General features: G+C 41.7%; 5 protein-coding genes across 13 annotated transcripts; 3 read left to right on the forward strand and 2 right to left on the reverse strand.

Moving 5' to 3' along the window:
* Window positions 1–1,207: 1,207 nt before the first annotated feature.
* On the forward strand, window positions 1,208–12,039 carry zgc:163098 (U2 snRNP-associated SURP motif-containing protein). 5 transcript variants are annotated; one of them, XM_015960838.3, is made up of 24 exons: window positions 1,208–1,357; window positions 2,492–2,579; window positions 2,785–2,896; window positions 3,034–3,143; window positions 3,253–3,320; window positions 3,401–3,510; window positions 3,588–3,649; window positions 3,724–3,889; window positions 4,007–4,206; window positions 5,716–5,759; window positions 7,973–8,077; window positions 8,156–8,222; window positions 8,299–8,471; window positions 8,556–8,718; window positions 8,791–8,870; window positions 8,962–9,049; window positions 9,136–9,264; window positions 9,381–9,570; window positions 10,474–10,554; window positions 10,632–10,695; window positions 10,792–10,942; window positions 11,039–11,149; window positions 11,538–11,704; window positions 11,778–12,039. In XM_015960838.3, the coding sequence occupies exons 2-24, from the start codon at window positions 2,502–2,504 to the stop codon at window positions 11,899–11,901; spliced, it is 2,643 nt and encodes an 880-aa protein (XP_015816324.1). In that variant the 5' UTR covers window positions 1,208–1,357; window positions 2,492–2,501; the 3' UTR covers window positions 11,902–12,039. The 5 variants fall into 5 exon arrangements, with proteins under 5 accessions (XP_015816324.1, XP_015816326.1, XP_015816328.1 ...); XM_015960840.3 differs by having other exon boundaries at window positions 11,781–12,039; XM_015960842.3 differs by having other exon boundaries at window positions 10,795–10,942.
* A 65-nt stretch (window positions 12,040–12,104) lies between these two features.
* wdr44 (WD repeat domain 44) lies at window positions 12,105–20,351 on the reverse strand. Of its 2 annotated transcripts, none has more exons than XM_015960837.3 (20): window positions 20,050–20,351; window positions 19,388–19,421; window positions 17,948–18,010; window positions 17,237–17,846; window positions 16,824–16,972; window positions 16,646–16,741; window positions 16,324–16,460; window positions 16,065–16,148; window positions 15,871–15,977; window positions 15,636–15,787; window positions 15,421–15,559; window positions 15,255–15,319; window positions 15,025–15,141; window positions 14,817–14,939; window positions 14,531–14,722; window positions 14,343–14,444; window positions 14,148–14,263; window positions 13,089–13,216; window positions 12,876–13,010; window positions 12,105–12,802 (listed from the first exon to the last, which is right to left on the reverse strand). In XM_015960837.3, the coding sequence occupies exons 1-20, from the start codon at window positions 20,124–20,126 to the stop codon at window positions 12,714–12,716; spliced, it is 2,715 nt and encodes a 904-aa protein (XP_015816323.3). In that variant the 5' UTR covers window positions 20,127–20,351; the 3' UTR covers window positions 12,105–12,713. The 2 variants fall into 2 exon arrangements, with proteins under 2 accessions (XP_015816323.3, XP_054586520.2); XM_054730545.2 differs by having other exon boundaries at window positions 15,397–15,559.
* A 1,927-nt stretch (window positions 20,352–22,278) lies between these two features.
* klhl13 (kelch-like family member 13) lies at window positions 22,279–60,261 on the forward strand. Of its 4 annotated transcripts, XM_070555694.1 has the most exons (9): window positions 22,279–22,369; window positions 24,482–24,553; window positions 38,193–38,264; window positions 48,642–48,783; window positions 49,488–49,620; window positions 49,958–50,154; window positions 50,799–51,594; window positions 53,690–53,803; window positions 59,233–60,261. In XM_070555694.1, the coding sequence occupies exons 2-9, from the start codon at window positions 24,501–24,503 to the stop codon at window positions 59,718–59,720; spliced, it is 1,995 nt and encodes a 664-aa protein (XP_070411795.1). In that variant the 5' UTR covers window positions 22,279–22,369; window positions 24,482–24,500; the 3' UTR covers window positions 59,721–60,261. The 4 variants fall into 4 exon arrangements, with proteins under 4 accessions (XP_070411795.1, XP_015816333.1, XP_054586521.1 ...); XM_015960847.3 differs by lacking the exon at window positions 38,193–38,264; XM_054730546.2 differs by lacking the exons at window positions 22,279–22,369; window positions 24,482–24,553 and adding an exon at window positions 29,236–30,432.
* Window positions 60,262–86,654: 26,393 nt separating this feature from the next.
* Window positions 86,655–88,234, reverse strand: LOC107386454 (leucine-rich repeat neuronal protein 4). Its single transcript, XM_015960849.3, has 2 exons — window positions 88,135–88,234; window positions 86,655–87,536 (listed from the first exon to the last, which is right to left on the reverse strand). Exons 1-2 carry the CDS (start codon window positions 88,179–88,181, stop codon window positions 86,882–86,884), a joined length of 702 nt encoding a protein of 233 aa, XP_015816335.3. The 5' UTR covers window positions 88,182–88,234; the 3' UTR covers window positions 86,655–86,881.
* Window positions 88,235–94,564: 6,330 nt separating this feature from the next.
* si:ch1073-224n8.1 (uncharacterized) lies at window positions 94,565–96,761 on the forward strand. Its single transcript, XM_015960848.3, has 2 exons — window positions 94,565–95,462; window positions 95,575–96,761. The coding sequence occupies exons 1-2, from the start codon at window positions 94,793–94,795 to the stop codon at window positions 96,543–96,545; spliced, it is 1,641 nt and encodes a 546-aa protein (XP_015816334.3). The 5' UTR covers window positions 94,565–94,792; the 3' UTR covers window positions 96,546–96,761.
* Window positions 96,762–101,073: the final 4,312 nt, after the last annotated feature.

A 101,073-nucleotide genomic window follows, 5' to 3' on the forward strand; every position in this document is an offset into this window, starting at 1 on the left:
TAAATAATTGTTTTGAACTGCAGTCATTTTCCAACTGTTCATTTGAATACTGGTTATAGACTGGCAAAGACATTTTTTTCACACATATCCCCAATAAAGTTTATTTTGCACCAGCCGCCACTGTAAATCATACTGATAAGTGCAAAAAACGTTTGGTGGCTCGTGAAAAAAAATCAGCTAAATATCAGAGATAAATCTAAAAATTGATAAGAGGAGTTTATGTCAGGGGGAATTTAATGCTGAACAAGATTTTAAATATGGTTTCATTTTCTATGGAAATAATCTCATGCTACTTTATGTTTGTTGATACTGCAGCTTTGCATAATGGAGATAAAACAAGTGATTGCATTTTTAAGGTTCATCATCTTGTTTGAATCACCTTTCATTTTAACCCTCTCAGGCTCAAAATAAGTTTTGATAAAAGGACGAACAACTATGTCCTTCAGGGGTACTTCTGCGTTAAAAGATGCTCATGAAATATGTATCTGCAATGCCTGCCTCCAGAGGGTTAAAATTGGACTTTTGTAACAATATAGTGAGAACTTTACAGTGAGAAAATCCCAAAAGAGTCTAATGTTTCAGTCATTTTGAAAGGAAGGTTACACTGAAACACATTTCATATCCAACTGGCTGAGGATTGTCACTTTTTCTCCTTTCAAAACAAAGGAAGGAGGGACGTAACTACTGTTTACCATCAGTGAGTGTGATGTTTGCCGTGTCTCCTGCGAGCTAATGCTGCAGCGCTGACAATTTTAATTTGACAACTTTTTTCATGATTTTTTTTATTTATTACTTCATTTCTACATAATGCACCTTTAACATCTTTCCAGCACTTGGTGGAGGTTTCACATTCAGATAAGAGGTAAGACATTGATAAGGAAACCCTAAACAGAATGTTCGTGAAATTCGTAAGTTTTCTTGATGATAATCCCTGATACACTCCGACATTATTGTACCTCTCTGGAACCTTAGAATGAAAATCTGACCTATTTATAAAGGACTTTAATTGTTTTCCAAAGAAGATCTTTATAATCAAATGTGGTCAAATGCCAACGTCCAGGCATGCAGATGGAATTCAGAAAGCTTAGAATAGAATAGAGTTTTTTCCATGACACAAAGCTGCAAAAGGGAACTAAAAGCCAGAGTTGAGGTTGGGATGTGTTTGGATGTGGAGAGGGGCGGACAGGTTTAAATGACGTGCAGTGCCAGCGGACCGAGCAGCAGGCGTCTCCAGCAGCTACAGTCAGGAATCTTCTGGCATCCTGGTATATCCTGGTGGCTCGTTGTGCCTGAAAACAAACCGTCGTAACCAGAATGACGACGCAATAACATAAGACACTTAACAGTTTTACGAAAGGTATGAAACGGTGCTGGCTGCAGAAAATCCAGCGCGTGCGTGTTGTTGCGTTACAATAGAATAACAGTCGTGTTAGCTTGTTAGCTAAAATGTGTTCGTCTCGGTAGACTGAGAGGTAGTTTTTGTTAGCCGTCATGATAAACATACATATTAAAAGCAGTGTCAGGTGAAAAATAATAACTTTACTACAGTATTTATTGAAAAAATAAAACAAAAAGCTATGGTGGAGTCCAGCTACTGGTAAGCTAGGCTAGATATTATTGTGAGCTAACGTTAGCTTGGAGAAGTGATTTGTTTTAGGCCTGTTGAAGCTGTTTTTATCATTAAAACCAAAGTAAATCCACGTGTGCACTCAAGTTAATAGTCGATGTAATATTTATTGCACGATGTTTAAATAGATAGCTGCATTATGTGATTTAGTTTGTTTTTAGCAGCCCCCTTGAGAGTCGTTCTACCCACCATGATGGTGGAGCTCAGCAGTGAATCAGTGACTGTAAGAAGTTTGTATCACCAGATTTTCTTTTCTTTGTGTGTGTGTGTGTTTACGTCTGCAAACTCGTGTTTGCACCTAGTGTTCATGTCCTCAGGTGGAAGAAGGGATGGAGTGAGTAACAGAAATGACCCCTCAGGAGATGCATCATTATCCTCTTTCTAAATACCCATGGTTTTGTTTTAACTGTATGATTTGATTTAAGCAACAGAGGATGGTGTTTTAAAGAGATTGACTATGTTTCTGTTACACTAAAACATCAAACCACATAAACCAGTCCTTGTTTTTTTATCATCTCCAGGTAGATTTATTTTAATTTAGCTCTTATCTTGTAATTTTTTGATAGTATTGAGGTCTTAAATCTAACCAGAAAGCTCTAAAATACCACAGTTTTTCTTTACCCGTTATTAACGGGTTTAACACAATATTTGGGATTATTGTCATATTGGAAAGTAATGCACCTTAAAAGAAATGTTTACTTCTGATTTGGCTGCTTCATAAGTTTATTAAGGTCCTCAAATTAAAAAAAAAAGTTTTAAATAAATATCTGTAGTACATTTAAATTGAGACAGATTATGAAGAACATCACAAATCTAAGTCGTATTTACTTTCTACTAGAATTGGTTGTGTCTGTTTATTTTCAGCAGCTTGAGAATGTCGGAGAGAAAGAGAAAACCATCCACTCCTATCAAACCGCTCTCCAAAAAAGAACAAGAAGTGCTGAAGAAGAAGGTGGTTTGTTCTTTTCTTTTTTCTGAAAACATTACTTTGTGATTGAAGTCTTATCAAGCATCAATTTGTCAAAAATCAAAACACCAATAATTAACAACAGCTTATTTCTGATCAAATTAAATGGAAAAAGGGGTTAAGTGTGTGTGTGTGTGTGTGTGTGTGTGTGTGTGTGTGTGTGTGTGTGTGTGTGTGTGTGTGGCATCAGGAAGTAGAGAAAGCAGCAGAGGTTTTTGAAGAGTTCGTGGCATCGTTTGAGACCAGTGAGAAAAACAAGGTGAAGACTTTTGTGCGAGGGGGTATAGTGAATGCAACTAAAGGTGAGTGTAAGAACTTTAGGACTATTGTTTGTTTTTTTTCTACATGATTTTTGAGTCTTCACACAATTCCTAGTGATAGGAATGTACCATCCTGCCTTTTTTCAAACCAGATATCATAAATAATTGTCTTTTTGCAGAGGAGGAAGAAGCAGAAGTGAAAAAGAATAAGCTGTACCGACCTGCCACAAAGTTTGTCTCTGTGTCTCACCATGTCTCACCATCAGCGTCGTCAGAAAGCAGAAAGTCTGTGAGTCTGGGATGTGTTGGTTATTTCACTAAGCAGGAATGGAGTTTTACACATCTATGTTTTTGTTTATTTAGTGAAAGGGAAGTAAATGGTCTTGTTTATTATGCAGGCATTTAAGAAAAAGGTGGATGAGAAGAAGAAGAGTAATCTTGAACTTTTCAAAGAAGAACTTAAGCTGTGAGTTTGTTAATATCTTTGATTTTCTGATGCTGTTTTCATGCACGTGAGCTTGTTTTTATTACGTGGTAAACATGCAGAATACAAGAAGAGCGTGAGGAAAGACATAAAAGAAAGAGGGGTGATTCTGGTGTAAGAAGAGAAGGTGGAGGACATGAAGATCTGGATCTATCCTCACTGGGACGATCAAGTAGGTGTTAGGGTTAGGGTTAGTGCAACTATCTCTGAGCTCAGATTGCTGCTAACCTGCGTTTTGTGTTATTCTAGTGTTGTATGATGACTTAGCCCCAGTTTCCACCAACCTCTACATTAACTGCATTAGTCCAAAGGTAGTGCCACAATTCTTTAATTGGCTCGGCAGGATGAGAAGCCCCCCTCTCACATGTAGTTCTTATTCTTCCAGATGAATGAAGAGATGCTCTGCCGGGAGTTTTGTAAACATGGCCCCCTGGCCAGCGTGAAGATCATGTGGCCCCGAACAGACGAAGAGCGTTGCAGAACTTCCAACAGAGCCTTTGTGGCCTTCATGACACGAAAAGACGCAGAAAGGGCCATGGCTGCTCTGGATGGTAGCGTAAACTTTTACAAATGTTTGAAACAAACCAAACAACTGGTACGGCTTTGCTTTAACTCCATGTCTGAGTTCTGTATTGACTGTAAGGGCAGAAATGTGTTTGATGTTACAGGTAAAGTGATTATGGGGTTTGAAATGAAACTGGGATGGGGCAAACCAGCCCGTATTCCACCTCAGCCCCTGTACACACCAGTTGGGGTGAGAGCTGCACCCCCGCCCCCATCTGGCCTGCCTTTCAACGCCCAGCCAAGGGATCGCTTACGCAATGACTTCACAAAACCTCTGGGCATGTCGAAAACAGAGCTCAACAAGGTAAACGGTCTCCTCATCAAACTGTTTAGGTGGTGATGTTACCCTGGGAAAAATTAGAAATTAGCTTTTTTTGGGGGGGTCATTTTTTTGTGTTCCTTTATAGGAAATATAAATCTAAACTTTTATAATTTGCTATATCTGTTAACCCTTTCATGCACAAAATGTTATAACCTCGGTAAGGATTCTTCTGTCCAATCTATTTATTCAGAAACATATGTATTTAAAAAATATGTGCTTTTATATTCATTTTTACATCTGTGACGGTTGGGTGATTTATCTACCACTGACAATAGATCAAGCCCCTCACAGATTATTTTTAAGAGCGATATTTTTTTTTGCAAATGAATGAATCTGACATATGGAACATCACATACTTCCAGGTCACCCTTTCTGGGTACTTCCAGTTATTGTACATCCTTAGAAAGCCAGAAGTCTTGTGATTTCAGTGATGTGTAACAAGGATACAACCACAACTGTAGACACAGTAACTCACTGTTCAAAGCCTCATAATATTGACAGAATAGAGCCATCTCAAACAAAAATGTTCTTATTCAGTCCACAAGAGTCTAATTCGACCGTTAGTCCACAGCAAGTCGTGTGTACCGCTGAAAACCTGCAGACTTTCTTTCAGATGCATCTCTTTTAAAGTTTTCATCCTAACCTCCGTTAGCATCCACATATTAGCTTCAGACTTTTGATCGACATCTTACCTGATCCAACAGGCAACATTATCAGCTGTTTGCTGATAGGTCAGAAGTCCCATCCCCTATTGTCATGTAGTTTGAACCAATCGTGGTGTAGGATGTTGTTAATTGACACATCAAACAGCCAATGAAACTCAGAATGAGGACCCCTCCTGGTCTGATACAGCAAACTGAGGAAGAAAGATCGTTATTGGTGGATCACTCCGTGTCAAGCCAAACGTCTGAACCTGCATAACTATTTGGCACATCGTCATTTGTTAGATGATTAATTTCACCTTGTAAAAATGTTACGTATCGCCCAACCGTAGTGACCACTCAGAAAAACATACATCTTACTTAGAAGCGTGTATTTGATCGATTATAATCGCGGCCTCCATACATGACCAGTAGACACAATAGGCTCTAATGTGGTCGCTTTTGTGCAAGTACACCATCAACGCCCACATAGTGACCACCAGGCATGAAAGGGTTAAAAGACTCATTTCAAACTGTAGTTAACATTCTGATTCAATAATAAAACTTAACACAAATCGATGCGAATGCGTTAAATACATTTACTTTTATGATGCCTGTTTGCTCCTTTTGGCTTTGATCAACTCTAAATATAAACATGTTGTGTCTTTGGATACTTAAATTAAGATTTAGCTCAGCCTTTTTAAATGTTTGTATTTCTTTGCCTTTACTGGAGTACTAAAGCTGTGTCCGCCTCCCCAGTGTTTTCTATGCTGTATGTATCCTGCAGTGTTCATCTGTACAAGTACTCACTTTGTAATATTTTCACTATTTGGTTTGACTTCACAAACAGACTCTGTCCGAAGCCGTAGTCAAAGTGGTTATCCCAACCGAAAGGTACACACACTCTTCTTACCATGACTGACCAGCTGTCTTAACACAAGTGTCATAGGACAGAGGCCGACGTGCACTCTCCTATTATCTATAAACGAGTCCAGCTTTAAGAGCTAATGGTTCACCTGAGATGCACATAGAGTAGAGAAATCCGGCTCTCCGGGGTGTTTTAGTGGAGGGACTCCTATTGTTGAGCTTGTTTGTGAATAACATCCAGATGTTTTGCTGTCAGATGTGTGTAGATTTCTTGTGAATGACTGTTAGAGCCGTGAGTTTATTTGAGAGCAGGGTTTCCCGTGGGTTGGCTGAGACACTGCAGACCGATACAGCAGGAAGGCAGAGAGATTTAACATAAACACCGACTGAAGTCAGTAGATTTATTATGTCTCAGATAGGTTTTAGTCCACAGGAACAATTCTGAGCTTCCTGCTTTCAGTCTGTCACCCTGTCACTGACTGGAAAGATGCTGCCTCATAAGGAGTCTAAGTGTCCTCCCTTTCCGGTCGGCTCATGGGTCTCCGAAAGAACGAAAAAATGAATGCAAGTCAACGGGGCTAAAGAGCTATTTTCTAATCCGCTTTGCCTTAGACCCTGGATCACACATATGTTGTATTTCAATTTAAATGAAAAGTAATGATGGGCGTTTTCAGTCAATCAGATTTTATTTATAAAGCACTTTTCAAGCAAAGTGCTTTAAAAAGTTAAAATGACCCCAAATTCCCATAACAGTTTGAAAATATTAACAGACATATGCACGCACGCACACACATACACACATCAGTAAAAATTTATATTCAGCTGAGTCCAGATGAGCCGAGTTAGGTAAGGCAAGGAAACGCCATCAGAGGAGCCGTCTGCTTCGGCAGCATCAGATCTTCCACACTAAGTCAGGGCGCTCAGAGGGGTAGCATAGACCCCACCTCCACTTAAACACTACCTGTAGAGCGCCCAGGAAGCAACAGTTGACCTACAGAGAAAACACTGGATTAAAATGAGTAAAAATATGAAAATAAAAGAGCCAGTATAAATGACAAAAGTAAGAAAATAAATAAAATCATATGGACAGTAAAATTATAATATTATTATGATTTCTCATTTTACATGACTATATTTTATTACTGGCTTTGCATGTTTTATATGATTATATTTTAGTACAGTTTCACTATAGTAAATAATTAGATAAAAGCTAACCTAAATTGGCGGGTCTTGAGCCTGGACTTAAAAACGTGAACGTTCTCTGCGGCCCTGAGGTCTTCCGTCCGATCGTTCCAGAGGCGAGGGCCGTAACACTGGAAGAACGCCTCGCTGTGAGTGTCCTGACTTTAGGGATGACCAGAAGATGCCTGCCAGAGGAGCGCAGAGGCCGTGAGGGTTCATATGGTAAAAGCAGTTCTGAGAGATAAGAAGGCCCAAAACCATTAAGACACTTAAAACCAGTAGAAGAACCTTAAAATTTTGATCACGCCAGCCACGTACTTTGAGATTAATCAGCTTGTAAAAGTTCGCAATTAGTGTGACTACATCGGCACGTCACCAGATAATCTCCCCTCCCTTAGCGTAGCTGCTACGTACCACATGGTCAGATTTATGGTGGCTCTTTCCTCCTATGGGAGCAATTAGAAGTTTGCTGAACTTACAGCCCTTTTTCCTCAGTTTTCTCCGTGTCTGGTTTCATGACGTCCCTTTCGTGATGCACATTTGTAGTCCTGGACTTATTTTCACACAAAGTTAAAATATCGTTCCACCCATTCGAAAATGCTTCTTTAAAATTCACGGACATCATATGTGAAATCCATGGAACATAACAAGCAGAATTAGAAAATGGCGTTTTTAGCCCCGTTCACTTACATTAATTTTCTCGTTCTTCTGGGGACCCATGGTGTGGAAGTAGATGGGCGCCACTTAGGCTCCCTTTTAGCTCAGCCTTTTTATTTGAAGTTACTCATGGGGCTAAAATTAAACATGGCCACTGAATCTTCATGAAAGTTTGGGTCAGCATCAAAAACAAAATGATGAATTCTAAATCCTGGAGCATTGATTGGTTTGAAATATGCAAGCACTGAGGACAGACAGTTTGCACACTGGAAAAACGCCTTTAGGATTGTGAACGCTTAGGCGCAGTCAGCTAACGGTCGTCATGGGCCAGCCGGGGTGTTAAGTTTTAATGTTCACTGGGATCTAAAACCCAGCCTGATGCGGCTCCCTCCCTCCCACAGGAATCTGTTATTCCTCATTCACAGAATGATAGAGTTTGTGGTGCGTGAAGGTCCCATGTTTGAAGCCATAATAATGAACAAAGAGATAAAAAATCCAGATTACAGGTGCGTATGTCCTACATGGGTACTTGTTAGTCTCATGAGGTAGTAAGTAGTTACTTAATGTGTTTTTTCTCCCTCCAGGTTTCTTTTTGACTGTAAAAGCCAAGATCACGTGTACTATCGCTGGAAGTTGTTCTCAATCCTCCAGGTATGTTTAGACTACAAACCTTACAGACAAATCCTTTAGCCTGATTTCATGACTTTAACCTGCCTGGGTCCCACAGGGAGAGTCTCCCACCAAGTGGAGGACAGCCGATTTCCGTATGTTCAGAGGAGGCTCAGTATGGAGACCCCCTGTCCTAAATACTTACTCTTTGAGAGGAGATGATGGAGCAGAGGGAATGAACACGTCTCCCTTAGAGGAGGAGGAGGTGAAGAAGGGTCAGCTCAGAGCTGAGTAAGTCTGCCCCGCTGGTCTAGGACATCGTTGGGTCGTAACTTAACATTGAAGGAGTTTTGTTGTTCTGTAAACCTGAATCAGGCACAAACAGAAACTGGAGACACTTCTAGAGGAGCTGACTCCTAGCAGAGACGGTATCGCCAGTGCCATGATGTTCTGCCTGGAACGAGCAGATGCTGCAGAAGAAGTAGTGGGACTCGTCACCGACTCGTTTTCTGTGCTTCCGACACCCCTTCAGAAGAAGGCTAGTCTCTGTGTGAACACATAGTAATCACAGAAGAAAACATCTGCTTATGTGTTTCCTTACATCTCACAGATCTCTAGGTTGTATCTCGTCTCAGACCTTCTGCACAACTCTAGTGCTAAAGTAGCCGGTGCATCATATTATCGTAAATAGTAAGGAGCTTTCTTTCATTCACATTTATTACTTCTAATTTAATTTATTTTTATTTCATTTCTCCAAAATATCTCTTTTTTTTTTTTCCAGTCTTGAAACAAAGCTACCGCAGATATTTGAGTTTCTTAATGCCGCCTATAAGAACATACAAGCCCGGCTGCAGGCCGAGCAGTTTAAGGTAATGCGTCGCCTCACACAGTCACCACATTTCTCTTAAATGGGACAGAAGGGAAGAGGAACCATGTTCATGTCCTGTCTTTGCAGCAAAAGGTCATGAATTGTTTTAGAGCGTGGGAAGACTGGGCCATATATCCAGAGCCTTATCTAATCCGCCTTCAGAACATCTTTCTGGGCTTCGTCAAAGCAGGAGAAGAGGAAGCAGAGACGGTAGAGGTGAGCTTATCCTCTCGGCACAGGCACTAAGGTCTTATTGTAACTCCATATAAACATCTGGGGGTGCTGATAAAACGGACACCAAACACCTGGTAAGGAATTTGTTTGTCTCATAGGATACGTCCCGTGAGCTTGATGGTGTGCTGCTGGACAGAACCCTTGTAGATGGGTTACGACTGGGCAGATCTCCAGTGGATGACATCGACGGCTGCCCCATGGGCTGGGACCCCCTGGATGGGGTACCTGTAGATGATCTAGATGGTGTTCCTTTGGCCACTGCTATAGATGACATAGATGGAATACCCTGTGAGTCCACTGTAAACAATTTAAAGTCATTTCTAAGCTTTCTGTGAAACGGTTCACTAAAAGCTTTGGTTTGGAAGGACTGATGAGCTAAGGGCTAGTCTGCTCCCCCCTGGATTTCAGACGTGCTGTTTGAGCTTCCAGCTGCAGCTGTCCAGCCAAACGAAAGGCCATGAAGCAACATGGATGAAGAATGTCAGACAGATGAGATGCAGGGACGTTTTTATGAACCCTAAACTGAACACTGGTCTGGTGAAGGGCAGCCAGTACTGGGAAAATGTAATGATGGTTCCTAGTGTTCGTTAGAACCTGAGCAGCCGCCTTTGGGACCATCTGAAACTGTAGTTTGATGCATGCATACAAAGAGGTACCCATGGGGCGTATGACATCTAAAACCCCATCTGAAGGTTTTCTAACAAAAATATTAAGGGTTGTTCTTCATTGATGCTGATTTGGAGAGTGTAAAAACAGTTCCTCCCAATTCAAGGTAATGTTTACTCTAAATATATTTTACATACAATTCTTAAAGAATAGTAAACACACAGTCGGTATTTTTGTCCAAAACCCAGCCCACCATAGGAATGCAGAATCACAGGCAGTGTAAAGGCCTACTAAATAGTGTTTGCATAAAACCGGAGTAGCTCTGGGCTGGTCAGGCCTTTCAGACTGAAGTCGTTCAGCTATTTGCAGCAAGTAAGATGGTTTTTAGTTGTGAGATTTCTTTAGAGTGGCACTTCAAAAACCCTGTTATGTCCCCTTAGGACAGCTGTTCTGTGTACTGTTTGTTTTTTCTGCTGCACCTCACTACATCGGTGCTGAAACCAAACCGTACCAGGTGTCTGAGCAGATTCATGTGCTCTGTGATTAAGTGTCTGCTTACCTGAACCCGCTCTCTGTTGTCCTCAGTGTATGAGAGCAGTAACCGTCTTTCTGGGGTGCCTTTGTCTAAATGGGAGAAAACCAGTGACACTGGGACATTTTCTCATGGTAAGACACGTCCAGATGTCCTCTGTCACTGGACCAGCCTCTGGCATCCTCTCCGCTCATTGTTCTTTTTGTCTCAGCCAAAGCCGAGTCCAAGTGGGACACTGTGGGCGAGCAAGAGGATGAAGATAAAGTGAATGTTAGGTGAGGCCGAAGTGATTGGTTTCAGTTCTTTATTCATTACAACAGTGACGTGATCTATCGATATGTTTACGTCTCTCCTCTCCATCCTGACAACAGCAGCAACTCACACGAGGAAGACGAGGACTCGGAGAGCGACAGCAGTGCCGACTCCTCCGGTGCACCAAACTATGACAGTGCGGTTTTCCAGAGCTCCCTCAAAAGTTTCCAAGTGTCTGAGAGTAAAAGGAAAAGGCTGAGGGAGGTAGAGGTAACGAAACACCACCACCAGGGTTTTAAACACATTTCTACTGATCAGTCAAAGCTCTTAGTAAGGAGTGGAGCTGATGGACTGTTTCTGACACAGGTAAAGGTAATGAAGTTCCAGGATGAGCTGGAGTCTGGGAAAAGGCCGAGGAAGTCCGGACAGAGCATGCAGCATCAAGTGGAGCACTACAGAAACAAACTGCTACAGAAGGTGAATATTTTAGTTTATGACTTGTTTCTTCTGCCAGAATTAAAACTGTAGTCCTAAAAATGTTCTCATAGCTTGAGTCAGCTCAGCACACACAGTCCCAGAATTAATCAGAAGTGCACCATCTACAGGGAGAGAAGTGTAGCTACACGTCTGGTGAGAGTTTCAGAGTTATGTATGTTGCATTTGTTGGACATGACTGGAATCAAGAAAAAAATTTTCCTTTGAGAGTTACTAGTTCTGAAACTTATCTGGCTCTCGGTTACATTTTTCTCCTAGTGTATTAGTTTATCAGTCAAGTATGGATGTGGAATGAAGCTCACGGGAGAAATTTGCATCTTGTTCTCAATTATATTAAAGACTTGGAGTTACTGAAATGTTTCTGCTGCAGGAGTTTGAAAAGAACGAAGAAAAGAATGAGAGATCAAAGTCCAAAGACGGGCAGAAAGATGACAGGCGGAACAGAGAGAAGAGCAAAAGAAAGGATGAAGGCGACAGAAGACGGAGCAGCGATACTGGAGAACAAGCTCGAAAATCACGGAGCAGCTCTCCCATAAGGCAAGTACTAACAAAATAAGATTGTAACACAGATGTTTATCATATTCTTACAATTTATCTTCTTTCCATTTAGCAGGAAAAAGTCTCCCAAACGGTCCAAACGTTCCCGATCACCATCCCCAGTTCTAAAGTCCAAAAAGTCCAGGTCACGGTCGCCACATCGCTCCCATAAGAAGTCGAAGAAGAGTAAACACTGACTGCTGCTGTTCCAACCATCCATGCAAGATCCAGCTCCCTTTTCTATGTGAAGTTTCAACACTGTAACTACTTATATTTTTGTTTTTAAAATAATCTAATGCTGCAAATTCTGACATTAAATCATCTTTGGTGATGAATTCTGTTTACTGAATAGTTTTTTATGCCAGAACTTAGCAGGGCTGCAAAAGAAAAGCTCAGCCAGCATTTCTGAAAAGTTTTATTGAGGAAAGTACATAAGTTGTTTACAAAAGCAGGAGGTTTGCCATTTAACGGATTTACAGTCCTATCATGAAATGTGCTTTAGCTGAACACAGAAACGAGACCCAGTGACTTCTGAACAACCCTGCAGGATTCATTAGTAACTGAATCTTTTACTGCGGATGTGATGGAAGGGTTGGTGTTAAAGGAAAGGAAATCACTTCCTGTGGGGAAAACAAATGACCATAAATAAGATTTTAATCCAACTTGACAAAAAGACAAATTTAAAACAAGGTATTAGAATTTAACCGTTGCAACATATTCTTCTGAGATGTGAGACGCAAATCAGGAAGGTGCTCATTCTGATGCAAAAAACTTAGCGACCGGGCCGTTCAGCTATAAATGTACATAAACAGCTCCATTTGTTTACCAACCCTTTCACGTTTGCCTGCTTTGAAAGATAAAAACAGAAATGTGACGAGGAATCTCATTTAGTCACTTGTGAACAGTTTTCTGTCCCTTATCTATCACCATTAGGACATGCCCTCCATCGTTAGGGACTAATCTCTTAACAGGCACACCTGTGCATGAAGAGCAGAGGACCCTGAACTGCTCAGTACTTTTTAACATTGATAAAAACTTTGATGGCTCCAGTGAAATCAGCAGACAGAAGAACCTCCGTGTGATCGGTTTTTAGGGCGCCTGCAAAAACAAACAAGAACTTTACTCAGCTGAAAGAAACGCCTCTCTGTGAGCTTAACCCAGGAGAACGTACCTGATGGTATCGTTTCAGAGTCTGTGGAGTCCAGGCTTTTACGGTCCGCTTCTGGCTTCTCCGTTCCCGTTTCCTGAGGGACGATGAGCCCTGGATGAGGTGCAAACACGGCTGAGGTGACCACCGCGTTGTGTGCTGGAAAACAGAGCAGCTGCTGTAGCAAAACGGAGTTCACACCACAGGAATGTCAATTTTAATAAACAGTGCAGGTACCTTTGATCCCTTCCCAGAAGTCATTGCGGTCCCGTCGTACGGATGTGAACTTGCTTAGATCGTGGTAAGTGCTCCAGATGTACACGTATTTATCCTCAGAGCCACTCACGATAAAGGAGTAGTCATGGCTGTAAGAAGACATTTGTTTTTAATAGTGATGCACCGATATGAAACTTTTGGGGCGATGCAGATATTCGATTACTTAAGGCTGCACAATATTAGGAAAACCTGCAATATGCGATAACAGATTAACATTGTGATGGCGATATTACTTGCAATAAACAAAGAAATGAAAAAAATGACCAAAAAAATCATAAAAATGAGAAAAGCAAAAGATGAGGAAAGGGAAAATGAAAATGAACAAGAAAATGCAACCAGTGGATCCCGGGAAAAGCACAATCAGCAAAAAGAGCAGAACAAACCTAACTCAGGTGTTTGCTAACCATCAAAATTAAGTGCCGTCTGCCTCGGGGGCGGGCATCTAACCTAGGAGAACCCACCCAATTGGCCAAATGGGTGAAAAGCTCTATTTGAGTTGTTAAAAATACGTCATGCTTCTGTTTGACAGAATGCATTATGTGTAGCAAACATTTGAGCTGACCATTGCAATATTTATCTGTCCTTTGCAATATGCATATTGTGCATGCTGATATCGCAATAACAATATATTTGCGCTATATTGTGCAGCCCTGCCGATAACAGATATTTGCCAATGCGGATATACTGACATTAATGCTTCTAAAACCAGCAGATTTTGTAGAGAAAGAAAATGATTAAAGCTGATTTTACGTTATGTACACACAACACACACATTTATGCTTCTGAGATGATTACAATCACTGTCACATGACTAAAACACACATCACCCCCCTCACCCTCTGAAATCACTAAATGGAAACAAGATGGAAAAAATATCGGTTGTTAATATCGGCCCAGTTCTATTTATCAGACCGATAGCGATATGTTAAAACCATCTGCCGATACTGATGTCGATATATTGTGCATCCCTAGTTTTTAACCAGACTGCTTTTCTCCAGTCTGATGGGAAACCTTCCTCACCTGAAGCTGGCCTTGATCTGGCTGCTGCTGTTGACGTAACCCTTGTACTTCATGGACAGAGACAAGTCCCTCAGGTCGTATAGGCGGATGCGGGAATCATTGGAAGTGACCAGAATCTGTGGAGGATAGGTGGTTTCAGAGCTTCATTACAGAGACTTGAACATGCTGGTAAGTCTGGGGGGGGGCGGGGTTTACCTTATTTTCACCAGGCAGAGGCTCAATCCCAGTAATTTTGCGTCCGACTTTATTCCTCCCTCTGGTGGACCTCACGTGTATTTGAGTGTGATATTTCAGACGCTAATGGCGGATGAGAGGAAATCATATTTCAAACTCGTGATTCCTATAAAGAGCAAACTGATGTGTTCGGTTGAGCAGCACGATACCTCGGTGTCATAGAAGATGCATCGGCCGTCGTACGTGCCGATGACCGCATACTTTCCATTTTGGCAGAAGTTGGCTGCAGTGATGAGCCGAGTCTGGCCATCCACCTCATTCCACAACGCCACCTTCTTGTCTGGAATGTTCCAAAGTCGTAGTTTTCCATCCAGAGAGCCGCTTAAAAAGTATCTGTCATCCTGGGGAGGAAGGAGGACCAAACGCTTCCATAAAACCAGCAGATGTACAGATGTTTGCACCGAGACGATGCTGAGCCGACCCGACTCCACTTACTCTGGGGTGAAAAGCAATGGCTGTGACAAAATCTATGTGCTGAAAGCAGCAGAGACATTCTCTCCTGGATATGTGCCATAATCGGACCGTCTTATCCATAGAAGAAGAGAGCAGGAAAAAGTTCTAGAAACACAAAACGGAAAAGCTGAAACAAAAACGGACTAAAAGCATGAAGAGAGCTCAATTGTGAAATAAGAGAGACAATCACCTTGGACCAGGACAGGTCCAGCAGGTCAGCAGTGTGACCCTTGTACTTGCAGAAGGGGACTTGACGGAAAGGAGTATGTCTGTCTTCAGTATCCGGGTCCTCTGGAATACAACTCGTCTAAAACACAAAAACGACTCAGAATCCTTCAGTTTTATTAAGTATCTGATTATTGTTTTTACACACTGACAACATGAAAAGTTGCTCATCATCAAGAGCTGTTGGAGACTCACCCCAGGATCAGTGTCAGATTTAGAGGAGCATAAACTTTCCTGGGAAGGAGAAGGGGAAACTCGACCTGGAGGAGCCAAAATATCACAAGAATGAAACCGCGAGTCGTTATTTAGCTACAGGATCTATCACCATTCAGGTCACCATCAGGGTTCCTAGAGAACAGACCATCAGTGTTGTACTTTAATCTCATATTATTGAAGTAATCAAAGGCAGTCTTTAAGACCCAGATGCGAACGATGTTGTCCTGGCCTGCCGTTGCCAGGAGCCTCCCACAGTGAGAAAACTTCATTGTCCAAACGGCCCCCTGGAGGACAGCATGGAGGTTTTAGGATGCCGACTTTGATCAGAAACAATAACCAGCAGGGCTGGGATCGTCCTACCATGTGCTCTCCACTCAGGTCCTGCACAACTCTGATCTGATCAAAGTCGAAAGGACCCTTGAAGCTATGAGCGGCCTTGAACTTTACAGGTCTGGTGTAAGGCATGCCCTCATCATCACTCGATGAAGGGTCGTCCGGATCTGTGTGGAACACTTCAGAGGAGAACAAAACTAAAAAGTCTCTGCATGAAAACATGTTAACGGCAGCTCAAATGCTTCAAAAACAAACAAAATACCTTCATCACGCACGCTCTTGACCTTATTGACCGCCTTCTCTCCATACTCCTCAGCGAGATGCTTGGCCCTTTTCACAGACTTGCCCAGGAATTTTTTCAGCTGAGTTCTGGTTGTAAACCAAAAGGAGAATTCTTTTTCACTTCCAAAGTTAAATCATGAGGGAACAGGGCGAGTCAAACCGAAGAACCCTTACGTTTTCTGCTTCAGTTTTCCACCATCTGTGTCCATTAGCGCAGTCTGAGACTTGTCGTCATCATCCGACTGAGCTGCGTCATTCCTGAGTGAGAAAAGAAAATCCCACAGGTTTCCTTATTTGATTCAGAAAATGGTTTGAATGTGTGCAACGTGCACACACCCAAAGCAACACCAGTTCACCTGTGAAAGCTGGACTTTCCTGTTAGCTACTTAACTACACGTACCCACGGAGCCATTTCAAATGATTTCCTGCTTACGTGACGTATTCCTTGGTCCTCCTCATGATGTGCAGAGTGAGAGGGTTGATGCCTGCTGGAAGTTTCTCTTCTGCCTGAATCAGAGGAATCTCTTCACCGGTGTCTAAATTCTTGATCATCACGCTGGCCAGTATTTCCTGTTCAAGGATTACACACAAGTATGGTTTTGTAGAAAATCAGATTATTTGAAAACCATAAAGAAACGTTTTCATAAGGCTGCCAATCCCTGATTTACTGCTATTGTCACACATTAACTCAGGAAAAGATTCAGCATGGCAGGCATTAAATGCTAATGAATGAGAAAAAGCACACAGACTCTTACTTCATCTGTTAGTTCTCTACCAGAGTTGGAACGTGGGCGCTGAGGACCTGCGGCATGTCCTACACTCTGCGATGAGGCCTGTTCGTCCTCATGTTCCTAAGACAAAAATACATTGAAATTAAAAGTCTGATCTTAGAGCGGCTGAGGGTGAAGTGCTCTGGTCCACGGCCCCACTGACCTGTGCCGTCACCACCTTGTCCCCGCTGGTGGCACTGGCCAGATCCAAGGAATGCTGGAGATCTTTGGTGAGACTCGTCACTGTGCTGCAGGGAGACACCAGACCGGAGGGATCCAGAGAATCACAGCCGACCGAACTCACTGCAGAAACTGGAGAATCACACAGGAAATCACAGCACAGAAAACGACCTAAATCCTCCCAACGCAGCATGAGTCACACCCTTCAGGTTAAACTGTCATTTGTCTGTTTGACAGTCTGAATAAATAAAAGATTTGTCCACATGATCACCTTTTGTTTAATAAGAACACACAGAGAAATGTGTTTGCCATTTTGCCGCATAAATGGTCAACAATAATTCACATTTTGAGCTAAAATGTTTAAACTGAGTAAAAATGACTCCAACGTCTCCTCACCGTCCAGTCCACACGGCCTCAGGCTCTCCTGGGACTTCTTGGAGGGTATGGTGTTCCTGGAGGGTGGGGGAGGTCTACGTGGGGGACCGCCAACAGGTGGGGGTGGGCGAGAGGGGGGAGGCTTTTTTGTGCTGGCTACAATATCTGGTTCTACTGTGAATTGTCGGGGGGGTTTCAAAGGCCCCGGTGAGTCTGAATCAGACGGCCTGTCTGTTAGGGGGACTTGGTCTAAGAGGTCTGCGGGCCTCTGCTCCCTTTGGCCTCCTGGAGCCACGACAGCAGCTTCAGGCCGACTCTGTCCGATGGTGCTGGTGATATCTGGAGGTTGTACCTGTTCTTGTGATGCAGATGATGGACCTAGAGCGCCTGTAGGTCCAGGATCCGGTAAAGAGCATTCCCCATTTGCTGCTACGCTTTTCTCTTGCTCCTCCAACCCTTCGACTAGCTCAAGCCTAACAGCCGGAGCTAATTTCTCCGCAGGAACGTTCTCTGGGGACAGTTCTTCCTTTGGTTCTGCTCTAACATCAACATGGAGCTCATCCAACAACTGAGCCACCTCACCAGCATCAGCGCTTCCCTTTTGACTCTCCTCAATGATGCTATCGATGATCTACGAACATGAGAACAGGAGTCCACATTAAAGAAACTGCTGGATAGAAAGCTTTACTTGTATAATTTAATATTTTCTCTATTTCTGTTGGAAAATCTCACCTGGAGAGGATCGTCTTGCTGAGTCTCGGGCGTGCAACAGCTCACATCCGGCTCAGAGTTTTCCTGTAAGAAGAATGAATCTGTCGCATTAATGGATCCATAAAAGCACCAGCTCACATAAAAATATGTAAATTAATGTGTTGTTTAAAACAGAAAAATCATCTAGTTTCCAAAAATATCAGCATTCCAAAAGACTTTTTAAAAATCCTTTAATTTTATTTTAAACACAAATCCAAAGTGAGTTTGAAGCCCACAAAGGACAATAATAAAACGTGAAACAAGTGGCTTTAAAAATGAGTGACTTTGCTGCTGTAACAGTTTCATGGAAAATTTCAGAAAGAAAAAAAAAAGAATGAAACTCGGCGTAAAAAAAAGATGAATATTAGCAAAACTCAGACCCTCTAGTTAAACATGTCATGAACATAACAGGGAATGGTCACACATCTAGTCCTCGTGGAGTCAACAACACATTACACCGTGTTATTACCCAACACCGTCCCAACTTGCAGAACCACCTTAACAAGCAAAAGCTTGAGTGTGCTCTTCTTCTGCATGACGCTATTAGCGTCGCATCACTATGCAGGAATTTCAGCTCACATTTATTGCAACGTTGCTTCACAATTATATTAGTGTGGATTTTTTTAATACAGCTGCTCTCCTTGGGCAAAGCCACATCTTCATTAGTTCATGGTTTGAATTTGGATTGGAACTACAGAAAACACACACACACACATATTTCCCATGCTAATAAGACTAGATGCACGATATATCTGCATCAACATTGATATCGGCCGATCTTAGGCATATTTTAACTCATTCACTGCCGGGCGTTTCCTGATCAGAAAAGCCCTTCGCTGCTAGCGTTTTTCAGTATTTTTACTGGTTTTTTAAGAGTTACAGAACCCGCACTTGCATAGCGCTTTTCAGAGTCAGAGGACTCCGAAGCGCTTTATACTACAGTGTATCATTCATCCATTCACACATTCATTCACACACATATAATAACGTAAACACATACACGCACCACACATACACACACATACACGCACCACACACACACACACACACACACACACACACACACACATAAAATCTAGCTTGCACTTCATAGAAATAAAGCAAGACATTCAAAAATACAGCTTGCAAATTTTTCGGTCCATACAAAAATCTCCTGATTTGAGAAGCCTAAATGTCAGCGTATATATCGCTATCTGCAAATATCAGTTATCAGTCATAACACTGATATCAATGTCAATATTGGTCCAAAAATGTTATTTCAGTGCATCCCTTTTCATAAACCTTCCCAGATTTCTGGTTAGAGGATTATCCACGATTTCTTGTTTTCCATTCAGATTATTTATATCATGTCCTGATCTGAAACCCTTCAATAATGCATTGTACTGCCGTAATTAAACAATGATAGAGCTTAAAGGCACATACCTGAGGTAAAGGAATGACAAACTTTGCAGGTGACCTAAAAAAAAAGAAGAAACCCGAGTTGTTGTTAAAGATTAGGAGAAGCTCAGTGAACAGAAAGCATCATAAACTAATCTGTCACCTGAGGATTGAAAACAAGACTCCACAGAGTCCACACAGACACTTTTTGCAGGCAAACTGCTATTTAAAAGTTTCTGGTTATAGCTGCTTCATCAGTGTCATGCTGACTGTTTGGTAGATATGATGCAGTAAAAGTTAAAGTTTAGTAGCATAATTAATATCCTAAAGGCCATGTTTTATGGGATTATGGTTCAAATACATCTTCACCTGCTTCACGCTGACTTCAAACATCCATAATGGCTGCTCGCGAAAGCTTTAAGTGTTAAAAACACACGGTTGTTTCAAAGAGAAACAATATATTTGTGAAGGAGCTTGATCATGAACCCCCACTGATTCCAAGTCTCAGTTATATCATTATGCCGCTAGACTTGCCCTGTTCTCACAATAAACAGCTAGTGAAGTGTGTGAGTAAACACCAGACAGATTCCAACTACTGGTTTCATGAAGCTGAATTGTCGAGACAGAGTTAGCACACGTTGGCATTAGCTTAATGTGGTACATAACTAAAAAACATCAACAATAATAAAGTGCATATTAATCCTTACACTTTAGGAGATGGAGTAAAATTAACGTCCTCTGGAGCATCGTAGAATTCCTCTGTGTCACTCGTATCTGACGCCATGCTAATGACAGTTTAGCTCCCCAGCTAGTCCAAGTTAAGACAGCTGTGTAAAAGCTAAATCTGTGATTCTTGTAAATGTTTTACATATGCGCCGGTCTCGCTGCACGCGGCCCTATCAAAAGTCACCGCGTAATTTTAACATAAGCCTCTCAAATCAACGACTTTTAATGTCCAACGTCACTTCATAACGTTACAACCAAAACAGTTAACCAAAACAGTCGGGCTAACAAGTATAGTCTGGTTGTCGCTACGAAACGGCGCTTCTAGTTCGTTCACAGCCCAAAGTCGGCCATTGAGTCAGATGGCAAAAGGCGTAGTTGGGCTACAGTGATCTTCTGGATAGTTGTAAAGCTAACGGAGCCAATGAACCGTGTTATAAAAAACCCAGTAACAAAAAACACATCTTAACGAGATGAGTCTATAGACAGTAAACGGGTGGGTCAAAGGGCGGGGCACAGCTGCCCTTCTTCTTCTTCTTCACTGTTAACGCGGTGTTTATCTCAACACTGCCCTCTAGCGCATCAATTGGAGAACTACAAGAACTGACTGCGAGTTTGTGCTGTCATGTCATGGTGAAGGTCAGCAGGAGTGCATGGAGCCCAGTGAAAATCTGTCCCCTCGGCTGTGTTTTTGTCTATCTGCAGCAGCAGGTGTTGTGTGTAATTGTGTTATCATTCTGAATTAAACAGGGGGCAGGTCTTATGGAGCTGCAAGAGGGCCAAGCGACAAAATTAAGTACATAAATTAGAAAATTTGTTTGTTTTTATTATGAACTGATCTGTTTAGAACACAATATCTAAAGGAAAGAACAGCTGAGAACACATGCTATAAGTAAGCTCTGGTTTGTTTATTCTGCCAAATTTTGTTAATAATTTATTTCCAAAACTCCAGAAAAATGTGAATGACAGTTGCAATGTAGCTTCCTGGAGTAGTGTGGTTTTTGATTTACTTTTGCAGGAGTTTTCAGCAGGACAAGAAATTGTGAAACATTTTTCTCAAAATGGTCTGGAATCAGTCCATGGGTATATATATGTGATCCGGAACAACATTATTTAGATTTTATAAATAATATTTTTTACAAATATAATATTGGTAGCCTCATAACTTCAACACAGACACAGTTGTGGAGACTCCCTGCAAACTTGATCACACCTCAAGGTTAAAGCAAAATACATGTATAAAGCTGCATGAGAAGTTACATTCTTGAACTCAGCAGTGAAGACCACTAGAGCATTTCATAAATTAATGGTGGACCAGGTCAGAGTGCACAAAGAGAAAGAGCAACAGGAACCACAAGGGTCTGGAAGACTTATACGACCCCATTTAGGGCCGAGTGTCTCAGCTAGAAAAGAGCAATAAATAGAAATAAGTATGTTGTTTGTGCTGACATGACATTTTGCATATTGACTGGAAAGGAGGTGATCGTATAGAAATGACGGACACCAGTGGACCAATGGGAGAAGACCACATTTGCACTTTTCCTTAGTGATTGTGACAGTATAAAACCCTGGGTCAGGAGACAGGCTTCAGTCGAACTCCAGAAGAGTCCCTTGAAGGTGATGTAAGTTGGCAGGGACTTAGACGGTGACTGACCCAAGATCCTGTGAACTGTGATCATTTTCTGTGGCTTGGAAATAAATTGTCACGGTTTAACTTTAAACAACTGTTTGTCTTTTATTATTCACCTAGGAACATGTACACAACAGTATAAATGTTTCTGTGTGTATTGGATGCATTTATTGGTCTTGAGATGATAACCACTAGTTTTGTATCTGACATGTTTGATTAAACATGTCAGAAACAAACTTGTGCTAGATCTGACCTATGACCTGAGAGAGATAGACCCCCCACATTTTCAAAGCCAAAACTTGACAGGCATGACAAAGTAAACAGTAGCTCATTTCTCAATTTTTAATAGCATATTTTGAAACTAAAATTAAGAAACCACAACTTTTTCTATAAATTTAAGTTACTTTCTGGTGAAAAAAAAATCTAATTATCAAGCCCAACAGCCTCCGTGAACACTGTTCTTTAAACCCTTTTATTTACTAACGGAAGTTTTTAGCCAATAAAAGAAGATTGCCATACTTTTCCACCAATGGAAAGTTCCGATGTTCCCCTACGCCCAGTAAGCGACAATCTCATTGGATAAAAGGAAGCTGGGAAGGCGGCTTCAGTGGACTAAGTGGATTTGTGGGGCTTGGAAGAAAAACAAGGACGCTAGGAACATCTCCTTCTGAACTGTAAGGAATAAATATGTGATTTAAAAGTTTGTAGACTTCATTAAAGACACGTACAGCTGTTAGAACATCATTTAAATCGCGTTAAACGAACCGGTTAGCCACTGACATGGCAGCACCAACAGATGCCTGTTGGTTGTTGCATATCAATCAACCAACCAGAGCAACTAATAACTAAACAAACTAACTCGTGTTTTGACGCCGGTTATTTGTGTGATTGTAAATTTAACGAACAAACCAAGATAATTATATTTCCGAGTAACTACTTCCTTATAGCCAAGCTTTTAGGCGTTATTTTCAGCTAGCAAATGTTAACATTTGAGTTAGCTTAGCTAGTTAGCTGATTCCAAAGGCACCGACGCCAATATGGGTAGAAAATCTGTCCCGATGTGACAGCGTTGTCTGTAGGAACGAATAGTGAGTGTTTTCACCCACGTCGAGTCTTAAACATCAGTTAGAATTTAAAGTGAGTTTTTCTGCACAAATTGCCGCCAGACTTTTAAGTTTAAAAATGACTCGTGCTCAGTGAACAACACCGTGGAGGCAAACACTCCTCTCCACTGAATTTGTTTTCTAAGATATTTTACAAATAACTGTACCTACATCAACTGACCATTACTTTTCGAGTTGAAGAGCTTTAAAATGTTGCAGCTGATTTAACAACCTTTATTTAAATCATAGTAGTTTCATTTAACCCTAATTTCTTCACATCTTAACTCGCACAAAGACTCATTAACTCAAATTAAGAACCTGTGTTGTAAACACATCATGGAAACGCTAGAAAAACAAATCTAAATGGGATCTTTATTCATCAGCAGCCTTTGTTGGTTTTGGAGAAATGCACAATATCTGATCTGGCATAAAATTGTTTTGGAACCATCAAAAAGGTTCTCAGTATATAAATATATCTCTATAACAAATAAAATGAAAGGGGATGTATCTGAGATCCTGAATCAGAATTTTATTTGAGGATTTTATTTCCATTTTTTTCTTTGCATCTATCTGGGTTTGTTTGGCCAGTGACCAGTTTTTACCATGAATAATATTTGTGTGTTTAATAGATGAGGGACTTAAACGTCTCTATTTAAAGTGGCAGTGTGTAGTTTTCTGCTGCTGGAGGGTAGGGAATGCAAGGCCGATTGTAGTTTTCTGGTGCTGTAGTTTCCGGATCTGCTTGGGGTACTGCACCTGCTGATAACATCATATCCAAATTATATTGCTTATGTATTTTGATTCTGTTCTTTCACATATGATTTGAAAACAGTTTAGCAGTTTTGTTATTAAATTTGTGTTTCTTTTCGAATTTGGTAAAGGAAATTCCGAAAGTCGTACGTCCAGCCAATCATCTAGTGTGACATCATGGACATGCGTAGGACCCTGAGCCGGCCAGAAAGAAACACGGCATCCCCCCAAAGACACTAGACCCGTACCCTATGCACTTTAGACCCGATTTTATGGTTATATGGTACGAAGCCGCCATTATTTTTCAACAACTAGACATAATTTTATTCATTTTCAACAACATTTTGATGGATATTTTTAGAGATTAACAGTATAAAATACACTTTCATCAATTAAAGGGACACAAGACAATTTTGGCTTGCTTTACCTCCCCCTAGTGTCCGTTTGAAGGCACTGTTATAAAAAATGAATAGTTTCCCCTTCTCCTTGCTGTGCACTCCTGTTTTTCAAACCAGCTGATCTCGTATTAAAGTTATCCTCACAAGTGCAGTGGCATGATCACAAGGTCTGCATGTAATATGAATCCTTTATCTTTGTGCTCTTGCCATTCAGAAAACACTTTTGTGATGTGAACTTTGTTTGACCCCTCTTTTGGATGGAAATTCTACCCCATTTAGTTTTATCATTGCATCATAACCATCATTCGCCATCTAAAAGGTCAGTTTAGCGCCCACTGGCTCAAGAAAATGATTAGAAAATCTGCCACAGTAACTTAGTGTGGCATCAGTAGACTGCATTGCTGTGCTTGATGTGTGAGCATTAAAATTCAGTTGGACTAATAGCGCAACAACGGGTGTATTTGTGAGCACTACCTTCCACTTGCAAACATGGTTCCAGTGGTCAAAAAGTTTTCTCTTGTATTTTGTGCCTCAGACGTAGTTTTGGTGAGGGTATGGAGCACCCCGCACACAGAGGGGAGGCGATGCCCATCGGACTACATGACAGGTAATGTAGAACTTCTTGTTTTACACCATTTCTCAAGTGACTCTGTTTTAAATCTTTTTAGCTCTCAATGTGTCAACAAATGAGAAATATTCTGCAGTACATTTCTTTAAGACTATTTTTCACACCAGAAAAGGCACATTTAATTGGTTTTAGATGATTAAACTAGACACCAGCTGTTGCACGGCCTGACATTTAACAGAGTTGGCTTTCACCTGGAATCTCGTGCGTTAGATTGGGCAATCCTTGATTATGCTGAGAGATGAAAGCTGATAGCTGGACACACACCAGGATGGAGCTAATGCTGAGAGTCTTACTAGAGGGCCTCCAACTACAGAAGCACTACTTGAAGTTACTTGGACCAATGCAGCTCGGTTCCCATGGGCACGATTCGGTATTTTCCCTCTTCTTTCTCTCCTATTTTTTGTCCCTGCTCCATTGAGGTACCTGGCAAGGCTGAGCCAGGCCAGCATCGTGATTCTGGCCGCTGATTGCCTAGGGGGCTGAGCCACTGGTTGCTCTGGAGGTTTTTGCCTTCTGTTTCACTTCCTGCAGCCATTTTCTGGTTCAGACTCTGACAAAAATCCATAAAACTGAGCTAAATGTCCAGCAACACCACAATTTTTCTGCTGAGTTGTTTCTGTGGCGCATACAAGTTACCTTACACTGTTTAATGATCACTTCATAGTATTTTGTCATGAGTAAAAATTGCGTGCCCCCTCCCTCCCCCCGCACCTATGAGGGGGAACAAAACTACACTCAGATGGGCTGACTCAAACCACGCTGTACAGAGGTGTTTTTGCTTCAGTAGTGCTCCTGGAAAACTAGCTTTATTGTTCCTACGATGGTTCTTTACACTTGGGAGTCTTTAATGCTGGAATATGGACACCATTTGGCTATGGTGAACTCAACTTTGGAACCGTGCTTGATTTAGCATCACAACCCCTGGCTAGGCAGCATTAAACATTTTTTTTTTCTTTTGTAGTAACATTACGCATAACTAGGGCTGATTATGTGCTTTGGTTTTGACATCATTTCCAATAACTTGTGAACAGTTTGTGGTTCCCAACCAATTATTGTTATAGGTTTTTGTTACTGGGATTTTAAAAATGTAAGTTTTACAAATATAATCTTGGTAAACTCACATCAGCACAGACGGAATTATGGGGACCCCAGATTGGGAACCGCTGCTAGCTCAGTCCCGCGTTACTTTAACCTTTTTATACACAAACTATCAGTAACATCTGCAGGTTCCAGTCTATATAAGCTAGTCGTGGATATTTATTCAGTACTAATGCTAACAACAAACATGGTGAACGAACTGCGTTTCAGAGATGACTGTCTTCAGTTAAACCCCACTAAGATAAGTGTTCTCTGCCAGTAGTGAGATTTGGTAAATTACCTGCACTTGTACAGTGAGGAACATAAGTATTTGAACACCTTGCGATTTTTGCAAGTCCCCCCACTTAGAAATCATGGAGGGGTCTGAAATTCACATTGTAGGTGCAATCTCACTGTGAGAGACAGAATGTGTTAAAAAAAAAAAAAAAAGGAAATCTCATTGTATGATTTGTAAAAAATTTATTTGTTTTGCACTGCTGGACATAAGTATTTGAACACCTGGCAATCGGCAAGAATTCTGGCTCTCAAAGACCTGTTACTCTTCCTTTAAGATGTCCACCTCTACTCCACTTAGTAATCTTAATTAGTAGCACCTGTCTGAGCTCTTTAAAGACACCTATCCACCCCACAGTCAGTCAGACTCCAACTACTACCATGGGCAAGACCAAGGAGCTGTCAAAAGAAACCAGAGACAAAATGGTGGACCTCCACAAGACTGGAAAGGGCTACGGGGAAATTGCCAAGCAGCTTAGTGAAAATTGGAAGCAACTGTTTGAGCAATTGTCAGAAAATGGAAGAGGCTAAAGACGACTGTCCGTCTCCCTCGGACTGGGGCCCCATGCAAGATCTCATCTCGTGGGGTATCACTGATGATAAGAAGGGTGAGGAATCAGCCCAGAACTACACGGGAAGAGCTGGTCAATGACTTGAAGAGAGCTGGGACCACAGTTTCAAAGGTCACTGTTGGTAGAACACTATGCCGTCATGGTTTCAAATCACGCATTGCACGAAAGGTTCCCCTGCTCAGGTCATCACATGTCCAGGCCCGTCTGCAGTTTGCCAATGACCATCTGGATGATCCAGAGGAGGCATGGGAGAAAGTCATGTGGTCAGATGAGACCAAAGTAGAACTTTTTGGTCTAAACTTCACTTGCCATGTTTGGAGGAAAAAGGAGGAGTTGCATCCAAAGATCACCTTCCCTACTGTGAAGCATGGGGGTGGAAACATCATGCTTTGGGGGTGCTTTTCTGCGAAGGGGACTGGATGAATGCACTGTTTTAAGGAGAGGATGAATGGGGCCATGTATTGTGACATTTGAGCAACAACCTCCTTCCCTCAGTCAGAGCATTGAAGATGGGTCGTGGCCGGGTCTTCCAACATGACAATGACCCGAAGCACACAGCCAGGATAACCAAGGAGTGGCTCCGTAAGAAGCATATCAATGTTCTGGAGTGGCCTAGCCAGTCTCCAGACCTAAATCCAATCAAATCTTTGGAGGGAGCTGAAACTCCGTGTTGCTCAGCACCAGCCCCGGAACCTGACATATCTAGAGAAGATCTGTGTGGAGGAGTGGGCCAAAGTCCCTGTTGCAGTATGTGCAGACCTGGTCAAGAACTACAGGAAACATTTGATCTCTGTAATTGTAAACAAAGGCTTCTGTACCAAATATTAATACTGATTTTTCTTAGGTGTTCAAATACTTATGTGCAGCAGTGCAAAACAAATAAATTCTTTACAAATCATACAATGTGATTTCCTGATTTATTTTTATTTATTTTTTACATTCTGTCTCTCACAGTGGGATTGCACCTACATTGTGAATTTCAGACCCCTCCATGATTTCTAAGTGGGAGAACTTGCAAAATTGCAAGGTGTTCAAATACTTATGTTCCTCACTGTATAGCGCCTTTCAAAATCCAAGGACCCCGAAGCACTTTTTACTGCAGTGTATCATTCATCCATTCACTTGCACACCCTGGTGGTGTAGCCACAGCTGCCCTGGGACACACTGACAGAGACGAGGCTGCCGAGTACAGGCGCCAAAGATTTGTCTTCTGCTCGTCTGAAACGCAGCAGCAGTACTGTTTGGTCTGGGATTCATATTGAGTCAAAAGTTATTAACTAACCTCATTAAATTTTTATTGTTTTGCAAATTGAGCTAGCTGTCCAGCTGCATGATGGGTATTCCCTAGTTCTTGTAGGCTTATTGTGCGTTTACAGACTTGGCGAGAACAAGAGTTGTTCAGTTTTCATTTAGTTGGAAACAATTACATGACTATTTAAAATGCTTAGACTTGATCTTTTGTACCTCTGCCTAGATGTGTTGGTATGTTTGAAGTCCTGTACTATACACATGAAGGCAACATAAATTGGGCCAAAATCTCTTCAGAATAATGTGGAACTGTAACATACACTTGATCAACTTTTGGTAAATAAAAAATATTGTGTATTGTTCATCTGAGTTATTATCTACCTAAGTTAAAGGGCTGTGGTTGTAGTACAAAGTTGGATTGCTCTAACCCAGATTACTTCTAGGGCTGAAGGGCCGAACGATTAATTGCATATGCAATTAAATGGCGTTTTGACAAAAGGAGATTTTCTAATCGTAAAGTCTGTGATTTGACTGGCAGCGAGCAGTTAGCACAATGCTAATATTCATGGAAAAACCATAGGGATGCTAATATCGCGGATTACATTCTTACAAATTACAAATTAGGAACGTGCCAAATGAGTACATTTGGAGTCAAATAAACGGTAAAAACTGCCATCAATCATAAGTACAGACAGATATTTCAGTAAAGCTAGAAAATCATAGGAGACTTTTAACTCCACTGAGTTTTGGCTAGCAGCTATGGATGTAACTGAACTACGGAAGCTCTGCATGGACAAGACGTTAAAAACTCGAAACACCAAAGACTTCAATAAATGGGACACACTTCTTTCCTTCAAATACATTTTCACAGTTGATGCTAATACCTATGCTCCTTCAAGGGATGTGCTCCTTGCTGCAAAGCATATTCTTCAAATACAAAATTTTGTCTTGGCTTGTGAGGGTTTATGTATATGTAGGCAAACTTCTTATATGTAGATAAATAAACTTGTTTATATTCAGTACAAGTTACATAGACTTTTTTTGCTTCTGCTAGTTGGAAAATGTGAGAAAAGCTCATTTAGAAAATAATCGTGATTTAAATCACAATAGCAATATTGAAGGGAAAAAAATCGTAATTAGATTATTTTCCAGAATCGTTCAGCCCTAATTAGTTCAGGTTTAGTTTGGGATTATCAGTATCACTAAGATTTGCCGTGACAATTTAAACTGGAAACCTGATCAACAGGCTGTACAGGGTGAGATTAATAACTTAACCCGTTAGATTTGGCAGAAAATGAGCATTTTTAATTTTGACCATGTAACCCTTTTTTAAACCTGACTAGATCTCTGTGGTAACGAATTTCTTAACCTGTTCTCAGATTAGTGTATGTGTGTCTGGGGTTTTTTTTTTTTTTTGAGAGGGGTCCTAAATTTACTGGGCATAAATAAATGGAGTTCCTTATGTAAAAGTAGATTTGGATTTACATTTTTATGGTGTACTGTATACCAAAACACTATTGCAGTAAAGAGAAGAGAAATTTATTGTTGAATACATTAGCAAAAAAATTTTAAGTACACTGGTTCGAATTTCAACTTCCACATGTGAAGCAACGCTGCGACAGAATGGAAAAATGTAAAAGTGCAAGATTACAGAATAGTGAAAGATTTGGAGGATATATGTCCACCTTGATGCTAGGGAATAGAGATCTAATCGGCTTAGATTTATTTATTTGATTATTGGATGGTTTGGTGTGTTTTTGTTTGCTTGTCTTATTTAATATTTAGGGTAGGTTTACTGGGTGGAGAAGGGGACATGAGAACTATAATAATCTAATTCTATCGTTACATTAGTGGTGTGTGTGTTGAACAATTTTTGCTGATCTGAAACGGTTAAGTGTGGCAAAAATAGAAATCTGTAGAGTTGCAAATATTTTTACAGCACTTTATAGTCTGTGTATTCCAGTCTTGGATGAAAATAATTTGTCATTTTTATCAAAATGCATTTGTTCACATGATTATCAACTTATAATAAATGCATTTTTGACGTGTGATTGGCTGCGTTCTGTGCCACCAAACACACTTGCAGCTTTGGATCAGAGCTGATGTACATGTTGATGGACTGTTGACCTAATCTGTCACAGAATCACATAACAGTTACACACTTTGAACTTCATTTGCCTTCTTAAAACTTCAAAGCTCAAAGTTGTAATCCTGTCCTCTTCCACGTGGTGGTGCTGTTGCGTCTCACCGTTTTGGGATAGTGTGATGGTTGATGAGAAGGCAGGGCCCATTCAGCACCCCCCTCCCTTCGGTGAGAGAACTGTGAATGCAGCAAGCCAAAGCAGTCGTGTCAAATGCGACCTGCTGGCTCCTCAGTGTTGCTGTTATTCACAAACCCTGGCTGTAGCCCGCATTGCCCTCACCCGTGTGATACTGTAGCTGCTGCTGCCGCCGCTTCTCTCCCTCCCCCTTAAATGGTGTGGGCAGAGTGGGATGGAAGACTGCATTGGAAACCTTTTCATGGAAATGGTCTTTGCTGGTATTGCTGTAGCACCATTCTGGTGACAACATGCCGTTAAAATGGAAAAGCGGTTCTCCCGTCAGCTGGAAATTCCCAGTGCCAGTTCTTAAGACCTCCAGGTCCTCACCCCTTTCGCCTGCTTACATGTGAGTAAGAGCTATATGGCTTTCACAATTTGCAGTGGTAGCGGAGTGTATGGAGGTGGATTTTTCTGCTTCTCATTGACTTTTTGTGTAGATTTTGGGTTTTGGTCATTCTGCCGTATCCCAGATAAAGCAGGATGCAACTGAACCCATTGTGTGTCAAGGGATTTTCCTCTTCCAGCATAGGATTTCTGGTTCAACAGCAGCATGCCTTTTCCTAAGGAAAATGACTTGGCTGCTAGTCCGGGCATGTCAAGCGCCACATCCCTGACTCTTGCCCTCTTCCTGTGGCTGTGTTTGTTTGGGAGCTGGGACTCAGCAGCTTGGGAGGAGCCTGCCTTTGTCAGGATGCCTGACATGTCCTGGTTTAGAAGCTATTGTCATCTGCTGCTGTTCAGGAGGGGGAAGGGTACAAAGTGTGTGCTTGACTCAGTTTCTCATCACTATCCTCTTGCCACCCCTCTTTTCCTTAACTTGGCTTTTGTCTTAAAGAAAGTGGTTTTCTAATTCTGAAGAGAAAATGGGAACACTTCTCAAGGCAACCTGTGCTAGCTGAGCTAACAGATTGCCCACAGGAAATATTGCTGGCTAGCAGAGCTTACTTGGATGGATTTTTACCAAATTGGATTAATGTAGTCTTTAGTTATCTTGTAGTTTCACTTAAAAGCTTAAGAGCTTAACTTTAAACTCGCACTCATTTTCAGTATTATTGTAACCTAATAATAATAATAATAATTAATTTCCTGTATTTGTCACCTTCTGTTTAAATCCCTGCAGGTGCTGGCTAATTAGAATCACATAGAATAACATAGAATCACACAAATAAAAATCTGTTTGTTTGATTAGATGACATAACGTTCTAATTAAGGATTTAATGTTGAACACAATGCTCATAAATTTGTGATCTTTAAAAATAGCTGTAATGTATTTAGTGACTGACTTTGTGCCGTTTTTCTTGAATAGTTGAATATTTTTGTCCAGCAATATTTCAGTTTGTCAGCCATGTTATTTGTTTTAATTATTACGTAAATGATGCTCCAGCATTAAGGCCAGGTTACAGTGTTAGGGTTGTACACGCATGCATTCACATTTGTTTACCGTGAAGTATTAAAACAGGATTGTCCCACTATCCAGGTATTCTATACTTCTAACAGCTCCTCCTATGAAGTTTCTAGCATGTGTTGACTGGAGTGGCTGTGGACACTGTCTTCATAGGACATCACAAAAGCCAGTCAAGTGTACTCGAGCATTGAAAAGTCTGCTCGCTCTTGAGTATTGCTCTGCTCCATCAGACCACTCTTACTATTTTGAAACCTGAACAGTGAGCCGTTTGTAGGCAGGCTGATATTGGCCCCCCAATTATAGGTTAGCCTGTGGTCAGGGAGAAGTCACTCTTTTAAACCTGCTGTCTCTTTGGCCCGAGACACTTTTAACTTTGGAAGGCAAGGCGAGGAGTTTTCTTAGCAACAGACGAATGCGGAGCACAGGAGAAGATTATCCAGAATATTTGTGTTTAAGGTTCATGTGATTAATGCGCTTTAATGTTTGGGAACTACCTGAATGGCTAAATTGACAATATGTTTCTAGGTTGCCATTAATGTAAAGGGTTACATTGGGGGGGGGGGGGGGATTTCTTCATATATTTTGGGTGTTTGTTGCATGGTTTGCATCTAAAGGTTTCTCATGCTGCAGCGTGGATTACAGGATCACGGTGTTAATTCTGAAATATTTCATTACCTGTGTTTATTAGATGCCACTTATTACCCATGTACGTCCAACCTTGCCAGCCATGCCAGTGCTTTCTTATGGGAAGCAAAGGGCCCTGTAACACTCCCATTCACATAACCCCACCCCCTGATCATTCTGAGCCAATCGGCGCTGAGCAGCGTACGTCACACACCGCAACACTCAGTTTCTCATAAACAACGAAGACGGCGTCTGAAGCGGAGTCCGCTGCCGCTCTGTCCTCTATTCTAAAAGATGTGGACTTGTCTTTAAAACCACAATACGAACTGCCAAAAGCCTTTCTTCTAAAGAAAGATGCATGCTCTGTCGCCAGACGCCATCTTTGACTACAGTTTAAAAAAAGACAGCGATACAGTCGTCATGCCTCTTTTTTTTTAATTGGTTATTTTTGAGCTGGCTAGTCCCGCCCCTAATGGTGGACTCATCCTCTGTGCAGAATAGACAGAGGGCTAGTCTGGCAGGCCAGGCTAGTGTATGTCACCAACAGTCACTTCCTGAAGGCTTTAAAAAGCTTTTCCACACAGCTTTATACTCGGGACACATACATTTTGTTCACCATTGTTTGTGTGTACAGGGTGGAGAAGAGGTTGGAGTAGATGTGCCGCTAATGTGCCATTGAGCCAACAATTGTTGGTAGTCACAGAGTCAAGTTGGTGTATGTGAGAAGTGGGAGGTGGCAAATGCAGCTCCGTGCTCTTACCAACGACACATTCAGCTGCTTGCTGTGTAATAAAGCTGGGTGATATCTAGCCTTTAGGAACAGTTTTTAACCCTTCTCCAACTATAGCACCATTTATCACCTGCCCAGTAATGTCACATTTGGCATTTTAGAACATTTTAATTTTTGTTTGTTTATTTTATTTTTTGTAGATTAGAGAAATAAACATATTTCTATAGCATGAAGCTGTTTAACAATGGGTCAGATAAAAGGTTTAAGTTGTGAAAGCTTTTTGTGGTGAGTAGGGTGGACCACAGCGCAGAAAGCCTGATCTGAAGTTGTGCTTGTAGGAAACGGAAAAGAAAGCAAATAAAGTCTCGAAGGGGGTGTGAAGTGGTTAGAAATGGCATAAGGTAAGTTGATAAAACTGGGATGTGCGCTTGATTTGCAACTCTGGTGCGAGAGTAACTGCAAGAGCAGCTAATCGGTTCATTTTGTTATGATCATTCAAAGTCCAGACTGTAATTGAAATTAAAATTAAATTAATGAACCAGCTGTAGATTTAATAAGTATCTGGTTATGAAATAAAAAGTTGAGCTTTTAAGCAGAAAGTTTCTGTCACCATCAAAAGGGTGAAAAGTAGTGATGCACCGATGTGAAATTTTTAGGCCGATACCAATATTAAGATCACTGTTATGGCCAATAACCAATGTTTGCTGATTCCGATATACTGACATTAATGCTTGTAAAATCAGCAATTTTGTATAAATTATTATTAAAGCTGAATTTACATTATGTAGACACACCACGCACACTTACACTTCTGAGATTTCATTCACTGTTCACAAGACTAAACAATTACACGTCACCTCCCTCACCCTCTGAAACAGGCAAACAAACGGAGACGAGATGGAAAATATCAGTTGTTAATATTGGCCCGGTCTCATTTACTGGACCGATACCGATATGGTAAAAAATGACCATTGGCTGATACCGATATTGATGCAGATATATTGTCTATCCCTAGGGAAACATGTATTGCATCTTAAGATCGTCTCCCTATTTCTGTTTTTTTTTCTTTCTGGAAACGCCTCCTTCTCGATGGTGAACGTGCACCTTTAACTAGGTAACAAAGCTAAAACACTTTCTTTTACAGTTGTTTTCATGTTATACTGTTTACTCACATTTGTTATATTTTTAAAACTTACGTGTGCATTAGAAATGGCACCAAATCTGCATCTGTTTAGGTCAGGGGAGCCCAATCCTGGTCCTGGAGGGCCGGTATCCAGCAGATTTTCTGCTCCCACACTTTGTGCAGCAGCTCATCAGGCTCTGCAGAAGCCTGTTAATCACCTGCTGATTAAAATCAGGTGTTTTGAAGCAGAGTTGAAAACATGCTGGATACCGGCCCTCTGGGACCAGGATTAGAACATCCTCAACACTTGCGCACGCTCTGATTAACATACGTACACTGATGTCCAACGCTGTTGGCTAAAGCTGAACAGCGCTCAAGTAAAATTGCATGGCACGTTACTAGATGGGGGAGGGCATTGCAAAATTATATATATTATATTGCCTACCTTATATCTAGGGTTGGGCATCGTTTCAGTTTGAACAATTCTGATTCCAGTTCATTTTTTTCAATTCCAGTTCCTATCAAATTCCAATTCTTTCAAGTGGCAGGATCCCAAAACATTCCAAGTTTTAAATGAGCCAGCTAACCAAAGGTCCTACATGGTCTTACATCACCTTCATTTAGACAAAAACATGTTTTCAAGAAGGAAAAAGGTTTGTAGCACAACTCATGTGTTTGTTTCTGACCACAACGAAAGTCTGGAAGAAGCCTCTAGAATGAGGCAAAACGTCTTCAGCACAACCAGAAAAGTCTGGCTGCTTTTACCTAAAGCTGTCAGAATGATCGGGATGACTGAATCTATACCTACATGCAGCAGCAGCGCTTTAGTCAGAAGGGAAATGGAAACTTAAATGTAGCTGCTGTCGGTAACAATCTAACAGATTTAAAATGCTTAAACTCAACAGACTAAATGGTTCATAAAAGAAAACATATCTCAACTGTACATGTGAGAATTTTTATAATTTTATTTATGTCTATCGGCTCCTAGTGGCCAGAACCTGGTGTGTCAACCACAGGTGGAGCTAGCAGGATGACTAATGACGGTCAAGCTCACACAGACGAGTGTTGGTGAGCGGCTGCGGGGTCAGCAGCCTGTGATTTTAATAAAGTTGAGCAGTTCCGAGAAAAACAGACTGTCCCAGTTCTAATCGATGCTCGATGCCCAACCCTAGTTATGTCACAGTACAGGGTTTTACAGATTTCTAAAACAAAAAATCAGATGTAATTCCTGAAACGGGAAAAACACCAGATTGCTGCTTTAATGTTGACTCATAAAAGCAGCTTTTTTAAAATTCCTGCTCCTGGGGTGTGCTCTCTCACTGCAGTACCCCTCCTAAACAATAGGTGCTGCTACAGAGAAAAATGCAGCTACTACATTACGTTAAAACAAAACTTCACATTAAGTTAAAACATGTTGTTTTAATGGTAAATTGCTTCTGTTTCTGTACGAACACTTACTGATGCTGAGCTAAGGGGCCTTTGTGTGAATTACTAAGTGGAGCAGCATCACATTTTGTGTATCAGAGAGGACAGGTGTGTGTGTAAAGGGCGATTGTGATTCAGTACTCTAACTGCCACCATCCCTGTTTAATTCTTTTCAGATTTTTAGCACTTGCCTCATTTTTTTTTCACTCCGCTTGCTCTTTTCTCTCTGTCAGCAATCTGATGGAGGCAGAAGCTCAACATCTAATCCTTCTAGAGGGCCAACCACCCATTTCTCTGTACCTTCTTGTTCCTATGGTCTACGCATCCATGCTGTTTCTCTTTTCAGCTTTCCTCCTCTGATCTATTGTTTTTCATGACTGATCTCCACACATTCAGCTCTACACATTAAAAAGTGAGCGTTGTGGTGCAAGTTTTTCCCTCATTTTTCCGTGTTTAATTTCTGTCTTTAAAGCTTCACCAGTTTCAGCTGAAACTCCTTCAGAGACCATGCTGCTTGTGAAAGTGAAGACGGCTCTAACGAAAGCCATTTTCTTTTGAAACCTGTTTTCATTGTAGCAAGTGTTGGTACTGTGAAGTGAATTTGTGAGTATGATTCAATCCCACAGAGGGGCTGTACAGATATTGGTAAAAAGAAAGCTTTGAAACGCTGTTAAACAGATTGTTGCGAGGACGCTCCACACGCCGCATGTGGCTGTAAAGTCATTTTGCTCCTCTGAAACCTCCTTTGCTTCAGCTAAGAGAGGATTATTGCAGTCCCTGAGGTAAACGGCTGTGTACTCTCCTGCAAAATGTTTCATAACCCACCAGGAGTCATTTGTTCAATAAGGTAAAGAATTCATCAGGTTGAGAGTAATCACAGCTGACGGAATAAGAGCGGGGAGGGGGTTTGGTTCACTAGAGGATTATTGATTTGCTCTGAGTTTGAACATAAACGCCCAAGCATTAAAAGAAAGTCGAGTTTATTATTAAAGTACCTAAAACTTTAGTACTGGGTGACTTGCTCTTTAAGTAAATAGAGTCTTACTCAACTCCCACTTCCTGTTTGAAAAATGCAACAAATGCTGTCGCCTAGCAGACAGAGGGATGGAGCTGCTAACAAATACACACACACACACACACACACACACACACACAGGCTCACAACGACATTGTGACATCATATGGTACCAGCTAACGTTCTAGGGTACCTCTTAGCCAATAGCGATGGCAAATGCAGTGCAGAGTTTTTACCTGACAATGGCACAACAGTGAGTTTTAGGCAGAAAATTAAAATTTTATCTAAAATGCACTAAAGTGCTAAATTATTGACTACACGTGTCTGCAGCCCGATTATACATGCATTTATATAGTTTATCAGAGAAAAAAACTTAATTTGGGGGTGACTTGCTCCTTAACAGAAACCACATTATGGGCTAATTGGACTCGGACATGATGGCAGTGAAGTCTAATCTGCTATTTTATCCAGTGACCTGGAACAACCTGCCCGTGGTTATAATGAATTCTCTTGCAGCTTTGTTTAAAGGTTACTAATCAGTTACAGAAAACATTTAATAAAATACACTCATTTAAACGCATAAATGCATTAAATTCTGCTTTCCTGCAACATTGCCTGCTGTGTAGGTCAGTTTTATGTTGTTAATTTGAGTTTTGCAACAAGATCACACACACACACACACACACACACACACACACACACACACACACACACACACACACACACACACACACACACACACTGCAGCTCCGGATGCACATTGTTAGAAAATAAATTCCGATCTTTTAATCTACCTGCCCTTTGGAGCAGACATTTAGTTCCTGCTGATTTGTGGCCACTTTGCAGAGAGGCAACAGCCATCCAGGGATCATTCTGTTTTCATGAAAGGCCTGTGGGGGTGGGGGTGGGTGGGTGGTGGTGGGGGGGGGGGTCGTCTCTGTCTTGCAGAGCACCAAATAGGTTTATTCAGGTGGAACTGTCAGAAGTCTTTTCATTGCTCACACAGACATTATTCCACTCAGAGGCCTGCTATGATAAAATCAGGTCTGGTTTCACTGAAAACTGTTGGATCACTCTGTACTTTCTATTTTTGACCAAGCTCCTGTCGTTTAGGGAGAAACCATTCATGAAATTAGACAGTAAAATTCTTTAATGCTGTGAACAATGTATTATTATTATTTTAATTTTTTTACATAAAGATGTTTGTTTTATTTCTTTATTTTAAAGTAGTTTTTATTAGGCGTAGTTTTTTGGTTAAGTCTTATTCTCACTACTGGCAGACTTAATTTATTAATCCTTTTGTAAACTTTCAGTCTCCTCCCATAATCTCTTGGATTTTTTCTATTATTGATTTGGTGTCACATGTTCAATAATGCTGCTCACATAATTATAAATGCTGAAATCAAACTTGGTCCTTAATGATGAGGCCCACTTTTGCCCCGGTTCGTGATGACTGTTTGAAAGCTGAATGTTTTTGATCGTTTTCATTCAGTCTAGCTGACTTATTTCCCCTCAAAGACAAACCTGTTGTACAATAATTACATGTCCGGTAAAGGTAAACCCTTACATTTAAAAGCGTTAACACCCATGGCTATCCTTTCCAGCGGGATAATGTGACACATTCTCATGTTTTTCTAATATTTGCATTGTAACATGCAAAGCTGCGCTAATTGTTTTTATGATAATACGTTTCTCACAACCAAACATTGTTTGTTCTCTTGAAGAAAAGCCGTGTGTTTGTATTGGATGCTGTAGCTTTTGTCTCCTTTGTTTCGTTTCGGCAGCCACCAACACTCCTTTATGGTTTGGACAACCCACTCTCTCTTCGCTGCCTGTCCGACTTACCACCTGACAGGGTAAACGTACAAGTACATTGTCTGTGGTTCGTGTCAGTGTGATTGTGACTGGTGTTTAAGCCATCAGTGTTTAGTGCTAGTGATGTCCAGACTCCTGCTAGACTTGGACTTAGTCCATTATCACCTTCTCGTACAACATGACTCGTCAGTCCCATCCTCTTGTAGTTTTTAAATGTTGATCATCAAGGTTTGTGTGTAAAAGCACATGTGGTCCGATAGTTCTACCTTACCTTCATCAGGTGCAGAATTTTTTTCTTGTTCCCTGGTTCAGCATGGTGTTGGAATGAAACTAGGGATGTCCCGTTCCGATATCGATATCGGAAGTAATTTGATATCGGCCCAAAAACAGTGTATCGGATTATAATTGCTCTCCGACTGAGGAATATCACTTGATCAAGTCTTTCATACATTCTACACTACAAAATAGGTAAAATTATGTAAGATTTGTGCTGATGTCAGATTGATATCGGTATTGATCAATACTGAAGGCTGCAATATCATTATCGTATCGAAGGTGAAAAAGTTGCATCGGGACATCCCTAAATGAAACCTTTTATTTCCTTCTAATGTTTACTCATTCGATGCCCCGGGTGTGTTTTGATGTCATGGTGAAGTCTGAAATGAAGACTCCAGCTGACTTTAAAGCTGCTCAGATTTTCCTGATGTTTAAAAGTGGTGATACAAATCGTTCAGTTGGCGTTGGTTGGCTCTCCGGTTTCTTCAGCGTATCCAAACCTAGAAGGAAACTTAATTTTCAAGACTTTCCCTAGTCCCTGACCATTTATTGATTTATTTTACTTGAGCTAAAATATCAAAACTGCTAAATGATGCTTTTGTTCATCACTGGTAAATGTAGAAAATGTTTAGCAAAAGTTGAACTTTCTGTAGTTTACAAGCAAAATTATTTTTATTTTCTTTAATTCAACCGACATAAGTTTCTCACACAAAGTAATGAATTACTCTACAATTCCTCTGTGGCTTTTTTAAAAGGATTAAAGATCGCTTCTTTTTCCAGTGAAATGTGTTTTTGTTTTTTTCCTGTTTTTTTTTCTTGGTTTTAAACACTGATCAGAACTAAATTATTACTAAATGGTTTAGGATCCAACTTTAATATTTTAGTCACAGAACCTTACATGTGTAGAACACTAAAAAACATTTTTAAAGTTTTACTTCTGATTATAATTGAGTTTTTAATGCAGGCTTAACATGAAAATGGTCTCTACAACTATCTCCTGCATTAGCTTCTGATAGAAAATAGAAGGCAAATCTTTAAGATTAGAAAAGCCTGACAGATCTACGTCACACTGTCACTGAACATCCATGGACTCACCCATCTTTACTCAGATGGAGAAGGCTATTTATGTGTCCAGGAATCAGCAGAGAACATCTCCGCTAGTAGTAGCCAACCGTTGAACCAACTTTTCTTAACAGTTTCAGCAGAAACGGCTACTGCGATCACAGAAACGAATCTGTGCTGCAAACCCCGCAATGAATCTGCGTGTTTCCAGAACAGACTTGAGCAAGTTTGTCGAATGATTTGTGCAATAATCAGATTTTTATTTTACTTCCACAAAATGTAAGTTCTGGAGTAGAAATTTTCGAAACGGTGACTGCTTGCCATCAAATTTAAAAGACTGCGCTCGTTAATTAGGCCGTCATTTTTAAAGTCAGGCAGTCCAAATGACGGCGGGGAGGCTCGCTAGCTGTTGCACACATGCGCAGTGGGCATTATTTTTCTCCAACAATCCGAGTAGCTGTGTACATACATGTCAGTCGGACAAAACCACCTCTCTCAATGGAATTTAAAATTAATTCAGCTTGGGCCAAATCTGATCAGAATATTCCGATTGACATGTTTACATGCAGAATTTTTTATCTGATTGGGCATTCAATCTGATTAATTGCACCCATGTAAACGTGTCTACTGTTGGAGTCAGTGGTAGAGTTGCATTGCTGTTATCCAGTCTGAGGTCCTGCTGTGTTCAGCTCAGCTGGGATGTGGCCTGAACATGGTACATCGGTGCTTTTTTTTTCTTTCTCCAGAGCACAATTTATAAGGTATTCATTCCTACTAGAGACCACTGCAAAGGTGTTGATTAAATGAGTGTTCCACAGCTTTAAAAGACCCTTGAGATGAAAAACCTAATTTGCAAGAACAGATATTACATTAGGTTGTGGCTGGAGGTTTTTAACCTTTATGTCCACACTAAGAAAAAAACAAGAATTTGTTTTGCATTTCATGAGATGATTTCCTGCCACATGAACACGGTAAAGAACTGTAGTTTTCACAAAAGCTTACAACTATGAATTACACCTCAGATCTAAGACTTATTAAATGTCCCTTCAAAGCTTGGAGAACTTCTCCAAATGGTGAAACCATTCTCAAAACAAATGTTCATCCAGCCGAGGCCTTTGAATTGCTTTAATATAAAAATAGTCTATTCAAAAGCCATTAGTCTCTTCCATCTGACAAGCGCTGCCGGCTCACGGCCCGTTTGAAGACACACATTTACTGCTATGCTGAGCTAGACGTCTCTGTAAAAGAATATTTAATCAAACCAGGCAAGACTTAACATGAAAATGAACACTTTTAGACCACCATCAACACTTTCGCTGACTATGCTTTCATTATAAATTTCATGGTGTATTGATGTTGTAATTCAGGCTTAGTCTTCTTTCAGTATTTATGCTGTCTGGATCTAGCTGAGAAATCTAGAAGTTCTGCATGGCGGCCTAACCATGCTCCATTGAAACCTTAGCACCGGCCAGCCTGGTCACGGTGTCACAGTGCTTACCTGTTTGCAGGGGTGGGCATTAACTTCAAAACCAACCGGCCAGCTGGTCCGGTAACTCTGAATATTTACCGGCCCCGCTGGTCAGCTGCCAAAACGAGTCAAAATAACAACTGAACCATTTAAAATGTAATAAACCTTTATTTTGTACACATTCACAAACATAATAACGTATTCAAGTTTGAATTTGTTTGTTCCCTCAACAAAACTCGATTTTGTCGTCACATACTTCCGGCATACAGCGCAGTACATCACCTCCTCCTCTTTGCTGTACTCGAGCCATTGGCTGTGTTCGAGATAAGCCATTTCTGCGCAGATTAGACCAGTGGTGATCGGCGAGCAGTGCATGCTGGTTAGATTTGTGTCCGACATGGCGCTGACTTGCTCTGACGTCAAGCATACGTAGGCAACGATAACCTCGTGAGATCAAGGCGGCTGCAGATTTTGGAGTAAGGCGCTGCAGTTGCTCTCCCTCGGCTGCAAAACCTAGATGATGACGGGAAACGCCTGCCTCTCACCTGATCTAAGATCTGGTTGTTTCATATTTTGATCCAAACATCTGGTGGTAGAACATGAAATGTTAGTTGGTCACATGTATTCTGTAAATCATGTTACGTTGATGATGACAACAATATAGGCCATAAAGAGAAATGTGTTTTGTTTTCTTTTGTCACGTTTCCTATGAGCACACTAAACCTACAGCTGATGACCTTTACTTATTATTACAGTCATGTCTTCATATACAATATATGATATCCACAAGCACGTGAGGATGTGTTTCAGCTGCTAACAGGCACCAGAATTAAAATTGAAAATTGAACAAGTGTGAACGCTAACGCGATATCTTCAGCCATCGTCACCCCCGAGCTACACATGCAGGAAATTGTGTCCGACTTAAATGCCGGCGTTGTATCAGAACACCGGCTTTCAGCCACTCCCCCTGCTGCTTCCGTCTGCTCTCGTCTGTTTTCCAGGCGAGGCGCTGCTCAACTCGAACACGGACATTCTCTGCGCCTCCCGTCTTCTTTAAACCGCCAAGAATCATTCCACCTACGCACACGCTTCTCTGCTTCATACAGTTTCGAACTTTCTCACTTCTCCTCACCAGTTTTAAAGCGTTTTGCCAGAAATTTCATCAAGAAATCCCATCCCTGTGGTGGCGCCATCTTCCTGCGTGCTTGTGTGTTTTCTAGCGTGGTTCCACTTCGTCTTTAATAGTGAACTTATAGTTCACGTGAGTAGAACTAGAATCGTGCAGTACGTGCACGAATCGTACAAGTGCAGTACGTGGCTAGAGGCGCGCAGGTTCACGAGCGCGAAAACGGCGGCTTCCTACAGGGCGCGGCCACGATGTAGGTGAAAGCCGGTGTGTAAATGACAAACGAGGCTTGGGCGCCACCCGGGCGGTAAGTCGTCAAGTATTTACCACCCGACGAGAAAATTTAGCGCCATTGGCACTCGTGCGCTTTAAAGGTCCACCCCTGTGTTTGTTATTGCGACTGAGCAAAACCAAGATGGCCGTGGCTCTTTTGAAAGAGCTATCTGGACTATTTAGACTTTGCTTTCCTTTGAGTCAAGAGCAGATGGAGGTACTTAAAGAAGACATTTGTTTTTCTTTCTTTGTCGGATGGCACCATCTAGTGGCTGACAAATGTATTGCACTAAGCTGTAGTTTCCACTTCTGTATTTCAGACCACTCGTTCATGAATGTGCTCCTCTAAACGATGCATCATTTTAGAATAAAAATGCTCATGTTGTGTTTTGTATTCATATTTATATTTTAAAGACTTACTTATTTGTAGGAATCGTCGCCAACTCTGCATCAGCCGAGGTACGTCCTCAATCTTTTGAGGATGCTCTGATTGACATATGTACGTAGGCGGTAGTCTAGTACTATTCAATTAATCTATCAACTTATATTTGTATAGCGCTTTCCATCATCCTCAAGGGGGACCCAAAGTGCTGAACACAGCACAAATAAAACTTAGAAATAAGACGCCAATTAAACTAGGATAAAGAATATAGCTAGTGGGTTAATGCTGCCCATTGCTCAGTTCATATTGCATGGAGCTCTGTGGGATAGGGGGCAGGCTTGGCAAAAAACATGACGTATTGCCCGTTATACACATACGTTGCAGCACATAATAATTTTTTACGAATTTCTTAGAAAAAGGATAGGGTTGGGCGATTATGGCCTAAAATCAATATCACGATATATTGGGGATTTCACCTCTAACAGGTATGCACAGAAACAAAAGTTGTCCACTAGATGGGGCTGTCGAGTGTATTACATTGAGTCACATTTTTACTTGATTCAAGGTGGTACAACTTCTTAAAGGGACATGAATGCTGCCAACCTACACACACCTTTTAATTTTTTTATTATCCAATTTATTGACATGGGGAAAATTCTCTTAAGAGTCAGAATTTTTGATAACGATACGCTTTCCATTTATTGCCAACGCTTAGATGGGGATGAGGTCCTGTCCAAAGGGGAGAAGTTTAAGATTCTCTGGGTCTTTTCACAAGTGAGGGAAAGATGAAGCGGGAGATCGATAGGTGGATTGGTGCTGCGTCTGCAGGGATGCAGGTGTTGTACCGGTCTATCATGGTGAAGAGAGCCGAAAGGCAAAGCTCTTGATTTACCAGTAGATCTACATTCCTACCCTCATCTAGGGTCACGAGCTTTGGGTGGTGACCAAAAGAATTAGATCATGGATACAAGCAGCCAAAATGTGTTTTCTCCGCAGGGTGGCTGGGCTTTCCTTTAAGCCAGGTGGACACTGTGTGTAGCTTTCAAGTTCAGCTCAAACTGTACGACTTACTCACAGAGCAAATCTCACGAGTCATGTGCTCACACTGTACGACCCAGTTCTCAGATGTGACCTGACTGCTCACACTTCACATCTGGTGGCAACACGTCAAATTTACAAATATGCTAAAAATATAAAAAAATGCCGTGTGTTAATGGGGAAATAACTGGCGAGCCGTGTTGATACGTGTTGGCGCATGTGTCATGAGCGTTTCTGGTACTTTTTGGGTCGCAGTGCTGCTTCAACAGTGCGATGCACTCTTGTACATTCATTCTGTTATTATCTTATCCATTCTCTTATTTTTTAAACAGTTTAGTAAATAATTGTGTGTGTGTTTCTTTTTAACCTGACATGACGGTGATCTCTGACTAGAGATACAAGCTGAAACATGTCAAGTAAAAACAAAAAAATATATATATATTTTTTTTTTACTAAACTGTGTAAAGGAGAACAAGAAAATGCAGTGCAATGCACTCACAGGGGACGAGCAAAATAAACACTGGACAAATCTGTGCAAGCTCACGATTGCTGATTGGGAGCTCGTCACGTGGTGTTAATCGCCTCTCATACCCCCTGTATACTACACGATGCTCCAGCGCATAACTTGCCCCAATCTCAGAAAGATTCTCGAGACGAAAATTGGCTCAAAAAAGTCATACAGTGTACGCCCGGCTTTAGAGAGGGTGAGAAGCTCGGTCGTCCGAGAGGGGCTTTGAGTAGAACCGCTGCTCTTCCACATCGAAAGGAGCCAGTTGAGGTGGCTCGGGCATCTAGTTGGAATGCTTCCTGGAAGCATCCCTGGTGAGGTTTTCCGGGCACGTCCAACTGGGAGAAGACTTAAAGGACGACACAGGACATGCTAGAGGGGACTCGGTCTCTTTGCTGTCATGGGAACGACCTGATTTTCCCAGATGAGGTGGCCCATGTGGCTGGTGAGAGGGAAGTCTGGGACTCTCTGCTTAGGCTGTTGACCCTGCGACCCAACTCCAGATGAGCAGAAAAGAATGGATGGATGTATTTGCATCTCCTTCGACAGTGTTTGACAGACTGCGCCATTGACTAACATCCTTAGCCGTCCAATCAAAGTGCAATGTCTGTTTATTTGGAGGGATGTTGTTGCAATTGAGCAAAACTAAGATGAGGACAGCTCGTTTGAAACGGCTATGGCATCAGCGTAGGACTATTTAGATGTGGGGTCAAGACCAGAGCTGATAGAGGTACCTAAGTTCATTGTGTGTGTGTGAGTGAAATGTGATGGCTTGCTAGGCTAGTCTGCATCAGCTGTTCTTAGAAAAAAAATGATACTTCACTGTAAAAGTGGGCAGCAATTACACGAAATCTTAAAATGTACTTGTGCTAGTCAACAAAATTAGCTTTTCTCAGCATGCTGTCAGATGGTTTATTTCAGCGTATCTTTTATTTATTTTACCAGCTACCTACATTTCAGTCCAATTTCACATTTAGTTTAGTACAGCCTCATTTTATTTTCTCATTATTTAAATATTTATCCTGCTAAATATTAACTGGAAAAGGCATTCTTAACTTGATTCACAGACTATCCATTACCCAATCAAAATGATAATCTGTCTTTGGTGTCAGCAGGAAATCCATGTAAACCCAGAGAGTAGCCTGCCCCCACCCCCTTGGGAAAAATATCCACATTTAGCATCTTTGTTCATTCATTCTTTATGGAGCATTTAGGCTTTGCATCGCAAGTTGTATCATTATTTTCTTTTATCATTTTTAAAACAACTGCTGGTTAGATTGTTACGGAGAACAGGAATATGTAAATTAGGTCAAAAACTGCAACGCCACTATTTCATAATGGGGTCCTAAAATCCAAGACTAGTAAAACTATAAATAAATGAACAAATTCACTTTTGTTTACTCAGAAAAAAATATGAAAATTATATTTTTCTCTTAAAACGTGAATTACAAAGGTTTGTGGTGCGGTAACTCCAGCTAAACCAAGTCTCACTGATCTGAAGCCAATTTTCAGCCTTTCCCCTCATTTTCCTACTTTGCTCCAAGATGTATGGAACAGATCAGCAGTTTATTGAAACAGAAAGCTCGCCCACATTAGTATTCTGCTGGAGTCAGAGGTGTCACCACATGTGAAAAGGCAGCAGAATGGCATGTTTATCAATACGCTCTTGACAATTCTTTTTTTTTCCCTCCTCTTCTGTTTCCGTTTAACACTACTTACATTTCCTTGAAGCATCACTTTGAAGCCAGCCTTTTCTGTTTGCTACTTGCTTTTCACAAATACTTTGAATCTCTGTACAAAAGCTGTTTTGATGGAGCATATAAAGGTAAACGATGCTGAGCTGTCCGTGGTTATGGAACAAAAGGGAAAGCATTTGCTCCTGCTTTATCCTTTTGCTCATTACCTTGGATGTTATAGAATATCCGTCACATTATGCCGAACAGACAGATAACAAGTAAAAGTGTTATCATGTGGTGTCTGGAGGAGGTGTTGTGTTAACGAGTGCTTGGGGGGTGGAGGGGGGGCCCTCTACCTAGGCTGTGATCAAAGTCTGCAGATACGGAAGCATTTTACTGAAACATGTTTCCACTCTCACAAACCATTCTCTCTCTCAAATCAAACTATCTTCATGAAAACATCAGTGCCTGCATCAGGGACCACTCCCATTAGATCAGAAATATTTATGACGTGAGAGGTGATCACTCAGAGCACCTTGGTATTGATCGGCTGCGACCCCTCCTTCTGAGAGAATGAAGACAAAGCATGGCAGCAAAATTGTACAGATCAAAGATTCAACTCTGGTCCTGATAAGAGAAATTCTAAAAGGAAACAATTTGGAGTTCAATAGCTCATCCAAAAGCACTTTGACAGGTGAACACCATGAGCCTCTTTTAGAAAACAATGCCGCAAGACTTCCGCAATGCCTAGCCGGCATCAGGGAGCCTTAGGTCATTTATAAGTGTTCAGACCATGGCGGTGATGTGGTGCAATCGTGTCCTTTTTACAAAAGATTATGCAATGGTGGTGTTAAGAGGGTATGGGGGTGGTCTCTGCGCTGCCGTGGACTTCCATTTATCTAGAACATAAGTTTCTATTTATTGTGGTCAAAGCAGCACTGATGAAGTTTAACAAGCCGCTCCTGTAGGTGTCTGTCCTCCACAGTCCCTGTGCAGTCTCTGGTGATCTCACCTCCAGCTCTAATGGAAATAAGCTCCTGGAGCGCTGCAGTCCTCCAGTTTATCATCTCAGTTGGTTCTGTTTACAAAGCGAAACTTGTAGCCCGTGTTACTTTCATTTATAATAATATAACCGGCCAGAGCTCTGCAGTAACTCCTCACATGATCGTGATGCCACCCTCTGTTGGGCCAAGGTGTAATATGCATTCACATGTCTGGCGTTGCGCCAATATTACTACCAAGTGCGGCAGTACAAATGCTGCAAAATTCCAGCAACGCCATGCCACCACGGCGCGTTCATAAGACACACCGTGGCAGCAGTACGCTGATTTTGTGGCATGGCGTGTCTTCTAAAAAGGGCTATGGCATACCGGGAATCAATAGGCTTAGTGTGACTATTGGTGTAAATGAAATAATTATTTATTCTACATCTAACAATAAAACTAGATTTAATTGTGCTCCAACATAAAATACTTACCTTGAGGTCCTCAATCGCGTTTTAAACTGTCTTTTATCAGTTTTTTGGCCCAAAATAATTTTTTTAACCCTTACCTCACATTAAAGCATTTTTTGTACACAAATAACATTAACGTTAGAAAATGTAAATGTTGGGTAAGGGTTAACATAAATTAACTGAGAAACTGTTTGTATTTCAGAAATAAGAAATGAAACCGGTCACTCTGAGTTCCACACGCAGGCTGAAAGTGAAAACTGTCTACTCCTGTTTCCTGCATTAGCCGCTGAAAGAAAATGGACAGGAGAATGATCTGGTCAGAAAAAGCCAGTCAGATCTGTCACACTGGCACTTAACGTTCCTGGACTCGCCCATCTTGGCTTGCCAGGAAAGCTGTTGTTGGTTTAGCGTTCAGCAGAGAGCAGGACGCACCTCTGCTAGTAGAAGCTAATTGGCAAGTACACAACATGGCCGAATCTGTGTTGCAAAGCAAACTGAGTCCGTGGTAGAGTTGCATTGATCTGGTCAGTCAGAGTTGAGATGTTCAAATGTCATGAATAATAATGAGTAAGCAGTTTTCAGCTCGCCTCTCCTCTGACTAACTTCTACTTCACCTTCTCATTGGGTCGTGGCACTCATGAGGGAGTTTCCAAAATGACTCCAAACAATCACTAGGTTTCTTCTGGGAGCTTCAGGGTCAATCCTGGTACCTGCAATCTGGAGTTTCCAACCCAAAATTTAAGCTTCAACATGTTGCCATAACCCACTGAGAAACTGGAACGTGGATTGGATTAAATACCAATTATCCATATTATTATTATAACCTGTTAAACTCGTTACCTGTTATAAAGCTGTCGTTACCAACATTTGAGTTTTGGATTAGATCCTTAATCAAGTATTAAGTATTCAACCAACAAGACGCTTTTAGAAATAAAAAAATTCTGTTGATTGCCCAAAAGCCATCAACCTTTCCCCATTGTTTTGGTTTTCTTTGCCTCTTGTGTTCAAGTTTAGCTACAACTGTTACTGCCACCAAAATGTCTTTGCATAAGTGTTGCTTTAAAAGTATCTCTAAGCTCAAAAGAAGGAAGCCAACTTATGTTCCACCTTTTTATAATTTCATTCAAAACCCACTTTTGTCTCTTTCTTCTATCAGATCGCTCGTGGAGGACGACGACGCTCACATGAAAGTGGCTTTGGGCTACGGTGAAATGGGCGTCTCTGCTCATCTTCAGGCATCGAAAACTGGAAACACTCGATTTTTCACAAGCAATACACACAGCTCTGTGGTTCTTCAGGTGAGTTCAGACAAGTAACACCACTCTGAAAAAGACGAGTGGACTCTGTGTTTTACTTGTCTTTCTTACAGGCTGATTTCCTGTTATGTTGCACAGATTTGTTTTCTTTAATAATCCATAGCTTTGATGGCTTCTTCTGCGTGTCAACAGATTGATGTAAAATAAGAAAGGCTCTAAAATGTGTTAGGTGTGTGCCGGCATTCTGCTGTCTGCTGCAGAAAGCGGCGGTTGTCCTTGGTCACCAGCCTTCTGTGAAAATGAGAAGCCGTTGGCTGTTTTTTTTTTTTTTTTTTTTTTTTTTTTGTGGCCATTCATTAATCTTGTGCTGTCACAGCACAGTGAGAATGATAATGATTTTTCCAGCCCATCTCATCCAACATCCCGACTGTGCATTCTGTTAGTTTTGTGGTTAATTCTGAGGCAGAATCTTCCCTCTGGTTCTGACGGTTTGAGCTGTTGCTACAGCATCAGCCTGTCCTGTTTGCAGACTATCTGCAAAAGATGCCAAAAGATGGATAAAAAGCAGGTTTGCATAAGTGAGTTCAATATCAATCATTTCCCTGCGGAGCTTTATGATCACAAGGTCTTCATATTCTGCTATTGATTGTGTTGAGGTGTTTCTCATTGGGGGCAGGACATGATTTAGGTCACTAACACAGAGAGTATAAACATGAATTTCACATTTCTTCTCTTCCTGATTTTAGGGATTTGACCAGTTAAGAATAGAGGGTTTGCTGTGTGATGTGACGCTGGTTGCTGGTGATGGAGATGAAGCTTTCCCTGTGCATCGTGCAATGATGGCCTCCTCCTCTGACTACTTCAAAGCCATGTTCACAGGTTGGTTTGCAGATCCACTCTCTAAGCAGATCTGTTCGTCAGGGACAGAACCAATGGACTCATTAGTTAAATATGTATTCATGTTTTCCTACAGCATCAGTCATATTGCTGTCATGTGTTCTTGAGAAATCTCAGTTAAACAAGGTTTCTGCATCCAACCAGTGTTGGTAATTTAATTGGCATTTATGTTGATTTGTCCTAAAAGTGTGTACTGCAAGAGCGTTGTTTCTCTTACTCTGTTTACCTTTACATTTTAGAGTGTTTTGATCTGCAATTGTTGAATTATTCGGTTTTTAATTTAAAATAATTTACAACATTTGATTCTTTTTGGTTGCAGGCGGAATGAAGGAACAGGATTTAATGTGCATCAAGCTTCACGGCGTGAACCGAATAGGCCTGAAGAAGATCATAGACTTCATCTACACAGCAAAGTTGTCTCTCAACATGGAGAATCTACAAGACACACTTGAGGCGGCCAGTTTCTTACAAATTCTTCCTGTGTTGGACTTTTGCAAAGTCTTTCTTATTTCTGGGGTGAGAAGGCAGATGTATAGCCCACATTTGCACAAAATCATTCTCTTCAGCGTGCATCCCGTTTTTATAACTAGTAGAAAAAAAGGAATTCCCTCAATTAAAATGTTTCTAGATAGATGCAAACTTTTTTTGATTTCAGATTTTCACTCAAATAAGTTATTAAAGTAACAATTAGTTTTCTGCATCTCCCTCCTATTGGTTGAAAGTGGAATTGCACTGGTTGTAAACAACCCTGCTGCTGGCGATGAGCTAATGCTAACACGAGCCAACTGATACTAAAAAGCCACAAAGCAAGAAGATCCTGTTGGACAAAAAATATTATTACTTGAAAGTCCAGTTAGCAGGGAGACTGCTCACTAGCGTTACCACCTGAACTCAAAACTGTTGAGTGCAGTTTCTAATCAGCAGAAAGATGCAGAATGGTACATTGAATGTGAAGTTGGTAATGTTTCTGGCTCAAGAACCACTGAAACCAGATTGAAAGCAATAGCTTGAAATGTCAAACTCTTAACTGTTGCTTTAAGTTCAGTTATGTGTCCTACTCTCCAGCTCTGTGTGTATTGTTATTAAATGACCAGTTTTTGCCTCAACACTTTTCACATAATTGCGAGCTACATAATTTTTTTCATGGTTTTCTTTTGCAGGTTTCTCTTGACAACTGCGTAGAGGTGGGGCGTATCGCTAACACCTACAACCTAACGGAGGTAGACAAATACGTCAACAACTTCATCCTGAAGAACTTTCCCTCTTTGTTGGGCACAGGGGAGTTTGTCAAGCTACCATTTGAGCGTCTGGCTTTCGTACTGTCCAGTAACAGCTTGAAACATTGCACTGAGTTGGACCTGTTCAAGTCTGCGTGTCGCTGGCTGCGCTATGAAGATGGCCGTATGGACTATGCCTCAAAGCTCATGAAGAATATTCGTTTTCCTCTCATGAACCCGCAGGAACTCATAAACCACGTTCAAACTGTGGACTTTATGCGCACAGACAACACGTGTGTCAACCTTCTTCTGGAAGCTAGCAACTACCAAATGATGCCCTATATGCAGCCTGTCATGCAGTCGGAACGGACAGCTATTCGCTCAGACAGTGCCCACCTGGTCACTCTGGGTGGAGTTCTGCGCCAGCAGCTGGTTGTTAGTAAGGAGCTGCGCCTCTTTGATGAGAAGGCTCACGAGTGGAAGGCGCTGGCACCCATGGATGCACCTCGCTACCAGCATGGCATCGCAGTCATCGGTAACTTTCTCTACGTTGTGGGTGGTCAAAGCAACTATGACACCAAAGGCAAAACAGCCGTGGACACGGTGTTCCGGTACGACCCTCGCTACAACAAGTGGATCCAGGTGGCATGCCTTAATGAGAAACGCACCTTCTTCCACCTCAGTGCTCTCAAAGGACACTTGTATGCTGTTGGAGGGAGGAACGCTGCTGGGGAGCTCGGTGAGTTTCTGCCCCCATTTTACCTCTGTCCCTTTTTAAGTTTTTTTGTTTTGTTTTGAAAATACCAGAGAAACTAACATTAATCTTACACCATCTGTATCTGAATCCCCTTCAGAAGACCTTTACATCATCACAAACAAATTCTGATGTTTCTTGTCATTTCTGTTGCATTTCAGAACACGAGTAGATATTTTGGTTGCCTTTGTCTCACAGGAGTTTAGTTTTGTGTTGTTAATGCGACTGTGGCAGTGAGCTGTTGGTGCAGAAACCCACCTAAATGTGGGGCAGGAACTGTTGTGAGAAGTGAGAGCTGGACATGTTCTTAGTGGTGTAAGACCCGTCTAAACTAGAAGATCATTTTCCTCGCCCTTGTACTCACAGCTCACCCATCTGGGAGAAACTCGTGTTTATTTATTTATACGTCTTCTTGTGTTCTGGTGGTTGATGTGAAAGAACCAGCCTGGAACTCCCGCATCCATAACTGTAAGCCACAGAGAGGTGCCACCCAGTACTTAAATCCAGCAGCCGTATAACTCCAGCAGACGGGGAGAGGAGCTGTCGTCTTATTTTAGGTTATAATTAGAACAAAGAACACAGCTTCAGTTCGCTGCACTCGTCTACACAACTGCCTTTTTCAGCTTTACGTTCCACTGGCTTCACACTGCATGTGATCCAGGCCTCATGTATTTCTTGATGTGCCCTTCCCTTCCGTCACGTTTGTTTACCATGAATGGGTCAAACGTAGGTGTGGGTGTGATTTTTTTTTTTTTTTCATTTGAAAAGCCCACATTTAACCCTCCCACTGTCTTTACGCGTGACCCCGTGAGGAAAGTTGACCATTGAGCAGGATTGATGGTTTATCCCTTGAGGTCCACGTGGCAGGGGTGAGGTGGTGCTCACTCCTCACCCCTGCCACGTGGACCCAAGGATAAACCATCAGTCCTGCTCAATGGCCAACTTTCCTCGTGGGGTTACACCCATTAGGACAGTGGGGGGGTTAAACAGGGAAGCTCAGTAATGTCAATCTGGATTCACAAAAGGGATTTTTCTTTTAGCGACAGCGTATTATTTTAGTTCACATTTTAGTGGTTTTTTTTTTAAACTCGTGTCATTTTTTACCTTTGTCTAATACACTTTAGGTTTGTCTGTCAGATTTTTTTTTTCAGTCAAACTTTGTAAAGCCGACTCATGCTGGTTTTAAAACAAGACTTTTTAAATAATCAGAAGAAAGGGTCCTGGGGTTTGGTTTAAGCAGATCTAAAATAAATCCCTTCTCAGTCTTCAGTGGCTTGTGTTAAGTATCCAAACCCAGAGCTAAAAGCCTTTGCCTCTAAAATAATTTAGCATTTATGATCTTTTACATGAAGACGGTTTACTGATGAGCTAGTTATTCATTCGTTCATTCCTTTAATGTTACCGTGTCGGAAGTGTTCTGGCTGCTTCACCTATCTGTCCGTGTCCTGGCACTTAAATAATCCGTTTACTTTAATCACCGCCTGCTTGGTATAAAGGTTTGTGGCTTTATATCCTGCTTTGGCAGGTAAAAATGAAGCTCTTTTAATCCTTTAATTAAAGGTTGCAAACAACAAAAGGAAAATGTTCCATGCTCCAACCATCTCCAGCTAATATGTAGACTTCACTACGCATTTAATCCTATCTCTCCAAGATCAAGAACTATTGATGTCCGATCGCGCATCACTGCGGCTGCTTGTCTGACTTGTATTAGATGCCGGCGATGGCCTTTTCCTGAGCATGCGGTTGGCAAACAAAGCTGCCTGCTTGTTATGGAGTCATAACGAGGAGCCAGTTGCTCGCCTGTGATCACTCATGAATTCCACTGTCCCTGTTCTTGGCTCGCTCAGATTTTTTGCAAAGCCACCCTTAGGCGCATTAGGATAAAGGCTTTGCAGTCTCTCAATTTCCTGTGCAGTCAGTGCATAAATTGCTGCTGGGGTTTGTGTGCATGTGTACAGTATTCAAATCTGTGTTTCAGATCCCACACCGAGACCCTCCCAGGCCTCATTTGCTGCTGTTTGTCCTCCTTGGTTGTGTCATGACCTACTTTCTACTAATAGTGTTTTTTATGTATTTAAAGCTACTGTGGAGTGCTACAACCCAAGGACTAATGAATGGACGTATGTTGCCAAAATGAATGAGCCACATTACGGCCATGCTGGAACCGTGTACGGTGGTTACATGTATATTTCAGGTAAGTACCTTCAGGGAGTTATTATGTGATCATGTGATATTAAAGAGATGCCATGCTATCTCAGTGTTGCATGTAGTGTGTGAGCCTGGGTTTCTTACCCAACGGGTATTTTTATCTGTTAAATTATGAAATCTTATAAAAATCACAAGTCACACCCAGACTTTGGCACAAGTCCTCACACGCTTGATTTGTCTACCCTGGGCGTGCTTTTAAAGTTTATGTGGGGTGGGGGGGGGGTGGGGGGGGTTTCCAGTGCCATGGCCACACTTAAGACACTCAGATTGCACCTTTTGGGCAGTGCTTGCTGTTTAGGCGTTAACATTAGCACTCCTTCCTGCAACTGAAAACAAATCCTGCTGCATGGAGACGAGCCCTAGTTTCTCAGTGTGACTAATCCAGAGCGACGTTACAAAAGAGGGGAAGGCTGTGGGGAGAATCCTGTGTAGGAGGTGTAACACACCACAGACACGGTTTATCCCTCCTAGCCATGAGAATAGTCATCCTTGTGCAACCTGTGAGCAATAAACGGTAGCATAGAGCAGCATTAAAACTAAAGATGGCTGCCAGAAGGGGTAGTTCATCTCTCACCCATACTGAGGGTTCGAAATGGTCATAAAGGCATAAATCGAATTAAAATCACTCAATCATGTTGGATTTTAGAAATAAGTAGGTCAGTTTAATGCAATGGTCCACTTTAGTAAAGTTAAAGAGTACACATTAATGTGTACTATAAGTGGTAGTCTTTTTTTTTCTTGTTATTAGCCTTACAGGACATAACCAATATGGACTTTGACCCAGAAGAACCAAACTGGTTTGTAATGTTCTGAGGTCAGAATTTAATTTAGTTTTATCTCTCATAAACTACTTCCTGTAAAGCCTCCATTTGAAGGAATGGATGTTAATCATTCTGGACTGATGAGCTAACAGCTAGTCTGACCCAGCTGTCTTAAAAAGGACTCTGTTCTCCTAAATGTTAGCATAAATGCCGGCACTATTTCACAAACCGTTACATTTCCATCAGTCTCACATTAATGGTCGTTTTGGCAGGAATATTTCATACTCCTGCTGATCCATTTTGCTTCTGCTGGTAAACAATCGTAAACAATCGTAGACTTTCATGTAAATAACTGTAGAGGGAAAATGACCATAAATGTTTATAAAATAACCTTAGTATAAATCTCTGAAGTTCACAAGATACCCAGCTCTGGTTACATCTGAGCTAGCCGTTAGCTCATCAGACCTGTAGGGCGTAAAAGCCATTTCTCTGAACAGAGGCTGTTCAGGATTATGCCTACAAATGGTAAGGAATTTGAAGTTTTACACAGGAAGATGTTTATAAATGACCTGAGCTAACTGACTGGCGGACACCAGCTACCCCCTGAACACGAGCACCGATATTTATTAATCGTGTTTTAATTAGAACATTAGCCCAACAACCCGACAAGTTTAGCTGAAAGCGTTTCTCTTAAGTCAAGTTTAAAATTAACATCATAGTGACAAAGTCGGCTTTAACTTCCTGTGATATTTTTGCTGCACTCGGCTTTCTATACCTGGTGTTGATTGCTCATCGTCTGATATTTTGGTTCCTTTTTGCTAAACTTAGTGTTTCAGTTATTCAGGTCAGTAGTCTGGTAGACGTTGCTTTTTGAACAGCTGGCGTTGCACCTGCACCCTCTAAAAATATGTGTGTTTAAAAAGGACTGTTATGTTGCAGCATGAAGCAGTTTTATGATCTCAGCTGTTAAAGGGATCCTGCAGCTCTTGTGAAACTTTAGCTTTAATAAAAACGGAGCGGATTTGAGCGTTAGGGTTTGTTGCTAAGAGGCCTCACAGTCTGAGGGGTCAGAGTCTTGCAGAGCAAGGTGACCCGTGTTGGAGTGGTTCTGTGTCCGTCTGTCACAGCACATCAGGTCACTTCCCCCGGCTGCGCTGCTGTGCTGTCTGAAGGGATTCTGTCAGCTGGATGAACCTGACAGGAGCACTCAGCCCAGAGAGCGTCAGCCCGGCAGAGTTTAGACAACACCACTAAACGCTAAATTGCTGCATCTCAATATTAAACACACGCCTCTGGTGTGTTTGTGCATCAGTGTGTTTATATTTAGTTTTTTGACAACATGCTGACTATTTGAGTCATTTTTTAATGCTTTTGAAGACGTCTCAGCTCATTTTAGATGATCTTTGAGCTTTTCACAACTCATCTACTCAACTTTAAATAGGAACATTTTCATCTTTTTCTAAGAACTTGATGCAAGTTTGCAGAATTTCTCGCTGACACAAACACTCAGACTTTTACGCAGCTTGCTGGATTGTTTTTGGCATCATTTACAGCTTTGGGCCTTCATGGGCATGAAATGACAAGTTTTGCACACCTGGGTGTGAGGATTTGTGCCATTATTGTCTGAAAATGCCCTTGAGCTTCGTCGGGTTCGCTGGAGCTGTCAGTCAGCAGCCATTTTCATTTTTAATTGGCTTCCAGGCAGCGCCCTGCCTGGCCCGCTCTGAGACGCCATCATGTTGGTTGCTTCAGCGTTTACCTTCCTTGTTTTTACATTTAAGAGCGATGACAGTCGGAGCGCTCCAGGGAAAGGTTTTTTCATTTGTACTCTAAAATGATCTCTATCTTGACATCGACTCTGTTTTTACTAGTTTTAGTCTCTACTCCACATAACTGTTTCAGTCAACACCGACGATGATCTGAGACATTACCACGAGAATTATTTCACCTAAAAAATCTTTTGCAGTGAATTGTCTGGAGTATTGCAGGGTTGGGTCTAACCGTTGTGTGAAATGCAGAAACGAAGCAGAAAGTGACGTTCTTCTAACTGCTCGTACGCCGGGGTCCCACGGAGCCATTTTTCTTTAGTCACGACTGAATTGTGATAAAATCTTTGGCCATGAGTTTAAATCAGGAGTATGTGCTTGTTCAGTGTGACTGGTCCGCTAACACTCCCACCCAAGAGTTCCCCCACAGATGATTCCTCCTTCCTCTTCATGATCTGATCAGATCAAAAACCTTGTTTTTATAGCTGAACTGATTTCTGTCACATTTTTAATGTTACTGAGGAAAAATGAGAGTGCACCACCTAATGAACCCTACGTGGTGTCTCGGATTATGATCAACGTTTCATAATCTCAAGTTGTCACAGGGTGGCGTGTTCCGTAAACCAGCTTCTCACTGGGCTGTGGCGGTTTGTGACGGCGTTCCCAAGGGTTCTCCATTTCCTCACACGGCTTTGCTCTCGTGTTGCAAGAATTTTGAACATGCAGAAAAAAATCTGCAAGACAAATTTCCTCTCAGAATAGTCAGAGATGTCGCCGGCCCTGGGAACAGTCATTGCACCGCTTTCAGTTCTTAATGTAGATTCTGCAGGTCAGAGGTGCAAGGAGGTGGAATGGCGAACACACCGATTTATGGTTAAGACACTTTAAGACTAGATTGCAACAAGAATATTTGCATGAAAGTCACATGACTGTAGCAGTTGGTTCCTAATTACAGAAATTCAGTGTTAAACTAAGAGTTTAATGCAGTTTTGATATTTAACAGTGAGCATCTTTAGTCTCATGCATATGTGTAATACCTACACAAGCACCGTTCAGTTGAGAAAAGGCTGATAAAGTCAACTTATCTTTTTGCACAAGTGATGAGCAAAAAACATCGACTGATTTTGAGCTGAAATCTGCTCAGATGAGTTCTGATCACTGATCCTCCTCCGCGTGAGGTCACTACCTTCTGTCTACTGCAGAGAAGATGCTGACTGCTCATTTGTACTCTAAATAACTCCTCTTCAGAGGGTGAAAAGATCTTTCTTTGCTTTTCCTAATTGGCTGGAACAAGCCAACTGGGCCCAACTATAGCACCCCAGATTTTCACAGCGAGACTGGGAATGTAGGTTCTGCTGCCTAACAAGCTCAGGACAGGGTGTTGATGGTGGATGACTCGATGAGAGGGTGAGTTTTAAGTCTGACGTGTCACAGAGCTGTGAAATTAACAGAGCTGCTGTTAGGAGTTGGAGGAACGCAGGTTGGCTCAGTGGCTAAACAGTGTTCCCGGTAATTTGGAGGTATTTTAGCACACGTGGACGTGGGAGCACGAACATCAAATGGACCCGGCTCCATCATGTTCTGCCTCCCGTTTCCAGTGGAGAGGCTTCAGAGGCTTTCCTAATTAATGAGGTTTTTATACATCACATGAAGATGGATCTGAGCACTTTCATGTGTCAACCTTGCTGTAAAAGAGTTGATTCTGTCATCCTGGATGTTCCTATAGGGAATCTGATCGATGCCTACTGGATCATGGTCGTATGCCCTCTAGGGTCTTTACAGCAGAGGCTGATCATTAGTTGGTAATATTTATGCAGCTCAAACCCCAGTCATTACGGGTTATTTGCTGACACTGCTGATCTCCTGGTTTTCGTCCCCCTTGCTGCTCGTTCTCCATCTGCGTGATTCATCCAGGTCACTGGTTGTACAAAGCACTCTGCAGTTATCCTGCATCCTCATGGCTGCCGAGGGAGATGTTTTGAAGCAAAGCATATGGTCACACATGGCATAAAACACAAAAAATAATAGCACGGTCTGTCCAGCCTCGTCTAATGAAGGGCAGAGGCTTTCAGCTCATCTGTGAGATTAAATCAGCCTGGCTAATAGCCTTTTCTCTCTCTTGGTGTTCCACTGATGGCTCTGATCAGCGGCTGTGATGCTGGGATGCCGATCAAACACGGCCGTGTCATATCAGAGAATGGACAAACCTCTTGAATTGAATCAAAGCGGAAACGTGGCTCCAGCTTTGTTCTCCCGTCAGGATTTAAGTGGCTGACTTGCTTCATGCCGCGTGGATTAAATAAAACGTGTCGTTTTGGTTATTTTTGTGTCTGATGGTTAAGAAGGTGCAGCATCACAGTTCTGAGTCACGGCAGCTGAATACACAGCTTAGGCCCCGACAATGGAGCGAGCACACAGTCGCCCGGCGTCACCTAAAGAGGGATTGTGCCTGCACATGGCGTGCTCTGCAAATCTTCACTGGGGGGAGGGGCGGGCTGGCTTCCACCCAAATGCATGCTGGGATTGTGTTCCTCTTTATTTTAAGCCTTCCCTGTAGACATGTCCTGTATTTTTTTTTCTCCCCAGCTTTTTGTGTGCCGGTGTCTACAGTCTGTTTGTGCATATGTTCAGAGGCTTTGTGATGCGTTTCCTCTTCATATCAGCAGCATGTCTCGCTGTCAGAGCAGCCACTGATGTTGTTTATATAATTAGTGTTTTAGAGGCTCACCAATGAGCTTTTGTCATTTAAGCTTAGAGCTGTGAAAGTAAACGAGACCATTGTGAGTGGTGTCCCTAGAAAGATGAAGCATGTAGGCATGGATGAATGACACTCCCACCCCACCCCAAACTCGGGATAATTTCCTCCTCCTCTTTTCTTCCTGCTGCAGGGGGAATCACTCATGACACGTTCCAGAAGGAGCTGATGTGCTTTGACCCAGATGCGGATAAATGGACTCAGAAAGCACCCATGACGACCGTGCGTGGCCTTCACTGCATGTGCACGGTGGGCGATCGTCTCTACGTGATCGGGGGGAATCACTTCCGAGGCACGAGCGACTACGACGACGTGCTCAGCTGCGAATACTACTCCCCCGCCCTCGACTTGTGGACTCCTATCGCGGCCATGTTGCGAGGTCAGAGCGACGTGGGCGTGGCCGTGTTTGAGAATAAGATCTACGTGGTGGGCGGCTACTCGTGGAACAATCGCTGCATGGTGGAAATCGTACAGAAATACGACCCGGAGAAGGATGAATGGCAGAAGGTTTTTGACTTGCCCGAGTCGCTAGGCGGGATCCGAGCCTGCACACTCACAGTTTTCCCCCCTGAGGATATCTTGGGCTCGCCCTCCAGAGAGTCCCCGCTGTCAGCACCTTGATGAGTACTGGGGGGGTGGCCCTACTTTGCTCAAACCCCCTTAATCCCATCTCTAAGCTCCTCAGTAAACACATCTGATAGACATTGTTTGCACTTCTCTGGACTACGTCCGTACCGCATCCCCGAGTCCTCGTCCCCTACAGCTGTGCAGACCCCCCCTCCTGAGTGATTAACTTACATAGCGACATGTTTTGGCAACCTAATTACATGTTACCGTATATTTTGGCAGGAAATACCTTTTACTTGAAACTTGACTTTGCAAATCAACTTTTCTACCTGATGTCCAGTTTTCTTACGCCACATTTCCTCTGGTGTTCTACCTAACGATGTTACCACGTGACTGCTCTTCTAGTCTATGCCAGGTGATCCCACAGAAGAGGCGCGCGGTGACGATCGAGCCCTGGAACTGATGGTTTTAACTCAGGGGTTGGACCGGGCCCCCTTCTGCGTCCCTTACAGATTCAGTTTGTTTTCCTGCTGTTGGTATGAAACTGTTAACAAAATGGTGTTTTTTAAATTTAATAAACAGAATTTTGAAAATATTTAAAGGCGGTTGTTATTCACTGACTGTTGCAGGCTGAGGCTGGCCCTTTATTCTCCTGGAACCTGATGTTTAAACCGTTAGATCAGTAGTTTAGGATTTGTTGGGCGCTCCATGAGGTAATTAGATTTTAGTCATTGTTGAACTCTGTGAAGCCCTCTGACCCTGGGTCAAGATGGCTGCTCATTAATCACCTGTAAGAGGGAGGATGGCTTTCTTTATCTCAGCTGGTGAATATCTTTGTAATGAATGAGGTGTGAAGTTCAAACAAAACCAATCAGCGGGCCTTCAGGGAGCTGGTCACCCTGCCTGACTGTGATGCCAGACTCATTAGCTGCATTCATGAATTACCTTTAAGCCCACGTTGTACCAGCGGCCGATGTGCTGATGTCTGCTATAGAAAACCATTTTCAGATGCTGCTGGCCTGCGTCGGTTCTCCCGCCGCCGCCACGTTCTCCTGACATCACAACAAACGCCAACAGAGCTCACAAGCTGCCCACCTGGTCCTGGGTGATTGAAGCCTTGATGATAACATATGGAGTCCGGTGCGTTTTTGTCACAGCGCCACCGGGAACAAAAGGTTGTGTGTAAGGATGAGGCGAGTTTGGTCCAAAGCTTTAAATGCTCATTAGATTCTCATTATGTGGTGTTAATGAGACGCTGCAGTGGTGCTTCTGATGTCAGATTTTAACGTGCGCTCCTTTATTCTCCAATACGGTGGTTATCTCAGGCTTGGTTTTAGTTAGTAGATCAGTCACCTTCTAGCTTTTGGGACTGATGTATTTTCTGTGAACTTGAAAATGTTGGAGAAAAAAAAAACTTTATATTTGAAAACATCAGTTTGCTCTTCGCCTCACTGTTTCCTCTTAGATGCAACCGTTTATTTTCATCATTGACAGATGGATGCAGTATGGCGTCCTCGTCATGCATGGACGTAATTTTGGGGGGGGGGACAGGGGGGACATGTCCCCCCCCCCCCCCCCCCCCCCCGACCACTTTTTCCAAAGTCAAGTTTTGACCCCTGCAATTTTTACCTTCCAAAAACAATATTACGCTATATAGAACTGACACTGGTTGAGCTCTAGGACCAAGCGGAAAACAACCGTTTGTGTTGAAGCCTGTTTCCCATTAGAACATACTGTAAAGATACCCCCCCCCCCCCCCCCCCCCGTGTCCCCCTCACTTCTATAGTGAAAATTACGTCCATGTCGTCATGGAATGTCACTGAATAAACAAAACGACTAAAAGCAACACAGTCAGCTGTCGGAGGACGTATCAATAAACAAGTAAGATAGAGTAGGTAAAAGATTAGTCTTGATGTTTAACTGGAAATACATTCAACAGTACCGGTATTTATTTTCTGTCACCTAATCTGACATCTGAGAGCTTATCGGGAAGAAATTGGATGATTTTTAGTAGTTTTTTTTTAATTTGATCTACTTTTATAAATGAACTACAACTATCTAAAAGCACTGACACAAATGATCAGCAGATAATGCAGAAAACCACCAAATTATCCCAGTTTAGGTCCATTAGAAGTGAGTCTAAGCCAGATGATATGGTGTGAAGATGTTACTACATTTAATTAGAAACCATAAAATGTGAAATATCACGAAGTATGAAATTTCACCTTCATGGATCTTTGAGTAAATTTAATCAGAAGATCAGATCTTTATTGCAGGGATTGAGCAACACTTCATATTAACTTCAAGAAAAGATTGAGAAAAGTTTAGATTTATTTCTAAACAAATTAAACAAGACTAACTTTAACACTAGGTGTGTGGTGTAACTAAGGTGACGTAAGACTGAGAATGGTGTATGTGTGAATATGTTCAGAACCTGCAGATCCGGAGAAGCGATTAGTTCTGATGGGAGTGAAGATGACGTTTCACGCTAAACTTTGGTTTGGAGATTTATAACACACATTGAGACGCCATTCTGTCGGCCTACGTACCCTTAGTGGAAGTCCCCGTTAGATCAGGAATGTCGAGGTCCAACTTGACCTTCTCTGGAACCGAAGCCGGTAGAAAAAGCAGCGGTTGCCGACCAGACCAGTCTTGAGATACTTCCGTGTCACGAGTTTTATTGGCATCTAGCAGACCCAAAAAGGGGGTTGTGATGGTCCAGCTTTTATTCTGAAAGGAACCGTTGCAGCAGGTGGAACATGCAACAGATTTGATCCAGCTTGTCGTTAGATTCTTTCGGCTTTAAGAGGAAAATTACGGATTGGCCACTCCAACTTCTCTAGAACGCTTTGAACTGAAGTTAAGATGACGTGGGCATAGTTTTATAATTTGGATGTTTTGATTTATGGTTGAATCAAAAAAGGACAGATTTACCAAGCACCAACAAAACCACGCCTTGCATCAGATCTGGAAGGCTCTGATTGGATCAGAAAAACAAAATGTGTCATGTGATTCTTAGCATTACGTGGATCAGTCTCTAGTGGAAATATTTAAAGTTATATTACTTATTATAACTACTGATCATAAACATTGTCACTTCAGATTGGTTCACATTTTGTTATTGGACTAACACTTTGTTTGATTAGCTTTATTAAAAATAAGAGTTCTTTGATTTATTAAAAAGAAAGTGTTCTTTGTCTTCATTCTTCTCTTGAGCTGGAAAGGAAGAAACAGTTTAGGAGCAGAGCATGTGACCTTGAGCAATATCTCATGCAGATTAGGTTTGTGTCAGAAACTTCTGGTTTTGCTTTGAGCAGAACAAAACAGAGCAGGGCCTTTTAGGTCAGAGATGGGCAATTCATCACGCTACAATGGAAAACATTGGAATCAAATAATCAATTTCTTCAGACAGTATGTGCTAAAATGTCCCTTTAATGAAAGGCCATCTAGCCCCATCGCCCACTGTGGCCAGAATATTCCACTTGCAACTTCAGATCGGCGGCCGCTCTGTTGGAACACAGCTGATTAGTTAAATTTAGTGATGAATCACTCCCGTAGACATTAAGGAAGGCTGGGGAGACGTTTCAGCTGTTACATTTCTGGCCCAATCCCAATACTTGCACTTGCACCCTTCATTTGCGCATTCCCGGCCAGGGGTGCGAGTGCAAAGGGTGTCCCGATTCTCAAGTGTGGAAGTTCACCACGCCCCCATTGCACCCTTAATCTGCACTTCACCCAAGTCTGCAGCGATGCAGACCTCGGGCATAGGTATTACCCACAATTCATTGCTGCATGAGAAAAGGCTCAAGTTCCTTTTCTGAAAATATGTATTTTCTAATGAAATTAGTTAATTTTAGGTCGATTAGTTGATGCTCTAAAACTTTTACACAAAGCTGCAATAAATGCAATTTTTTTTTTTTCAAATAATTGCTTTGTTGTTTGAAAGTTGTTAATAAAGGTTTTTGACAAAAGTTTCACAGCGACCAGCATCACGGCACGTGTAGCGATTGATGACACAATGCTCCCCATCTCAATTCTGCAATTATTTGCACACTTGTGTACTACGCACTCAAACCCTACTGCGCACTTTCTCCAAGTGCACTATGCTAAAGTCCGCAGGGCGCAGTACGAGTATTGGGATTGGGCCAAAGTGTTAAACAGACAAACACACAGCAAGGAGATAAGTGTTTTTGCTTTTGGTTCTACAAACTGACACTAGGGGGTGCTAAAAGCAAGCAAAAACTTGCCTAGTCTCCTTTAAAGCAGAATCTGCATTTATTTGTTAGAGGGCACCCTCTAGAGGTGGAGCAACGTACCACGCCTTAATCCCATCTGCCCACTTTCATGAGTACGGCTAGAATCAACGCCTCTCGTCCGAACGCGCACCTCTAGCCAGCTAACAGAGCTAACATGCATTGTTCTATTTTTATTCTCACTTTATGCAGTTTTTCACACACACACACACGTCAATAAGAATTGTCAACTCTGCATCTTTACGTCTGCAAACACTGAGATGAACATCAGTACGTAAGCGAATATGCAACGCTATTGGCTAATGCTGAGCAGTCCTAAATTCAAATTGCATGGGGCTCTACGGGGCGAGCTTGGCAAAATAAAATAAACATTTCTCCTTTATATTACAGAACAAGGTACGATTGTCACTGTTATGGGTTTCTAAAGAAGCGTACATAATCCCCAAAAAGAGGAAAACTGCAGAATGTTCACCACTTTTTAAATTACTACTTTGTCACGTCAGCACAGCTGATCATTAAGTCATTTCTGTCTTGAAACCATTTCAGGTTTAATTCAGATGTTTGAGCTTTAGCAGGTGTATGACCTTGTGAGGTCATCAGATGAAGCTTCGCCCATGGCGTAGGGCCCTCCTGTTTCTGATGGCGCTCGCCTCCCGCCGTGGCATGAAGTAGTTTATCAGTTCTTGTTTCCCAGAGGAAGTATTTACTTCTCTCCTGTTTGAGCTCTCTTCAGATGCACACTCTGCTTTATATGGCTCTGAGTAATGATGAGGAACTTGGTAAGCATTTCATGCTGCATTACATCAACATGCTGGCGTCGCCACTTAGTGAGCATGTTGGCATGCTGATGTTTGCACTTGGCTCTGAGCTCGCCTGCTTGTACTTATCAATCAGGCTTGACAGCTGCAGGCTCTTAGTTTTGTTTGGACTTCAGTTCACCATCTCTTATTCCGAGTTCTCTTTAGTTTCTCTTCACCCTTTAGAGCCTGAGGGTTTTCTGACATCTTGCCCTTCACACATCGCTTTATAGAAACTGCCTGGATAAACGGTTCATCCTTGATGCTCACTCTTCTGAATCTGTTTCCTGGAGTCCGACCAAAGTGAAAGGCGTCTTGGATGTATCCCGCAGCATTAATATAAAGAACACAGCGTTCCATACCTTAGATGGAGAGCAAAATTGGCACTTTAAGGGCGGATTAGGGAAAATCCAACATCAGTGTGTTCAGGAATGCCGTAGGGATGCAGCTCATTATGTTCCTGATCCACTCGGCACCTTCCGCCTCATTTCTGTTTGTTTCTTAGTGTTCATGCAAATCAGTGTCAATATTACATGACTCTGAGCTTTGTGTTTCCCAGAGTCTGGAGCTTTGGATATTAATGAACAGTTTCCTCGTCGCTAAAGCAAAGGGAACTGGAGCAAGAAATTACAGGTGCTCGCCCCCCCTCCTCTTCACTACCTGTGTTCCTCGGTGGATTTCATCACCACTGGAGGCATGTTCTCTAGATTCATGAGGCAGATAAAAGAGCAGGCTGGGCTTTATGCCCTGACTCTTCACACATGAATACGCCATATGTTCTCAGCTCTGCACGTCTCTAGGCGTTGACGACTCGGCTACTTATGAAGGCCAGAAAATAATCTAATTTCTCTGGACTGCTGCGTGTGTGTACACACACACACACCTCTTGATGACACTGTCAGTCAGAAAACATCGCTCTGGGCAGCGAGGAGCTGGATGTGGTTGCTGTAACTAAGGCTTTATGATGAAATGGTCTGCAGAGCCGCACGTTCCTGCTGGTCCCTGATTGTATGCACATTGGTGTTAATGGTTATTGATCCCTCTGGCTGGCAGACAGCCAAGATATCATGATGTGTTTATGCTCTATATGTTTACTTTTGTACTCCTTCAGTCTGGCTTGTGTTCTCAGACCTGACGGTGGTTTAAGGTGTCAGAAGCCGTGTAAATCTCTTCTCCTCCATGAATATTCAGAAAAGGTCAAGTCCTTGCAGCACCTTGTGAGCTCTATCCCCCTGTGTCTGTGTCCTGAATAATCTCTGCCTGATTCATCTCTTGTTTCACAGGTTGTTCCTGTCCCGTTGCAAAGGGGAGGGGGAGGAAGCCTAATTGGGATTTGTTTTGTTCGACATCTGGTCATTCACCGGTTCTAGGTTTGTTTGTGCATCAGTTGCATCACATTTAAAAACACATTCATGGTGCAAATTTATTCTGTTGCATCTTCCTGTAGAACTACACAAAAGTACTCTGTGGAACTGGAAGTTAATTTCTACCTTTACCAAATCTGTTGGCTGGGTGTGTGTGATGTGCAGTAAACTACACACACCTCTGCATTCCCTGGGACGATGATGAATTAAAACTACCATTTCATTTCACATGTTGGTGCTAAATAGCCTCTGTTTAGAGAAATTTATTTTGCTTACATAATTTACCTACTTTCACATTGGACGAGGAGCTTGACTTTTCTTTTTAATCAAACGTGAATATCTTAAAGTGAGAAGTGTCATGTTTTCTGATTTCACTGATCTGATCAGAGATGGAGACTGCTGAAAATGTTCAGCCTCTATTTCAGTGACAAACTGGAGTAGCTCATAAAATGGCAGGAAAATACAAGCTGATCAGTAATCTGTATGAAACTGGGTGGTTTAATTTATCCAACAGATGGAGCTAATGCTAATAGCTACTAGCATTATCCTCATCAGCTGTTTGTAATTGTATCATGTAGCTATAACAAATATTTTATGCAGCAAATGGACCATATGTTTCTGTTTGCTAGCTTGTTAGCTAACAGGATGGGAACCAAAACAAACCAGACTTACCGGTTTTGTTCATGGACTGCAGTTAGACGGCATCTGCTCATGTTTAAAGGAGAGGTTCACTGAGAAACTCGTACTTCTACTTTTTAAAAAAATGTGAACTCTTTGTCTTTTTATCCCCATTTCCTGAGTTAGCCGCTGAAAGACAATAGACGGGGAAATGCGTGGATTAGGAAAAGCCACTCAGATCTGTGTCACATTGTAAGCTTACAATCCTGGACTCGACCATTGTGACCCAAGAGGAAGGCTGTACATCTTAGCTAGTAGAAGCTAACTGTTAGCATTAGCAACTCTAGCACATGGCAAAACTCCTCCAGCCTTCTGTTATTTGTGAAGATAAAAAAAATCAATGTTACAAAGTGATTGGAGGCGGTGAAAGAGTTGCAGATGTCCAAATAGCATGAATAATGAGTACAGCCCCAAATCCTGCCATTTTCTACTGTCCACTCTTCCAGCTAACTTCTACTTCCTGTAACAGGAGCTCCAGAGCTTTTTTCCTCCTAGAGAGCTCAGACCATTAATGCAGATTCACTGAAATAAAGTGTATGCCCACTTTAAAGTAAAACAAATGTGCATTTTTATATTGTCTCCTTGGATGTTGTTGCATCTTTTCAGAGTGGTAAAAGTCTTATTAACTGTGTAATTTTTTTTCACAGATTTCTGAATAAAATGTGAAGCGGCTTTAGAATAATGGGATAGGATTTTTTGTCCTTGTTTGATTTGAAGACAGCCTTGACCCCTTTGTTCGTCTGCAATGGTCCAACTAGTATCAGAGCCATCATAAACATTTTTATGTTTGGCTGGATTGAAGATGGCTTTGCTTTAGATTTGTGACATGAGAAAACTGTATAGCTGGACTGATGATCTAGTTTGACCACAACCAAGACGAAAATATGTTGCTACCTTCTTAAAATAGCTCCAGTCTACCACATTTAATGTGATTATTATAATAAAAATATTTTAAATGGTTGTCAGGTTTTGATTGGTAATATTATATTTTTATTTCTCTGTTGGAACAATTTTGTAGCGTTGCATCGAGGGTGGTGAAAGGGTCTCTAAATTATTTTGGCAAGAAAAGGTTTGAAATTTGTGAAAATAAAAGATCCACTCTTGTCCCTGCTCAGACTAGCTGTTAACTCAGCGGTCCTATTGAATGTAAACGCGATTTCTCAGAACAAAAGCTCTTCTACTAAGCAGTGGTGAACAAAGTTAGCTTTTTTTCTTCCATTATTCTCATGACATTTTCCTCCCACAGCTCTGAGTGGATCTGAGCGTTGACAGCTGTCAGAGGTGCATCTCCACCTTCAGCCCAGTGAATGCTGGGATACGCTCCAGAGCCCCGCTGACAACCTGAAAAATGTAAAGAATATAAATTAGAAGTACAGGTGAACCAACGTGGTTTACACACACAAACTGCTGAAATGAATGAATCAAACATTAATTTATTTTTGAAAAAAATGCCTAAATATCAGATTAATTCTAAGGAAAGTGAAAATCCACCACTTGTGAAGTGCAGAACTGGAGCATGTCAGGCGTAGTGGAAGAGCTGCCAACCTCAGAAGGACAGCTGCAGCTAGTCGTCCCTGCAGCTTCCTAGTTATTGCAGCCGCTGAGACGCGAGCTGGAAAAGTCTCATTCAAGGAAAATGGTTGGTCAACCCGGGAAAAGGCCGAGATGTTACAAGCTGATTCAAAAATGATGGGAGCTCTTTTCTCTAACATGCACCCGGACTGAGGTTATGATGATCCTGTTAAACCAGACTTAATAAATGTATGGATTATTTTAGACGAAGCATTAATCCCTGCTGAAATTGGATAGAGCTGTGGCTCGATTTCTTTTCAGGGTTTGGTTTGTTATTGATGCAGAAATTGAGAAGCTTTGTTTTCTACCTATTTAGGTGTGAAACTCGTCACTGAGCCAGTTATACTGATCTAGAGGAATCAACATATGAACAGATAAGATATAATAGGTGTGCAATAGAATATTTTGAGGGAGAAGAGTGTGTGTGTGTGTGTGTGTCTTGCCAGGTTACCTGCGCTCTTCATACATAAAAGCAAACCAAGAGAACAAAAGGAGGGGAAAGATTATGAAACACCCTAAAGGAGTTTTCCTGGGAGCAGAGGTCTGACCTGCTGGTTTACCTCTAAGTGGAGGAGGTGGGGGTGGAGGTTGAGGGCGGAGACATTACCGTCTAATTATTCTCACCTGTCGTGTAGAAATGCAGCTGATCTGATCAACGCCAGCAGCTTTGAGAGGGGGTGAACCTGAGGAGGCCTCGCTTTCCTCTCGACAACCATGACCTCTAGTGGAAACAAACTGACTTAAACTTGTTCTGGATGATAAACTCGTGTGTTTTACTGCTTTCCCCACAGCCAGGAGCAGACATCTGATCCAGCATACGCTCCTGTGCATTTACCAGACACCAGTTTAATCTTTTTATTCACAAGACTGCAGTTCGAAGTGAGGCGGGCAGAAGCAGGGGTAAACAGGATGAGATGAGTAAAGGAGGGATTAGTTTCTCCCGCCACTCATAAACCTGGTTTCTGCTGCCAAAGGCCACTGTCTTTCCTAAGTTCACCTCAATAAAAGCTGTTTCTGCGTTTTTGAGTCTGTTTGCTACATTTACACCGTCCAAATGAAATCAAGCATCCAGGTTTCATCTGGCCCAGGGCAGCTTTGCTTGCTGGTGGATCATGAATAATATATATATATATATATATATATATATATATATATATATATATAAGCTTGCAATGCCCCTGGGATGTGGGGTCTGAGAGACTTCATTAACCCTGTAAATATATTAACCCTGTAAAGGGTCATACATATTGGCACAAGAAAATTACTTAAAAATGTGAAAAAGTTGTATATCATCCCTTTAAATTACGTCTAACTATCCAACCCGAAACAGTGCAACAAAACAAGTTTTAAATAACAAAATATTTATAGACTAACTATTTACAGACAACTTGGAAAAGCTAACATTTGTAGAGCCTGGAGAAGAGAGATGTTTGCTTTGCATTGTCCACACTCTTCCTTTGAATTGTGAATACTGATAAAATGTGTCCAAATCTGGCTGCATGTCCTGCTTTAACTCATGTCCTCACCTTTAACCTGTTTTTTCTCCCCTTTCTCACCCTCCTCCTCCTCCTCGTGTCAATGCTCTGTGACTTTACACCGGTGCCTGTCTATGGCGTTTAAAGCGTGCCACAACCCGTGCACGCGCATTGGGTCCACAGCGCGCGTGTGAACGGGACTCGCGAGCGCAAATATACATGGCAGCGCGCGTGTGAACGGGACTCGCGAGCGGAAATATACATGGCGAGAGGTCATTTGTGCACTGAGAGGGAGCAAACTGTGTCTGTGAGCGCACAAGGATGTGCACAAGTGACAAACCTGCGTGCGCGCGTTGTCACCGAGCACACGGCAGAGGAAAACGTGCGCGCGCGGCAGCCTCTGTGCACGCTCGGCAGCCTCTCTGCGCGCTCGGTTTCTGACTCCTGCTCGCTCGGCTGTAAGGGCTTTTGGCACTCTGGAGGCGTGGCCTGTGGCAGATCTTCTCTGTCCTCTGATTGGTTAGTTTACCCCGCACTTTACCCTCTATCTATATAAAAAAGTCTGATATTCAGTAGTTGCTGGCATAGCTCAGTTGGGAGAGCGGGTGACTCTCGCCCCGCAGGATCCAGGTTTGAGTCCGGGCAAGGAAAATGTAGTAGCCGTCATGTTAATTTTTCTTAATTTCAGGTATTTTACAGTTGTGACCGTTCAACTGTCATTAAACGTCCGAATGTTTGCTGGGCAGTGTTTTAAAAAGTGCACATAAGCTAGATGGTTTTAACCATATAAAATTACATTTTTTGTGATACTGGAAAAATACATACTGAAATAAAACTACTGGTTGAAAACTTTGACTGTGGTTGTACAATATATGACTCACTAATACACTGCAAACTCCCTTAGAGTGGGGCTTAGAGAGAGAGAGAGAGAGAGAGAGAGAGAGAGAGAGAGAGAGAAAAGTTCTTGCCTCATTAATGTATTGTTTATTTTTTTCAGTATTTAATTGACAAATTATCCTTTCAAATAATTAATTGATGAGTTACATAATTGTCCATTTAGAATTGTTGAATGGACTGAGTAAAGTTTGGTGCACTTTATATATTTCAAAACATGTTTTTTTTAATGATGCATATAAATAATTTCAATGTTAATTTAATGAAATATTTCTATTTTTTCATTACCTCACCCTTGTTTTGACAAAAACGGAACCTTGCTGGATAATATCATGGAGAAACTATTTGTTCACAGTACATGGCTCAGTGAGGATCTGTGTAAAGGAGGAGATGCTCAGAAATCTGTCTGCAGATTGTTACAACCCAGACTGGAAGTGGTGGGCTGTAATAAGAAAGGAGACCAAACAGAGGAGTGGGGGTTCAACAACTGATTTATTTAACAAAAGTAAGGATTTACTAAAGCAAGTTAGTGAACAGAAAATGGCCAGTGAGGACTCCACCACACAGGAGAGACCCAGTGAAAGCAGAAAAACAGTAGGCTTTGTAGGCAGCACCACACCCTGAGCCCAGGTGCCTCCAAGGCTGCTTAACGAGCTGCCTACAACAGAAGAAAAACACAATTAAACACAAATGAAAACCCAATGAGACGGTGGGGGCATCACAACACGTTCAGGACTACCCAAACACCAGTAATTCTTGACTGCACTGATCTGCTTTAGTAAATCCTTACTTTGGTTAAATAAATCAGTTGTTGAACCCCCACTCCTCTGTTTGGTCTCCTTTCTTATTACAGCCCACCACTTCCAGTCTGGGTTGTAACAATCTGCAGACAGATTTCTGAGCATCTCCTCCTTTGGTATACAGATCCTCACTGAGCCAAGTACTGTGAACAAATAGTTTCTCCGTGATATTATCCAGCAAGGTCTTGTTTTTGTCAAAACAAGGGTGAGGTAATGAAAAAATAGAAATATTTCAATAAATTAACATTAAAATTATTTATATGCATAATAAAAAAAACATGTTTTGAAATATATAAAGTGCACCAAACTTGACTCAGTCCATTCAACAATTCTAAATGGACAATTATGTAACTCATAAATTAATTATTTGAAAGGATAATTTGTCAATTAAATGCTGAAAAAAATAAACAATACATTAATGAGGCAAGAACTTTTTAAACTTGAACATACCTACACCCACAAGTCTATTTTTACCTGGTTAAAACCATCTAGCTTATGTGCACTTTTTAAAACACTGCCCAGCAAACATTCGGACATTTAATGACAGTTGAACAGTCACAACTGTAAAATAATATCACAGGAATTAGGAAAGAATAATATGACATCAACTCTATGTTACTTGGCCAGACTCGAACCTGGATCCTCCAGGGTGAGAGTCACCCGCTCTCCCAGCTGAGCTATGCCAGCAACTGCTGTATATCAGATTTTTTTATATAGATAGCTAGAGAGTAAAGTGCGGGGTAAACTAACCAATCAGAGGATAGGGAAGATCTGCCACAGGCCACGCCTCCAGAGTGCCAAAACTCCTCACAGCCGAGCGAGCGGAATTAGGAACCGAGCGCGCAGAGGCTGCCGAGCGCGCAGAGAGGCTGCCGCGCGCGCACGTTTTCCTCTGCCGTGTGCTCGTTGGCAACGCGCGCACGCAGGTTTGTCACTTGTGCACATCCTTGTGCGCTCACAGACACAGTTTGCTCCCTCTCAGTGCACAAATGACCTCTCGCCATGTATATTTCCGCTCGCGAGTCCCGTTCACACGCGCGCTGCCATGTATATTTGCGCTCGCGAGTCCCGTTCACACGCCCGCTGTGGACCCAATGCGCGTGCACGGGTTGTGGCACGCTTTAAACGCCATACAGAGGGCTCTTCGAGGAGTTGACCAATCACGTGTGGCTTCAACACGGAGAGAAAGGAAAAATAATAATAATAATAAACCTAGACGCAGCCGGCTCTGATCGGTCTCATTCGCTAATAACCATCAACACATCATTCATTGGGACACTGCCAGCATCGTCTGGAACGTGCTGCTTCACGTATAACGTGACTTCCGTGCGAGCTCGTTTGCATATGCTAATGACACACGTGACGTCATCAAAGGCTCTGAGGCTATCACTTCTAAAACCCTTTATTCTGGAGTACACTTTGTCAGGAGACACTTTGGATTTAACATTCTCTTAGAAGATCTATATTTTGAATTGATCACAGACACACAGAATGGCAAGAAAAGAACAGAAATGCTTAGACAACTCTAAATTTAGATTAAACTCAGGTGTTTCAATATCTAGCCAGCACAATACTTATAAAGTCTTGGAAATTCTGCGTTACACTAACTTTGGACAGATAGCAGAGTGCAGAAACAAGAAAACTGGTAAGATTTATGCTTTGAAATGCATGAAAACAAAGAATTATTCTCGAAATAGCAGAGAAAATGAAATTTTACAATATCTCACTAATTTAAACCTCTATGAAAACAACATCGTCAAGTTTGTGGAAAGTTTTTCATACAAAGATTGGACTTTCTTCACCTATGAAAAACTGGACAAGACCTTATTGCAACATGTTTTAATAGATACTAAAAAGAAACCTCTTCACCTTATTCAAATCCGAGCGATTGCTTATCAAATGCTGGTTGCTCTCACTTCACTACAAAAAGCTGGGATCACTCACGGGAATATAAACCCCGAACACATCATGTGTACTGATCAAGTATATAAAGTGAAGTTGATTGGCTTTTCAAGAGCGTCCAAAACAGCTGAATTGTCCGATTTTAAAATTCCCTTGAGTTGTGGCTATACAGCACCAGAAATTTTCCTGGACTGTCCGCTGGATCAGAGCGTGGACATATGGAGCCTTGGGCTGTCACTTGCATTTCTCTTTCTGGGCAAACACACGGGCCCGGTCGAATGTGACTATCATTATATGAGGTTCATTGTAAATATGTTTGGTCAACCTGAAAAAAAGTTACTGCATGTAGGCAGTCAGGTCAGACGATATTTTAAACTAACAAAGAAAAACATTTGGAAACTCAGAACACCAACTGATTTTGAAGTAAGGGGAAGCAAAATTATGAGGACAGACAGCAATTATTTCAAATCTCTAAATGATCCTTCCTTCATAAGCCAGTCACCATGTCCCACAAACCACGATGACATCAAAACTTTTCTCGACTTTCTTTCGAAGATGTTGAAGGAGAATCCTGTAGATCGAATCTCACCCGCTGAGGCGCTCAAGCATACATTTATCACAATGGAGCATTTGGATCCTTTCTCAGACAGATTGTACGTGGCAGAATCACATCGCATCATGAAAGAATGTCAATACGAAGAACCAAGAAGTGATGACAGTTCTCTTTCACCTCCAGCAAAGGAGATCGGTGATTCAGACAAAGAATCGATACACTCGACTCACACAGACTCACGCATATCTTTGGAAATAAGGCCAGGTATGACAATCAAAGGAAATTCAAAGGATTACCTTGTCAAAGACATAATTGATGCTGGATCATATGGTGAGGTTTACAAATGCCACATAGAGGATACAAATCAGTTCGTAGCCTTGAAGTTTGTAAGGAAATCAGACGCCACAGATTTTTTAAACGAAGTGAAAGCTTTGCAACGTTTGAATAATCTGAAACATTTCAAACGCTACTTCATCAAGCTGAATGACCACTTTGATTTCAAAGACTGGTTTTGCATGGAATTTGAGCTTTTGAAAGAAAATTTGTTGGACTTCAGTAGAAGACAAAATCGTTCTTTAAAGGTGTATGAAATCCGAGCAATTGCCAAGCAAATGTTGACAGCGCTACGTGTTTTCAAACAGCTTGGAATTTCTCACGCTGACTTAAAACCTGAAAATATCATGCTAGTTAATCATGAAAAACAGCCATTCGGGTTGAAGCTGATTGATTTTGGCGCTGCCTGTGAGACTGAGCAGTTACCAGACGAGTATATTATTCAGACTTTAGGATACCGAGCGCCAGAGGTTATTCTTGGTCTTCAACCAGATGAATCTATAGATATGTGGAGTCTTGGCTGTATCTTGGCAGAGCTTTTTCTAAATTACCCCTTGTTTCCAACGCAGAATGAATATGATAATCTGAGAGTGATCATGAAGCTCTTTGGAGAGCCTAATAAAAAACAACTAGAAGACGGGTCTCTGGTCTCAGATTATTTCATAAAACAGCAGATTGGGTCTGAAACCTGTTGGAGATTCAAAACGCCGGACGAATATCAAAAAGATGGCGACCTGTCACAGAGGGCACACCCTGCCTATGATGATATTACATGCCTGGATGATTTGTTTTTCTCACACAAGACAAGGAACTCAGCAGAAAATACGGACTTAAAGGCTTTTCTTGATCTTGTGAAAAAGATGCTAACAGTGGATCCCAATGAACGAATTCGACCAGCTGATGCTGTAAATCATCCGTTTATCACGATGGAGCATCTAAATAATACCTCGGTTCAAAGTTACGTACGAAAAGCTCATAAAATAATGAAACATGTCCAAAAGAGACCACCAGGAATCTATCCTTCAGAAGGTGAAAGAGAAAACACTCTGTGTCCTGGTTCCAGTAAAATGCCAATAGATCCTATAACTTTAGATGGATCTTTACTAAAAATTGAATGTGATGACTCCACATCCGGTTCAAAATTCAACCCAGAAGAATTGGTGAAGATTTATTACGATGAACAAAGACGGAAAATGGGGACGGGACGGGAAAATCGTTCCCCAGTACTTCAGACACAAACCAAGACAGGTACAAAACCAACTGGTGAAAGGAAAAACACCCCACACCCTAAAACCAGCAAGATCCCATCTAATCACGTAGATGAGCTGCTTAGTGAGGAAGCAACATTTGGCTTGAAGTCATCAAAGAGAGCCAGTTCAATAGGAACAGAGTGCTTTGTTGTGAGAAACCAGCCACCGGTAAAAGTTATAGAAAACCAATTTGATGACGCAGACATAAAACCGAAAGACAACAAACATTTAGAGTTAATGCCAGGCATAACAATTAAAGGCAATTCAAAGAGTTACCTTGTTGAGGCCAAAGTAGGAGCTGGGGCGTTTGGAGAGGTTGCCAGATGCCGCATAGAGGAAACAGATAAGGTAGTAGCTTTAAAAATAATTAGGACCAAATATATCGATGCATTTTTTAATGAAGCGAAACAATTAGAATGTCTGAACAGCCTGAAATATTATAACAATTACTTAATCAGGTTGAATGAATGTTTTTACTACAAAGACTGCTTTTGCCAGGAACTGGAGCTTTTGGATGAAGATTTGATGGACTTCATGAGAAGACAAGGTGTTCCCTTAAAGGTGTCTGAAATCAGGGCGATCACCAAGCAAATGTTGGAAGTTCTCAGTGCTTTCAAACAGCTTGGTATTGTTCACACAGACATAAAACCTGAAAATATCATGCTTGCAGATCATGAGAAGCAACCATTCAGGGTCAAACTGATTGATTTTGGGTCTGTTTGGGCTAGTGATGACTTACCACAGAAGGCCACACTTCAGAATTTACCATACCGAGCACCAGAGGTCATTCTTGGTCTTCCACGTGATGAAGCAATAGACACATGGAGTCTTGGTTGTGTCATGTCTACTCTGTTTCTTGGTCGGCATTTGTTCCCACCAGAAAACAAATACGACAATCTGAGGTTGATCATGGAGCTCCTTGGTCAGCCTGATAAAAAAATACTGGAAGACGGGACTATTGTCTCAAAATATTTCACCAAAAAAATGAATTTCTTTAGATCTTGGAGATTTAAAACCTTTAAGGAATACCAAAAGACGAACGAAGAGGTGTCTGAGAGGGCAGACTTAGTCTACCATGAGTTCAAATCCCTGGATAAGTTGTTCTTATCAAAAACAAGCAACCCCGCTGAAACTGAAGATATAAGAGCTTTTCTAGATCTTGTGAAAAAGATGCTAACATGGGATCAAGATAAACGGATTCTACCAGCTGATGCTCTGAAGCACACGTTTATCACGATGAAGCATCTCGATGACGTCTCAGATAGAAGTTATGTGAGAAAAGCTCGTAGAATAATGGAAAATGCCCAATGGAGAAGACCAGAAAAAGTTTCTTCAGAAGGTGGAAAAGAAAACAGTCCACATAAGACACCGAGTGATCCAATAGATTTAGACGGATCTTTACCAAAGGCAGAATTTGACGAATCAACACCCAGTTTAAACATCAGTCCAGAAGAAATATTAGAGACTTACTGGAAAAATCAAAAGAAAGTAAGATTTGATGTTGAAAGTAGGTCAAGCAGAGTGAGTTTTAAGAAGGTGGTCACTGGAAAGTTCAGATGCATGAAACGACAGATGAAGAGAAAAATCATAAAATTGATGTATAGAGTTGTGGACATTAGCCTAATGAATGTATAATGAACAACAACAAGATGGCCGCTGGACAGGTGTGCCTGTGAGAGGCTCTCCAAACAATTTAAGAAGATTATTTTTAAAAGTGCTTGGAATGGTGAAAATTTGTGTGGAAATCCTCTGAAACCAAGACCTTTAACTGCAAGTTGATAAATTTATGACTGGAGCTGTGGAATATGCCAAAACCAAGGCAAAAGCAATCCTCCAAACAAGGAGGATTGCCACTTTAAGAGGCAAAGGCAAAAAATTGTTTTTATCATGCTTAGACTTTTCCACATTAATTTATCCTTTGAAACAAGCTCCTTTGCACTTCCAGTAGATTATTTCAAAATAAAACATACCACTGAAAAATTACTACGTTTTGAATTTGTGGCACTAACATAGATGATCTACATAATGAGAAAACCAGAATGTCTTCAGTTACACAAACAACTTATCTATACTAATTATACACACCTGCTTAGACTCTATCAAAACCTGGATGGTGGGAACTTTCTATAGCTGAATGAAGATAAGACTGAGATCCTCACCTGTGCCCCGTGCTCTGAAAATGCGCTCTTGTGCAATTAGAAAAAAAAGCAGCATTCTAATTTTCTAACTGCAGAGCGCATTTTCAGAGCGGCAGATTAAATAAATGCCCCCAATTAGCGTTTGTAAATTTAATCTGCCGCTCTGAAAATGCGCTCTCCAGTTAGTAAAAAACCCAGCAATGAATGCTGTATTTTTTTTAAACTGTAGAGCGAATTTATTCACAGAAAAATAGAATGCTGCCGTTTTCATGAGAATAAACGAATGGTTTCTGACATATCAAAGTGGACATAAAATGGCATATTAGAATAGGGGCACATGTTTCAGTCAGCAGTTTGAGAATTCGTTTATATAGGCGCATTTATAAACCAGTTCAGTTCAGTTCAGTACAAATGAATGAGTTTAAATCTAAATTGATGGATATTGAATGTGGAGTACCTCAAGGATCAGTATTGGGAGTAAAAATGTTCATAATGTATATAAATGATATTTGTAAAGTATCGAAGATACTAAGTTTGTAATTTTTGCAGATGATACCAATATACTTTGTTCAAGTGGGGAATTTCAACAGGTTGTGGAGGTGATCACACAGGAGTTAAAGATATTAAAGAAGTGGTTTGATAGAAACAAATTGTCCTTAAATTTAAATAAAACAAAATTCATGTTATTCGGAAACTATAAGAAAAACATTAACATTGAAATTTGTGTTGATAATGTATATCTAGAAAGGGTCAATACCATAAAATTTCTTGGTGTGATCATTGATCATAAAGGCCTGTTGGAAATCACACATCACTTATGTGAGGGGAAAGTTAGCACGGGGCATTGCTGTCTTGGGGAAAGTAAAACATTTTCTGGATAGGAAAACATGTGTTATATTGTGCTTTACTATTACCCAGGGGCGTTGGACTGGGGGGGGAGGGGGGAGGGTACCGTTTACCCAGGGCCCACTGCAGGGAGGGGCCCTGAGACAGCTTTGAATAAAAATGTTTTATTGTTGTTGTTTTTTCCCCCAACTTACTTAATGTCTTAATAAACTTCCCTTTACCTGGATGAAGAGGTTAAGAAACATAATTTCACCTTAAAAATAATAACTGAATAATCTCTGAGGCATCTATCACCCCTTAAAAATGTGCAAAGTGGTTTAGTCCACACCTGCGGCCAGGGGCTGCACAGCCGCACAGTACAGCTAATGAGACATCGCAGATGCCGACAGCCAGAGCTGGAGGCAGGAGTCAGTCATGTCTTTTCCCAAGAAAGGGAAATCTGGCTTCCAAAAAAGGAAAGAAAAGAAGGAGAAGGAGGAAAAGTTAATTGAACAGAAGCAAGTATTGACTAGGTTCTTCAAGAAGGAAGGTGAGCAGCAGCAGAACACAGTTTTAGCTGATATTAGCTAGCTCTCAGAAGCTGCATTCATGTTAGGTGTTCAGTGTTAAACGCCTTTAGTTTCACCATCAAGATCAAATATAAATTAGTGTTATCAGTGAAAACACTAATTAATATATATATATATATATATATATATATATATATATATATATATATATATATTAATCAGAATTATTATCGCGGGCGGCCGCCGCCAATTAATTGGCGGACCTCGCAGTAAAAACAGGTTCACTCTGTGTGGATATTTCAGCTCCTTCCCAGTCATGGACCAGGACAAACTTGGTATCGATGGATTCGTGGTAATCTCAGGAATGTGAAGCTGCCACTGTTTTTCGTATAGCATGATGACACTGGTGTTAGAAGATTGTTATTGACTTGGTTAGATATTTTAAGCCTATTTTAAATTTCTTTATATTTGATCTTGAAAACGGACAATCTTATAATTTGGCTGATAATGCAGGGATTATAAAATTTAGAGTACATTACATTCACAGAGAGAACCTGGTTTATTTCATGTCATATGTATTCAATATATCAATATATATCAGTATTAGCAAAGCTTAACATCACAAACCACATGGCCCTTTAGACGCAGCAGCAGCAGCAGCAGGGCCCTCATTGTCTCCAGAAAGCACTGAGGAGATGAGACAAGGTGAGCTCACTATACAATTAAGTTATTCAATTTACAAGCAATCATTAGCAGCAGATTTATCTGAAAGGACATGTTAGGTTATATTTTGGTGACCTAATTCATGATCTATTGAAAGCCAATTAGCCAAAGGATTGGACTTTAAAGATCTCATAAGTGATTTTGCTAACATGAAGACCCGTCAGTGGGCATTTACTGGAAAATAAATTCCAGGATTTTTGTTTGAACACATTGTTGGCAAATAAAAATAATTATATGTGAAGTCTGGGCATTTCACTTTTATTATGCTGGCATTTGTATTTGCTCAATATAGAGGTTAAACTAAGATCATTTTATTATCTTGTCTTATAGCATGACAAAAATGTGTAAGAGAGATATTAAACAATTGAGCATGGGGGCCCACCTAGAAGACTTGTACCTAGGGCACAGAATTTGGTGCTACGCCCCTGCTATTACCATACATGAGTTATTGTGTAGAGATTTGGGGAAACTTATAAAAGTAATATTCAGACTATAATCATAATGCAGAAAAGGGCTATTAGACTAATAAATCAGGAGGGGTATAGGGCTCACACAAACGCACTCTTTATTAAGATGCAAGCTTTAAAATTCCAGGACCTGGTCAAGTTTAAAACAGTGCAAATAATATATAAGGCAAGGAAAGGGATGCTCCCACTTGAAATAAGTAAATTGTTCTTAGAAAGAGAAGGGAGGTATAATTTTAGAGGGAAGTGGAATTTAAAAGTACAAAGAGTAAGAACAACATTGAAAAGGATGGCTATTTCAATAGCGGGCGTTAAATTATGGAATGAGTTAACAGAAGAAATAAAGGTCAGTAGTGATATAAACCAGTTTAAAATAAAACTCAAAAAAGAAATGTTAAATAAGTATAAGAATGAAGAAAATACAATTAACCCAGGACGGCATGCAAACTGATGTTTAATCTCTTCTACAAATTAGCAAATCTAAATATAGTTCTAGTTGAACATGAGAATTATTATTATTTTTAAGGCATTGTAAATGTTTTTGTTGTTCAAATTTAGATGATGAGGATGTAAACCTGAGGGGGTAGGGCTAAATAAGTATATACTTCTCCCTACTCCTTTTCAAACAACTGCATGGAATGATTTTATGAAATGTTGGTGAATGTATATGTTTGAAATAAAATGAACTGAACTGAACTGAAGCCCGGCCCACGGGCTGTCGGTCGGGCCGACCCGAGGGCCTAGGGCTTCAGTGCAGGGCTCTAGTGGATGTGTGCGTGCGTGTGTGTGTGTGTGTGGACGGAGGGTACAGCACAGTATCACAGTAGGGCAGTCCCCCTGTCTTTAAAGGTCTGGTCCGGGTGGGGATGGGTTATTGGTGGTCTGGGGGACAGAGGGGGTTCGCGGCTGCCTTTTGAGTACCACCAATGTAAAGCATGTCAGCTGACCTAAGTGTTGAACAAAGAAGAGCAGCTGCAGCAAAAAAACAAACAAACAAACAAATAAATTAAAAACTTTCACCAAGATTTAAAAGCCCTTCATAGATAATAAATAAAAGCAAAAGTTCACATAACACTTAAAGCCATAACTTTTTCATCCTCGCCTGCTGGTGGTGGTCAGTGGGACCGGTGGCGCCAGCGCTCGGCAGACTCGCCTCTGTCAGTGTGCTCCAGGGCAGCTGTGGCTACAATGTAGCTCATCCCCACCAGTGTGTGAATCTGTGTGTGTGAATGGGTGAATGACTGATTGTGTTGTAAAGTGCCTTGGGGGGTTCAAGGACTCTAGAAGGTGCTATATCAAATACAATCCATTTACCACTCATATTTTAAAATAAATTTCTTGAGCCAGTATGTGCTAAAACAATCCTTTGCAGGGTTAATAAATGTCACTCTGACTCCCACCGCCCTCTGTGGCCAGAATACTGCATTTGCAACTTCAGAGTGGCAGGCCGCCACCTGTTAGACCTGGCGCTGCAGTCTGCTTCCAGCACGTTTCCTGCATGCTTTAGATAAAAAGATGAATGCACAGGGAGGAAATGGTTTCATTTTCGGTTTGACTAAAGAGAACTATTAACAGAAACTAGAAAGCCCACTCACAACAGGATTTAGTTTTACCAGCATAAGTTTATAGTTTCTAATCAAACATGTCAGATATCAAAATGGCATTCTCTTGATGAGCTTCAAGTGGACCTGAAACACTTTTCCCAACAGTCTTGAAGGACTACCTCTTGAAGCTCACCAAGAGAATGCCTAGAGTGTGCAAAGCAGTAATCAAAGGGTGGCTTTTTTTGGAAGAAAATATAGTATAAAACATGTTTTCAGTTATTTCACGTTTTTTGGTTGAGCACATAACTCCACGTGTTCATTCATAGTTTTGATGCCTTCAGTGAGAATCTCCCAATGTCATGAAATGGTCATGAAAATAAAGAAAACACGAATAATCTCAGCATCCCCCATGCTTTTGTAAAGCGTGCTACACCCTGCCTAGCTGATGAAGCAGCATCCAACTCAGTCTGAACTTTGTCAGCACTCATTTATTCTGTCATGTCTGCATGTGACCAGCAGAGGGCACTAAACTAACCAAAAACTTCTTCAAACTCCAGAATCGCTCCAAACATTTATTATTACCTCCTCCATAATAAAACACCCGTGTAGACTACATACTCATTCAGCTTTTTAGTCATTCAGTGTCAGTAACAAAGAAGGATTAGGAAGAATCAGCTGAGCTCATTCATTGCTTTCTGTGTGACCTTCTGACCTGAAGCGCTAACTGACTCAGCAGAATGAGATCACTGTGACTCACATGACTCGTCTGGAGGGATAAGTAAGGTGTCAGCGCATGATTCACCACAGTTTCTGCTGTCTGGAAGATTTAAACTCTCCATCACATTTCCCAGATTAGCTCCTGTTCAGTCACAATCATGCAGCTTGTTGTTTTAAAGGAGGTATGTGAAGCATGTAGTTTGTTTTTGGTAGTTTACTGAGAGCACTAAAAATGCTAATCAGTCAGAAGCAGATGATTGTTAACAGATGAGTCTGGAAGCTGTGTGCCATATCATTAAGTGTTATTTAGTTAAAATTTAAGTAAATAAGTTAGTTTTTTTTTTAGTAAAAAGGGGGAAACAATCACTTGACATTATTGTAAGGAAAGAAAGATGGTGTTGAAACCAAAACTAAATTAATAAAACTATCACGAGCAGAAATCTGTGATGATTTCTGGCTTTACATAACTTAACGTATAAATTGTAAAATTAAACATCCAGTGAAGTAAAATGCTTTTGTTTGAACATGCATCTACCCTATCTGCTCAAACTCTATTAGATTTTCTCATTTAGAACAATTTAACTTTATATTTTAGCATCTGAAATAAAGAAAGTCATGTCACCAGTTATTTTTGGTTAAATCTTGTTTTAAACTCTCGCCTCTGCAGGTGTAAAACGGTTTTTGTTTCTGTCATCCACGTAACGATTTCTCTTTCTGCGCCACACGTGTCATAGAAGCCATATCTTCAGGAAGTGGATTTCATTTCCAAATTACAGCCTTTAAATCACTTCCAGACGAGCAGAGAGACACGTAGGCTGGAAAAAATAAGATGCCAGGAGGCGATGGAACAGCTGCGTGACAGCAGCCAGAGTAAAAAGGAATCGTAACGGGATCTGGAGACGTGCATGAGATAAACTGTGGGACGTTTCTTCAGAAAATGCTCCGATTGTTTGTCAGGAAGGCCTGAAGCTTTTCTGCAGCTCAGAGCCGAATGAAAACCTCAGGAAAGCTGAGAGAAAAATCCCATAAGGTCCATGTTTGCTCAAATGTGACCAATGGGAAAGTCCACATCTGCTTCCAAGCGCCCACCTAACAGCTGCACTAAAACACCATCTAACACACGGGTGCAGCTGTTTACTCAGCAAAACTCTTAGACAGAAACTCCTTCAACAGGAAATGAAATAAAACACAAACTTGTTTATTATTCATTTGATTGATTTTCAATCCCAGACCTGTTCCAGTTAAATACAAACACAAAAGGTCTCACAGAGAGTCTAAAAGAAAAAATTCCTTGCTTAAATAGCGTCACCAGCTACCGCTAAGCTTCCGAGTTATTTTACAGCTCCAGCTCGTGCTCTAACTTTTAGCATCGATGGACGTTTCTTTTAATGTGAGAAAAAAATGAAGCTATTTGAATATTCCTAACTTTAATTATTATCATCATGTTCCTGTTGAGGAACACAATTATTTACGTGTAAAAATCCAAACAACAACAGCTTTTGTTACTTAAGGAAACACCCAGTCAGGGTTGAGCTCGTGGGTGTGTATTTAAATAGTTTTTTCTTTATCCAGTGAACAAATGAACTACGAACCGTTCTGCACCAGCAGAACAGATCTGTGTGTAAAGTTTATTGCTGCAACACTTTATCTAAGACCTGAGCCATTTGGGCCTATTTGGACTTGACACGAGTGAAAACTAACGCATACAATGATGTTTTAGAGAAATGTTATGTGTACATTTCCATGAGGTCATGTCCACATAACATTTCTGTGGTTGATACCAAACAGGTTTGTGAAGTTCTTCACACTAAGTCCCTCTCACATCAAGCAATTTTAATTTTGGCAGTTTCAGTACTTTCCAGAATGAGCCGTTTCAGGGCTCTGTCACTTTAACTCTTTACCTGCTGGTAGAGCCTACCTAAAGTCCTTGCATCTTGTTGAGGCATTAAATGAACAAAAAAATAATAGTAAAAGAAAAAAAATTCTAAAGAATATGGAGTTGTTAGAAGAAAGGACATAACATTATTAAAATGCATTATTATTACCTTAATATTGCTAAATATTATATTTATATTATTATTTTATTAAAACTCTTGCCCAAATCAAAAAATGCAAAAGTGGAAGTTTTTCATTGCTTTTTGCTCAGTGAGAAAGTTCAAGAGTTAAGAAAACACGCCCACCCATCCTCCGCTCAGACTGCTATTGACCCTTTGCACCTGCATCGCCAGATCACATGGGTCCACCACATTGGACGGCAAAAGCATAGTAAACAGTGTGCGAAACAAGTTTTGAACAAAAGGAGAAGTAGCGTTTGAGACTGTTTTTTTTGTCGTCCTTGTATTTTGCAATGTTGAGCATGACCTCAACTAGTTCAAGCCCAGTTCAGTTACCAGAAGCTCACTTAGGTGGGGCAGCATAATTACATGAGTGTTGAATGGAGAGGAAAAGTCACCAAGATAGTTTTTTAGCCAGTTTAATCTGGTGTTTACTGGTTCAAGCCCAGTTCCCTTGTGGGTACAGTAGATTTAGCACACCTAGCTGGGGCTCATAGAGAGTATTTACAAAAGTGTTAGCTAGCTCATGAACGTTAGCTTACATTCTCCCTGCTGCTGCTCACCGATGTAAACAAGTTGCCAACTTATCCAGAATTTACCCTGCTGGATTTATAACATCATGTGATTAACAGCCTGATAAAAAAATAAAAAATTAAACAAAACAAAAAAGTTCTGATCTCTTCCAGTTTGCTTGGGGGGGTCACCGGGTTCAGATACAACACATTCTCACACCCGAAGCGTTGAAAACCTGACGATGGGTGACCAAGAGTTTGTTTCATGGATGTAATTTTGGGGGGGGGAGACAGGGGGGACATGTCCCCCCCACTTTTTCCAAAATCAAGTTTTGACCCCTGCACTTTTTACCATCCAAAAACAACATTACGCTATATTAAATTGACACTGGTTGAGCTCTAGGACCAAGCGGAAAACAACCGTTTGGCTTGAAGCCTGTTTCCCATTAGAGCATACTGTAAAGATACCCCCCCCCCCCCCCTTGTGTCCCCCCCACTTCTAAAGTGAAAATTACGTCCTTGGTTTGTTTCCGACGCTTTGGGAGCCCCAGCACGTCAAGAGGTGACCCGCTGTGCCAGAGCGTCGTTTTCCAACTCCTGCGGTAAAACGGAGATTTCGCCAAATTGTGACCTTTACCCTGTTGCTATTTAACCTTCTCCTCACCCCCATCCTAACCTTAACACTTTTGCGAATGTAAACCTTTGTTTCTAGTTGTAACTTCCCTCTCAAACACGGTTAACGGGAAGTTTAGAATGAGAGACTGGGTTAAGGTTAGGATGTAGGTGAGGGGAGGGTTAAATAGCAAGAGGTTAGAGGTTAAATGTTGGTTAAATGTGCGTTTTACTGCAGGCGTCTGAAACCGACGCTCTGGCACAGCGCGTCGCCTGTTGGTCGGAAACCAACACTTGGTCACCCGTTGTAATTTTTCGATGCTTTGGGTATGAGAATGTGTTGACAGATGCAGCTCACACACCAGGATGGGACAAGATATCTCATGATGCTAAATAAATAATGTAATTAAACACACACTTAATCCTACACTGGAACAATATTATGATAAATAATTAGCTTGCATTTCACTACAGCGGACGGTACAGCACATCTTCCATGTGTTGGCTGTAAATACGTAAATACTTTCAGGGCTGCTAGTCTGTTACCGCTGCAGCTCAACTGTCTTTTGTCTCCATCACAGTTATTCAAAACAAGACGAGTTGAATTTACGTCCTTGTCTGTGAGCTCAGCCAACCGCGCAGCAAACTATTACCATGTTACTGTGAAATCAACTAAATAAAAGCAGCATAAGGCTACGAAATGTCTTGTTTTGACTGGCGTCCCAGGAGTTTCAACGAGTGTAAACCAGTACATAGCGGTCCTTCTGCCATCTATCATGGCAAAGGGGCGGTTCCATGAGCAGCGTGACGTCACGTGCTAAGAGTCAATAAGTTGAGAAGCTGAGATTCCCAAGAAGGGCTCAGAGTGGATCCTCTGATCTTCCAGCAGCAGCTCTATCTTGCACATGAAAGATGTTTTTTTTTGTTTTGTTTTTACAAATGTTCCCGTTTGTGACACCCCAAATAGGGACTTTTTGAAACGGCTTGTTTTAGGCACATATTTCTGACAACCAAACACTGACAGGAAACTTATGGATGGATGTTTTCATGTTTGGACAGTTTATAGTGGCAGTAGAGACCCACATGGCAGCACTAAAGGATGCAAAAGATGAGTTTTGCATTAAATGTTGTCTTTACATTTTTTAAAGGGACAGAAGAGTCCGATTTAAATAAAGACTTGATGGACCCTTAATGGAGTCTTTCCTTGTCTCAGCGTCTTTGCGGTTCACACATTTCTGGTCTCCATATCCTTTTGTCTCCTGCGCCTCCACAGCAGGCCGACCAGCAAAAGGAGAAGCAGGAGGCCCACGGCCCCCCCGATGAGCCCTGATGTCAGAGGCAGCCAGTTATCAACGGGCCGGTACATCATACAGGACCCGTCACTCTTCCCGGCACTGTTCACAGCAAACACACACACTTTGGCTCTATGGTCCATGTCTTGTACTATACCACTCCTCCGGGTCTCCTCTAGAACCAGCTCGTCTTCACGACCTTCAACTGCCACGACGTAAGTCGTGACCTGGGAATACGGAGCACACCAACGGACCACTACTCCTGATCCGTTGTAGGACACTGATTTTAGTTTGGGAGCTTCTGGAATATCGCTGTCCAGAGTGAATCCTGGGCACGAACAGCCAGTGGCAGCTGATAGGGTGAGGCAGGGGGTCTGATCCTCACGACAGGGGTCGTAGTCACACCGCTGGATGACCTGTTGGGACACTGGGACCAGTCCAGAGGGGGTGACTGTGTCCTCATACACGTCATACTCTGAGAGGTCCGGAGGTTTCCCTGTGACTCCAGACGCTGTTGGCAGAGGATTGATGGAAACCAGACAGATGATCAGGAGGGGCAAAGGAAGATCCCCCGTGGGATTCGTCATTCTGGGAATCATAAAAAGAAGATTTCCATCATCTGTTTTATTCACATTAGCTTCTTTCTAGGTTCATCTCCTACTTAATGAGGACAAACTGTTCTTTATTCCTTCCTGACTCCTCATCTTGTGTGAATTTTGAGAGGAAGGCTGGATTTACTAAAGTGGAAACATCAGCACTGTTTCAGAACCACACCAGCCTGCCTTTACATAAACCGGTGACAACAAGTGCATAAGGAATGGACTTCAGTGTTGATTCAGAGTCTTGTTAACAGAAATAGTCCTCATTCATTTAGAGGCTCTCCTCTCCAAGTCAGCATTCCAGGCAGGATTGCACAACAGGTCCGAACGCCTGCAGACCTAGGAGATGGGAGCTCAGCCGAGTCGCACGGGTCTGGTTGCAGGGAAAGTTCCCGTGTGCCAAAACTATCCACACATGCATTACGATCTCGTGTGATCCTCTTTTGATAACTCAAAGCAAACCTCTGTAAAAAAAAAAAAATCTCCAGATTTTAACGTTTTAGATCAGAGCCGGAGCTCCTCCTGGATCCCTGACGTCTTTGCTTCCAGCTGGACTAAAACTCTGAAAGTAACAGACAGGATCTTACCTGTTGCTTGTGATCTTCATCTGAATCTGAGTGAGCTTCCTCCTCATCTTCCTGTCCTTTTTACGTTTCCCTCCTGCCAAACAATCACCTCCTTCATTCTGCCACCCCCTCCCACTGCACCAGCTCCGCCTCCCTGCGTGCTAAATACTTCAGCAGCGTGACCATGACTGAGTGCACGCTGCTGCTGTTAGTTAGATCATCTTGCAGATCACCTTCTAATGAGAGCCTTTTCTCCTTTTTAGGAATCATTGGTGCTCATCGTTTACCAGAGAGGTTATTCACCAAACGTCTCACCTAAAGTACACAAATACCAAGGAACACAGAAGTTAACCTGACTGGAAATGTTCTGAAGACAGTTTGTGATGAATAGAGCAGATTAAAGCAGGTTCAGTATAATCTATCAGCTCTGTGTCTGTAAAAAAAAAAAAAAAAAAAAACATTTTGGCCATTTTTGTGGTTCCTGAGGTAAGTCAGCTGAGGCGGCCATATTTAATTAAATTAGCTAAAGTTTCAGTTTTGCATTTTTTTATTTCAGCCAAAACCTAAAATACTTTGAATTATTGTGAACAAGAAATGAAATGAAAGGTGGGATCTTTTTTGTTGTTGTTTTCTCGTGGTTTGGACATTTTCTGATCACCAGTCACGTCGTTGGAGCTGAGACCTTCTCGTTTTTGGTTGACTTCATAGACACGATTCTAAAAGTTAAACATTTCTATAAAACATTTGGTAACGCTTCCTTTTACAGTCCCCTAATTACTGAGTACTTACATGGTAATTACATAGTAAGTTAAAGTGTACTATTGTTTCTGAGTTCTGAAACAGTTATTACCATGTAACTAAGGTTCAATTCTAGTTTTTATTTTATTAGTCATTCCCAGTAAATACTGCTTTACACAACAATTACACCTTATTACAATTATACACTTTAATTACACAATATTACACTTTAACTTACTGTGTAATTAAATGTAAGTACTTAGTAATTAGGGGACCGTAAAAGGAAGCGTTACCAAATATTTTACTCCACCAGCTGGTGTTACAGAAGATTTTAGCAAAACTGATCAGAGACCAGTAAAAAGAGCCTTTGAAAACACCCACTTAGGACATCTGTATGCAGGATAGGCCCAACTCTGTGTAGACAAACTGTCTCCCTACACTGTGATCCTCTAATTAATTAACAAACAGGGTTGACTTCAACAGTTAACGTCAACTTTTAAACAAAGATTTCTAGTTTGTCTCTTGATGAGTGTGATGTGAATGACTCTCAGCTACTAAAACACCAAATTGTAGCTCAAAACCTGTAAAACTGACTCCGTTTTAGCCATTTTGTTCACTGATTGGACACAAATGGCAGTCTTTATTTTCTGAGAGTTTTATTTTTTAAAGCCCTGAAAGTATCTTCCACATATCAGCTTAAACCATCAAGAAATCAGCAATCCTGCCTTTTTAAATAATGATATAAATATAACATGTTATGACTCAGGAGTTTCTCATTCCTGTTTTTAATCCAGCTGTAGGAAAATGTAACATCTGGATGATTTCCTCCTCGTGAGGCAAAGACAAAACAGTCAAGATTATCTTAACTGTCTTAAAATTTCTGTTGAAGTTGGAAAATATTCTGATTTTCATATTGTGAGCATCGGTTCTCTTAGATATTTGTTAGCTGTTTTTGTCATTTCTACAGTATGCGTGCCTCTGGGTGAGCGCATGTGTTGCGTGCCCAGACGAGGGTGTGTGGGTGTGTAAGCGTGATGCATGTGGGTCTGTTTATGTGTTGTGTAACATGGATCTTATTCATACAGACTATTGTGTTACAGTTTAATTTGTTTCCCCTCTTCGTTAGAATTGTGTGACTCAGATGGTTTGTAAAGATTTTACAAATGAAACCTGCTAATGTTTATGACCTGTTGGGAAGGAAAATTGTATAAATGCCAGAAAAAGGACCTAAAAAGCAGAAACTGATTGGTGGAGGGGGATGTGTTTCATTGGGAGGGACACAAATGCAAGGAAAAATGTTGCAAAGTAAATTATTGTGTAACAACATGACGTGTTGGTCCTGTTTGTCACAGAAAAGGCTGCATCAGATTTTCCCCCAGAAGCCAGGCCATCTGGGACCAGGAGGCTGTTTTCTCCATCAGAAACAACTCCACCAGGAATTATTCATTTTAGTTTATGAACTCTGTCCGGATGCCTCCTGCAGGGTCGTGTAACTGCAGGAGCAGAGTTTTTTTTTTAGGTTTCTTTGGAGGGAATTCAAATAACACTAATCATGCCAACTCATTGGCAAAATAAAATGGTCATTCTTTTCCTCATATGGTCATGAGAAATGATTACTTTATATTGGCGAAGGGAAAAAACACCTTTTCTAGTCAGATTTGAGTCTCTTTTAATATAAAACTCCTTTAACGAACCCTCCAGTGTGTAATCATGTGAGACATGCTTCATGTATTTCAGATAAACTGGCTGTGGGAAACATTAGAATACACTGACAATAACCAGATCTTCTGCAAATTCTTGTATCTAGTTGAAGATGAGTTTATGCAGCTTCCTGTAGCTAAAGCAGGCCGTGACCTTCTGTGGTTAAAGCTCAGTTTGGAGCAGGAAGTGGATGTGCGATGACCTGTTCTTCATATCAAGAGTCTATAAGGGCAAGAGGTCAATGCCCGGTATGGACTTTAGACCATGCCAGCATCAGTACAAATGCTCTACTCCTCAAATGGCTGCTGCAAATTTGGAGCAGTTTGCCCCTGAAACTTGACTGTCAGGTTGGCAATTAATCAGTCAATTATATTTTATCCTTTTATTTTATTATGGGTTTTTAAATATTGTATCACAAGCTTTTCTTGCTCAACACATAAATCTGTTTTTTACAAATGCTTGGATAAAACGTCTGGCGAATACTAAATTAAGACATTTTTCTTTTGTGCAACCAACTCTGCTGAAATGTTTTTTTGCATGTGCACAGAAGAAGTAGTGGTGTTTAATTTTGTGCATTCGTCACTGGCACCCGGCATGCATACATTTAAGGAACGACATATTTGAAAGAACTCAGTGCATCAGTTCCTGACCACTACTTTGTCAACAGCTGGTTTAACAGAACCTAAGTGTAGCCCCAACACGGTGCACTGGTAGGTGATAACACATTGATTAAAAAGTAAATTAAAAACTCTGAGACTGTAGCGCTGTAGCTAGCTGGGTTTAGCACGTTGACTCCACATAACAATTGGGTTTAACACTGTTGCATAAGTACAATTTAAAATGTGTAGGAGGTGATAGGACGTTGTGGATCGGTGGGCAGAATACTTCGAAGACCTCCTCAATCCCACCGACACGTCTTCCAGTGAGGAAGCAGAGTCTGGGGACTTTGGGTTGACCTCTCAAATCTCTGGTGCTGAGGTCACTGAGGTGGTTAAAAAGCTCTGTGGCAAGACTCCAGGGGTGGATGAGATCCGCCCGGAGTTCCTTAATGCTGTTGTGGGGCTGTGTTGGCTGACGCGGCTCTGCAATATCGCGTGGACATCTGGGGCAGTCCTACTGGACTGGCAGACCGGGGTGGTGGTCCCCTTATTTAAAAAGGGGGACTGCAGGGTGTGTTCCAACTACAGGGGGATCACACTCCTGAGCCTTCCTGGTAAGGTCTATTCAGGGGTTCTGGAGAGGAGGGTCCATCGGATTGTTGAACCTCAGATTCAGGAGGAGCAATGTGGCTTTCGTTCTGGTCTTGGAACACTGGACCAATTCTATACCCTTAGGAGGATCCTGGAGGGTGAGTGGGAATTTGCCCAACCAGTTGACATGTGTTTTGTGGATTTGGAGAAGGCGTTTGACCGCGTCCCTCTGGGGGCCCTGTGGGGGGTACTCTGGGAGTATGGGGTACCAGGCCCTCTGATACGGGCTGTTAGGTCCCTGTATGACCGGTGTCAGAGCTTGGTCCGCATTGCCGGCAGTAAGTCGGGCTCGTTCCCAGTGAGAGTTGGACTCCGCCAAGGCTGCCCTTTATCACTGATTCTGTTCATAACCTTTATGGACAGGATTTCTAGGTGCAGCCAAGGTGTGGAGGGCATCTGTTTTGATGGCCTGAGGATCAGGTATCTGCTTTTGCAGATGATGTGGTCCTGTTGGCTTCATCAGAACGTGATCTTCAGCTTTCGCTGGAGCGGTTCGCAGCCGAGTGTGAAACAGCTGGGATGAGAATCAGCTCCTCTAAATCTGAGACCATGGTCTTGATTTGGAAAATGGTAGAATGTCTTCTCCGGGTCAAGGATGAGGTCCTGCCCCAAGTGGAGGAGTTTAAGTATCTCGGGGTCTTGTTCACGAGTGAGGGAAAACTGGAGCGTGAGATCGATAGGCGGATTGGTGTTGCATCTGCAGTGATGCGGGCGTTGTACCGGTCTGTCGAAGGTGAAGAGACAGCTGAGTCAGAAGGCGAAGCTCTCAATTTACCGGTCGATCTACATTCCTACCCTCACCTATGGTCATGAGCTTTGGGTAGTGACTGAAAGAACGAGATCGCGGATACAAGCGGCCGAAATTAGCTTTCTCCGAAGAGAGGCTGGTCTCTCCCTTAGAGATAGGGTGAGAAGCTCAGTCATTCGGGAGGGCCTCGGAGTAGACCCGCTGCTCCTCCACATCGAGAGGAGCCAGTTGAGGTGGCTCGGGCATCTGGTCAGGATGCCTCCTGGACGCCTCCCTGGTGAGGTTTTCTGGGCACGTCCAACCGGGAGGAGACCTAAAGGTAGACGCAGGACACGGAGGAGGGACTATGTATCTCGCCTGGCCAGGGAATGCCTTGGGATTCCCCCGGAGGAGCTAGCCCAAGTGGCTGGGGAGAGGGAAGTTTGGGCCTCTTGCCTTAGGCTACTGCCCCCGCGACCCAACTCTGGATAAGCGGATGAAAATGGATGGATGGATCAATGGGTGTTGTTATTAAAATAATAAAGAAAAAGACTTAATGTGTGTTTCCCTGTTGCCAATACTAAATCAATTGTTTAATTTTCTTTTAATATAATTTACAAGCTTAATTTTTTAGCGGATTGTTTTATTTTGAAGGATTCTACAGGAAGTACTGATAGGTTGTATGCTCTTTAGATTAATTACGGTTGTAGTAACAATTTATGTCCACCAGAGGGCGGTAAAATCTATACTCTCAAAAACACAGATACTAGTTCTTGTGTTTCTATCTAGTTGACATATCAATATACATAAATTATAAATGGACATAAATAAAATAAAATGACTGATTGCAAGTCTATTATAAAACAGTAAGAAAAATAAAGAAGCATTTCTAGTCAATAATGTTTATTTTCAGTGTATTTCGTCTGTATTTTATTTTTTACTAGCTTTATATTTGACATGTTTAATTAGAAATCGCAAACTTATGCTGGTAAAATCTTGTAAACATTAATTTGATGTTACCTATTAATGACTTAATATAATACCTCTAAGCCCACAGTGGATATAAGTTACAGGAAGTGTTTGTACTAACTATCATGACTTTAAATGCACAGTTCCCTCTCCTTCTCACAAAAGACAAGAACAAAGATTAGGATTTTTCTACAGCTTCTCTGAAATAAGGAGGCTAAAATAAAAATATTTCCTAAATGGTTAACAGAACCAGAGTTACTTCTAGCTTTCGCCGCTGGAAGGCGTAAATTCCCCATTATCGCTCCTAGAAAGTCTGAATTTGCAGCACTGTAGCTAGGGGAGTGTGTGCAGTCGCACCACGCAGTGTAGCTCAGATAGATTCAAACATTTTTTTCAGCGGGAGAAACTGGAGATATGGCAAAGAAAGGGTGCATCATGTGTCTGAGACTTGGCAGCTCTGGGAATTCTATGTTTTTCAATTGATTAAGATATAAGATATAAATCAGGTTATTTGAGTCAAATTGCATCTTAGCATTAATATAATAATTAAAATGTACAAGAACTGTTTTCGTTCGAGAGAGAATAAAACTGATCAACTATTTTTCCAGCTGCTGGACATATGCAGTAGGCAATGACACAGGAGCGGTCCAGTGTGAGGCTTAAAAATAATCTCAGTATGTTGTGTAGAAATATTTATGCTGGCATGTTGTAATCTAGAAGAGTTAAATTGATTTTAATGTTTCAGAATGAATATCTATACCGTTTGGCACAGCTAAATAAGAGCAAATAGACATTAAGGAGGACAAAATACAGTTTGCATTCATCAGCAATAATTAATCAACATTACGCATTTTTCATTATGTCTTTAGAACTAGAATTGTTTGTTAAAAAAGAAAACTAAAAACAACTAAAGCGCGTCGATGAAGCTGCACCTTCGAGTCTCTACGCAGGGTTTACAAAACACATAAACCTGTGTATTGCGTCATTTAAACGCGACAGGCCTCTACGTATTTACTGCGGCCCTGGAAATGGGTGAGTCCTTGTTTAAGGCCGTGATAATAAAGTATTTGAGGAATAAATTTAGTCTGTAGAGACTTTTTAGGGTATATTTCTTTCGAATGCTGTTTTTGCTTGTAGCTGAATCCGTCTGAGCGGCTCGGTAAACTACCACTGCAGGTTAATGTTGCTAGCGGAGGCTGTATCTGCAGCGTCAGGTAAACGGCTAGCGCGCTGAAGCTCCACAACAACGAAAGCTCCGTTATTTAAACACCCCAGATCTGCTCAGACAGCAGTCATGACCTCCAGGCGAACAGCCTACACCACCGCTAGCATGGACCCATCTCCGGTCCACAGCGGAAACCGTAAACAGAGCATCATCAACAACCCCGACCGGACCGAAACCTGTTATGATCGCAAAGCGGCCACGCAGGGCAGCATGACGGTGATGTCGCTCAAATCCCGCCTGGCTCCGACCATTCAGACTGCCATGTCCGCTGCAGTGGACACCCTGGTCGGAGAAATGGTTCTGGTCCTTAACGAGACCCAGCTGGAGCTCCTACACAAGGAGCAGGAGAACCAAAGGCTCAAGGTTCGACTGGAGGTGTCTGAGCGGGAGCTGAAGACCCTGCAGGATTGCCTGTGTAGTGCTCAGAAGCTCATAGACCAGCTACAGGTCTCCTACACGGGCCCTCAGGCCATCAGCCAGTCCGTCTTCGCCCCTCATCTGTCCTCCATGGCTCCTCTGACTTCAGGATTAGACCGGGACCACCAGACCTCCAGGAGCGGAGCGAGTGTGGACTTGGGTCTCGGTGGCTCTGTGGATGAATCGATTCATGGTTTTGAACCAAGAGATGATTACAAAATGTGTCAGCTCTCGATCCAGCCGGATGGTTCTGTCACCAACCACGCTCTGGACTCGTTCGCCTCCAACACCTCCCATATGTGCTCCGATGCCAGCAGACCAGGTAACGTTCAACATTTCACTAAACATTGCTGCAAAGCCACGAGTAACCTAAATAGTTTTTCCAGTATTTTAATGTCACATTACACCTTCTGTGTGTTTTGTTTATGTTTTAGATGAGAGGCAGCCTCCTGGACCAGGTGGAACGCTCAGATTCGAGATCAAAGAAGAGCAAGGACCAGGTTCGGGTTCTGGTCAGCCTGGTGGGAAGGAACCTGGGTTGCATTCTGACAACCAAGTTGGAGATGGAGAAGGATCGTCTCTTAATGTGGGGGACATTGGTTATGGTCAAGTTGGAAGTGAAGGGGGCTCCCAGCGCTCTTTTTCCCACCCCCTTCGCCACCAGAGACCTTTGCGTGAATGTGGCAGTGGCTTGGAGCGGGGTGGACTTGATGGACAGAAACCTTTGCTCAGGACTTCCGTAGCAGGCAGAGGAGACGTTGTTTCACCCGGCAGAGCCGAGGACTCTGCAGGACCTTCAGCTCCTGACACATCGAGGGAGCCCTCTGCAGACCGGCCTCATCATTGCCTGGAGTGTGGGAAGACCTTCCGTCTGATCTCCAGCCTGAAGAAGCATATCCGCATCCACACCGGTGAGAAGCCCTACCCATGTGGTGTCTGCGGCCGGCGCTTCCGCGAGTCCGGAGCCCTCAAAACACATCTGCGCATCCACACTGGTGAGAAGCCATACTCTTGTTCAGAGTGTGGGAACTGCTTCCGCCACTTGGATGGTCTGCGTAAACATCGGCGCACACACACGGGGGAAAAGCCCTACGTGTGCGCCATCTGCGGGAAGCGCCTGAGCCGCCTGCAGCACCTCAAACACCACCAGCTCATCCACACCGGGGAGCGGCCGTGCTGCTGCCCATTCTGCAACCGCACCTTCAAGGAGCCTGCGGCGCTGCGGAAACACGTCCGTACACACCGTGAGGAGGGCGGTCACATGGGAATAGGCCCCAGTGATGACACAGACCCAGACGCCATGGACGACATTAACAATCTCCATCCGGCAGCTCCTTCTCCTCAGATGAGATTTGGGGAGTGGGGGGCTGAGGAGGAGGACGGCTCGGCTGTGGACTGTGTGTAAGGTGTGGTTAAAAATGGAGACTGTTGGTGTTTTTATATGAAACACACTCTGGGTAACACGTAAGGTGGGCTTATTACCTAGGGCTGCATGTAAACTGGTTCAGTCAATATCTAAAACAAATATTTTGAACATTTACAAACGTCCTTCAGCCACAGGCTCTTCGAGCAGCAGCAGTCCATAGCTTCATTTTTATTTAAAAACAAGCCAAAGGGTCACTTAAACCCTCTCAAGCGCAACTTCAGCTGTTGCTATTGGAACGTAACTGAACTGTTATGTTTCTAGTCGTTGCTTTAAACCCACAGATGAGAGACAGAGATGTCATTCTGGTGAATTTCAGCACGTTGAAGACATTTAAGAGATTTGTTAAGTTTTACTCCAGCTACTGACTGCACCTTCTTTTAAATTGCTCTAAACATAAACTTCAGAACATTTGTGAACAACGTTACAGCCATCCCAGTCCTCTCTAGTCCTGAATAATCCCCTTCATCTGCTTTTGTACCTAAAACTAGTTTTAGCTGTCGTATTTGGGTCAAGAAGGGATGTTGTAGTGGGAAATGTGCAGCATTGACTTAAACTTAATGCTATTTAAAGTGTAATCATGAACTTTGTCACATTTCTTCCTGCGCCTTTGATTGAGCACTGTTAGCTGTATGAGCTAAACTTTGCTGTTTTTCATTATTTAATGTAATAAATGAACCTCTGTGTAATTACCATATTTACATGAACTGGTGTTATTCGATGAAACGCTAAAATCATAAAAAGTCTTGATCTGTACGTTCAGAATTTGCTGAAGTTGTTGCGGCGACTCCTATTTATTTTTCTGTAGTTCCTCACGGGAAGGCCTCTGCATGCAGGCTAAACAAAGGAATTACTCTGATGCTGAAAACTTATGAGTTACTTTTTTATTTTTACATTTGTTCTTTGTAAAAAGTGTTTATATATGCATACATGTACCACATGACTATCCTGTTAGCTTCTGTAGATGTTACAAACATTAAAGGGCCTTGTTTTATTTATGTGTTTATTTTCTTTCCTGAAGGAGTTTGTTGAAATAATCCCAGTTTAAACAACAGTTATTCCCTGAAGTTGATGCTTTTCAGCGCCCCGTGTGGTGGATACGGGATGTTGCAACTTAACAGTAACTTTACACAACCAAGCAGCAAAGAACACAGCATTTAGTAGAAATCTATCTAAATACTGTGCAGCAATAACTAATACTGTAGTACTTTAAGGGTACACACAAAGTATGGTTTCTGTGTTTACCTTGCACGTATACTCATATCCAGTACTTACCACTGTAAGTACCTTTTACCCATGTAAGTAGGTACCCTGTACATATCCCAGTACTTCCCCTACATCCTGGTTTTGGAGGATTGCTGCCCTGCGTGTTGTAGCTGTTCCGCTGCTCCAACACACCTGATCTAATAATTAAATCACCTCTTCAGCAGATCCCTGGGTTCTTCATGAACCCGTTAATCACTCACTGACTCAAACCAGGTGTGTTGATGCTGGAGAATGAAGAGAACATGGAAGTAGTAGCCCTCAATGACCAGGATTAAGTAGCCCTGTTCTGCACGAGTCTGTGAGTAATTGGTACCAGTACCCTGTAAGTACTGGGCTCTGTTGTGTATTTCTACCAAACATCAAAAGAAAAGTGACTAAAATACCAGCAGAAACAAGCTAACCTGAGCATTGCTACAGAGAATAAATTCCCATAATTCATTGCTTCATAAAGCCATGACTCAGATGTAGTTTTGATGTTTCCACAGCTGAGAATGTTGCTTTAGTGCTACTGAAGCTTAGTTATCTCCACGGTAAATGTTCCTGTGTACAGTTACGTCTAGATGAAAATACACCCCGCTTCTGGTACACATTCCAAGGAGCAAGTGGTAATGTTTATTCTGTTGAGTACTAATACTACACGACCCTGGAGAAGTGGTCCTCCTTCAGGAGGAATAAAACTCTTAATTCTCCTTAGAGGAAAGTTTTTCTGTCGGGGCGAGCTGCTGCCGTCACCCAAACAAACATCCTTAATAACACACACCTGTCTTCTCCTGATGCTCAGTAATAGCAGCTGTGTTCACACACTCAAACTGCTGTTTCAGGCGGCCTGTTGTATCATTACAGATTACTTCAAACATGCAAACGAGTGCCAGTTTATCCACAGTAAGATTAGCATCGAGATAATTTTTTATTTTTAGTTGTTTAAAAAAGTTTTCTAAATAAAAGTAGACTACTTCTGAAAGGATGATTATATAAAACCAGGAAAAGCAGCACGTCTCAGATTTGTGATGGAGCTGTTAGACTCCTTCAGCTGTTGAGACACATTTTACTTCAACGCCCACAGTCCATCCTTGTGGTGGTGCTAAAGGACCGCTGGAGTCAGCCGGCCCTTTGGAGATGATACATTTTCATAATCAGACTGAAACTGAAAAGCAGACCTAATGTTTCTGGAATGCTATAAAAACATTCAAGTGGCTGCAGTGTTAGCAAGGAGAACAGAAACTCGACAACAATAACGATGTTTTTTCCACACAAAGGCACCATCAGAGCCTGAGCCTCCTTATTGTGGAGGACATCTCTTAAATCTCAACTTTTATTCTTGCTTAAGTTCCGACCCGTGGGCCGTCCAGCATCTACCTTCAGATTTTAACACGATTGTTTGTCTTTTCTGTTTCTATCATTATCCTGTGGTGTGTTGAGTAACTTTAAGGCCTCAGTTTTCAAACAGGAAGTAATTAGTCTACTAACAAACACTCAGGGACGCCTCTTGTGTGACCTACAATGTGTTTACATTCTGTGTGTGTGTGTGTGTGTGTGTGTGTGTGTGTGTGTGTGTGTGTGTGTGTGTGTGTGTGTGTGTGTGTGTGTGTGTGCGCTGGCTGCTGCTGATGCGGCGACGGCGAGCAGCTTGGGCTGAGAAACGTGGCCCTGTGAGCTCTCGCTGGCCCATCCAGTCATTTCCTCAGCAACTGAAAATAAACTCTTTTTTTAGACAGGAAGTGACTAAATTTTCTCTTTGTTTCTTTTTTTTTACTTCTCAGCCACATGACCCCGCTCTGACACCCCTGTAAACTTTCCACTGGCATGCTTTCACATATTTAATACATACATGTGGTCAATCAGCATGCTGGCGTTTCCTGATTGAGACTCACAGCTGAGCAAATCACTCAGCTGACTCCTGCTGTGATGACAGCGTGGTGTCGCGTTCAATGTCTGACTTTTATATGTTTTATTTAAAGCACACGGCTGCAGGGATGGATGTGATTTAGTAAATATGTTAAACTCTAATTCGGTGCCGGTTGGATGTAAAAACAGCAGTTTTGTCATACAGATAAAAAGGGTTTACACGCAGAACACGGAGGAAGTTTGTGGTGTGTTGTTATGGCTCAAAGGCTCAAACAGTCCAGCTTCCTTTCTAAAACATTACAGAAAAACACACGTGGACTATAAACATTCAGAACTTATCACTCATATCTCAGTAGGAATGTTCTTTCGTGCACTTCCTGTGACCCCTTCCTCAGAGCCAGGTTTTCCACTCGTAGTTCAAAGACATGAAAATTGTTTAGACTTTAAAGCTGCATGGATATCTGCACCCGTTTATGATATACCCGACCTTACCGGTTTTATGGATAGACTGTGCTATCATCAGCATATGGGGTTAACTAATGTAAGTTTGCATGCATCACAAATAGGGCTGGGCAATAAATCGAAAATTTATCATTATCAAAATTTCTGGATCTTACAATATCGTTTTTTTCCTTGTCAATAAATTTGATAATACAAAAATTAAAATATGTGTGCAGGTTGGCGACATTCATGGCTCTTTTAGAAGCTGTACTATCTTTAGTCACGTGAAAACATCAACGAAATACACGTGATAGCCTCGTCTATTCTGTTTCGCATACATGTAGCCATCGTTCATTCATAGCTATTGAGGTTAAATCTTCAATATATCGGGATATTGATTTTAGGCATATCAACGCCCAGCCCTAATCACAAATAATGGGAGTTGCAATTATTTTGGTCCATTCTTCAAATTAATATTCTGTGTTCTCATGTGACATTGCAAGCCCTTGCCCAGACTGTTAGTGAAACAATGTGTTGTAAATAGCTTTCCGCTACCAATGTTTCACATGTTTAACTTTATCTGTGAAACTGAGTCAGTTGCAGCCATTTCTGTGTTAGTTAATGAGGTTGCAGATTTTACCACCTGTTAGTTGAGAGCCCATGTTGTGAATGACTTTCAGCTACCAAACATAGCACACTTTAGCTTTATGCCTGTTCAATTATTGCTGTTTGTGTGTTTGCCTTTGTGGTCTTGAATTAGGATTGAATTTACTGAGGATCACTACCAAAGCTAGAAATCAAGTAGGGACACGGTTTTTGCAGGAAACATATTTTGACATAACACCCATTGATGGGGAAATAACTGGGCTGAGCACAGAGCCTTGTGGAACTCCACGACTAACTTGGCTGTTAGAGGAAAATGCCACAATGACTCTGTATTATAATAACTTGTTAAATG

The sequence above is a fragment of the Nothobranchius furzeri genome, chromosome 10 (genome assembly GCF_043380555.1).
Source record: "Nothobranchius furzeri strain GRZ-AD chromosome 10, NfurGRZ-RIMD1, whole genome shotgun sequence".
Lineage (NCBI taxonomy): Eukaryota > Metazoa > Chordata > Actinopteri > Cyprinodontiformes > Nothobranchiidae > Nothobranchius > Nothobranchius furzeri.

Coding starts and splice junctions, on each gene's coding strand:
- zgc:163098 (XM_015960838.3), top strand. CDS start 2,502: ATGTCGGAGAGAAAGAGAAAACCATCCACTCCTATCAAACCGCTCTCC. Junction 3,650..3,723: donor TTAACTGCATTAGTCCAAAG/GTAGTGCCACAA, acceptor TTATTCTTCCAG/ATGAATGAAGAGATGCTCTG. Junction 8,078..8,155: donor ATAAAAAATCCAGATTACAG/GTGCGTATGTCC, acceptor TTCTCCCTCCAG/GTTTCTTTTTGACTGTAAAA.
- wdr44 (XM_054730545.2), bottom strand. CDS start 20,126: ATGGCGTCAGATACGAGTGACACAGAGGAATTCTACGATGCTCCAGAG. Junction 17,847..17,947: donor AGCAAGACGATCCTCTCCAG/GTGAGATTTTCC, acceptor TCATGTTCGTAG/ATCATCGATAGCATCATTGA. Junction 15,142..15,254: donor AATCTGACACTGATCCTGGG/GTGAGTCTCCAA, acceptor TTTGTGTTTTAG/ACGAGTTGTATTCCAGAGGA.
- klhl13 (XM_054730546.2), top strand. CDS start 30,335: ATGCCGTTAAAATGGAAAAGCGGTTCTCCCGTCAGCTGGAAATTCCCA. Junction 48,784..49,487: donor ACAGCTCTGTGGTTCTTCAG/GTGAGTTCAGAC, acceptor TCCTGATTTTAG/GGATTTGACCAGTTAAGAAT. Junction 50,155..50,798: donor AAGTCTTTCTTATTTCTGGG/GTGAGAAGGCAG, acceptor TTTCTTTTGCAG/GTTTCTCTTGACAACTGCGT.
- LOC107386454 (XM_015960849.3), bottom strand. CDS start 88,181: ATGAGGAGGAAGCTCACTCAGATTCAGATGAAGATCACAAGCAACAG. Junction 87,537..88,134: donor ATGAAGATCACAAGCAACAG/GTAAGATCCTGT, acceptor TATGATTCCCAG/AATGACGAATCCCACGGGGG.
- si:ch1073-224n8.1 (XM_015960848.3), top strand. CDS start 94,793: ATGACCTCCAGGCGAACAGCCTACACCACCGCTAGCATGGACCCATCT. Junction 95,463..95,574: donor CTCCGATGCCAGCAGACCAG/GTAACGTTCAAC, acceptor TTTATGTTTTAG/ATGAGAGGCAGCCTCCTGGA.